The following is a 142,381-nucleotide window of genomic DNA, read 5'->3' on the forward strand; positions in this document are numbered from 1 at the left end:
AACTTCAACCAGTTACAAGATATTTGCTCGGACATTTATGGACGGACACCCTGTATATATATTGTTGGCGAAACTTGATCACGCTCTACGATCAGACTTCACACGAGGAGTCGTCCTAACGATCCAACGCGCATGCTACGCTGCGCAGGCACTTTCGCTCTCTGTGCGTCTCGTGTGTCGCTCCCGCTTCTTCTACTATTCACGCGTTGTATCGAGCTTCCGGATTAAACAAGTGATTAATCCCTTCAACAGAGTGATTCTTTCATTCCCTCCGCCACGTTCCCTGTCGTAACTCTAATAGGTTACGGGCCCAGGAGCACCGCGATAATCGTAACAGTAAAATTAACGGATTCCGCGAAGCATAACCTCTTCGACCATGAATATCGGTGGCGTGACACGAATCGAGAGCCTCGGAAAGGATAATTATGATACATGGAAGCTTCACATGGAAGCTCTCCTCATCAAGAACGACGCGTGGTCATACGCGAACGGCGAATCCGCCAAGCCCGAAGCCGTGGCCGGCGATCCCGCATCGGAAGCCGCACGGAAAGCGTGGGAGAGAGGCGACGCGAAGGCGAAGTCCGACATCATCCTCGCAATCGGCAGTTCTGAGCTGAAGCAGATCAAAGGCTGCACCACCGCACGCGATGTTTGGCTAAAATTGGAGACTACATACCAATCGAGAGGACCCGCCAGGAAAGCAACGCTGCTTAAGCAATTAATGCTTCATCGCATGGAGGAAGGTGGCGACGTCCGCGAGCATATAAACAAATTTTTCGACGCAGTAGACAAGCTGCAGGACATGCAGGTAGATATACATCCCGACGTCCTCGCGACAATGCTCTTATACAGTCTACCGTCGAGTTTCGACAATTTTCGATGCGCAATCGAAGCTCGCGATGAATTGCCCGCACCGGATACTCTACGCATTAAAATCGTAGAAGAGAACGAAGCACGAAAGAGCGAGACACACAGTTCTGGCGCCAAGGCGATGTACGTAAACAAAAATAGGAATCGAGCACGCAGAAACAAAGCGTTCAAACCTAAAGACAGTACACAAGGTGACGACCAAAAGACAGACAAGCCTCGCTGCAGTAAATGCGATAAAATAGGTCACAGAGCCGCGGAGTGTCGTTCGAAGACTCTCAAGAGTCAATCAGCCAAAAATGCAGAGGAAGAAGTGTCGTTACGTGTCGACGTTGCGTTACAGACCGACGCGATCAAATCGCGCCAAGCCTGGTGTCTAGACAGCGGCGCGACCGCTCATCTGTGCAACGATTTAAACACTTTCCACGAAGTTAATCTCTCTCGACCCGGGAAATTAAATCTGGCAAACAGCACTTCAACCGAAACGACAGCCGAGGGCAAAGTGAAGTTCACAGCCGACGTACACGGCGACAACAAAATCATTTCTCTGAGGAAGACGTTGCACGTTCCGGATTTACGCACTAACCTGATGTCGGTAAGCAAAATAACAGACAACGGTTTTAAAGTGATTTTTACAAAGGAAAACGCAACAATAATTGACAGAGACGAAAATATTAAGTTGATCGCAGAAAGAGTTGGCGACTTGTATTTCGTGCGTGAATCTGGTCAGAATAATTCGAAACCTAGCTGCGCGTTATCGTCGTCAGAAAAACTTTCAGCCGTCGAACTGTGGCATCGCAGACTTGGCCATCTGAACGTGACAGACCTCATCAAGGCACAGCAACAAGGAACCATCAACGGCGTGAAGTTCAACACCATCACTAAGGACATTACTTGCAAAACCTGCCTCGAAGGAAAGATGACCCGCACACCATTCCCTAAGAAATCCAGTAGAGTCTCGAAGCTCCTCGACATCATTCACTCGGACGTTTGCGGTCCCATGCGGACCGAATCAATAGGGAAAGCAAAATACTTCATCGAGTTCATCGACGACCGTTCAAGATGGAGCGAAGTTCGTTTCTTGCGACACAAAAATGAAGCCCTTCAGGCAACCAAAGAATTCATCGTACTCGCAGAAAGACAAACAGGTAAAAAGGTTAAATCTTTTCAGTCCGATAACGGTTTGGAATTTACAGGCAAAGATTTCGACAAGTTCCTAAAGGACAACGGCATCACCAGACGACTTACCGTTCCGTACAATCCCGAACAGAACGGGATCGCGGAACGACGAAACCGTACTCTTCTGGATATGGCCAGATGCTTGCTCGCACAGTCGGGCTTGCCACCTAAATTTTGGGCCGAAGCGGTCAACACCGCCAACTACATCCGGAATCGATGCCCGTCTAAAAGTCTCGATGGCTTAACGCCATATCAACTGTGGACCGGAGACGTTCCCAACGTCGAGCACTTCAGGGAATTCGGATGTCGAGTCCTCTGTTTAAACACAGAACCAAGCCGAGGGAAGTTGGATCGACGCTGCAAAGAAGGCATCTTCCTAGGTTATTCTACCGAGTCTAAAGGATTCAGAGTATGGCTAACCGACGAAAACAAGATTATCATATCACGTGATGTCAAATTCATCGAGGATGATAAATCACCCCCCCAGGATCTCGATCGATCGTCAAACGACAATCCCGAAGAGAGACCAGCGAATGCGACAAACACGGAATCTGAATCCATCAACGTTGAATTATATCCCCACATCGAGGAATTACCCGATGAAGACAACTACGACGATGAAATCGTGCCCGAATTACCGCAGTCTTCATCGAGGGGGAGAGGAAGACCAAAAGTCTTGAGAACAGGACAAAGAGGAAGACCTCGCAAAGTTTATCAGTCTGCCAATACCCACGTCGGTTACGCTGAAGAAGAAATAATCGCCTTAGCATCTGAGGTACCAATGAAACAGGCTCTGGCGAGCCCGGAAGCTGAGGAATGGCACGACGCCATGGTATCCGAAATCAAATCTATAATACAAAACGGAACGTGGCAACTCATTGACCGTCCAAAGAACTCCACTACTGTAGGAAGTCGCATTGTTCTAAGGAACAAATTCAATTCGGATGGTTCTCTTTGCAGACGCAAGGCCCGCCTAGTCGCTCAGGGATTTAGCCAGCAGCCTGGATTACATTTCGGCGAAGTATTTGCACCCGTAGCCCGTCAAGGAACGATACGGTTGATCACTGCACTATCAGTTCACCTAGGCATGAAAATGCATCACTTCGACATAACGACCGCCTACCTAAATGGCGACTTAGACGAACAGATTCTCATGGAACCTCCTAAGCAACTAGCCAAAATTCTAAGGACTATTTCGGAGGAGGAAGACGATCGAAATCTGGCGAATAAAGCAAATCAAATGCTCCTAGACCTGCAAAAAGGAGACAAAGTATGCCTCTTGAAGAAGTCACTATATGGTCTCCGTCAGGCCGGAAGAAACTGGCACACCAAGTTGGACAGCACACTCAAGAAGTTCGGCGCCACTCCCTCTGACGCAGACCCTTGCCTCTACACACGTGGAAAAGGGGAAGACTTCATCGCCATCGTGATTTACGTCGACGACATTTTAGTCGCTTCTCGTAACTCCAAGATCATTACGAAATTTCGCGATATGATCACCGAACACTTCGATGCGAAGGATCTCGGTGAAGTGGGCTACTGTCTCAACATAGAATTCAACGTTAGCAAAAAGGAGGCTACCATGCATCAACGAGGTTACATCGATGACATTTTAAAACGATTCGGGATGACCGATTGCAATCCCATCAGCACACCGATTGACTCCAGCGTGAAACTCACCAAGAATTCGAATCCTGACGAAGAAGAAACAAATCTTCCTTACCGAGAGCTTGTTGGCGCTCTTACTTACCTGGCCGTAACGACACGTCCCGACATAAGCTACGCTGTTAGCTACCTAGGGCAATTTAATAATTGCTACGGCCAAGAACACTGGACTGCTGCGAAACGGGTCCTTCGATATCTCAAAGGATCCAGAGAACTTGGATTAGTCTATCGAAGGGACTCCAAGCCCATCGAAGGTTTCGTGGACGCTGATTGGGGCAGCTGCCCTGAAGATCGACGATCATACACCGGCTACTTGTTCAAACTGTCCGGCAGTCCCATATCCTGGGATTCCAGAAAACAACCCACGGTCGCCCTTTCGTCTACCGAGGCGGAGTACATGGGACTGACCGAATGCGCCAAAGAGGCCATTTACTTACGCAAATTCTTGCAACAACTCGGATTCTCCGAACTCGGAAACATTACCGTATTCAACGACAATTTGGGGGCGTTGAAGCTGGCTCAGAATCCCGTCTACCACTCCAGGAGCAAGCACATTGACATGCGTCATCACTTCATCCGTGATACTCTCAACCAAGGTCTGTTGAAGGTGGCTCACGCCTCTACCGTCGACATGCCTGCCGACATGTTAACCAAAGGTCTTCCCAGACCAAAGCACGTGAGATGTTTGGAGATTTCTGGACTCGAGCGAGTTCCCACGAAGACTCTCTGATCATCGATCGAGGGGAGGTGTTGGCGAAACTTGATCACGCTCTACGATCAGACTTCACACGAGGAGTCGTCCTAACGATCCAACGCGCATGCTACGCTGCGCAGGCACTTTCGCTCTCTGTGCGTCTCGTGTGTCGCTCCCGCTTCTTCTACTATTCACGCGTTGTATCGAGCTTCCGGATTAAACAAGTGATTAATCCCTTCAACAGAGTGATTCTTTCATTCCCTCCGCCACGTTCCCTGTCATAACTCTAATATATATATATATATATATATATATATATATATATATATATATATATATATATATATAGGGTGATTATTAATGACTGTTCCCACTTTTTACCAAATCAACCTGTATATGTGGTATTCTTGGTTTGTGCCTAAAATAGTTGTGAAAACATAAATTTATCTAGAGCGCCCTTTATCGATTGTTATTTGGATTTGGACACAAATTTCTTTTCTAATACGGTGTAATATTTTACTCGCTGATATAATCAAAGGGATCATTTCTCCAGCGGGTGGTTATGTACTTCTTACAGATGGGGAAAGTTGGAGTAGACCACAACTCTCCTTTACTTGTTCGGTTTTTGCTACACCGGTATACGTTTGTAAACCGGGTATCTCGATAGTATGTATATTCGTTATAGACATATATCTTAAACTTTTTTCTTTGGTCGAAAAATAGTTTAATCTTTAATGAAATATGCTAAAGTTAATTTTCACTTATTCTAGTTCTTTTTCAATTTTGTCGAGGCTACCATACCTTGATTCTTGTCTAGAGTACTCACAATCAGGACGAGGCAAATCTCTATTCAGAATAATAATTATTTATCTCTGGGTATCTTCTGTATTCGTCAAGAGTATGCATTTCTAATACTGGTATTTTTTGTTTCTCGCATATTTTCCAAAATAAAATCCTTTTACTTTGAATTCTACTCTCGAATAAATTTAATATATGTGAAATTTTACATTTAATGGTGGCCAATTTAATTTAAATTCCATAATTTTTTTATCTGCCAGTAATAAGAAATTTTTATAATATTAAAAATAGTATTATTTCTATCTGTTGTATCACAACAAATCTTGAATGAGATATATTGTTTTTCTGGGATTTTTTTTTTTAACAGTCGCCGTTCTTAATGCATGAATCTCCTGTCATCATCCTGTGGCCAAAAGAACCAACACTCGATGTGGGCAAATTCTCATAAATTTACCATGTGCTCTTTTTATAGGGATTTATCCTACTAATCTCTGCATTTGTTCTGTTTCTTGCTTCTTTATATTATTCATGGTGGCTGTTCCACTTCAATATTTCATGTAGATATCCTTTTTTTTTGGCTGCCAGCGTTTTAATTTCTGGGATGAACCAGGGCTAAAATAATGGCTGCGTTCAGCAGAATTCAGCAGCTGCTTAACGGTTTACTGCTGAGTTGCAACGTGTTGAGTGTTCTGCTGAACGCTCTAAAAATGTAAGCTAACGCATACCTAAACAATACGCTAAATAGCTTAACCTTCACGAAATACGGCGTACAATAAAATATCAGGATTAGGTAAGATAAAATATTCTTTTAACTAAATCAAGTTAAAATTAATAGATTAAAAAATTAATTCAGTTACGTTAAATGAACAAATAACTTATAGTTAAAAGTTACGTTAAAATTAAATTATGTTGAATTAAATGTTAATTTTGGAAAGTATTTTTAAAAATACGTAGTTTCCACTACGTTGTAAATAATATTGTTATATGTATATTGTTCTTCGAACAGTAATGATGCACTGGACGCTGCCATTTTTCTAATCACGTTTTGCTTATAACTCAGCGTACTTTTAGTTCGCTGAAAATCATGGCGATCGCTGACTAAACATGTTGAAAGGTTGGGTGCGTTTAGGACCGTTCAGCAGATAATCATAAAACGGTTGCAAAACTGTTGGGTTCTGCTGAACGCAGCCAATGTTATTATTAGGGCTGGTAATTTATTTTGAAATTCGAATGTCATTCGTATTACAAGAACATACTCGTATTTTCAAACAATTTAATACTTCATGGTGCAAATATATGTTTAAATTCATTTTTGCTATTTGTCGATCAGAGTCGGTGGATATAGTTTGTATACCATATCTACTTTTTTATTATACAAATTTTTTTTTAAGACACTATTTGATTATTTTGATGAAATATTCAGATCTAAAATTTTATGTATCTTTTAATTATTATAAATTTATGAATAAGGGAGAGTGTCGTTTTTGCAGATGAGTACCATGGTCTTGTCGGAGAACATATTTTTTATCTTAGATTGGGATTTTTATCTCTAAAATATTTATAAAAAGTACATTCTGTTGTAATAATATTTACAAAAAATGTAAAACATTGCTTTATGAAGACTATTTTAAGAATATTTTATTGCTTTGTCAAATATGTATAATATTGCTATTATATATACTTGAATGTTAGGGCTGGCGATTTACTTCGAAAATTCAAAGTTTTGAAAGAATTCGAATAACATCAACAATAACATTTCAGGTCGCGGGGCACAAACAATTTTTCGAAGCTTCGAAATTCGAATACCATTCATATTACAAGAACAAACTCTTATTTTTTGGTGTAAATATGTGTTTAAATTTATTTTTATCATTTGTTTACCAGAGTCGGTGGATATAGTTTGTATACCATGTATACTTCCGGCGGATCTGTGTTGCGTTTGTTTGTCGGCGGTTCGTAACTATCATCGCCATCGTCTTCATCGGGAATATCATTTTGTTTATTGAATGAATTTTGTAAAGTCTTCAATACAGTTGTCAATAGTTTGTCCAAAAATGCTTGTTGAATAGTTTGTCCATAAAATGTTTGTTCATTGAATGAACACTGTTATTTCTTTGCTTGAACTCTTCGGCTTTCAGCCGAAAAATTGTCGAAAAATTTGATTTATCTTTGTGTTCTGACGTCTGGAAGCTAGACTGGTTCTGACCATGGTTTGGGCCCGTAACAGCCTTTTTTTCAATTTATTTATTGTCCGATTTAGACAAATTTGAATTTTTTTCTTAGCCAATAATAAGAAATGTATAATATTAAAAATAGTACTTTTTCTGTCTGTTTTGCACAATAAATCTTGTTCGGAAATGATATATTGCTTTTTTGGGGATTTTTTTTTAACAGTTCAAATGCTGTTGTCGCAAATACTATATTAATTTTTCGACAACAATCTTTTATACTTTGGGAAGGAAATCAATAATTTATTGATCTTTCCCACATATATTTCTCCATATTTTGCTGCGTTAATTGCTACAATCTTTCCCTTTTGGTTAATGACCCCCCGAATTTCGTTCTAGAAGAAAATGAAATTATTACTATAATAGAAATAAATAGAATTATGATATTATTTTGAATTATTTTTTACACGTATATCTGCACTGATAAGTACAAATTGGTATTCTTGTAATATGAATGACATTCGAATTTTGGAGGTTCAAAAAATATGTTTGTGCTCCGCGACTTGAGATTGTTATTGTTGATGTTATTTGAATTCTTTTCGAAGCTTCAAATTTTTGAAGTAAATCGCCAGCCCTAATAATAACATTATCCTGGGATGACTATTTTCTTGCCGTAAACAATACCGGAATTCACTGTAATACGCATAACGTTTCTGGGAAATCCAATTGATAATATTTTACCTCTCACCTTAATTTTTTTAGAGTTGCCTAAACTTACCTTTGGGAAGATAACCTGCGATAAAATAGTGCAACTTATTGTTAGTAATACACAAAAAATAAGAAACACCATACAAAAATTACCTTATTTTGTTGCGTGGTTTGTAACACTGCGACATTTAAATTTTGCTCAGTAGCTACAACTTTGGCTTTGTAAGTTTTTGACAAGTTGTGCAGGCACACCTACGTAAAAAAAAGATGTAAAAATATTATTTAATAGATTAAAAGGGCTTGGAAAGGAAAAAGGGAATTCACGTTTATCTCAATTATTTTTGTATTTCTCACTACATGTTGGTTGGTGACGATTAATCCATTTTTTTCTCATGAAAAATCCTGATCTCAAGGATTTGATCCAGTATTTTTCTTCATTCTCTTTGTTGATAACTTGTTTTCTATAAACAGAAAAAAAGTAAACGCGCCCACTTTGATTTTTTTTTAATCTCCCAATTTTAATGTGGGGAAAATGTCCTACGATAAAATAGTGCTACTTAGTATATATATATATATATATATATATATATATATATATACATATATATATACATATATATAATATCTATTATATAACCTTTCGGTATTACAAGAACTTCCGTTATCTCTATATTACAATACAATACGCAATACAATCTTGTTTTCATGTTGTGCGGCATTTCGTTTAGTTTCTCTATAGATATACCTTCTTTCTCCTTGAATATTAACGATTTTATTATGGATACTACTTCTTCCATTTTAATATGAATAATCCACTTGCCTATGCGAGATATGTTTTACGACTCTAGTGCTACTTAGTAGTATACAAAAAATAAGAAAAAAGTATACGAAAATTACCTTATTGTGTTGCAGTCGCAACACAGCGATATCTAATATACTATCAGTAGCTTCGACTGTGATTATGTATTTCCTTGTATTATGCAGGCACAACTATGTAAAAAAAATATGTAAAAATATTATTTAATGGCATAAAAGGGCTTGTTTAACAAATATTTTAATTGTTTATTATATTAACATAATTATAACATTATTTAGATTTATTTACTTACATGTATAGCTACAGTTATTTGTAAACATTTATATCTATGGCCTGGGATGAATCTGTGCTTTCTGGATATAATTTAGGAAATTAACGTGAAACATTTTGAAAAAAATTTTTAGGGGACTCGACCGAGTACACTCGATCGCCACTTTAGTATTTCTTGAATCTCCCAAAGTTAATTTGGGGAAGATGACCTACGATAAAATAGTGCAACTTAGTAGTATACAAAAAATAAGAAAATTATCTTATTTTGTTGCAAGTTATGTAATACTGCAACATCTAATATTTTTTCAGTCGCTATAACTTTGGCTTTGCAAGTACTTGAGTTGTGCCTGCACAAAAAAAGATGTAATGATATTATTTAATAGAATAAAAGGGCTTTGAAAGGAAAAAAAGGGATTCATGTTTACCTCAACTATTTTGTTCGTACAATTTTTTTCTATTACATGATAGTTTGTGATTATCAGGCCATCTTTTTTTATTAGGAACCCTGATCCTGTCGATTGAATCCATTCTCTTTTTCTGCTATTTTTCTTACTAACTTGTTCTCTACAAACAGAAAAAAGTGAATTTGACTTTCAAGCAAGAAGGAAAGAAAGAGGTTGATGAAAAAATCTGTTTTCCTAGCTTTATCGAGCACGTGGAACCAGAATAAAAAATAGTTGTAATATATTAGATAGTATATTGCAACTATTTTTTATTAGTTCTCTTAATCACTAACTTAGTTGCAGTAACTATAATATAGTTCGCTTAACTATAAATTATAATTCTATTCATTAAATTGGTACGGTTGTCCCCTTATAGTTGCCACTACAATTTTTTCTCTCAGTGTATGCTCAGCATAGAGTAGCAGGGCCGGGGTCGAGCCCCATAGCTTAAAGGCATATGTTCAATACAAACGGCTGACACGACGGCCAGTGTCCAGCGAAAGCCACCACCCCTGCGAGTCCGACACCATTTGATAGGACACCGATAGCCAGCCGGGTGGGGCTCCCCATCTCCCGCAGTACTCGCGTGTTAAGTCAGGGGCCGCTGAGGAGACCAACGCTTAGCGACCGATGTTCGGCGCAAGCCATGCCATTCGCCGACGCAAGCTGTATTTCAGGACTAACCGTTATTCCGTGTAACGAGTCGTCGGCGGGGTCAAAGCTCAGTTTGCCCCTACTATGCTCAATTCGTTCCCCGGCATCCGTTGCTCGGATACCTGAGATTGGGCAGCCGCCCAAGGACGTTTTAGGGGTAAACGGCACATGGTAAACCGTTTACCAATAATTTTTGTTTCAAAATTAATTGAAAATTATAGGTAACTATTGAAATTATTCCTCTCCCGTAGGATGTCTTATATAATGTCACTTACACACGTCACTTATATACGTCATAAATAATAAATGAATATATATATACAATAATAGCTATTTATTGCATACAATTTTACAAATATATATTATATTTTTCATATAATACATTCATAATATTTATAAAAGATATACGTGCGCGTGCGTGCGTGCGTGCGTGCGTGCGTGCGTGCGTGCGTGTATATATATTACAAGGAAACAGTATATACAGTATAATTTACGTATATAATATTGTATAATACTAAACCAATAATTTATATTAAATATATAATTAATAATATTAAAAATATAAAAATAAATATAAATATAGCAATACGCTATTTCTCTTCCATGGAGACTAGCGAAATCGAGGAGTGAATGTCTCGCAATTCGTTACTACACTGCGGATCTCCGCTCCGCTTACATAGTTTCGACATTTTATTTCTCGCATCCTTTACAACGCACGCGCAATTCGTTACTATATTTTCATATTTTTGCACCTGCGGCTTCACTGTAATAAATGTTTCAATGAATACTACCACACTCATTAAATTTTATTAAGATTTTAATAAAATCAGCAATTGGATATTGCCGGATTCTCTTTGTTAGTAGTAATATTTATTTTGTGATTTTATATAGTTTGCGACGTACTTTTCCTGCACTCGCCAGGCGCAGGAGAGTACGCCCAATAAAAAGGGAAAAGGAGGGCGATAACGAAAATTTCTCAACTTAATTAGTAATTGGGCACCAGGCGCGATCTCTCGCACAACTTTACGAAAAGCAGTAAATACGCGACACGGCAGGACGAATCTCGCTGCCCGCGGCTTGCTCCGCAAATGGCAGAGGGGCGCAGTTCTTACGTGTAGCGAGGAAGTGGAGAGAAACGCAATCACAACGCCATGAATAGTTTTAACAATTAAAGATAATATATTTTAACATAATTAGAGACACGGTGAACGAGTACAGGGAATTTACAAAAGTTACGCAGTTACGAGCGGGGGGAGATACTCTTAATGTAATCTGGAGAATAGAAATTTAACGGAAAAGACGGATTAACGCGAACGGCACGCGAATTAACGGAGACGCAATCTCGCTACTCGGAAACGTCCCAAAGAAAATCGAGAGATCCCCAAATCGCAGTACACACCGGGACGGGACGGATTACAAAATACGCGGCACGACAATCACGACGACATAACAACACGCGGCACGACCATGATCATCACGTGAACTCGCACGGCACGAACAATACTCTCCTCGTACATAGAATCCGGACGAGCGTCACGCCCTCTCTCGCGACTATTAATCCCGATAATTATCTCGCGGAACTCCGATCGCCGGCAGCTCTCGCGGCAACTCCGCGGCGTTACGAATCTCGCGGAAACCGAACGGTATCGCGTCTCGCCGAGACCGAACCGCGCGAATTCCACGCACCGAGGGATCCCGCTATCACAAAAGCTCTCCACGACGGGTTCGACCGGAGCACAATCTTGCTCCGTAATCCCCCGGTACGGCACGATACGGTACGGTAATCCTTAATACTACGGCTCGATACGAGACGACAATTCATAATTACGCGGCACAAGACGGTACGCGATTTTACTTACGATCTAGACGTTACGAGTGACTGTCGGTGCCCTTACCCCGAGAGGGACTCAACGATACTTGAGCTGCGGTCGATCTCGCTAGACGTGTCGTCACTTCGGCACAGTTAATTACTCGCGGGACGCACCGCTTACTTAAGTGCGGTATACGGTATGACTACGGGAAATGCGCGGAGATCGATCCTCACTCAAGGACTTAACTTACGGTTACCGGAGCGGCGCCGCGGCGGCTTACAATGAGATATCGGTAGGCGATGATCGGGGGTTCCTGGGCTGTACCTCTCGTTACGGTGGCGCACACGACAGTGATAAGCCGATCCGCGCTTTTCGTCGAGCTCCGCAGAATTTTCTCGTGACGTCACAATGTCCCTCTTCGCCGATTTTCGCCGATGATTGGTTCGCGTTCCCACGCGCATTCTTCTCGCTCCTAGCGGTAGTCTCTTGAGCGGTCGGTAGTGCGTCCTTCTCCCTTGCTCCGGTACTCGCGATTTGCCCTCTCGCTTTCCCTCGGTGCTCCGCGCCATTGTCACGTTGTGTAGCGACTGCCGCTCTTCTACTCAGCGAGACGGACGGGACGTTCCGAAATCTTTCTCGGCGTTGACGCTCCAGGTTCGCATTCGATTCCCTGTTGCGGTCGTCGGGCTGGCCAGACCTTTGACGGCATTCTCCGGAATGATGGCTCAGCGGCCTGCAGTCCGCTGGTTTTATTTGGAGGCTCCTCCGGCAAGATTCGCTACAATAAAGGATGGCGTTAATACAGGCGGTAGTAATAAATAGGCGGAACCGCGACTTAGCTTTCCGGCGCGGGTTCGGCGGCGGTGCGCCTTCCGTCGTTCCTTCGGCTTCCTCGTTAACGCCTCCGCTCGGATCTTCATCGGGCACACACATTTCGCACTGCCGTCCGCTCGGGTTTCGCTGATTCGCTTAACGCTCTTAACAAGATATACGTGACGGTACAATAAAAAGAACATGCGGATAATTAAAATCAAAGAGCGGTAAGAGGCGGTATTTCAACGGGGTTTTTGCGTCCCCGTCTCCCTCCCGGGGGAGAGGAAGGCGCAACCCAGGGTACCCTCCACGGCCTTATCGCTCTCCGGGACGGCGCTGCGGAGCGTTACGTCACAAGTTACTTTTCAAGTTTGTTAAACTGTGCACTGAATAGATTTTCTCCTGGTTGAGGTATTATTTTTTACAATAATTTTTTTACAATTTTTTTTTAGGAGGAGAGGAAGGATTTTCACATTTTGAGTTAGCATCATTAATTAGTAAATTGATTTCCAATTTAATTGATTTCCAATTTAATAAAGTGATATTACTATTAATTCAACTTGGAGCTATGACCGAAAAATATGTAATTTGGCGTGCAGTTTAGTGAAAAAGTATATAAAATCACACAATAAATATTATAGTACGTAGCTGTGACCGTTACGGCACTTTGTTTATATTATGTTTCAAATTAATCGATCAAAAATTAGTAGGTCATATTAATTACCTTGATCATGTACTGTCATGTGCTTCGCTCAAAATTTGCCGGCGCCTCGTCTTTCACTATTACATATATTAATTGCTTCAGAATATTTCGATCGGCTAACAGAATATAAGCACCGCCTCTATATTTTGCTGAAACAAAAATACTGTTACCAACAGATACACGGAAACTCAATAGAGGAGAAGAAAGAGGACGATTCTAATCTCACTTGTACATAATTGTATATATCACGAGTTATTACACATAAAATTTACATATGTATAATATCTCCGATATTCTTTAATATTTTTATGCTATATTAATTAAGAAAGAAGAACATTACCTTGATAAATATTGCGCACTTGAAAAGCTGGCACGCGGGAGGCACACTGCACACAGAGGCGATTAAAAGAATGAAATCGCGGCGATCGCATGATGTCGCGCGCGCACTATGCGTCAACTTTTGACTGTCGAAATCGACTTTAAGTCGACAAAAATCATCCTAGAAATAGTCAGCTAAACGTCGACTTTAATAACTGACTTTAAGTCGGCTGAAAAAAGTCGACTATTAGTCGACAAACAGTCATTTATGCTGTGTGGGATTGATACTATATATTTATGAAAAATTTATTTAATTAAATTTATATTATTTTTGTATTTTTTATACAAAAATATTTTGCTGCGTTATTTGAAGAAAATATTTAAAACTTCTAAATAATATAAAAAAATTTTTAAGTTTTTATATTTATAATAATATTTTTAATATCTCTGCTCATATTATATAGTATATATAATAAAATTAATCTGAGCGACATCCAGTAATATCTGCCTTCATACCCTCAGTACCCGTACAGCACAAAAGTTTTGCAGCAACATTGCTGCAATGTTGCACGTTGCAATGCAATGCTGCAGAAACATTGCAAAGATATTTTTTTTGCAATATTACTTCAGCAATATTGCAGCATTATTTAAAAAATATTATGAAAAATATAATGACCTATTTTATTGTATCATAAATGCATGGTCATTTAATAAGTATTACTTTTATAATTTTTAACCTTTAAGAATTCTTAAATGAAATACGTTACAATATTATACAAATTGATATATTAGTCTTAATATATCAGTAATACTAAAACTTCCCATAATAGATCGATGCGTTTTTTTAGGACAATTTTAATTACTTTGTGTGTTAAGAATATTATGTCAAGTTGTATATAATCTATGAGTAAGGTCTTGCGTACAATGGAGGAATAAAAATGATTATTAAATATTAAAAACAAAAAAATTAGAAATACAGATTAACGAGGGAAGATCAGAAAAAAGTTGGTTTTTATAAATTTTTTTGCGGCATAAGACTTTCAATAAACTAATGTCCATAACTTTTCTCACGTATTTCTTGTAATTCGTAGATGTAGAATTTTAAGAAATATGTAAGTAAAGTTATGGACAGTTCATTAAAAGTCTAGTGCAAAAAATTTTTTGAAAATCAGCTTCTTTCCGCCGATTACGTGATCTTTCCCTCTTAGATGTAAAACAATAAATATAATATTTTATGCTTTATTTGTATCTATTGTGCGTTTTGTTTAATATTTATTTCTAATTTTTTGTATGTCTGATATTTAATCCATACAATACATAAGTTTGCAGCAATAAATATTCCAGTACTACAGCAATGTTGCTACAATATTGCTGCAAGTATTCCTTCATTGCTATACACTGTGTAATGTTTTGCTGCAATATTGTTGCAAGTACTCCTCCATTGTACGCAGAGCATAATATTGCATAAACATTATATTACAATGTTGCTGCAACATTACGTGCAATGTTTCAGCAATATTGTTAAAGCGGACATTTTACCGTGGCTGCAATATTGCTGAAACATTGCAGCAATATTTCGCAACATTTCTACAATATTACAATCTTGCGATGAAATATTTCTGCAATGTTGCTGCAATATTTTTGTGCTGTACTGGTAGTTATTACATATGCAGTAGTTTTTCTAGTGATACCCAACAGGCGAGTAATATCCGTCTGTATTCTGTTGCTAGTAATTATTATAGAGGCATGAATATTCGCCTTGATAATTACAGAGCCACCAGTAATAATCACACAGCCGCGTATAATAATCACACGGTCGGCAGTAGTTTTTTTTCGTAAGGGTCGTTTTTATATTTAATTCTTTTTATTTTTCTTTTCTTATTCATATTAAATGAGAAAGGCATAAATAAGCATAAGAAGTTAAAAATTATATTATTTGATGTATACTTACTCTGCAAACCATTCCATTTTTATTTTGAGTAATTATTGTAGAATATTTCATAAACGTCAATTGTATTGTACTTGTTAGCATCGATCTCAAACTTTTGTACTCTATTAAAATGTTTTCAATTAATTTTCTGCTGCCACTATTGGTAAATATAAATCATAACCTATTAATGTTTCTTCCAAGCAATATTAAACTCGGGTTGTAGGTTCTCTATACGGAGAGCGTCGGATTTGTAACATTACATAAATAACTAAGCACGATGTAGACCTCATCGACGTGGCTCAATTTCATATTTCTTCTTCTGCATAGCCAATTGATTTGTAAGTTTGCTTTATGTATTGGTCGCCAATCTTTTATTTTGAAATAGAATTGTAAAACATAAATATTATATTTCTTTTTTATATTTCTTTTAATCGATGTCGCATTGATTTGTCATTTGCGTAACAGCCTCTCATGTAAGTGAAAAACATTTCGTCACGTCAGCGATTATTTCGGGTGAACGTAACTTTTCCAAAGAGCATTTGACTTATAGTTCGGTTTTGGTGGAAACGCAGCCATAATTTAAGATTTATTTCTTGAATTGATCGGGTTTGTCATTAAGTTCGATTTGAAATTAAGATAAAGGACCCCGCACGATTTATATGAAAAAAAAAACGTGTTTGGTCGATTTGCTTGAATTTTTTATATGTTGTTGTACTTGCATCTCTAATGAAAAATCTCAATTTTTAGAACATTTCTATATCTAGTTTTGGAATTAAAAATAATTGAAGCTCTCTTTCATGACATCGGCTCATATGTATACCTACACTAGTTTGAACTTCTATGCTGCTTATATATATATATCGGTACGTATGAATGTCCGTAGATGACTGCGTGTGCATGCACACGCGTGCGTGCATGCTCGCGTGTGTACATAAATCGGTTTTTGGGGGGGGGGGTGCAGCGGCAACGCCCTGCACGCCTTTTTGATTCGACAAATCGGTACTTGAACATTGTACCGCCATGCACGTTTATCTGTGGATCGGAAATCGGTTATTGCATGGCCATTAAACATTTTTTTGCATTTAGATAACAAGCAATTTAGAAAGATTAAAACATTGACTTACTCTCCTAAAAGGAGCTTTTTTCCAGCATTACTGCGCAACAAATAGAAGTCTATTTTCTAATATTGTATTATCGAAATATTGATGACTTTCTTTTAAATAGTCTAATTCCTTCTTGTAGTTTATGTTATATGTAACGTTGTAGCGAATGTAGCGAACTGCGATTTAATCTCTCGGCGGCAACGTTGCACATGTAACCACGTGTAACGAAAACGAAGTATTCCCATTGACATACAGAGGACAGAGGTAGTTTACGTTATATTTTAATTAAATTGTAAGGAATTAGAAATAATGAGAGGACAATCTGATATTATGTCCTTAAAGATGTTGTCTCGTGTTGAAGTACACGAGCCTATTTCACAATTTTCATTTTTTACAGTTTATAGCTTAGACAAAATGGGTTAAAGACTGGGCAGAATGAAATATGGACTGGTATCCACGGTGGAAGAGAGAGATTGCGTTTTACACTGGAGTTTGGAAGTCTTGGCTAGGGTGCAGGATAATGTTACGAAGATAGTTTTCTCATGGACTACGACGACGACAAGATTGACGTTAAAATAGCAACATGGATTAAAACTAATCAAACACGAGTGTGGGATAGCTTATTGTATCAGAAGGTTCCACAAATGAATGAACGTTATATGTTCACGTGTTCTTTAATAAGATTGCACTTTGGTACAAATGTATTTTGTGTAAGTGTGATCTTTATTCTCTTTGGTAGTGGCTTATGCGGCGCCCGGAGGCGCCTAAAAAAGTCTGTCAGTTGCCTAATAGGTTACGGATTAGCTTGCCTTTTTTCTTCCTTTTCTTCTCCCGCTTCTCTGTGTGGAGAGATCGCCCTGGCGTGTTAGGACGCGGAGAACGTGGAGACGGAGCGACAGGAATGACGACGACGCTTTTGGGCTTCGGCGGAGTGCTCGTGACAGGCGTAGGAGACATTTGTGTACCGCTGGACGTGGTTGTTGCAGCGGATGGCGACGTTTGTCTTCCTTGCCTCTTCGTTACGGTGAACCGGCGTCGAGGATTGTCGTGACGTCGTAGTTCTATTTCCACTAGTTTCCAGGGAAGGAACGCTACTCCTTGGTCGGATATAGAAATACCCTGACCACCGTCGGGACAGGTGCAGCCCGGACAGTCCGGATGCGGATAAGGACCTAGACGGGTCTTACTTTTCAACCTCTGAAAATTCACGGGTTGGAAAAGCTGCTCTAGGGTACGCTTTAGTAACTCTACCTGGTATTTCCGAACGCAATGGGTATGTCAGTTTGATATAACCCGAGTTAATTTCCGAACGCCATGTGGTAAAATTTTTACTCAGGGTAGAATTTTTGAGCGCAGCCCTAAAGGTCCGGCTGATGATAGTAACATCTGTGTGAGAAAAATTTATTTTTTAAATGTCTATAGCGCTAAAAGTCTTCAAGCACTTCGATTGAATATCGATAATATTTGTATCGATAATATTTTTCTTACTGCCGTTATATTATTGCGTAAATAATTTCGTGGATTATTGTCTTCTGGAATATTTTGTGAAGTCATAATCGATTCTATAAATAGACGAATACGCAAACGCAATGCAGTTGTAAGCCTGATTGCCAAAAACGCTTTAATATGCATCAAAATTTGAAACCCCTGTTTTGATTTGGACCTTTCTACTCCACATGAAGGTCTGATTATGTAGTGTGGCAAGTAAAATTAAGTTCAAAAATATTCTTTTATATGCACGCTTGTAACGACCCGTCTTTTTCCGCGCACGGGGCGGTGCGTGACTGCGGGCGGACCAGGGCGCGGAGGGAGGTCGCCAAGAGAAACTAGACTTGGTTGCTTTAGGTGTTGAATATAATCGTACGTTTATTTCGCGTTGGTTATGTACAAAAGGAGTGGCTTGGCCACGACGCGCGGACGGACGGATGGCGGTGACGCTCGGACGGACCCAACAAAAACTTAAAGGCTACGCGCGGACGGACGGACGAGAAAGCGGAGCGCGCGGACGGAACGAACGGTATTTACAAATGTCTGAATCGCGCTATTGTCGCGGCGAAGTTCGCGGAATTCCGGCCTCGAGTTTTCCGGGAACTCGAAGCCGGTGTTGACGCGCGCAGACCGTGGCCTTGCTGAAGGCCGTGGCCACGGCCGTAAGTGACGCGCGCTCGGTGCGAGTGTACGCGGGGCGTGGATTCCCGTCGCGAGCGGTTAATACCGCGATGTTCGGCGGTGGTGATCGACTCACGCCAAGAGCCCTTGGTAGAGGCGCGGAACTCCACACCCCAGGCCGTGAGTCGATACCGTAGTGAGGACGGCGGATCGGGAATCGCCGACCAGGATCTCCTGGTGGAGCCCAAGATGTACTTGAGCCCGTTTTTATCGGCGGTATCGGGATTTGCGGAAGGCTCTTGCCAAGACTGCTTGGCGGAAGCTAAGGCTCTTAACTCCCAAGTGAGCGCTAGGATGGGCTTCTTCTGGATCGGAGAGTGGACGGAGAAGAAGACCGCTCGACTCTCGGAGCGGCGGCGCTTATATACCCGAATCTCGAGAGCAGGGACGGTGCGGGGGTACGGAACGGTACGGAATCGGTGGGGGTCTCCCTGCCGCTCGAGATCGGTCCGGCGGTCGCCACTCCGGTCGAGCGCGTGCGCGCGGAGATCTGCCACGCAGATCTCACGTGCGGATGCGTCAACGCGCGCTACGCCGGTGTCGGAGTATATTTTCGGCGCTATGCGCCGTGTTTCTGCTGTCCGGCGGTTGTTCGGCCGGACAGCCCGGAACGATGGACGGTCCGAGGGGGGAGCGGAAAGGCGGTTTGTTACACCACCCCCCCCTTTGAGTAGGCCTGAATTCAGAGGCCTAATTCATCTTTCTTTTCCTTCGGGTCCTTTGGTGGCGGCCGTATTTCTTTGCTGGAGCGGAGGTGTCCTGTTCGGTCGAACCGCAACCTCCAGCGGCGGTCCCTTACCCGCGCGGTATAGGCGCGGCTGACGTGGACCGCAAAGTACGGTACGTCCACGACGGTGCCGTGAGTGACCTCTACGGTGATCGGTGGCGGCGGCGCGGGTCCCATGACCCGGTCGGGTTCGAGCGTCGGTTGCGGTCGGTGTCCCCGCGGCACGATGACCTGGGGGACCGGCGGTGGAGGCCCTCTGAGCCACGGTATCGGGGCCGATCTGCCTGCACTGCTCGGTGGTGTCGACTGGCTCGGACGAGTAGCGGCGGTATCGCCTCGGTCCGGGGGTGGTCTCGGTTTCGTCGGCCGTTCTATTTCGGGCCGGGCCGGGTCGTACGGCTCCGGCGCTTCGCCTAGCCGCTCGGCGATCTCGACGAGGATACCGTCGTGCTCCATATCTCTTCTGAGAATGAGCCGATCGGTTCCTGGTATCCGCGCTCGAATTCCGGCTACCGGTGCGCGCGCTGGTCGTTGGAATTTGCCCACGTGCCGTGGCCGTGCTCTCGTGTTGCTTCTGCCGGAGCGTCGCTCGGCTCGCCGGCCGAGTCACGAGCGCGCCGCATGCCGCGTCGTCGTCGTCGTCGTTGGTGTCCGACTCGGTTTCTTCGGTCGGAGCGGGGGCCGGCTTGAGGTCCTGGACATGGACGTGCCGGTACCACTTGCCCCCCGCGCTTCGGAGGTCGTATATTATCGGCGAGATGATGCGGCGTACCTCGAGTGGCCCTATATACTTCGGCGCGAGTTTTGCGTTGAACGCATCCGCACGACGGGAGAGGGGGTGGTCTCGCTTCCACACCCAGTCTCCCCGCTTCGGTCGCCATTCCCGCCGACGCAGATTATAATACTGTTGCTGCCGTTGGAACGCACGGGCCAGCTGGATGCGGACGAGCGCGTACGTCTCACGTAGTCGGCGCTGCAACGCGTGCGGTCGTTGCGGAGGGCCGGCTGGTGTGCGTTCCTCCGGCCGTCGTAACTCGCGGCCATGGTTCAGGAACGCCGGCGTATGCCCCGTTGCGTCGTGAGTCGCGGTGTTGTACGCGAACTGCAATTCGGCGAGGCGTTCGTCCCACTTGCGGTGGTCGCGGTGTAGGTACTGACGGATCATTGTTTTGACGGTTCGGTTTGTGCGCTCGACCGGATTGCAGTGCGGGGCGTACGCCGGCGTGAGACGGTGGCGGATTTGAAGCGCACGCAGCAGGTCGGTCAGGGTCGCGGAGCGGAGCTGGGTCCCGTTATCTGACCAAATCTCCTCGGGGCAGCCGTGCCGCAGGATGACGGCTTTGGTCAGTGCGGTAGCGACATTCGCGGCGGTAGCGCGTCGAAGCGCTCGCATTTCCAGCCACTTCGTGAACCGGTCCTGCATTGTCAACAGCCATGTATGCCCCTGGCTTGACCGCGGAAGCGGCCCTACCAGGTCGATCGTTACCTGTTGCCATGGCTGTGACACGTCGGTCGGGTGGAGCAATCCGGCCGGTCGCCGTTGCTCTGGTTTATGCGCTAGGCAGGTTCGGCACTGCCGTACGTAGCGCGAGATCTCGCGGAACATTCCCGGCCAGTAGAAGTGGCGGGCAATGCGAGCGATCGTTTTCGCGGTGCCGAGATGTCCGGCGGTTGGTGCGTCGTGGTACCGCTGGAGGAGTTCGGCTCGGTTTTCGCGCGGCACGCACTCCTTCCACTGCGCGTCGTTCGGTGCGTCCGTGAAGTCCAGCGTGTGGAGCACGTGCCGGTAGAGGCGACCGTCCGCGATGCGGAAGTCGGGGGCGGCGTCGGGAGTGGTGGAGGTGATGTCCCACCACTTTCGGTACCACGCGCAAGCCGTGTTCGCGGCGGCGTTAACGGCCGTTCGCCGCGAGAGCGCGTCCGCCACCTTATTCAGCGACCCCTTCCGGTATTGCACCTCGAAGTCGAATTGTCGTAGTTCGAAGGCCCATCGGCCCAAACGTCCGGTCGGTGAGTCTAGCTTTTGCAGCCACCGGAGTGACTGATGGTCGGTGACTACCTTGAAGCGGTAACCCTCAAGGTAGTCTCGCATTCGGCGGATCCCCCAGAGTACGGCGAGACATTCGAGCTCGGTCGCGCTATAGTTGCGCTCTGCGTTGTTGAGCGTTCGGCTCGCGTACGCGATGACGCGCTCGCCCTCAGGGAAGTACTGGGTGAGCACGGCACCCAGTCCGGTCGTGCTTGCGTCCGTTTGCAGCACGAACTGTCGCTCGAAATCCGGGCAGGCTAGCACGGGTGCGGACGTGAGGGTCGTTTTCAAGGCCTCGAAGGCCGCCTGCTCGTGGTTCCCCCATGACCAGCGGGCATTTTTACGTGTGAGCGCGGTGAGCGGGGCGGCGACGGTCGCGAAGTCTTGGATAAAACGGCGGTACCAGGACGCGAGGCCTAGGAACTGTCGTATCTGCCGCACGCTCTGCGGCTCGGGCCAGTTCGCGATAGCCTCCGTCTTCTCCGGATCGGTCCGGATTCCGTCGCGGTCGACCACGTGGCCGAGATACTTCAGCCGCTCCGTGCAAAAACGGCACTTCTCGGTGTTCGGTCGGAGTCGCGCTTCGCGTAGCCGGCGGAAAACCTCTCGCAGCGTGGCGAGGTGCTCGTCGAACGTTCGGGTGACGACGATGATATCGTCCAAGTAGACGAAAACCCGCGGTTCTAGTTCGGGCCCGAGGACATCGTCGAGCAGACGCTGGAAGGTAGCCGGCGCGGAGTGAAGCCCAAACGGCATCACTTTAAATTGCATTAACCCCCGACCCGGCACGGTAAAAGCGGTAACGGGTCGGCTTGCCGGGGCCAGGGGTATCTGCCAGTAGCCGCTCATTAAGTCGATCGTCGAGAGGTACCGCGCGCCTCTCAATTTGTCGAGCGTGGCGGGTATCTGCGGTAACGGGTAGGCGTCGCGTTCCGTCACCTCGTTTACGCGGCGGAAATCTATACAGAACCGCGGTTTTCCGTCTTTCTTGCGCACGATGACGATCGGCGAGCTCCACGCGCTGCGAGACGGCTCTATGACTCCGGCGCGTATCATCTCGTCGACCTCGTGGTCGATGATCGCCTGCATTGCCGGATTTCGGGGACGGTAGCGCTGCTTGATCGGCGGATGGTTCTTAACGCGGATAACGTGTTCCGCGCGGTCGGTCGGTCCACGTACTCGGTCGAACTTTGGCAGTTCCTCGGCGAGGAAAGCCTGCAAGCGTGCGTCTTCCGCGGGTTCGGTGCTGGCGACGGTTGTCGGACGGACGGCGTCTCGCGGCGGGCGGTCTTCCTCCCGGTGCAGTGGCGGCGGAGGAATCGTGATCCGGGCTCGTGCCATGACATCGACGCCGATCAACATGTCGACGTCGAGTCCGGGTAGCACGCGGAATTCGTGGCGGAACGAGCGTGCCGGGAATACAACCGGCAGCACGAGGCACGTCTCGACCGGCGTGCTGGAGCCGTCCGCGAGGTAGATCCGGCCTGTGACGGGTATTGTCGTGTACCCCTTCCCGTGGAGGCGTTCGGCGGCGTCGGTGCTCACAAACGAGCCTTCGGAGCCTGAGTCGAGCAAGGCTGTGAGCGTGGTATCCCCGACGGGGACGTCGATGTGCGGTCGCGGATTGTACCTTATTCGGAGGACCGGGGAGCGGTCTCGGTGCCCCCGGCCCTGGCGGCGTTTCCCGGCGGCGGATGGCAATCGCGGGTATAGACGTCGTCTTTCCCGCACTGGGAACAAAACTTGCGGGCCGCGCGGCGGCATTCGAACCGCGTGTGACCGCGCTGCTTACACCGCCAGCAGCACGTGTCCTTGTCGTAGGCGGTGGCAGCCGAATTCGCGGGCGGCTTCGACGCGGGTTGCCGTTCGCGGCATTGCGAGCTAATGTGCTCGAATTCTTCGGCTCGCCGTAGCAACTCGGTGTTCCGGTGAATGTCGTCGCGGCGGACGTATAGCTTATACCGGGGGTGCATATTGTCGTAGAGGAGGTCGAGCTGATCCTCCTCTCCGAAACCCCCGGCGCGACGCATCATTGTGAGTACGTCGGTTGCGTATTTGCGGTAGGGCTCCTCCGGAGCCTGTGTTCGGGCTTGAATGTCCCGCCGGAGTTGAGCAAAGTAACGGCGCGGCAGGTAGTACTCTCGGAATTCTCCGAGGAACGCCTGCCATGTCCCCCACGCGGTGCGGTTGTTGCGATACCAGAGGAGTGCGTCTCCCCGTAGCATCTCCGGCAGTCCGCGGAGGAGCAACGCGTCGTCGTAGCCGTATTCGGCTCGTAGCTCGTCGACGCGTTCCAGGAAGGACACCGGGTCCTTCCCGTCGAAGTGACATCCCCATTTACGGATCTGGTTCATCACTTTCGCGGGGGAGTCTCTTTCGGTCGAGGCGGTCGGTTCCGGTACGGTAATGTTAAGTGCGGGTGGATCGGCCATGACTCCGGCCGGCGCGTGTTCGGGGTGCAATACTAGAAACTCGCTGAGTCGGCGGCGAAGCTCGTTGACGTTTCCGTCAGTGGCGAGATCGGCGTGCTGTAATTGTCGGAGCAGTTCGGTGCGGTCGATATGGTATATCCAGCTCCGCGGCATCGGATCGGTACGGGTCTAGTTCTCCGCGGTCGGAAGCGTAAACGGTCCCTGTTCGGGCGCCATGTAACGACCCGTCTTTTTCCGCGCACGGGGCGGTGCGTGACTGCGGGCGGACCAGGGCGCGGAGGGAGGTCGCCAAGAGAAACTAGACTTGGTTGCTTTAGGTGTTGAATATAATCGTACGTTTATTTCGCGTTGGTTATGTACAAAAGGAGTGGCTTGGCCACGACGCGCGGACGGACGGATGGCGGTGACGCTCGGACGGACCCAACAAAAACTTAAAGGCTACGCGCGGACGGACGGACGAGAAAGCGGAGCGCGCGGACGGAACGAACGGTATTTACAAATGTCTGAATCGCGCTATTGTCGCGGCGGAGTTCGCGGAATTCCGGCCTCGAGTTTTCCGGGAACTCGAAGCCGGTGTTGACGCGCGCAGACCGTGGCCTTGCTGAAGGCCGTGGCCACGGCCGTAAGTGACGCGCGCTCGGTGCGAGTGTACGCGGGGCGTGGATTCCCGTCGCGAGCGGTTAATACCGCGATGTTCGGCGGTGGTGATCGACTCACGCCAAGAGCCCTTGGTAGAGGCGCGGAACTCCACACCCCAGGCCGTGAGTCGATACCGTAGTGAGGACGGCGGATCGGGAATCGCCGACCAGGATCTCCTGGTGGAGCCCAAGATGTACTTGAGCCCGTTTTTATCGGCGGTATCGGGATTTGCGGAAGGCTCTTGCCAAGACTGCTTGGCGGAAGCTAAGGCTCTTAACTCCCAAGTGAGCGCTAGGATGGGCTTCTTCTGGATCGGAGAGTGGACGGAGAAGAAGACCGCTCGACTCTCGGAGCGGCGGCGCTTATATACCCGAATCTCGAGAGCAGGGACGGTGCGGGGGTACGGAACGGTACGGAATCGGTGGGGGTCTCCCTGCCGCTCGAGATCGGTCCGGCGGTCGCCACTCCGGTCGAGCGCGTGCGCGCGGAGATCTGCCACGCAGATCTCACGTTCGGATGCGTCAACGCGCGCTACGCCGGTGTCGGAGTATATTTTCGGCGCTATGCGCCGTGTTTCTGCTGTCCGGCGGTTGTTCGGCCGGACAGCCCGGAACGATGGACGGTCCGAGGGGGGAGCGGAAAGGCGGTTTGTTACACGCTTTTTTTAAAAGCACCGAAGCTTTACTTCGGAATGAGTCATACTTACACTTTTGGCTTGCACTAATTGCATGTCGGGCGATGGCATATATTCTGGAATAAAATTTGATCTTTATTTCTCAAAACAACAATAATTATCTTTGCATTAATTGAGATTAATCTTTATGTATTATGTTTTTATCAAATGATATTCAATATCTATATGTTTAGATATTAATGTATACCTGTTTCGAGTTTTTGAATAAAATAAAGGGATATCCTCAGCGACTGGGTGTTGGTGCCTTTGCAGAGCACATTGTGGAATCCACGTCTATCTTCTTAAATATTACCATTAAATTCCACTCGGTAAGAGCGGGAGGTACATCTTTTGATTAAATTTTGAAATAGGTTACAGGGAATTTAAAGACTTTAGACGACTGGGCAGATCGCATACCCGCTTTAGATCTTTTGTTACTAAAATAAATAATTTTTCACTAGGTTAATAAACCATTAATAAAAACAAGAAAATTTCGCAAAAATGAGATAATTTCCGTCTTACCATTATTAATAACAAGATCATTATTTTCTTCGTAGGCGTCTAATCTGCCACTTATTGTTTGTTTTGTGTTTTTTGGTTTATTAGGTTCTTCGGTCGGCTCCATTATAAAATCTGTAATGATAATAACGTTATAAAATAGCAAAAAAAATTGCGAACACAATATTTAAATTCGAATATAAAATGTTCTGAATAAAAGTTGAATGGCTACAAAAAAATGTTTTCTTAATTTTTTTATCTCTGTTATAAAATACTCTTGCGTCTCCTCCTTTCTCATCTCTTCAGTGATGAGACCCAGGCTTGGCACTGGTATAACGGAGTTTATGCTAAAATAAACAAATCAATATGCTCAGATCTTATTTATTATATAGATTTTAATTTATTGAGATGTCTGTTGATTGACTATGTAATTTGGATTTACTCTTTTAATTTGTATGTTATTCCACTGTTTCCAATGTTTCGAACGCTTCCTATGTGAAGACATACTCTTATATTCAAGCATTCCTCTATCTCCGAATATAAAAGTACATGCAGATTGATAGTGAGGTAATTGGTACTGTAATAGGCGAGCTGCACAGCAGGTATAATTATTAGAAAGTGTTCCAAACTTGAATATCCTAATTGCTGATAAGGAATGTATTACCCAATTAAAGTGCGGTATTGATCTGAAAACGTCACATTTTTTTATTTATAAATTTATAATATTAAACGGTACATAAAATTCTAAATTTTAATATTTCATCAAATGTTTTCTAAAAAAATTTGTATAATAAAAGTATTTTCTCACTTTAATTGTACGACATTTTATTTTAATAGAATTTTTATTTTGATTTTTAATATCAAATTAATATTAAGAAACACTGAATTTTTTAATTTATTTGCGAAACATTCGCGAGTATGCAATAAATAAAAAAACTCACCATTAATATCATATATGTCAATTTCATAAAGAGGATTATTGAATTTTCCTTCATGGATTATGCAGATTTTAATTAGTTCTATAATCCTGGTTTCATTACCAGGATCCATTTTGTTTGTTCCATTCTAAAATCAACATACAAATATTAACAAAAATTTAAATAATTTATTACACAAAAGTAATAAAAATTAAAAGTAAAATAAAGCTAAAAAGTTAATAACTTTTAACTAATATTGCATGCTGATATACACTGCTAGTACTGAAAATTTATAGTTTTCATTATGTGTACTATAGACTTAGTACTGACAGTGAATTTCTGAATATAACCTTAACCCTTAAACACATAAGTGGGTCTAAGAGACCCCATATGAAATTTCGAACGCTTGTTGTGTAAAGACAAAATGAGATAGGAGGTTCGGAACAGGACATAAAAAAGTTTGAAATCTCCTCTTTTGATTGATATGGTTGATCAACATTTTTCGTCAACTACAGTTCGAACGGCACGGCAACAAAGTTTTGTTAGGCTTAATGCGAGTCATATAGTATGAGTGAAAATTTTTTGTGAGTTATCTTATGTAAAAAAACTAGACAAAACACGTTCAAATAAGTCCGTTCGCGTATGTTACTCTGTCTGAAGATAAAATACTATAGTGCTGTGAAAAAGAAAACTTTTGCGTAGGTTCCAAAACATATTATAAAACATATCAATTTTTAATTTTAGACACCTTGAGTTTATCAAAAATATCTCATTCGCCTTGTTAAGTAAGTATATTTTTTAATAGAAATGGCAGTGACATAATTTTTTTTGAAAGTATGATATTTTTGTTTTAAAACATCGTATTGTAAAATCTTTAAGTTTTTTGTTTCAAACATAAGATTTAAAAAAATGGATTTTTAGACACCCAAAAATACCTCAAATTCTTTTTGTTATATAATTATACTTTCTAAAAGGAATGACAATACCATAATTTTGTTTAAGTATGACTAGCTTTAAAATATCGTATTTGAAAGTTCTTAAAAGTTTTTTGTTGTGGAGATATGATTTTTTAAAGGAAAAGTGGATTTTTGATCAATTTTGATTAATTTTTTTTTTATGGTTTTTCTTTTACAACTTAACAACAAATCATTTTTCGGCAAAGCCGATTATGCAGTATTTCTCATATTTTTGAGATTCTGAACTTTCATGTGAAAAAAAGTTTGAAAAATGTTGATTAGAACCAAAGTTATAACTTCTCAAAGTTGAAAAAGTCTTCCAGACCCGAAAATGTGTTTACGTATTTTACGGAATCTGTGTGTTTAAGGGTTAATTATGCTTTTACAGTGATGGTACTTCCAACAATTTTGGCAGAGATATTTCTGACAATTCTGACAACAAATGCGTTTATAATTTAATATACCGATTAAGTGAAAACAATATAAAGTTGTCAGTAGGTCAAATTGTTCTCTTACCGGGTCACGGCATATATATACATCAGTTCTGTAACATGATTCACAAGTCATGAGTATGTTAAAATATGGATGTATATTTAACTGCAATATAAAAATATTCAAGTTTTATATTAAATCAATTATTTTAATTAAACATAATTTTATCCAGCATACCGTTTTTAAAGATTGGCTAGTTTCTAGCCAATTTCTTACTTTCTATTAACGTTTGTATCATCAAAGTAGAAACTAGTCAATCTTTAAAAACGGTATATTGGATAAAATTATGTTTAATGTAAATAATTGATTTAATATAAAACGGGTTAATAAAAACAGTACTAAGATGGGCCTCATCCTGCGTGGAAAGTCGAAAATTTATTATAAATTTTCACAAACTTTTTATAATTATAACTTTTTAACGAAGGGCGAGTGACGGCTAAAATTTGTTGGACATTACTCATGATCATAACCTTGACAACATATGTCTTTACTAATAAAAGTTCTTCAGTTTCAGTATTAATAAATTATTGGATGTATTTTATGAAACATGATAAAACGAAATTTAATAAATTATATTTGAGATATTTACTATTTTGTAAAAAAAAAATGAATGCGATGAGTTATCACGAGAAGGAATATTTATACAGGTACAGATCACGTATTTTTTTGAGTGTGTGTGTGTGTAAGTTATTTAACCAAATGTTAGCTTATTATTACTGTATTATATGTATTTTAAACCTCAGCTGAGACACGATATTGGATTTGATATTTTACCACACATAGGTGTACACTGCCCGTTATTGATTGCATATATTGTATATGTTAGACTATGACGTCGGTAAGTCAGTCATCTACTATGACCCATCGAATCAATGACGGGCAGTGTACGTCACCCGACCATTTTCAATTACGTATATCTCAGTACGTAATGCATAAAATTTGAATAATTTTTTTTTTAATTGATACGACAGAAAGTCAAGAAGAAAATTAAATAGGTGCGAAAATTGCGAAGTTGAATATATTCAATATATTCAGAAGAGAAGAAGCAAACGATTTATAAATGCCAGGCATTTTTATAAATAACTAGGGTGTATGACACCCAGTGCCATGACCTAACCTAACCTAACCCAGTGTGTCAACTCAGGTTTAATATACGTTAACATTTTATAAATGTATTAAATATTCGCAAACAAGTTTAAAAAATGCAATGTTAAATTTAAAAAAATTAAAATTGGTAAATTAATTTTATAGTTAATTGGAATTAAATTACTACAGCGTTAGATTCCAATTAAAGAAAATTTAGTAAATGGAATGAACAATGATCGATTTGAAAAAACAATTCTTTGATTAAAGTTTAAAAAGAATTTTCACTTTGAAGTGTAACTCGGTAGTAAAAGTAGAAAATGTAACGTTTAAATTAATCTTGAATTACTTTAGTAAAGAATGCGAAATGTCTTTTATCGAAAAGAAAAAATATAGTGTCACTGCACCAGTCGCTGAACAATCACTAATAATGACTATTTTAGAAAAGTATTAAAATAATAAGACTTTGAAATAATAAATTGCGAATTAATTATATTTTTTTATGATCTATTTTTCATAAACATTTTATTAAAATATCATTTTTTATTTAAAAATGTAATTACATTAAAATTTCATTTATATATTCATTGGCTAATTTAATTTTTTATTTGTTCATTGACTGGTGCAATGACCTTATTTGTTAATACAGACATGAAAATATTGTGATAATAGCGCCATCAAAATGCATGTTATAATAATATCACGCTAGCGTTATATCCTAGTAGCAATTTATTGCAAAACTGCTACGAATCTTGCAGCAAGTAACGTTATGATCTTCTTCCTCATTCTGATCTTTCCTTTGAAAGATTTTGAAAAGCAGATTCATGCAAAAGAAACTTGCATGTATTTGCTGCAAGAATTACTGCGTTCTGTTTAGCAGACTCTAATTAACTGGAAGAATCTGCTGCAATTAAATTTGATTTGTGCAGTAATTATCTGCAAACAAAGTTTATTTGTATGTCATTGCACAAATCTTTCTGACAGACTGTCAGCAGGACCATATTGAAAATAATCTTTTGCACATCTGAATCAATTTTGCTGCATTTAACTGCACGCAGATTTTGCCAGATTCTGTTCTGCAAAAATTGTTGCTAGGATATATAATTTAAGTTTTATATATTTATAATTTTAATAATGTATTTGAAGAATATGTTGATGCGTCAAATTGTAATGCGTGTATGTACACATAGGGCAGAAAGAGGTACGATGACGATCGATGACGGTTTGTCGATTTTTGCTAATTTCTGTGATAATGTAAAAACAATTTTTTTTTAATTTACTGAAACTTTGTTTATCATCAGTGAAGATTAGAAGTCGTTAAATAAAGTAAAATTTTTTAAAATTTAAATTATTTTAAGACATGTCAATTTCGTCATCTTGCCCCCATATATGTGGATAAAATGACTTAATACCGAGTAAGGTAAAAAACAGTCAAATAAAAATGAAAATGTACTCTTATGAATAAAAAAGATTTATTATAATATAATAATTTTATATTATTTTAATATTACAACTAAGTTAAAAAAAATGTAAATAAAACGAAAAATATTTATGTAATCTGCAAAAATAAAATTATTAAAATTGTGATATACATTACCATATACATATATTGCGATTAAAATTGCGTCGTATATAGTCAGAATACTATTTATAAGACCGAAAAAACTAATGCACAAATGCATTATCTGGCTTGTATACAACTTACGTCAACTTACTCACAGTCGCTGTATTTATTTGTTTGTAGAATATAAAATATTGCAATACGAAAATTGAAAAATATATATTATTGTATACGTTTTTAGCTATATAATATTGTAATTTTATAGTGAAAATAAAAATATTTATTAAAATTATGTTATTCCTTATGAACAAACACTAAAAAAAATTATGGATAATAGGTACTTCCACATAAAACACATTTCTTATTATATTATTTATTTTTATGAACAGATTAAAATAAAACTACCACAGATGACTTGTTACTATCTAAAATCTTTAATAAATTAAGCATTGGTTCGTTATTTGTTATTAACTTGGAAAAATTAACAATTCGTCATCTTACCCCCCCCCCCTCTCCCCTAATGTGACCAATAAATCACGAATGAATATAATTCATTTTTCTTCTATAAAGAAGACTTTATTGTAACTAGACGATTTATAATTCGCGTTAGAATTAACTTTTAGAAAATGGAATTTTATTTATAACTTTTAAACTATTTGAGGAAATAATTTAAAGTAAGAATCTGCTGCAGTCTGCTTGTTGAAATAGCAATCAGAAAAAAGTCTTTCATTTACTTATCTTCTTTTACAACACCCATTTTAGTTGATTTATAAAATAAGTTTTACAGTATTTTATAAAGGTTCTTCTAGGTTTTGAGGAAATAATTTAAGGCTCCTGACTCCTCAGCTCAGAACTCCGCGTTGATGGTAGCGACATTTCGTTGCGGACAAAATTAGAACTAATACACGTGAAACGTGACAGATTGACGATGAAATGTTATCGTGCATGTCATTTTGTTATTATGTGTTTCATTGTAAAAACATGACTTGTCTCGTATTTACCAAATTCGTAAAAATGGACCGCGAGTAAAGTTTCTTTGAATTTTATACATAAAAGTACATTTTTCACTCCTTTTAATAGCTATCCCTGTGTTTTCCTGTCTGAATAGACGTCACTTTACGTGCTTTTTACGACTATTTACTGACTGCTAGGCGAAAAAAGGATAGTCGTGACCGATATTTAGAAGTGTTTTAAAGCCATCTGATTAGTCTGTTTTATCCAAATTGGCATTATTTAGAAATGGCACGTCGGACAAAATTATGTGCCCATGTATTTTCCTGTTTCAATTGCTTCACTTTACATGCTTTTTACAACTATTTACTGATTGTTAAGCGGAAAAAGGATAGTCGTGACCGATATTTAGAAGTGTTTTAAAGTCATCTGCTTAGTTTGTTTTATCCAAATTGGCTTTATTTACAAATGGCATGTCGGACAAAATTACGTGTCATTTCACGCAATTTCTCGCTTCACGATTTCAATATGGCCGCGGCGAGTACTCAGGAGCCTTAAAGCAAAAAGCTCTGGAATCTTTCCGAATCAGAAATTAAAAATAAATTTTTTTATTTACTTTTCTTTTATAAACTCCACTTTAGACGGTTTATAATTTGCATTAGAGAGCTTAAAGATTTTTTATTTATATACATATATTATTTAGTTATATTAAATTATATTTGAGGAAATAATTCAAAGCAAGAAAAACTGGAGTCTTTTCTAATCAGAAATTAGAAATAAAATCTTTTATTTACTTTTCTGTAAAGCCTTTTAAATAATTTAAAATTATTTATTAGAGATTATACAAGATAATCTTTTATTATAATCAAGTATTAAATTATTCAAAGAAATAATTCAAAGCAGGAAGCTAAGAGTCTCTGAATTCTAATCAGAAATCAAAGATAAAATCTTTAAATTTAAAATTATTAATTGTCAGCAATTACTTTATTGGTATCAATAATCTATATTAAATTTAGATTTAAGGCTCCTGAGTACTCGCCGCGGCCATATTGAAGTCGTGACGTCAGAAGCGAGAAATTGCGTGAAATGACACGTAATTTTGTCCGACATGCCATTTGTAAATAAAGCCAATTTGGATAAAACAAACTAAGCAGATGACTTTAAAACACTTCTAAATATCGGTCACGACTATCCTTTTTCCGCCTAACAATCAGTAAATAGTTGTAAAAAGCATGTAAAGTGAAGCAATTGAAACAGGAAAACACATGGGCACATAATTTTGTCCGACGTGCCATTTCTAAATAATGCCAATTTGGATAAAACAGACTAATCAGATGGCTTTAAAACACTTCTAAATATCGGTCACGACTATCCTTTTTTCGCCTAGCAGTCAGTAAATAGTCGTAAAAAGCACGTAAAGTGACGTCTATTCAGACAGGAAAACACAGGGATAGCTATTAAAAGGAGTGAAAAATGTACTTTTATGTATAAAATTCAAAGAAACTTTACTCGCGGTCCATTTTTACGAATTTGGTAAATACGAGACAAGTCATGTTTTTACAATGAAACACATAATAACAAAATGACATGCACGATAACATTTCATCGTCAATCTGTCACGTTTCACGTGTATTAGTTCTAATTTTGTCCGCGACGAAATGTCGCTACCATCAACGCGGAGTTCTCGGCTGAGGAGTCAGGAGCCTTAATTAAAAATTTTACAGAATTTTTTTTTAATGATCAACACATCTCTTTTTATTTGACAAATTGTGATACTGTTTAAAGGATATCTGTTTGAAAAAAGAAAAACGTGAGTTTTGACAATGATAGTATTTTTCAGTGGACAGAATCAGAGATCCTCAAGGGAAAGTCTGGAAACATAACGTTCAATTTGTAAGCGTACTGTTTAGATTACGAATAACAAATAAAAAAAAAAAGTATTAAAAAGTCAATCATATAATAGCAAAACAATGGCAATGCATTGAATCTCATTGTATTTAACATTTGATTTTTATTATTACAAAATTTCCAAAAGTTGCTAGTTTGCATCATCATGGAGGAGGTTTTCCAAATTCTCCCTTGAGGGTCACTAGGCAGAACTGAGTGCGCACTGGAAACTCGCTGAGTTCAGGCGACACTGCCCAAGTGCACTGAATAAGCGAGTTTCTTGCACTCTCAACTAAACACGTTCATTAATTTTTTTTAACCGAGCGGCAGCAAAGTAGTTGGAAATAATCGAGCACGGCCTGGCGGTCAACGATTGATGAACATGAGCAGGTTTTCACCGATTATCGGTAAGATCCACTTGCATTATATTCAATGCTACACGTGTGTTTCCGAACTTTGAAGAAACAAATTTCACAATTAACGCAAAATAAAAGTCTTGTGTTTATATATGTGGTTACGAGTTTTTATTTTATTCGTAAACGGATAGAGTCGCGCTTCTATCAAGCTGTCCGACAAAATAAATTGCAAATGTTAACATCGCTGAATCGCTCGATCGAGCGGGCGCAATTGAAATATTAATATTCACAATATATTTCGACGTGCGTCTTGCGTAATTTTTTTTTTCGCATTCATATGTATATAGAAATGTATCGTGTAATGCATACAGGAATGTGTGTATCAGGGAAGATTTAAATATGCGAATATATCACACGCTACATCACGCACACGTACCAGATACTCCTCTCGTTTTACATATATGTATATATACTATATGTGTGCTTCATAAATACGTATATACACACAAATGAGAGTAACGCAACTCTAGTTGGTAAGTAACGTTATGGAATGAGATTATTGGATTCTCGATTATGTACAGTATCGTGAAATCGTACTGTCCGCGAGCGAATTAAGAGAGTGACGCGATTGCAAACGACGCGGCGGACGAGATCCGATCGAGAGTGGAGCGAGTCCTTTTTAATCGTACAAAAGATGTATGTAATCGCTGTATAATAGACGTTTTGGCACAATAATCGGCAGAATCGTTTTACGACACAATAACGCCCAATTTCTCCTACACATCTTTCAGATAGACGAATACGTATACGCCACATATAAAAAAAATCGCTTGTAACGCAGTAAAAGACGAGTATATAAGTTTTTAATCGAATATTCAAAAATGCGTTTAAAAATCTCGCTCTAAGGACGAGCCCGATAAATCGTCGGGGACGACGCGTATCTAAAAGTAAATATCGCAAAGACGATCTCACGAGTAGAATCTATCTCTCGAGTCGGATCGATTAAGTATTAATATAAGACTTTCTTACGTTTATCTAGTAGACCATGCAAGTTTGAGAGTGCATCCTTTCGCGGATTTCGCATGTTAAATTTAAAAGAGGTACGCTTTAGGACCGATGTTTCTTTTCCTTTCAGAGGTGTCTTGTATAGGTCCTTTTAAAGGTATCTTATATAAATCCGCAATTATATAGTGTTCCAGATTTAGTGATATCCGTCAATGGCAGATTCTTAAATTTATTTCAATATTCAGATCTTCATCGCAAAATGAACTCAGAAATCTATCGCCGAGTCACACTAAATCTGGGACATCATGTATATCTATATGGTGGTCTCCCGCGTATCTCGCACATGTAGGTTGAACAATCGCGTCTTTCTTACACGCGTTTCATCGCTTTTACAATCTAAATATATCTTACGGCACATGTGCGCGCGCACACACGCACACACACACACACATTCACGCATACACATACGTACAATAATTTTTATCAACACGATACCTTAATACTCGTTTGCTTAATGTTAAGGAGAGAACGCTCTCCATTGTTAATAGGTAATATTATAAGATGCAACAATCACATGTTCTATGTATCATATAAGGGCTCAATATCAATGTTACGTGATGATAATTAAGTGGTAAAAAATTCACAATAGATGTTTCGATCCTTTTCCCGCGTTACTTCACTTTGATCAATAAGAATCACGGACTCTCTATGAATTTTTTCATTCATCATTATTATACATAAGTCTTTTTTTACATGTATATGTACACGCGTTTGTCGCTATATAAAAGGGCAAGTACGTTTTCAATACGAGATTATATAAATTTCATACTGAATCTAACGTCTATAAAGAATGTTTTCATTAAAAAGATTTCCTCTGAAAATCCGCGACGCAAAGTATCTTTATAAATAATCTTGCATTGTTAATCCTATTCCAATATTGAATGGCGAGATATATCTAGAATTCTACAATCTCTGTAAATAACATTAAAAACGCAACGCTGTGCTTGCGTATACAAATTTTCTACAATAAATTTTACGTTTACAATGATTGTTAACGCTTTATGCGGTTAGTATAAATTCATAAATTTTCAAAGTAAAAAAGAAAAGTATCACGATGGGTCAGAAGTTGAGATCGAATCGGAACTTTTATAAAAATTAATACCAAGCGTATAAAGTAACATAAATTGAATGCGCTAAAGATAAATTCTCGTTTTATACGATCAATTTCATCGTCTGGCACAAAAAAAATTATTAGCTGCATAAATATAAGTAATAAATACAATAAAAGCTGCCATCTAAGATTTAGCTGAAAAATTCACCTCCTAATACACTTTTCTATGGATACTAAAACATATTGTTGTGTATCAACTTCAACTAGGCTAAATCTCCTTTAAATTTATTTCTACGAATTAATCACAGATTAATATCGCACTCGAGGAAAAAAATATTATAATGGACGTTGCTTTTTGAAAGAATACGTATGCACGAGATTCATTGCTGCAGCTTGTTATACGATTTTGGAAGACACTTACGTTTCTTTTACGCAACGTGTTATCCTATTTCACACCAACTGCCGTTACTCTCAACATCCTACGGAAAAACGATTTAGCCTATTTTACTGTAATTGTGATGTGTTTCATTTGTATCTCTATTCTAGACATTCTCGATGTTGAAATGCACAAACAATATAGAAGTACGTATAAACATACGGAAAGAAATCTTCAAAGAATAGAACACTTTCGTTAAAATCTTTACGTGGCATTATAACGTATCGCTCGGCAAGGATCCGACGGAATGAGGCTTAATCTCACTGGAAGTGTCAAGTATCTTAATAAAAAAGATCAAGACGCGCGGTTAAAAATAATTGGTCTTCGTACAAGAAATATATATGAAGCGTATATAGATAACACGTGAGTACGTGACTAAGTCAAAATTTACGGCTGCGTGTAAATACGCGACGTCATATAAAACTAGTATAAGATTCTCTAATGCCACCTTAACAACAGATTAGTACTTTTAGTTGCTGTAAAAACTTTCAGTACCCTGTCTCTAAATGTTAAAACCGGTCACAAGATTTATATATATATATATATATATATATATATATATATATATATATTTATTTATATACACAATAAGACTTTCTATGGCACGAAGACAAAAGTACTGTTATCTCATGTGCCAAATATTCGGCATCAGCATACGGAAGAAAGTATTCCTACGGTGCAACGCTGATCATCCGTCCGAGCGCAATCAAACATCAACTACATCGTTGTTATTGTAATTGAAATTTGAATCGCGCAAGAATGATGTGCGACGAAGCTTAAAGCTGAGACGACTCTCTTCAACCGTTTTCGGCACTTCCGTTGCCTGCGAAACATCACAATAGAATAGTTTTTATTCGTTATACATAATTTTAATGATATATAAAGCCCAAATCACACTAGCGATTGAAGATTAAAGATTAAGTTTTGGCCAATCAAAATAAAAGGAGCTAAAATTTCCTTGTTCCAATAGGTCAAATTTCAATGGCTAATCGTCAATCACAATCGGCAACAGTTCGATTTGGGCTTTAACTGATTTGTCAAAATCGTAATTATTCAGCTTACGATATGTGGACGAACTATAAAATAATATTTTAATAAAGCATACGCATATGAAGGATTTACACATCAAACAACGTTGGGCAAAAATAATTATTCTTGTGATTAATTAATAACGAAATTACATTTTACCTAATTTCGAATTATAATGTAGTAGTAATACAGATAATAAGAGCAGTTATCAACAAACAAAAAAACAATATATTTTAACTATGGCAAAGATTTCTCGAGAACAAAAATATACATAAAATACCTTGGCATCTGCTCGATCGACAGAACGTTGGAGTAACGACCGCCATGCTGCAGGTGTGGCATGCTCTAAAATAATAGGTAACAGGCGTGGCTTGTACATCAAAGGAATTATATACATGCGTGTTTTAGTGCTATATTAATGGATAAGGATGCGCACGATAATGCAGAGGATCGAGAAATGTATCACGATAACGGCAAATTAACTAAGAAATTAATCATGCAACACAGAAGTATGTAACCAAAACGAACAGTACTTACCGTTCTCCTTCCTATCCGTCTTGCTCTTATTCAAGCTCGCTGCCAATTCCCTCACCGATCTCTTCTCCACGCTCGTATTGCTCAACGAACTTGTAGTGCTGCTCGCCGATAATGTCGGCGGCAAAGAAGCCGGTCCGCTGACACCGCTGTCGGTAGATTCATCGAGAGCGTCGCCAGAATCAGGCGTGTTGCCGGCTGAAGTGTTCGGACTAGAACCATCGCTTAAGAGACTAAATTCTCCTGTAAAATAAGATCATCAGTGATTTTACTGATTTCGTCATAAGCGTTGTATCGTTTATTTTCTTTATACTGACTTGGCATTCTTATGAATAGTGACAGTTTACTACCAAATATCTCTTTGAGGTTTTATGAATTCTCTATAAATAATTACGCGTTGGTCCACACACCTTCTGTCAAAGAGATAATTCTGAGCGTTTCTTACCGGATTTTCTATCGGTAGCCATGCTCCATGGTCGTGGTTTAGGCGCCGTCGCTGGTGGAGTAGGCTTATTTTTCACGAGTGAACCGTTGCTCTTTCCGTCGCTCGTAGGCCCGCTATTCTTCAACGGTTTCAATACAGGAGACTTGGCCGAATCGGATGTACTTTTGGTGCTACTGTTATTACCGTTTATCGGACTTCTTAGATCATGACCGGTCGATCGTAGTTTGACGGACGAGGATGACTTTTCTGCGTCAGAGGTCGACTTCTTCACGACACTTTTACGATTCTCTTGGTCTTTCTCCGACGTACTCGCTCCAAAAGCGTCTTCGATGTCGTGTGAGCCACGCGGACTAATATTAGATAAGTTTGTTAGTGTGCTGCGCTTAGAATCGTCGCTCCCGTCATTCGTGGAAGCGCTGTTACAAGTCTCCTTCACGAAAGCCTCGCCTTTCGTTCTCTCGTGAGCTTGAGCGCTGTCTGTAGTATTTCTCCGGGCGAGCGGTGAAGCGGTAAGCGGAGAATCACCTTGTGATCTTCTACCAACGAGGGGAGAAAATTTTTCCAAGTTGTCGCTGGATCGCGAACGTGGCGCCGGTTCCAAAAGCGTCTTTAGCATCGGTGAATTGCAACTGTGCTTCTTTTCTATATCAGGTGGAATGCTCTTGTGACTCGTCAGCGATAAATTAGGACTGCCATCCGTTGGGAAAGTATGTAAAGAGCTGTAAATTATAATAATGTTTTACAGTCCAAATAAACAAAAATAAGAAAAAAGTAAAGAGAGGAGAAACATACTCTGACAAAAATAACATATTTTGTATAAGAATACGAAAAGTCGATATGAAAGAGCGTTATATTTACCTGTCGTCGCTCGTAGGCGAAATCAAAGGAGTGGTAGGCGTAGTAGGTCGGAAAAACACGTCGAGACCTTCACCTAGGGCGAGACCGTCGGTTGGTTGATCCGGTCTTAACATCGGCCTCGTGGGTGCTCGCGTTTTCGTTCTGCGCGGTCTAGACTTGACCAGATGCTGCAACTGTTGGCCCACGGTGTTGGGCAATTCCGAGACGGAATCTAATGACTCTGTCAACGAGTGCTCGGTTTCTGAGATGGCTGCAAAATACCAACCATATTTTGCAACTTGACAGATTTATAATAGAGTGATTAATACAAACCTTCCGCTTGACTCTTTGGCAACGACGGCAAAAGATCTGGTATATCATCGGCGGATAATCCTTCAACCGAGTCCACTACGGATTTAGGTCTCAATTTCCTTCCGTGCAGACTTTTACGTTTGTTCGATAGATGTGGTGTTGCCTGTGTAAAAAGATATTATAGTCTACATATAGAATATTTACGATATATAATCAATTGTATCATATCGTGGCATATATTGTATTGTTTGTATCTCTATATACTTTCGTAATACCTACCAGATTAAGATAATCCAATTTCTACGTAAGCGTGTAAATAAAAATAACATATATTTAACTGCAAATCTCATACGAATTCAAGTGAAAATATTTACACACTATAGTAAAATGTATGCGCTTTATATTTTTAAAATTCTCCCAGGATTATGCCAAACATTAAGATATTAATTTAAGGGATTCGAAATTCTTACCATTGGTGATTGATCGCTGACGCCAATGGAATCTGCCAATGAACATGTCTCCGGCGGACCGTCTTCTTCAGACACCAGGCTGGCTCTACCAGGAGGTAAAGTCATGGACATACCGCTCGCGCTAGTCACACCTATCACACTTCCACTGCTCATCGAGCCAGCGCTAGGTCGTAAAACATCTGGTGTGCTGCTTCTTGTTCGGCTATCACAATCGCCAATCTAAAAGTATTTTATTACATTAGCTCGTATTGTTATAACCAAAGATTAAGATATATATAAAATTTTTGACGAATTAATGAATATTGATATAAAACATTCAAGTTTAAAAATTAATCTCTCGCTTAAAATTAAATTCCCGAATTGATTTTTATTAATATTAGTTAAATGTTTCTAATTAACGATATATTTGATGCTTGAAAATTTGTTTAAACTTACCAAAGTTTTATAACTTCGTGATAATGACTCGATTACCTCGTCCGTAATTCTGTCGGATATATGCGCTGCAACTGCTAAATTAAGCTCGCTAATTTAAAAAAAAAGAGTAAAGGATTAATATAAAAAAGAATATGTTTATATTGAGCTTATTACAAAATTCTTACTTGACTCTATTAACAATATCTGCACCAGCTTGTTCAGTAACAGTGGTATGTATAAATTCGTTGTTGATTTGGTTTTTCTCTTTGCAGGTATTACGAAGATCATCTTGCACCGCAATCGGTTCGCTTTCATCACCTCTGATCACTGTTTGCGAAAGTATAGTAGGACATTGCTCATTCGCACACTTTAACATCGCATCCAAAGAATCCTATGTCAATTATAAGTTTCTTAAGTTATGTATAATTATATCCCTCAGATAATAACTATTCTAAACTTGCAACTTAAATCAGAAAGGTATCTATTAAAATTCATTAAATGCACATACCTGTAGATATACCGTTATAACTTTATGAAGTTCATTTGCCATATCGTGTAACTTTAGTTCAATCGGATTATTCTCGTCACGTCTTTGAAGCACTTCATGTAATCTTGGCAATAACTGCAAAAGATATAACGTGCATAAATATTTTAATAACTCAATTAAAGCTGATCCTCAAATTCTATCAATCATACCTGTTTAGAATTATCCGCGTCTTGTATAAGTCCAGTGGCATAATTGATATCGTTATTAGCGTCGCAGCTCTCCGCTGCGAGGGCCTTGATAGTGTCCTGAGTTTGAACAACGAGTCTGTCGACCATTTGCTGCGTGGAACTCAATAGAAATCCCTGTTGTAGCCTGAATGCTTGCCCATGGCTGTATTTGCACGGTGTAACATTTCTTTGCAGCAGATCTTGTATCCTCTTGGCTAACTGTTCCGTTTTTTCCGTAGAGGTTTTCATACAGGGTTGCAGATCGTAAATTGGAAATGGCATATGCCGTACGCTACAATTTCTGCAAGAATACATTTTTTGTAAATTTACCGTATTCCTTTCTATTTCAATCTACATGTGTACACGTGAATGCATACTTCTCTAGAGCGTGAACGATATCCGCGTAGCCTTGTAACGTGATGTTATTCTTGTCGTATATAATGGTACGTAAATGATTATTAATCTGCAATGCTTTCGCCAACAATCTCGCACCAGGATCACCTATCTGATTGCCGCTAATATCCAAGGTATGAAGACATGTATTGCTACCAAGAGCGTTGATCAAGTTATAGAGATCGCCTTTCAATCGGGAGTCAGGTAGATGCAACGCTTGAAGGACGCAGTCATCCTCCTGGAGCATTTGCACCAAGGCATCCATCACGACAGCTATGTGCTTGCTTTTCATACTGGCGGTATTACGTCCCATGTAAAGCTGCTTTATCGATTTATTTTTGCCAACTGCTGTTATAACTTGCGCCAAATCAACATCCATATCTGCAAATAATAGTGTTGACTTTATATGTATTCTGTTTGAAATAAATTAGTGTTTATTTTTTTCTGTCAATATAAATTAACTTCAATCTCGGTTTGATTTACTTTTTCTAGTTTTAAGAATTAAAAAAGATGAAGAGAAAGTTAAATCGTAAATAAAGTTGATTTATTAATAGAAATAAACACTAGAGAAAGTGTATATTTTTATGATTTACTTAATTTCTTTTTGATTCCAGATAAATAACATTGATTATACATACTACTGTCTGATATATCCAACGATGCTATACATCGAACTCCGTGAATGCAGGATTCTAGAACATGTGCGCCCATGGAGCCCAAATTATTTCCGCTCATGTCAAGCTCTAGGCCAACTGTACTTTCGTTGCATGCCAGACCGAGTAGCAGGTGTTTTAATGCCTCCAATGGTAATTTGCACGAAGATATATTTAAGTACTTCAACGACAGAGTTGCCGTGAAAAATTGCTTAAAACTCGGAGGTATTTCTTTGGTCTTCTTGCTCGAAAAAGAATTCCGGGCAACGTTTAGATGGACTAGATTAGTTGCACAACCCCGTAATAATGCACCAAACAACTATCAAGTCGTAAAAAAAATATATATAAAATATATCAATCGATTATATATTTACTATTTAAAAGACAAAATTAAGTACTTACACATTCTAAAGTAGTATCTGTACCGCTAAGATCTAGATGTGTTAAACTATTAGGTTGCGCCAAAAAATTGCACAAATTCTGAAAACATTAAATTATAAAAATTAGGATATTAATCACATTATATAAACTGTAGTTTATCACTGAAATCAATCTGCAATTTATTACAAACTCACATTGACGTCGTCTTTTAAGGTGTTCTCCGAAAGATTCAGATATCGCAAACTAGTTGGCATGCTTCTGTTCAAACTTAATGCATGCGCTATTTGGCTTATACCTTTCCCGGTTAATCCACAATGGGCCAAATTCAATTTTTGTAAACCTTTAGGCAGCTTGCCAATAGGACCGCTCAGATGAGTACCACCTTAAAAATATATCACAAACTTTGAATAAAGTGAATAAACAGTAAAAATAATACGAGTTTCTTTGTTTACAGAATTCAATACTATTAATATAACTTGTACAAAACGAATGTCTGAAATATCCAAAATAAAGGGATTTTATACAAAATAAAGGCATATAAATATATACACTATCTCTAATATAAAAAATATAAAATAAAAGTGCATATTTAAAGAGATTTGTTCTTTTTCCACACCATAGAACTGAACTTCTTGCATGATTTATCTTTTCTCTTTTCCTTCCCTCCCAAAAAACAAGAAAGCTGAATTGTGCAAGAAGTTCAGTCCTAGAATATGGAAAAGGAACAAGCCTAAGGAAAAGCATATCATGTATTAGTGTAATTACTAGGAATAAGATAAAAATACATGGTTATTAGCACACCTTGCATTAACTTGGCTATTATCCCACACAAGCTAGAGGCTCCTACAAAAAATATAAAAAAAATCTATTCAGGACAGTTTTAAAATTACAATTAACAAGTGGAAAATGGAGATTGCTTAACGGATATAGTGCAGATTTTAGATATAGTGAAAATTTTCAATACAAAAGGGATATTAAATAAATCATTGAATGAATTAATATACCTTTGTCTTCGATCATATTGTGCGACAGATCTATCGTTTGCAGCATCGTGTTAGCGTTAGAAATCAAGGCTAACGACAATTTGTGAGCAAAATCCCTTTAAAACCAAATATTCAATCATCATGACTATGTATTAAATGTTTTTCTGTGCCAAAGCTAATTGCTTAAATCATTACCATTTAATTCCGAGATTATCCAAATAAAGCTCTTGAATAGATAAAGATCTTCGCATAATATGTAACAGTCTCTCAAGAGGCTCATGATTCAGTTTAAGATGGGACGCCCTTAATTTTGTAAACCAGGTATTATATTCCAAGGCCGAGATAATTGGCACCAAGTCCTTCTGATCTAGATGATCAAAGTCTCTCAAATTCAATTCTCTGGTGTCATGCGAAAGGTATATTGTGTCGACGTCCTGAAATTTGTATCTTTCTAAATAAGATTTTTGTAGCAGATAATTTGGTGTTATTAAAGTAAACTCGAATCGAATGCCATTAATCTCACCCAGGCCACTTCCTCCCTGTAGGGTACACTATGCAAGTCACACATGCATGCATACTGAGTAGAGAAACCACCACAAGGTCCTGTATGTCTTGTGGCTTCTGTGCTCCTAGCTAATTCGCTCCCTCGTATACTCTGCAGTCTGCTAGCTGGTATTACCTCTATTTTTCGTATAATGTAACTGAAAATAACGTATCAAAATCAGTGAAGTCTCACAGACGAAAGCATTGATTACAAAACAAAGTTGAACATACTTTAATGGTACGGTAGGAAAGATATTTCGAATTGCCGTATGTAAGGCCTCTATCATAGCATCCACTTCCGTGGTATCCCCGCCGACGCTGTTTGTGGTAAAATTGTAATATCGTTCTCCAACGGTCAAACATAGCTGATTTGCTCTCCTCGACTCTATGGCCGTTATCTCTAGGTAATGAAAATGGCAGTCGATCTACAAAAGAACAATATTTAAATTTCACATAACAATGAAATAAAAGAGTAAAAGAAAGCACAGATAAACTCAACTTACTCTTGTGGGTACTTTGGCCGATAAGAGAAAGAGGCGACATGGCGAAAATACCTTGAGGACAAGAAAAAAAAATCAATTTAGCTTAACGCAAAAAACGACCAACTATCGTAATGATGAGATGGGCAGAGAAAGCATTTACTCACAAGAACACGATTTTCCAGTTTATCCTGCTTTGTTTCCAATTTCACCACGTTCTTTAATAGTATCTTCACATGCTTGCCGAGTAGCGCTTTCACCGATTCTGTAAGTAATGAATAATTCACACGGTCGTACTTTTACATGGGATAACGTGCCAAATAAAAAGTAGCACGAAGACTACAATCGGTACTTTTACTGTAAAAGGATACGACAACATACTAATTAATCATCAAAACTCGCGTGAGATACATAATATATGGTGATAAAAATCGATGTTCAACACTGACGAGGAAGATCATTCACAAATGACAGTTCGCCCGAGCGTGTTACGACGAGCGATGTAAACACTTATGATGAAGCGGAGACGAACCGTTTAAATCCTTCGTGAGCTGCGACCGGGTTGACATTTTGCTAGCTGGAGTCTTCCATTGAAGTCTGCCGTTCCATCTACTGTGTCGTCGTCTCTTTCTGTCTCTTTCTATCTCCTTTTCTCTCTCTCTCTCTCTCTCTCTCTCTTTCTCTCCTCTTTCGGTAGCTTTTCTTACTCTTCGCCGATTAGAAGAATACTGTCGGAACAAAGGGCGATGTCACGAGAAGAAGACAAGCAGGCAGTATAATAGCAGCCATGTTGGCACCTGTCCGCGATTGGTCTGCGACGGTCACCGATGATCGGCGACGATGGCCGCGATTATGCTCCGCCGGACGCCGGAGCGAGATGCTACTGCAGATCGTCGTCGCCGGCCTTGGAAACACTTCCCCGCGCCGTTACGCCCTCTCGGGAAACACTCTATAGGCGAAGAGCACAGAGCATATATATCCACATGTATCAGTGAAACACGGTCAAACACAGTCAAACGCGGTAGTCCAGAGTCCAATTTGATACGTAAGTCAATTATACGTAATATAAATTACCTGCAAAATTGTTTATAATTGTAAATAAACGGCAGTTATTTACGTTGGAAATTTATGTTAAATGTTCACACTCACGTTGAATGCTGATAAACAGTCAATAACAGTCGATAATGTCAAAACTCGGACTATCTTCAAGTCCACTTGACATTTATGAGAATTTATTCAGACCTCACGTTCTATCCTTTTATGACGGGTGTATGCTCTCATCTACGGGTGTATTTCATCAATCGTAGGAGATAAATTAATGACTCAGCTTGTTCTGTCGATTTTCGCATAATCGATTATTCACCATAATTTAATCCATTTCTAGTAGGTTCTTAATTTGTATTATTATTCAAGCATATGTGATGAATATTAGTTTTATTTTTAAGCATAAAAATTATTAAATTAATTAGCAATTTAATTTTCGAGATATTACATTGCTGGATTGTCCTTAAAAGTTTTAAATCCAGCAAATAAGCTGCAAGGAACCTTACAAATATTTATAAATTTACCTTGGAAATTATTGAGCATTAAGATCTGCTTTCCAATATAGCTATTCTGGTTATTTAAATGTGTTGACACACTTCCTGGTCATATTAGGATTTCGTTTATATTTTATTTTATTTATTGCAGAATTTATCCACTCCAGTTGCCAATCGATTATTCCGAAGACTACTATCAATCATGACTCTTTTAAAAATTGCTCTGGTTGCTGGAGGACAAGTATGTCTGAGAAGATCTTATGCTACAGGTTTAAAGCTCATTGAAACTACACGAGACAATGATACAGGTAATTGTGCTGCTGTTTCCATTGAATCCTAAAGCCTTTTCTGCCAAAATTTATTTTATCAATGATCAAACAGGGATCGAGATTATATCTATGGCAAGAAAACCTGTCAACGGTTTAAATACACAGCTATTAGATGAATTGAAGACATCTTTATTGGAGGCTCAAAACAGTCGCAGTAAAGGCATTGTATTAACGTCATCTTTGCCAACAATATTTTCTGCAGGCTTAGATATCATGGAAATGTGTACAACAGATAAGGAGAAACTTACACGTTTCTGGTCAACGTTACAAGACACTTGGTTGACTCTTTACAGTTTACCTATACCGATTGCTAGTGTCATCAATGTACAGAATCTTTGAAGTATTATCATGTTTCTCTCTCTTCCTACAACTTTAATGAAATGCTTTTGCGCAGGGCTCCAGTCCAGCCGGAGGTTGTTTGCTAGCAATGTCTACAGAATATAGAGTTATGGTTGAAGGCAAGCACACTATAGGATTGAATGAAACACAATTGGGTATCGTCGCGCCGAAATGGTTCAGAGATGTATACATTGGTATGATAGGTTATCGACAAGCCGAGCTAGCACTTTTAAAGTATGTAAAATTTTCAATGAATGATATGTACATACATAGCAATACCTGATGGGATTTTATATGATATAATGGTTACTTTTCACAGAGGTTCGCTGTTTAAACCTGAGAAAGCATTGCAGCTTGGACTTGTGGATGAGCTTGCTAAAGATAAAACGGATGCAATCGAAAAATGCAAAAATTACATACTTTCTTATAAAAATATACCAGGTAAGAATACTATACCACTATATCTCGTAGGCATTGATACACACTAATCATATGTCGTTAACGCTAAAGGTATAGGAAGAACCGCAACTAAATTAGACATGCGAGAAAACTTGATTCAGTGGATGAAAAAAAATAAGGAGGCTGATATCAACAGATTCGTGACTTTTACGCAATTACCGAAAGTACAAGCTGGCCTCAAACATTATGTTGAACTTTTGAAACAGAAACAATAGATATATAATAGATATATCTTACAATTAGTAAGAGACAATTTCTATTTTGCTCTTAGGACTAATTTTACAACATCTGGTTAATCGGCTAATTTTTCTATTGGAATTGACTAATATGACGTATTTGTCATTAAGTAGAGACCAGAAAAAACCAATCGTGATTGATACTTAACAGATTGATTAAGTTAACCCGAGGTTGTGAAACTGGTCTTTGTACAAAGTTTTGTAAACTTTTATATATGTATATTTTATATTAGAATATATATTTTCGTACTGTGTATTGATAAGAGGGACACTTACATTTATATTTCCTGAATTTTATTCCATACCATCAAGAGGCAAAATATAACATATTAATCATTAATTTTTCAATATACCATCGTCTAGATCAATGTCTGCCAAATCCAAATGCAGTGGTAAGCTTAATGAATTAAGTTGTTGCTGTTGAAATTCAGAGAAATGCGATATTTCCAATATTTGCTGGCGATTCCTTTTATCTTCATCGCTGTTCGTCATATTTTATTATTTACATTTTACAAAATGTAAACAAGTTAAACTTTATGACAAAATGATAGCCACTTACGTAATTAACTGATTGATATAATCTTTGAGCCAATTGTTAAGTCGATTTATCATGCACTTCTCTCGATCATCTATAATCTGTAGATTATGTTTATCAATTATCAGTTGCTAATTATTTTAACAATTTTCAAACTTTTAGTATTTACTTGTAAGTGTATATCGTGCGAGGCGACAAGAGTGATGGCCAAAGTATCTTTGTTGCAGCACAAATCTTTAAGATGAAGTGGCATATGTGCTTCATCCTCAAAACTACTTAAATACTGTAAAACTAATCCATTTATAATATTGTTATATTCAATCTCTGCGTTTCGTAATCGGGAAAAGTGTTCTCGTGCGGTTTCCAAGAACGAGTTGACCATGTCCGACATATTAATCCTGAATACTTCGTTTATATCCTTTTTTTAACAACAAAAAAAAACACTTGAATCCATAACTAATCTCGTGTTTTTTTTTTTTTTTTTTTTTTTTGACATACCTCCATTTGATCATGTAATGTAACTTCTGTAGATATTAACTGATTTCTAGCCTTCAACAACAAATCATTGAATTCATTAAATAATTCTCTCGCTTTTGCAGCTATGTTCTCGACATCTTCATCTTGTTTCTCCATCAAAGCTTCCATCACATTTTTTATATTCTCAAATATCTTTATTTTTTTTTCAAGTACTTCATCCACAATCCTTACATAAAAAAGAAAAAAATTATATAGGTCATATAATTGTCACATACTAATAATTAAAACAGATCATAATAATCAAATGAATAATCACAGTTTAGTAAGTAGATTCTTTAATTCTTATAATTGTCTTTACCTTCTTGCTTCATTTTGTGTATTTTCTTTGCCCTCATTAATAACAATTTCAAATGATTTTATTTCCTCTGTTCTTTTATCACTCTCTTGTAAACCTAGTTCGTATAATTCATAGCATATTGCAATGAAAGACTTTTTGTACTCCTCAAATGCATTCTGTGCATTTTCATTTATTGTAGACAACGTTTTGCCTGCTATTTTCATCAATAAATTATAAATAAAATATATATAGATACAGCAGTATGAGATAAATCTACCTTCATCAGAAGAAAACATTTGTTGGAATAAATGATCTTCATCAAGATGTTCCACATATGATGCGGATAGTAATGCAATCTTGTCTTCACGTTCTTGTTGCAACGCGAGTTCCATTTGAATTTTTGCCTCGTTCTCTTCAAGATTGTTAATTATACGACTAAAAATAAAATTATATAATATCTAAATATAAAATATATAGTAATATAAATATATATGAACATAAAATATTTGAACGATTTTATTGTATTACATTAAAATTAATAATTACTAATGCTTATCAATGGCAGATTGACGCTCACTTCCGGATATCATTCTATATTGATAATAAATTAACTGGGGCACAAATGCGAGCAGATAGTCTAAATATCCGTCCATCTCTGTGCAAGGATTGTCAGACATGTTCAAACTTTTGAGTGATTTAAATTCACGTAGATATACAACCTGCCTCAATAAAACTTAATAAATAACAAAGAGTGGTATTTCTAATCTAATCTTACATTTGAAATCATTTTAAGTACGATCACGAAATGTGCATCATACAATTATTCTATTTTAAAGATTAAATGAGATCTTTAAAAAATTTAAGAGGCTTAAGACGATGTTTAATGTAAGATAGGATTGAAAAGCATCAAAAAAGCATAAGATGCAAGATACTTAGTCATACGTACATGTTTCCAGTCGTCAATCTTATTTTTACCAATGTTCAAAATAGTCAACTTCTTCAGATTGTTTATACCCTGTACGATTGAGATCTCGTTACTATATAGAAGCAGAATTTCTAGTCGATGTAGATTGTTCAAATTTTCCATAATTTTAATGCGATTAAACGAGAGGTCCAGTTCTCTCAAGTGACAAAGCTCGTCCAAATTCTCAATTCTCTCAATGACATTGTGAGATAGCGATAATTTGACCAGACTTTTCAAAATCCAGAGGTAATCGATGTTTAAGATCTCTACAAAACGACATACAGACAAAATTAGAATACTAAAATTAATTTAACAAGTAAAAAATATAGCCGATATTGTAATACAGAATAAATAAATGATTATATGTATATGCATAACTACTGCCTACTAAGGAACTCGATGCGAATCTCTTTTAACTTGTCTAGCTCAATGCCATCTTGGAGAAACAGTCTACTGCCTTCTTTCTTTGGTCCTTGATCAATTGCTAGAGAAACGAGCATACTCCGAGTTATCACACCAGGATCTATGGCTTCGCGCAACAAGCTGATCGTATCCACTTTATGCATCCTGTTTCACAACTCTGTATAAAAAATTCGATGTGTTTTTAAGAGGTAAATAAACCTTGGTACTGCTTTGCAATCGTAATCTTTGATCTGTTTGAAATTCTTTAATAAATTAATTGATTCTTGTAGATCTAAGAGATTCCAGGCAATTATGTACAAAACAATAATAATAAAATGAATAGAAATGAGTAGAATCAAGGTTGGGTATGCATGCATAAGATATATCTACGTTACTATATGTAAGCTGTGTTTTTACATGTCATCTTCAAACAATAATCCATGGATCATATAAGATTCAGATTTTATCAGAAATAGTGAAAAATTATATTTTGTTTTATCTTTAATATCATATATTTTTATTTTATCAGTCAGCTATAATAATCTTATAACTTAATTAATTTGTTCTGTATTGTGCCACTCAATTCATAATTTACATTGCTTATATTGTCTACGTGACAATTTGTATAAATATAACGTAAACGATACATTAATACATATAAATAATCCATGTAATCTTGAAAATTACAGCACAACTTCGCTAAATTGACTAACATCATTTTATAATGCATGAAAGCATAATAAAAGTGTACTCACATATTAAGCGTAATACGGTATCAGCATAAAGCGTGAAATGAAAAAAAAATGGTTTGTTTTCTTGTCGCCATGGTTGCGTTTTGAAACTCGCAAGAAACAACGCGCGTAAAGTTCATTTTGATTTGCTGGGTAAAAGTAGCAGCCTAACTTATCGGATTGAAATTAAAGCCGATAAGTTAGGCTCTGTAGATCATTATTCGCGTTACGTGTTGCGCGAAGTTATGAGATGTCTAGATGGTGCGATGGTAGTTTCTTTCAGCTCTTTCGTGACATAAATGTTTGACAGCTAGTATAAAATAGGTGCGTCCTCGTTACGAGTCACGTTTTACTAAAACAGGTAGCGAATTTTGTTATCCGCGTCTCGTTACTGTGATTCCCTAAATAATTAAGATACTCAGGCTTTAGAAATCATTGAAACAGTTTATGGCATCCAAAACAACCATCATAAAAATATATTTAAATATATTGAATGATGAAATAATAACTGAATCGAGATAGAGAAAATAGTACATATTTTTTATCGCATCTACTAATTGCTAGTCTTTGGAACTTATTTATATTTATTACAAGAATCTTTGTGTTAAAAATATATATTAATTGATAATATTATCAAGTTTAATCATCTTTGAACGTGTATGTTGACAAACATATAGAAATTTTATATTTTATTTGATATTTCTTCTTAACAAGTCAAGATTATTTCATTTTTGTAAACATTTATTTTTTTTTAAATATTTAACGACATTAGATCATAAGACATTCTTTTAATAATTAATCAAAATGCATGTATTTTATTGAAGGTTAATCACTTTTCTACCAAGAAATATGGCCACAGTAGTACCATCGCAAGAATTTTCCTTGAAATGGAATAACTTTTCCAACGACTTGACTTACGGCTTTCTTGCTCATTTGAGTGAGAACAATTTGGTTGATGTAACAATTGCAGTCGAGGGACAATTGTTAGTTGCTCATAAACTAGTTCTCTCTGTGTGCAGTCCTTACTTTAAAAATATATTCAAGGTATGAATTTATTGCTAATAAAGTCTCCTGGCTATATCAAATTGTACTTAAATAAAATTATAACCACTCACGAGTTGTTTTACAGGAAAATCCTTGTCAGCATCCAGTGATAATATTAAAAGATGTAAAACCCGAAGAGATAATGTCTCTGCTGAACTTTATGTATCAAGGAGAGGTGAATGTAAAACAAGAAGACTTGTCTACCTTTTTAAAGGTAGCAAAGATGCTGCAGATAAAAGGATTAGAGGATTGCGAAAGACAAATCATACCATTGTTAAATGATTATATCAATGTACCAGAGCCACAAAATTTGAAGGATATAACTGCTCTGTCTGAAGTTCCAAATGACCAACAAAGCAAGAACAAAACTTCAGATGGGTCTATGCGCTCTCACAAAATAATCAAGAAGAATGTTAAAACGAAAAAGAATCGTATGGTTGAGGATGATTACAACTCGATCAAGAAATTAAAAAGTGAATCACATGTTAACAGCAAAAACGATAATTGTCTCTTATCAGATAATAATGTCAAAAATGTGAATAATTCTAATAATAAAAAAGATCTCGCATATAACAAGACCAGTGAGACTATTGATAATAGTGACGAAATAATTGAGTTGCCTGATGAGCAAAATTTGGAAGGAAACTTATTACCACAATCAGGTATTTTTTTATTTATTAGATATTAATTTACTGGTTGAGATATTTATATTAAATCAATTGATTGTTATGCACGAGATAAATTTCTATTAAAAAAAATTGATGCAAATTTGCAGCTGTGGAACCAGTAATCTATAGACTGTCTGTAAGAGGTAAACCACAATTGGTCCACGAAGGATATGTGTACAACATGACTGCTCGGTCCAAAGCATACAACAGTTCGCACTACCGTTGTGCAGAACAGCATCGCGGTTGCCGTGGCAAATGTTCAGTGATCGCCGAGAGATTCATGCCGACCGGGGTGCACGAGCACAATCATCCACCAAGTTATCAATCAGAGTACAATTATAAAAAGAAGAAAAGCTTAGATACCAATAATGTTTAAGAATTATTCTATAACGCATTTGAAGACGTTTTGTATTTAGACCCGGATATATGCGTTTAGTTTATATATACACATACACATACGGAATTTCCTCTTAGAATTTAATCATGGACCTCGAAGAATTTTACTAAATTTTATTAAAATTAATAAATTTTATTAAATTATACTAAATTTTACGATTAATGTAATTTGACTAAATACTACTTACTAAAATTACGATAAAATTCCTCGAAATCCATGTTGCCCTATGATTATTATGATTTTGAGGGTAAAGAGAACATCTTTGTGTGTTCTATCGATACTCAGCAATTGGAACAATATGCTTAATAAAAAAAAAATAAATAGTATGCAGTTTTCTCATCTAAATGTGAAACAAAAAAAAGATATATACCAGATATAGTTCATTCTATTTTATAATATACCAATAAAACAACATCTATAATAAAACTTAATGATAAGAGATAAAAATTTTAATATCTTCAGATAGTCCAAATTTTAATATCTATTAATTAATCAAGTAAGATAAAATAAATTTTTAAATTTAAAATCTTTTCTTGAGATACTTATCTTATCACTAACTGCAAAGCGACATTGAGTGTTCCAATTGCAAAGAATTCATTACTATTCATTATCAAATGTAGAATCTGCATTTTATAAAATGATTAGATTCTGTAATTTGACAGCGTTGAAGCTACTGTTCAGTGATATTATTGAATTCGCATTTACTGGGTCTTTCTTTACAGAAATTTTCTTTCATAACAATTTGTTAAGACATTAAGTATAGCTACTGTAATATTAATTAATTCAAATAATGTTCATTTATACAAACGAATTTTTAATTTCACTGGATAGTCATATATACACGCGAAAGCCAAAACAAAAGCTGTGAATTAAAATGGATATGTTTAACATTAGAGATGTTAAAGTACAAACGTTGGCCTAATTTGACAAGACGATTAAAATTCATCGTATATTATATAGAAACATTCCGTGACCAATGTATAGAATAGAGAATAGAGTCCAACGATTAATATAAAGCCAATCGCTAAACGTAAGTTTTCATTCCCAAATAATGATCGTAAGATACAGTTCATTAGATTTAAATACAACTGTGATGCGTCCATCAACTTCCACAATTTAATAAATAACAAATGATTTATATCGTTGAATAATAATGTAATCGGTATATCGATTAATCATGTGTTTTGAATCCACTGGAAGGAGAACGACTGAATTTTCAAATATATAACAAGTATTATATTACATCTATTACATTATTTGATTTTTATCCATTACTTGAACGCGTGTTTTAATGTCGTTATCTTTGTTTCCACGAAGGCATCTATTCATCACTTTATTACTTACATTCTTACATGTATAGTATAGTAGTGGAAGATAAAAAACTGAGCATTACTATAGTATTATTGCTATAATTATAAAAAAGATAATTTACATTAGCATAATTAACAAAGATAAATGAAAAATGAACGTGTCGAGATACTTCTTCACCAGGAACAATTTTATTCCTTTATAAGCCAATGAAGATAATTATAGTAATATAATGTATCTTCTTAAACGAATTCATTTAATTACATTTAACAAATAATAAATTTCGCGTTGTCTTCGACTTATATAGGAATAAATCTATAAATATTACTAAATAAAAAAATTTATAATCTCGACTCTTTTAAACATGTAAACAGGATTACAGTCTGCTGAGAATCAATTATTCGGAATGCAAAGAAGCAAGAAAAATCCGTTCCCCAATTTGCGATTCCTCCTAATCCTATAAAATTGTTTCCCTGTTTTGTACATTTTAAAACTTTCAAAGTTTTGTCCTATTTAATATTTACCTTGTATAGATGTCGAACCCATCCCACAATCTCAATGTTCTAGACATCAAGAAAAAATCTTAACATTCTTCCTCTTCCCATTATTTCTTGAATTTACTACCTATCCCCTGATTAAATCAATTGTCATTTAATAAAATGTTCTTATTGCACAGCAATGAGAAGTTCTTATTGATATCGCTTCGCCATTTTCCTCTCCATTTTACGCATCTTTTTTTCACTCATCTCAGATTGTTCTTGGGGCTGAGCAAAGAACCATGGAGCTAAAATCTGCTTCCAAAGCATCCAACTTCCTCTCAGTGGTACCTGTGAATTTTCAAAAACACAACGACAAATGTTTCATGTGTTAAATCTTTGTGTAATACTGAATAAAGAGAATAATACAAACGAGAATGCCTACCAAAAGCCACAATAACCAGAAATAGTTTGACATAAGGGACAGGAGTTGCACTCCTGATGTCAATATAATTAAATCTTTGACATGCCTGTAAACAGAATTATAATACTTTGATCAATAGACAACAGAAAAGAGTAACAGTGATAAAAAGATTCTCTACTGCAGAACAAATACTCACTCTGCTATACCACCTTCCATATTGAGATCAACACCAGGGTCCAGGAGCTGACCAGTTTCCGAATATGTGGCACGAGCCATATACGACATGAATTGATAACTTCCTATATATACAATTGCAGAAAACACTGTTAGACTCTGTAACAATAACCCAACGCATACCATTAAGGAATTTCTTGATTGCAGCGCTTTGTTGTTTATCATTAGACTGACTTACTATAATCAGTGTGGTGAATTCAAACAGCATCATCGTCACGGCAAAGTGAATTGCCATTGCGCCTAAAGCCATATACATGTAGAAGCTCAGTGTAGAGACATTCTCCTCCCTTATCTGCTTTGCTCCCTTGGTCAACACTTTACCTTTCTTCGTCTGCACAGAATTGAGAATACTAGTCAGATACTCAGACACGAATATATTTCACCAGTTAATGGGTGATCGCTGATAACGATAGAACAAACGCAAGAGAATTCTACGTTATTTTTAAATAAATTTATGACACAAATAATTTAAACAATTAAAGCATTCCTTATGAAAATATCGATTAAAAATAAACATATATCGCAAGGAAAACGTAAATATATGGATTCATAGGACTCACCGTCATCTTGTTCGCGCTTTCTATCAAAAAATGCTTTAACTCAATGTAGAAATGACATTACAGAATCACTAATGTGGAATGACAGAGTCAAGAGCGATAACCAGCGATAACCAGCGGCTAACCTAACGACGTGCCCGTGTTGTGTCGCGTACACGTGAGTAAATCGCACTTTCGACCATTTCGACATGTTGAATCGATCATCGATTTGTAACGATAGCAATTGCGCGCGAAAAAAAAATTAAAAAGAATTTACTCTTAAAATTCTCAAAATTCAGAAATTTTCTTTCATTACCTATTACCTTTTTAATAAATTATCTTTTTTTCATAAAGAATGCTTCCAACCGTAGCATCATCTCGTACATACACCTTTACATCTAGATTATCAAGATGACTGTTTCTTTTAATTGTTGTCTTTTTTTGCCGATGCCAAACAATAAACAATTATGAGAATATTCAGGCATAATGAATACGCTAAAACATTTACAAATGCCGAATAAGTATGAATGCAATTATATATACAAAAATATGAAAAATCTTTAAATACGAATATTTTCCAATACTTTTTATAATTAGTATACAAGGTAATTATTAATGAATGTTTCCACTTTCAACCATTGGAGCACGCATTTGTAATTTTTAATATAATAATTATTATATTATTATTGTTATTATTATTATACGTATTAATAATATATCAGAATTACGTATCCGTTGGTAAATCATGCTCCGATGGTAAAAAGTGAAAACATTCATTAATAATCAACCTGTATATAAGAATCATTATTGAATAATAAGATCAACACAAAGTAAAATTCGTAAATCTGTCGAAGTCTTTGAAAATTATTTAATTTGATATTTTAATATTATGAAGTACTGGTTCGCGTGACTATGCGGAAGTTTGACGATAAAGTTGATGCTTTAGTCATCCAGTCTCAAGCGTAAAGATAGCCGGAAAAGGAACTCAGATAAAACCGCAACATCGTCGGGTCTCTCACACGAGTACTAGTTTTAATTAAACGAGTCTCCGTCGTTATTTTCTCTGAACCTAAAATAATAAATTATTCTTGAATTATTTACGTAACTGGAAACAATTTTGCATTCATGGGATTTCAATTCGGGCGATCAGAGGGTTTTCCCTCACAATACTCCGAGAATCACACCCCAGTGACAGTAGATGTGACCGAAACCATCCTGATCACCGTTTTTGTGATCATCTCGATTGCATACATCTGCATCGTACCAGGCTATCGGAAGAAGCAAGTGAGTAAAAACATTAATTTTTATCATTTCACTCCAGTTCACTAGATCCAATTTAAGTAAATCCATATTTCATAACTTCAATTCTAATAGACGCTGTCCTAGCATCTACACTTCAATAAGTAACTTTATGAACTTCGAATATCTTTCAGATGTTTCTACCTGTCTTTTCCGTGTCATACGTTATTGAAGCTGTAAAATAGTAGAAACAATTTTGTCAAAAATTCTTTGTCCAAATATGTGTCTAAATATATGTTCTCTCGTACTAATGAATTCTTATATCACACAGAGTATTTATGTAGCTATAAAGGTCGGCTTCAGCATCATCATTGGATGCTTGTTAATAGGTAAATATCTTAAAATAAATATTTTTTAATATTTATTCTATATTTTCAAATATATTCAATTCAACTGTACACACGTCGAATGTTTATTTACAGTAGAAAACTTTGGTCAAGAATGGGAATACGGTAGCACAAAAAGCAAAACACCTTATCGGGCTGGTATAGGCCAAGAAATCAATGCTCAAATGGTAGTCAAGATAGGACTGAGATCGGTGAACATCACGCTGAAAGGTAATTCAAGAGAATGAATAAAAAATCGCGATATAACATTTATGCATGTATATTTACAAGAATTCATTATACATTAGATAGAAAATAGATAAATATTTGCTCTGTGCAAAATAGATAAAAGTAAAGAAACTGATGAAAAAATTTTCATTATAGTATACATGTGTAAACAAGCGTAATCCATTTCAAGATTACATTAAATTATGAAATTTTTATAGAGATAATACTATGAAAAGATTTTTCATTTAAACACGACCTTTTTTAAGTTAAATTGTATATAAGGATTTATTTTATCTTGTAATTTCTCTTTCGATTTATTTTCAAAAATAGATATGTTCTATGATTTTGTAGAATAAGTATAGTTCTTTTTCTTAATTTTCCACAATGATACATGTCTAAATAAAATTTGGAATTACTCTAATCAAAGAAATTCTTTTTCAGCCAAACCGGAAGAAGGTACGCCACTAGCAAAAGAAACGATCGATTACAACGAGAGATTTCCCTGGACATGGGACCAAGGCATAATCGGATTTGGACCCTATGGTAATTCCCACACAGCACGTAATATTGTTGTGATATCACAGTAATATCACTTTTTCATTGCAATATTATAACAAAATACCAGAAATGTCACTGAAATATTTCTGTGATATCACAGTAATCTCAAAATGTCCGCGAAAACGCATGTCAATAATATTACTGCAATATTATACAATATTTCTGTGATATTTAACTAATATTGCAAGGAATTAAATAAATAAATTATTTTTTATTTCTTTTTTTTTATTTTATTGTTATTCTTAACATTATTTTAAAAATTATTGCATGTAATATTAGACACAGAAAAAAATAACATTGATATAATTAATTAAAGCAATAAGTAATATTACAAACTAAAAAGTTATAAACTGTTTACCAATAGTGACTTTTTTCGAACACTGCCATTTAAGGGATAAACTAAGTAAATATCTAAACTAATAATAAAGTTGATAAATTCTTTTTCTTAACTTTCACTTTCATTCCTCGAAAGGGCAAGGACATTATTATTTTATTTTTAAATTGATTTCTTCTATAGGATACCGAAATTACCAAGAATATTAAGGATACTGAAAATATCGAAATTAATCGAAGAGATAGTGACGTTGCATTAATAAGACATAATAAAAGATAATGTCAAATAGGTCATTTGACATTAGCTTGTTCTTTAAGATTAAATATTATAACAATATATTGCAACGATATCACCGAAATATTTCACTGTTATTATCAACATGTAATATTTCAGCAATATTATTGTGATATTTCAGAGTAATATGTAATATTTCTGTGATATTGCAATATTTCTGTGATATTGCAATATTTCTGTGATATTGCAATATTTCTGTGATATTGCAATATTACTGTGATATCACTGCAGTATTACGTGCTATGTGGGTTGTTATTGTAATTCAATAGATCATCGCGTTTTATTAGACTTATTAGAGCGTTAAAATAATATTAAATAATATGTCAATAAACTTCTTATAGCTGGATTGTTGCAAAGGACTTTCCGTGAAGGCCAACGAAAGGGCTTGCCTATTCCTATTTTATGGATCGCTGAGTATTTCGTCATCGATGGGGAAGGCATTCGATTTGGAAGATTTTATCGAACCGCCGGGTGGTACTGTCACATCTTGTTATGGTCAGTATAGAAGACATAAGACGAAAATATATAAATACACGAGATAAAAATTAAGTATCGTGTTTTTCGTACATAAAGACGTCCCTGTCTTTACTCTTTGAAGATCGAGTTTGCAACTATAGTTTTGAACCTGCAAATAAAATTAAGTTAATTTTCTTATAATAATATTGTTGGTTCGATCGTGAAAATTCTGAAATGTTCGCAGGACTGCTTTTGCCTGCTGGATATTGGCCAATATATTCTTGCAATCCGTGAGTCGTTACGCCGCTTATCTACTTGGCTTGATCGGAGGCTTACAATTGTTAACTTGTTTCGTATGGGTCTGCGTGCATAATCCAATTCCACTTGTGATTCCTTTCGAGGATGGTGTTATTAAGATTACATTGGGCCAACATTTCTGGATGACTTTTGGATGTGGTGATTGTTATTTAGATCAGACCAAATTTGAAAATGATCTCATTAAGCATTTTCAATTTGGCGAACATTGAGCACGTACAAATTTTTAAATGCTAATTAAATTTATCCATTACAATCCTGGTATTCTTAAACTTTGGAGTTTTCTTAATCTTTTTAATTAATTTTTGCCGAGGGAGTAACCACTCTTGGATTCCGGTGTACAACTCGCTAGAAGTCCGTTAATTCCTTGAAGTCCATTGATTTCCTTGAAGACCGTTGAATTCCTCGAAGTCTGATGAAGTCCGGTGTAATCCAATGAAGTCCAAAGTCCGCGAATTACGTGAAGTCCGATGAAGTCCGACGTAGTCCAGTGAAGTCCGACGAAGTCTGGTGTAGTCCAGCAAAGTCCGGTGTAATCCAATAAAGGCCGAAGTTCGCAAAGTCCGATAAAGTCCAATGAAGTCCGACGTAGTACGATGAAGTTCGGCGAAGTCCGGTGTAATCCAATAAAGACCGAAGTTCGATAAAGTCTGATGAAGTCCGAGAAAGTCCATGTAGTCCAATGAAGTCCAGTAAAGTCTTGAAGTCCCAAGTCCGGTGTATACATATTTTCCGAGTGGTTACCCCCTCGATTTTTGCCATCTTTTCCTATGGAGTTTTAAATTATTGATTTTAAACTAAATAGACTTACATATTTTAAACTATTAATCTTAGTAGAAATAAGATTATACATTTACACGGATTTTTCTAACAAGATTCATCAATTTAGATCACATTGTAATAACACAATTTTTATGATATAATTAACATGTCATCTTCAAAGTATTTAATTTCAGGCCTACTTTGCATTTTTTTATCCATCATAATGATATTTATGGATTTACGTTATCCAAATACGTTGTCCACGTTTTTACAAATAGATCCTCTCGGCCAATACGACGAATGTATAATACGTAAGTATACACGAATGTATACACTTTATTATTACACTTTACCGCATTTGTGATTGAAAGTTTTTATTGGATGTGGCGCTTTACTTTTTTCAGAACATTCGATAAAAAATGAAAATGCCATTCATTTTAATCAACAAAAAGCTGTCAAGTACTTAGACAATGAACTGCGTAAAAAAGGGCATATAGACGATTCAATGGAAATGACTTCGCTATCTTCACAAAACATGGGAATGGTGAATAGTACTATTAAAAATAATGTTTCAAAATTTAAAAGATCTCACTCAAAAGGATTAACAAATTAATAAAAAAATATAACGATTGCAGATAGTATTAAAAAGACGATCAACCATACAAAATGCACAAAAGTCACTCTTCCGCGCACCAGTTCCCATGAAAATGGAAATCTACGAGGATGTATCCGTTTATGAAAACCAGGATATCGCTGGGTATATTCGTTTACTTCAAAAATCCTATAAGCAATAATTCACAGATTAAATTTTTTCAGGGGAATACATTTTCTCGCTTTTAATTTACAGGTTGTACAGACCCGTATTTTTATTACTTATTAATTTTTGTACAATTCTAAGCAAAAAAAAAAATGTGAAATATTTTTAATATATTGTAGTAAAGCAAACCCAACTAGTATTTAAATTAACAAGCACACTAAATTTCTCCTATAATTGATTATAATAGTTATTGTGTAAAACACAATTATTAGTAAATTACTTAAAATATTTTTACTATCTTTATCTTATAAATTATTTAGCTTAACATAATCCACGGGTATAGAGACACTTTTGATCAAGACTTTTCGATTGAACAAAAGATTACGATGTATTCTTTGTATTGTTTTCTTAGATCATCCAAGACTGCGCCTAAAATGGAAATACACAACGAGGAGGAAGAAGAGAAAGAAGAAATCAAGCCACCACCAATTCCGAAAAAGAAGAAAATAAAGATTCGTCCTTAAATGCCAAATGGCAGTCTACGACGAATTTAGATGATCAATGCCTATGGATTACTATTCTGAAAGAAGCTCAATGTAGTAAATGTATATCCATATATTTTTTACTGTACCAATACACAGCGATAGAAGCAGGTAGATATCTTGTTGAACTTAACGAAGAGCTTGAAATTGTGAATAAAGTCTTTGTCTAGCTTTCCGATTCAGTCGTTTTCTCCTTGCTGTCGTTGTTTTCCGTTGCGGATCTACCTTTGTCGTCCGATTTGTCACTGGATCGCTTCTCCTTGCTGGATTTTTTCTCGCTTCTACTGCTCTCCTTCTCGGGCCTCTCCCGATCGCTGTCGCTTCTCTTACCGTTATCCGACTTGTCCTTGCTGCGCCTCTCTCGATCTTTATCCTTGGATTTGTCCAAAGCATACTTAGACTTGGACGATCTAGACTTCGACTTGGAACGTGAACGCCTAGATCTGGACGTAGAACCCTTGCTTCGTGAACGTGAACGACTGCGACGACGCGGTGACCTCTTCTTCCGCTCCTTCGATCTAGATGGTGAGCGACGTGACCTTCAGTAAGATTTAAAAAATTAATTTTACGCCTAATATGTATATATAAATCTTTTTATACAGGATCTCTTCTCTTGCATCTTGAATACATTTTTTTCTGAATAATGAAATATTTTTCTACCAATATATTTTTCTAAAATTTGTAAGCTGAATATAAGCAGGATTTGCATTATATACGAGTATTATATACAACATGTGACTCTAAAGATTAAAAAACCGATAAAAGATCGTTCAGTTATACCTCGATCTTCTCGATCTGCTGCGCGAGCGATGGCGACTGCGCGAACTGCTGCGTCGTCTCGATGGCGAATTGCGCCTGCGGTCCTTGGATCTAGAACGTTTGGAACGCGAACGCGATCGGCGCCGGTGACGCGAACGCGAGCGTCGATGGCGCGATCGCGAGCGCTTACGTGATCTCGATCGTCGGCTGCGTCCGCGGGATCGCGAACGAGACTTACGGCTGCGCGAGCCGCTCCTGCTTCGCTTATCCTTTGAAAGCATGCCGATCATCGGGTCGATTGCCGCGGAGATGAGATTGTGTGCTTCCTTCACTCGCGACATTGCCTCTTCGATCTCTTTCTGCGCGGCCTCGTTGCTCTTTGCCTCTGGTTTAGCGATCGCTTGCGTCGAGTGGTACAGCTTCATGGGTCGATCAGCCAACTGCTTTCCATTCAACAGCAATGCAGCAACCACAGCAGCCTGTTCCGACAGCTCCACCAGCGCATAATGCTCGGTGTCCGAGTCCCTACTGCATATACGCAGGTACTTGATCTCCACATTGTTGTTGCTGAAGAAGTCCAGCAGCTGCTCAGGGCTCACCGATGTATCCAAATTTGCCACTACGAGCGTCCGACGGATCTCTTCGATGCGCCTGCTGTCCAGATGACCTGGCAGGTGTGGATAGGATGGCAGGCCATTTGCTTCTAGCTTGGGATCCATCGTGGTGATGACATGATTTGGAGGGATACCCTCAATGGCATTCACTACGTTTGGTGGTAGCTTTGGTTCTGATGGATACAGACCTGAAAGAATTTGAAGGAAGATTACATTTATGGTAAGAATAGATAAAACATACAATAGAAATTAATTAATCTAAACAATGGGGTATTCTAAATAATTACCATATTTTCAACCCATAGTTTGAATAGAATAGCGGAAACATTGATGTTATTAACGTAGAGCGAGAGATCTAAGGTTCATTCTTACCAGGTACAACTGTGCCATTGTTGGTCAGTTCCAAAGCACGCTGCTCATCCGGAATGTCTCCATTCTGGTATGGGATGACTATCAACGCACGGTCGATGAAGACGGTATTGGTCATGTGCTGCGCCACAGCGACGCAGCCCTGGTCGTGGAACTTTATGTAGCATATGCGCGATTGTACGGGCACGGCGACATCCCTGATCGTTGGATACAACCTGATATCCTCGATTTTGCCAAGATATCCAAAAAGAGTTTGCATCTGGTCCTTGGTCGCCTGAGGCGCGATGTTCGTCACCTGGACCACCTTCGTCGAGCCAACCGCCATTCTACCGGCCGGGATCTATCACGATTTCGTACGCAAACGAGGTTATAGAGGTTACATTCGCAACCGCGACTTCACTGCGACAGGCCGAACCTCGTCATTTTCTTTTTATCACTCGAATTTTACTGCTGCCCTGGAACAAGAGATCGTTTCTCAAAACTTGTTTCTCACCAGTGGAAACACTGGAAAACACTTTCCACTCGAACGTATACTCAAGTCAGCGTTGGTGAGCGTTGCGACAGCGTTGTCGGAGCAACAAACTGAAGTCAGCCATATTGCTGAACCTGAACAGTGCGAGTGCACTCACAATGCACCTTTAGTCCTATTATTTGATTGGCTAACTCGAATTTCTATCGAAAATCGCCACGTTTAAATTTTATAATTATCAAATTTTTGAATTAAAAATGCATTCTAAAAGATAATATACGATGAGTAATACAAATTGTCTTTTCGGAAAAAGTTTATGATAAAAAACTCATTAATTATTTTTAGGATAAATTTAAAAAATTAATCTGGTTTGTCGATCAAATTGAAACTTTGAAAAAAGAAGCAGTAAAGTATAATTTTAATATTTATTGAAACAATATGTATACCTTATAAAAAATTTATTTTTGCATGATATTACAGCAATTTTTTTATTTACAGCAACGTGGACTTCACTGTTATTAATCGTTGTCATTAACGTATTACTATTCTCAATCTTCATGTATCTCGTGTATTCCGATTTATATGGTTTATAGAGTTTGTACCTCTATAAATTTAACAACAGCATAAATGTCACAAAAAAACTAACATAAAAATTTAATTAGCTTTTGTTAATAGAACTTTTATTAATTATTCATTCTGCTTCTCAGATATACATTAGAATATAGATACAGAAATACATTAACGTTTCAGATAAATGTACGTCACATTTCATTTATGAATTTTTATTTTCTTAACATAAATACTGACGGTATATATTATGTTGAAAATGTTCGATTTTTAATACTGAATATGTTTGGCAATGAAAGATTCTTCTTTCCTTTATATCTAGAGCTTTCAATCCCTTCTAACCGTTTTTCCATCCCCTTTTGCAGCGTCGAGGGGTTGCTCGCACCGATATATACTTAACTGTAATACGCTCGCGGTCGTGCTTCCGACAAATCGGCGTCGATCAATCTTTCATAACTACAGCGGAACTTGCTTATCGCTAATGGAGGATAATGAAGAAAGCATTTTCCAGGGAAATAAACTTTGATTGCGCCATCAATTTATCTCCAATGCTCTAGGTAACAAAGTAGCGACACAACATGTAATCATTCCGCTCCCGCGATCTTCGATCTACTAAACGGCGAGCTTTCCGAGTTCTAAAAGGGTGCAATCAAGTCCTTATACGTCATTACGCGAACGCAAGCTCTTCAGGTGAACGCATATCCTGTCGTTCAGCAATTTTCAGAAATATTATACGTTGTTGCTCTGCGAGATTTCTTCCTGTTATTTTTACATATCCATGGGCAACCCGACAAGCGACCCGCGGGAGCGAGCAATGATTCGCTATCGCGTGTACACTCGTCACATTCGCAGAATGCTCTACCTCGGCGGTGTCTTGCAAGATAGAACACGTTCGGCAACTTGGTCATATATCACAGGTTTCTTGGTGATCCTTGTGTGCTTCAGTCAATGTGTCTTCTTGATAAACTTTTGTCGAGATCATATCGACAATCTGGTGCTCATCTCAAGACTCTTTGGCATGGCCTGCAGTTACATCGCGCCCGTCTTAATGGTATTTCGTGTCTGTTACAAGAAATATTCATATAGAAAACCCCACCTGCAAGTTTTATCATATACAGTTCTATTCAATTGTATGTACGTAAGCAATTTCTAAATTATTTCGTTTTCTTTTTTTTTTTATCTGTCTTGGAGGAAACTTCCATTTGAAGGAAATCGCTATTAAAAAATTACAAGCTTAGAAGATTAGTCAATTTACTTTCTTAAACTGGAATAGGCAACATTCACGCGAGGAAACAGGCGTGTCTACTATCTTGTTCCAGTCAGCTTGCTTCCTGGCAAAACGCGAGAAATTGATGGAACTTCACGAGACGCTGAACGACCTTTTCGAGCGGGAATTAACGCGAGACCGGGAAACTGAGGCGACCCTGCTGGCCACTCTGTATGCGTTCGACAAACCGTCCTACATACTGTGCTTCACCATGGGATCAACGGGAATACTGATCCTCTGCCCGCGGTTGATCCCCATAGTTCGCAACATCGTCCATCACGCCGAACCCGAGAGATACAGACTGCCGGTCCCGAATAAGTTCCCGTGGCCTATGCCGATCGGTGGTGGTTTCTCCTTTTACTTGCATGTTCTGTACCAAATGTCCACCTTTTGGTGGGTGATCTTCACCGTCGGCAGCGTCGACAGCCTCTTCGGCTATTACGCGTTTCAGATCTCCTCGATCCTGCGAGCTACGACCGCCAGGCTGACGAATCTACGTACTCCGGAGGTATTTACAGAGGTCTTGGGTACATGCGTGCAGACGCATCACCGGTTACTGCGATGCGGCCGCTTGCTGAGTGATATCTGGGGACTGATAATTATACGGATGCTCTTCACAAACGCCTTACTCATGTGCGCATTGATCTTCGAAGCAAGCCCGGTACGTTCTGGAAATTTTATCGTATTATTAAACATATTCCAATAAACAAATTGTTAACGGTATGTTAGCATTTTACTAGGTTCGAGCAGATTCTGTTATCTTTTTCCGTTGGCAAAATTTGACTTTGATTATTAAATTACTATATAAATGTCATTTTTATTCTAACGTACTATTCTGATAAAATGATAACAGTTCACTCACTTGACGGTCGGCCAGATCTTCTTGTTTATCTCTTACATGACATTAAAACTGCTACAAACGTTCATTTATGCTTGGTACGGCAGTCTCATTACAAGCGCGGTGAGTTTTGCTTCTTCAAACGGGCGATTATCATAATCCAGAGTTAATTTACGCGTTCGCGTGTATCTAGAGCGAGCACTTTCGCGAGGGAATATATTTCAGCGAGTGGCCGAAATCAAGACTTGATCGTAATGTTAGGACAAATATTATAGTGACCATGATGCAAAAGCCGATGATTATAAAGGCGTTAAACTTGTCTTCCGTGAACGTCAACATGTTCACCAAAGTAAGTACTATAACAATTTGTCATGCAAATTTTACAACCCAAGTTTATCATCCCGTGCGAATCTTTTAGCTTTTATTATTCAATCAAATTTTAGTGAAATTTTGCTTTCATTCATGCAGGTATACAATTATTAACATAAATTTGAAAGATGAAAAAATAAGGAGTTTTAAAATTTTAAGCAAATTCTGAGATTAAAAAGCTAATTTTAAAATAATTAAAATGACTTTACATAGAATTACATATTGTTTATTTAATCAGCATCTTATACTAACTACTTTAAATGACTAATTCATTGTCTTCATTGTTAGATTGTGAACACCGCAATGTCTTATTTCTTTTTGTTGCAATCCTTGGACGAGGGTAGATAAAGATGGATGCCATACATCAACCAGTTCGTAAATCTCGAGAAACATCTAGAATCGCTACAAATGTGGAAAAATATGTAATTAAAAAAATTAGAGAATAACTAAACTTGCTCGAAATAAAATTCCATTCAAAAATTATTTTGTAAAAATAGGAATAAATTTTTTCATATTAGATTAAACCTAATATTTCAATTAAAAAATAATCCAGAATATAAAAATATATAAATACCTTTACACAATTTCAAGATGTTGTATTTCAACTTTGCAGGCAATCTAAATAGTAAAGTAACTGTATTAGTTAAAACTGCTATTTTTTTATTTTAGATTAAATTTCAGACTGATATAAATGGTAATCAGTTAGCAAATACAGTACAAATCATAGCATTCATAGATCTTGGTGGGTAAGTATCATCATTTTCATATTCAAGGTATCGTGAAATTTATGAAACAAAATACTGTAGAAATAAAGTTTTCAAAAAATTACGTAAAATACTCTATTCACTGAAAGAAACCAAACTGCTCGAACAAAAACTCGTCCGCTCCGCGCATGCAAAACGGCTAGAAAACTCCCTTCTCTGCTCACACACACCCGTATAGGCTCATAATGTCAGCGCTCTCCCCACTATGTTGTCTATGAGCAGACCGATGCGATTTCTCTCAATGAATAAAATGTAGATACTTATTTATAAATTTTTAAACCGTAGTTTTTGAAATATAAGAGCTTAAAGTTTGTCAGAAATTATATTTAAAGAATTGCCCGTCACGCAGTTACTAATACTATCAGTTCAATGACTCACGAATATGCTGTCTGCATGTAGTTTGTGATCATCTTTAAATCCTTATATTTAAAAAAACTACTTATTTGAAATAAAAATTTACAAATAATTATTTTACTTAATTTTTCGAAAACTTTAATATTACAATATTTTTAATTACGAATTTCGAGACATCCCGTATTAATATATTGTTATATAATCAAGTAAAGTGACAAATGTGAAAATTACCTGTATAATTGAGCGTTCGATTAGTTTCCCTGGATTCAGCAAACCTGAAAAACAAAAAAAATTCTGTGTGCATTATTGAAGAATATTATTAATATATTTTATTGAGGTTTGTAAAGCTAGAAGCAAATTTTTAAATATCATGGCATTCAAAGATCTTTGTGATAATAACATTTTCAAAAAATAATTCAAAATGTAATGCAATATAGAAAAATATAAATACCTTCACAAAATTTCAAGATGCTGTTTCACTTAAGATCTGCAAGCAATCTAAATAATAAAATAATTATATTAACTAAAAGTTATATTTCTTTATCTGAATTTTTAACAAATATGATCATAAAATCAGTTAGCAAATACTATTCAAATCATAGCACTCATAGATCTTGGTGGATAATTATCATCATTGTTATAAATCGATATATTGTTGCATAATTAAAAAAAAAAGTATGATAAATAAAAATTACCTGTATAACTATCATCGTTCAATTAATTTCCCTGGATGTAGTAAACCTGATAAATAAAAAATTCTGTTATTGAGAAATATTACTAGTGTATTTAGTGTTAGTAAGATTAAGTTATTAGTAAGATTTGTGAAATCAAAAGTAGCAAATTAAATTATCATGGCGTTCAAAGATCTTAGTGATTATAGCAACATATCATTTTATTTAAAAAATAATTTAAAACATAAATATAGAAAAAAAATAAATACCTACATGTACAATCTCAAGACGCTGTTTCATTGAAGATTTCCAAGTAATCTAAATAATAAAATAATTATATTAGTTAAAAATATTTTTTTAATTTCAATTTCAAACTAATATAAATGATAATCAGTTAGCAAATACAATACAAATCATAGCATTCATAAATCTTGGTGGATAATTATCATCATTTTTATATATTAAAAGTTATACTTTTAAAAAATTATAATAAATAAAAATTACCTACGATCTTTGTCGATTGATCATAATTTCCCAAGAATTTAGCAAACCTAATATATAAAAAAATTGTGTTTATTATTGAACATTAATAGATATATTTTATTGAAATATGCAAAATCAGAAGTAGCAAATTGTAATATCACGGCGTTCAAAGATCTTGGTGATTATAGTAACATCATTTTGTTTAAAAAAAAAAAGTTTAAGTAATGAGAGTTTAAGTAAGATATTAAGTAATGTAAAAAAAATATAAATATATAAATATAAATACCTTCATATATACAATCTCAAGATGTCATCATTTAACTGAAGATTTCAAACAACCTAAGTAATGAAATAATTATATTAGTTAAAACTAATACTTTTTTATTTAAATTTCAAAATAATATAAATAATAATCAGTTAGCAAATACAATACAAATCATAGCATTCATAGATCTTGGTGGATAATTATCATCATTTTTATATATTAAAATTATTTAATTTTAAAAAATTATAATAAATAAAAATTACCTATGATCTTTGTCGTTTGATTACAACTCCCAAGGATTTAGCAAACCTAATATGTAAACAAAAAATTTCGTGTTTATTATTGAAGAATTATTAATAGATATATTTTATTGAAATATGTGAAATCAGAAGTAGCAAATTGTAATATCACGGCATTCAAAGATCTTGGTGATTATAGTAACATCATTTTGTAAAAAAAAAAAGTTTAAGACATAAATCAATGTAAAAAAAAATATAAATACCTTCATATACACAATCTCAAGACGTCATTCAACTGAAGATTTCAAACGACCTAAGTAATGAAATAATTATATTAGTTAAAACTAATACTTTTTTATTTAAATTTCAAAATAATATAAATAATAATCAGTTAGCAAATACAATACAAATCATAGCATTCATAGATCTTGGTGGATAATTATCATCATTTTTATATATTAAAATTATTTAATTTTAAAAAATTATAATAAATAAAAATTACCTATGATCTTTGTCGTTTGATTACGATTTCCAAGGATTTAGCAAACCTAATATGTAAACAAAAAAAATTATTTATTATTGAAGAATTATTAATAGATATATTTTATTAAAATATGTAAAATCAGAAGTAGCAAATTGCATATCACGGCGTTCAAAGATCTTGGTGATTATAGTAACATCATTTTATTAAAAAAAAAAAAAAGTTTAAGACATAAAGCAATGTAAAAAAAATATAAATACCTTCATATATGCAATCTCAAGACGTCATTTAACTGAAGATTTCAAACCTAAATAATGAAATAATTATATAATATTAAAACTAATACTTTTTTATTTGAATTTCAAATTAATATAAATGATAATCAGTTAGCAAATACTCTACAAATCATGGCATTCATAGATCTTGGTGAATAATTATCATCATTATTATACTTTTTATATTATGACATCATTTAATAACAATTTAAAAAAATTATAGCAATAAATAAAAATTATCTAGCCTTCGCAAATTGATTTAATTACCAGACATTTAGCAAACCTAGTAAATAAATAGAAAATTCTAAGTTTATCAAGAAATATTTTATTAACATATATTATTTTGTTTGTGAAGTATTAAAAATGCCAGCATTTGAATGTTTTTATATACCTCAAAATGCTGTTTCACTTCAGATTTGCAAACTAAAGAATAAAATAACCGTATTTGTTAATTGCTATTTTTCTATTTGAACATTAAATTAATAATTAGTAAATATTATGCAAATGATACTTGTGGGTTTTGATAATTATTCGTTATGATTTTCAACATTTATGTATAATAAATTATAAAATAAATTAAAAAAATATATATTACTCAATAAATAAATTTACCTAATTAAAAATTCAGCAAACTCCAATGATACCAATGGCATATTTTTTGATTCCCCAGTAAATCTAAAAATAATTCTTTTAATATAAAATCTAAATATTATAATATAACAAAACATTAACTTTAACATAAAATATATATGCTTACCTAAAAATACATATATATTTAGTTTATATACATATTATATTAAATATATATTTTGTTGATGATAATAATATGACATATCTGCAAAGTAAGGGTACAGCTTGTTTTGAAACAAGTATAAATAACATATCAAGACAAAAAAATTTTTTAAAGCTAAAGTACATTTACTTCACAGAATACATCGTCCATTACAAATATTCAAATATTTATAATGTATATTTAATAAAGTATACAAATTAATCGGTTTTTTTAGTAGCTCGTGTCTTCTTAGTGGGAAGAGGTTTCTGTGATCGTAATACAGCGCTGGCTCGTCTCAATGCAGCCTACAAAATACATGTTATAACTATACTATATACTATAGTTCTAATTATATTCAAATTGCAATACAATATTAATTGCAATTTGAATATAATTAAAATTATAATTACATTATCATGTAAAAAAACTTTTAATTAAATTTCAATAAATTTTTAATTATTAGAAATGTAAATACTTATGATACAATAAAAAAAAGCATTAACTTCACACAAAATATACATGCTTACTTAAAAAATTCTAATTAATAAATTTTAAATTTATATAAAAATTAAGTACTAAGCACTGAACAAATATCATATCTACTTAATTGTAAATTCTGTTTATATTTTAAATTATATAATAATATATTAATACTCAATCTAACATGCTTGTTTTTTGAAGTTCTTTTTCAAAGTAATTGCAACAATGGAAAAATTAACAAACTATTTCAATATAACTTGCATACCTTGGTAAGATCAACACGATATTTATTTTTTCTAAGCAGAGTCTTTAACTTGTGAAGGGAACGACGAGCTCCAGACTTCATCGTGCTCTTCACAGTAGCTTTGGCAGGCTTATTGACTGCCTTAGCCTTCTTATAGACAACTGTGAATCCCTTTTTGTCAGGGGTATCAATCACGCCCACGCTTTTACGGTGAACTAAGCCAGAGTAGCGATAACTGCTCAGATTCGTCAAATTGTTGGCTTCCTAAATATTTTTATACAATTTATGTAATAGCATATATATAATTTATATAATAGCAAGAAATATTGTTGAGGCATAACTTGGTCCTAATCAGATATTTTTTAAATGTTTTTTTCAAATATTTATTTCGTTATAATTTTAAATATTTAAAAAAATATTTAAAAAACAATTGTTTGCTAATTGAGTTAAAGTTAATAACGAGTTTATAAAATACAAACCGTAGAAAACGGCTTGTTGATATTACGCTTCTTGAGAAGAAAGGCATTATTGTTGCGGATTATCATCCAATTCAAGTGCGACATCTTGGACTTCCTGTGACAATTATGGTTATCTCATTTTTTTTTTTAATTAAAATTACGTATGTCTCACACATTATATTATAACAATTTTTATTATAATTATACATCCTAAACGAGATAAATTTATTTAATTTTTATTTTATTGAATTAGACGATTTGTCGATAGGTTATGCATACGCGATCGCATGGTAAGATTTTTCGCAAATACTACCGTATACCACGGAGACGTTTGATAATTTAGAATATATCATAATCGTAAAGTACATATTCCGATATAATGGATTATTTTTAAAAAATTCGATAATATAGGCAAAAATGTACATACCACGTGCAACACCTACGGGAAAAAGACGAGAAAGGACTTTTCAAGATGGCGAAGAGAACATTACCGATGAGTATATTGTACTAAGAAGGAATGCTTCGATATTCGAAGGAAGCTATGCTTCGATATTCGATCTCAACTGATCCCAACGCCACAATGCAACAGCATGTAAAATTAAGCGCAAATTTTAAAATGCTAAGCATCTTTTTATATTTTATGAATTACTTATAATTCTACAATTTATTTAAATAATATAATAACATATTATTTAAATAATATAACTATAATAAATAAGTAGTAAAAGGGACAGTTAAAATTTTGAGAACTTTCCATAAAAAATGTTTTATTCAACATAAATACAAAAACAAAATTGGCGCATCACACTGGCGCTTCATCATTGAACGGTAATTCAGAGAAAAAGCTCGCTGAATCAATTTCCTCATATTCATCCAATTTTTCTTGTTCTCTTTTAGAACAGGGGATCTGAAAATCCTGCGGAATAAAAATCTTTGTCTCGGACATGTATCTCTTGTCAGCCTCGGAAAAATTCTGCAGTTTGGACCACCGTATCGCTACGTCTTTCCACACGCATTTTCTAAATACCAAGCAGTGAATGTGACGTAATTTGTCGTACTTGATTCTCATGAATCCCATTCCGCTCAACGCATACCTCCAGGACTTGATCAGTTTCGCGTTCGCGCCAACGTGTTTCGAATCTGGACTCACGATAATTAGTATCCCACCGCTCTTCAATACATCATACGCATTTCTACAGCAGAGGTACCTTTGTTTCGGACACGGCAGGTATTCCAGTAACAGAGAGAACACCACGCAGTCAAAGAAATTCTCAGGTAGTTGACGAATCTCTCGCTTGTCTCGCGAGAGAATTCTCTCCCTTCCGATCGTGACGTTTAAAAAGTCGCATCGATAAACTCCTTCTATCGCGGGAGTTAGATCTATAGCGGTGACATCAAGCGTGCTGTCAGCACTTAGAGGATTGTAACAACTTCCTACATCCAGTACGGGTATTCTTTGTTCGTGAAAATTTTGTAACTCGTTTTCCACACAGCTCTGATTGCTTTCGCACGTTTGTTTTTCATCGGTTGGCTTCACCGAAGAGAGAGTTATTTTAGCGTTTATATCTTGTTCTCTCTTATCATATTTCTCTCTACCGCCGTTAAGAAAGTATTCCTTGCACTGAGTTTTTATCCATTCCAATCTACAGTATGTTCCATTCTTTAAACTCGAATTGTTATCCATCCAGTATTTGCCAGCCAATTTTTGCATAGATGCTGCATATTCCTGAAATAATATTAAAATAAAATACAAATCTATGTAATTAAATTTACATGTATATTAATTTGTACTTCTCCTCCTGATCGACAAAATTCAATTTTGAGCAATGAAGATTTAAAGCAAACCTGCAGAACGTTTTTTCGCGCCAAATGGCGCTCCCACGCAGTCTCGGCGCCATATTGGTGACATTCGGTGCGCAATAGAGCGTGAGTTCCCTTCACGATGTCAGCTAAGCGTTTATGCTCATCGGTCGCCATTCGATTAACGAACCTATTCTTTTTTCCACGTATCCTGAATGGACGACGAAAATGCTTCAGTATTTTGCCGGTACTCTATGTTTATTCATATTTTATCAATTAAAGCAAAGTTTAAATAAGCAATGACCAACTTACAATTCACATCCAATTTATAATCCGCTTGCATATATTGCATCTGATGAGCTAATTCGGTATTGCCTTCGTGATCGTCGACTTACCAACGCTTTAATCGGCCGAGTTGACATTGCTCTGGGTCGATAATGAAAAATTGATGTAACAGCATTCTAATTTACCAACAGGGTCGAATATTCTGATTTCCCCACTACGTTGGTGAGCGTAATGGCGTAATGGCGCTCTTTAAAAGGAAGACGAGTATCAACTGGTATCAACAAATAAATCATAATTTTGAGAATTCGATACATTATTTCAAATTATAATGACGAAATAAGAATGAAAACGAAGAGACAATGAGCAGTCGCAGTTAATTAAAGTACACATTTTTATGTTATTTATGCGATTAATGAACAAATAATATAAAATTGATCAATTTGTTTTATCATTTACTAGATTCTCGATATTAAAGATGTTGCATGAGATTTTACTGTCACTTTGGGGATGTTCAACCAGTGTATCACAGATAATTGAGACAGAGGTGAGTACATACTTGTATATTATGACAACAGTAATATATAGTTCAAATTACCTTTTCATTATTTTCTCATCTAGTCTATCGATCTTGATAAATACTTGCATCCTGGAGAACGGGCGCTACTCAATAAAATATTGGACATTGTAAAGGAGTGTAATGTTATACGAAATTTTATACACTCAGTAAGCAACAAAGATACAAAAGGTTTGATAATAAATTTGATGGACTGTATTTTATGCAGTTGACACAAATGCTTCATGTTCATTTTGCAATTTACAGAATGTATAGGTCCTGGTCTCTATATACGCGCTCTTTGCGATGGAATGGATCAAGCGTTGGAGCCTTTTCGTGAAGAAATAATTGAATTGGAAACTACAGTCTTAAATGACAGTTATACTCCACTGTCATTAATCCTCTGCAGTGTTGAAAAATATACTTGTCTATTTTCTTTATTGCATTCTATCATTCGTGAGGTAATTATATATTTTTCCTTTCATCAGAAGGATATTTTATATTGGTTAGTTTTGTTATATATAATTTTTTTATTTAAATTAATGTTTTTTTTCAATTGCAATTTATTGACTATTTTACAATGTAGTTTAATGAGAGTCTGAACAATGCATTATTCTTTTAATGATGTTGAATAACTACTGTAATGAAATATTATAATATGCAGAAAGAACAAAACATTAATCAATTTTTTTTTATTTCAGATTAATACGCAGAAACTTTATGGTTGTAAATTGTTGCAATGTTTACATCAGCGTATGCATACCGGTATACCAGAAAGCAACTCCACTTTGGAATTGTAAGAAATGGATAACGAAACTCGATATTGTTAGCTTTATGATAATCATTTACTTGTCTTCAGGATGGCTCATTCTGTTCATATTGTTTTCTACAAGCATCTAACGAGCTGGCTTTTGTATGGGCATTTAGAAGATGTTTACAAAGAATTTTTCATACAAAAAACATCGGATTATGAAAAAGCTTCAATGAAGGAAGATGAAAAGAACGACATTGATGCGCGCGAATCGATAAGTGGCAAAAGAATTGATGTTAATATGTGGGACTATAATGTCCAAATGGACATGCTCCCATCTTATATTAGGCCGTCACTAGCGAATAAAATTTTGACCATCGGTCAGACCGTCATTATGTTTGGAAATGATCCCAGACAGAAAAAAGGTAAAAAAAGAGCGATTTCTGAGTGTTTAAAATTAAGTAACTCTATCGTTAAAATTGTTATATCACGATTCAACAAATAAATGCAGCTTGCACGATAAAGGATAATTATGAAAAGTTAAATGTTTCAGATTTCAGCATGATATCCAAGACGGAAAATTCCGTATGGGGCGACAAAGAATATGAATACTTTAGGAAACTTCAGAATCTCCAGGCAAAATCATTTTTTGACATCGTTGAGTTTGATCGCACTGTCAATGAATTGAAACAGTGTGTGACTAAACTTTTATGGCACGTTGCCGTTGAAGAGGCGCAGTTGATGCAACAGCTCAGGCTCGTGAAAGAGTTCTTTTTGATGGGACGCGGCGATCTTTTCTTAGAATTCATCAAGCTCACGGCGCACATTTTGAATAAAGCACCTACGAACCATACTTCTAGAGATATTAATCTCGCATTTCAAATGGCGCTGAGGAAGATGCATCTGAACGACGAAAGCGCTATCGATAGCTTTAATTTCGTGGTACCCGCGCTACCTTCTGAAAACGAACATGTCGACACGGATGCTACAGATCTTGGCTCTAATACTCCCGATGATGAAAGACAAGATCCTAATGGTGCGTATTTGCGTTATTTTATAGTCGTAATTTTTTTCTGAATTATTTATACACAAAACGTTAAATTTATTTTAGAGAAACGTGGATGGGGTATGATTACATTGAAGTATAAAGTTGTTTGGCCATTGCACTTGTTGTTCAATCCAGTCACGTTGAACGATTATAACATTTTGTTTCGTTTTCTGTTAAGAGTTAAAAAGACTCAAATAGACTTGTGGAATCTTTGGAGCGAACACATGCATCACAAGGACATGTAAATTATATATTTATAATAATTTTTGTATTTAACATTTTTGTTATTCACAATTACTACAGCAAAATATGTATAATTTACAGAGACATTGGTGTAATCCAATTGAGAAATAATTTGATCTTTATCGTCGATAATTTGCAGTATTATCTGCAAGTGGATGTTATGGAAAGTCAATATATTGTAATGGAAACGACTATGAAAAACACACGAAATTTTGAGGATATACAAAAAGCGCATTCTGTGTTTTTAGCTAATGTTCTATCGCAAACTTTTTTACTAGACAGTGGAACAGGAAAAAAGAATCCGGTAAACTTTGTCAGATCAGAATAATTGTAAAATCCAGAATTATACAGAATGTCAGATTTAACGAGCCATCTTTCCTGTATCAATTTTTTTATTAATTTAATCCACAAATTTAAAAAATGGCTCTGTAAATCCAAGGCACTGTCGTTATTCCTGGTATTCAAGAATATTAATTTAACAGGTGAATAAATTGATACATCTCTTGTTACGGCTGTGCGACGATTTTATCCTGCAAGCGTCTATGTGGGAAGTCGGCAATTTGCTCTTAACGGAGAAAGAAGAACTCAAAACATTATACGAGACACTCGATAGTGTAATGGACTGGTTGACAAAAACATTAAATAAAGTGCGCGCACAACCCAGTGGAGAACACTTGGCTCGATTGCTTTTGAGATTAGATTTTAACCGATGGTTCAGTAAAAAGGTTTAAAAGAGGTAAAAAATCATTCGGCGAATCATAAATATATCGCAGTAACTAAAAAAGGCATCCTTTTTCTAAAGATTTATTGGAATTCAATACAATGTTCAGTTAAGAATACATAACAGTAGATTATATAAATAACACTATTATTTTTTATTAATTAAAACTAAAATATACCACAAATTTGAAAAATAAACTTGCAATAAAAGGACATGTGTTATCCTTATAGATCATTTTATATATTTTAACTCTACAATATTTTCTCAAATTTATTTTTCTCTATTATGCAATTCATACAATGAATACAATAATCGCTAATATATCATTTAATTATAATAATACTTTACGAATCACTTGAATATTTATTTGCATTTGATTGACGCTAATGGCAGTTCAATAAAGATCTGACATGTACATGTTATACATGTTTTGACAATACATGAACATTGGTCTTTTTTAATCGAGGAATAATCTATTATATTAATCTATCTGATATTATGAACATTCTATAGTATATCACAAATATGAAAGAACAGTTTTAAGACTTCCGTTTCTTTATTGCAGTATTGATTTATAACTTGTGAAGACATGTGAATTTTTTGTATTATCAAAATAAATTGATTTTTTCATACACTGCTAACTTGTATTCTACAAGAAACAAAAGTCTTAAATATAAAGAGGTGAGCATCATTTGAGATCTTTCAAATATTATCATTTAACCCCTTGTAATCCTTAAAATTCATTAGATTCGACGTAATATGTTGCAATAATTCTTTTTCATAATTCTTGAAACATTTGAATCTTTATCTGATTATAATCGATAAATTATATTTTTATAAATTTCAAGTAAGAAGCATTCTTTGATTCAGTTAAACTTGATTAGATAAAATTGAAATACTTGATTTTTGCTCATTTGCGAGAAATAATGGACTACAAAGGATTAATACATATATAGAATAATTTTTAATTATTAACATGTAAAATTATATTATAATTTTACGTAATATATGAATTGCTTATTTTGTTTATAGCATATTAAAATTTGTATTGTATTACAGATTGTGAAATTTTCAATCGCTATCGTCATCATAATCTTCATCGCCGTATCCATATGTACTATCACATCTGCGTTGATGCAATTGTATCGCATTCTTGATAGACACATCGGAAGCTAATTCTTCCGCAGTAACGCCATCATTATTCTTCAAAGTCGCATCGGCATCGTATTCCAACAATAAATTTATTATCTCCAAATGTCCATGACTCGCAGCTACATGCAATGGCGTGTCACCCATTTTATTCTACGATTGAAATAAAATGAAAGATTAAGAGATGCATATATATGAAATAAATAAATGTCAACCACAAATGAAGACATAAGAGTAGATACAGTAGAAGCAAACGTTCACACTTATAGTCACACTTTATTCATTTAATGCTAAATGTGACTATCTAATTCAGATTTTTGCTTATATCACGAAAGATTAAATGTCAAAATATTACAGTGAGTTTGCAACTATGTTTAATATTAAGTATATAAGAATACAAGTTTAATTCTTCAATATATAGGTTCATTCTCTTACTTGAGCGTCTACTACGGGATTTGGCAAATTGAGAAGCTCTCTTGCACATTCCAAATGGCCAGTGCGCGCTGCCCAGTATAACGGCGTGTTTCCAGCTGCGTCTAAACCTGTTCCCGATATGCCCTGATTCAAATATTCCTTCAGGAAGGAAATATTGCCTCGTCTTGCAGCATCATGTAATGGCAGCTCGATCTCTTGTGTTTGTTCTTCAACTGAAACCAACAAATTATGAACATTATGAGTATGAATAATTAATAGAAATTATAAATACTACATCGAAGATAAATATCATGTATCCTTTCTTACCATAGGCGACAGGTATAAGTCCTTTCTGGTCTCCACACTTGGCCCTCCACCAATTTGGATCGGTATCTCTTTCGTAAACATAAAGTAAATCACCTTCTTCGAATGATAACTCATCTATCTATAAAAAGAAATATCTCATATTTTATGTTCATATGTAAAACAATATATGAAGAAATATTAAACGTTACATATATACTATACACATACATGTGTAAGTATATAAGAAATATAAACAAACATATTTTGTTAATAGATTACTACAAATGAAATGTACTTACACGTTGTGCTATATACTTGCATAATGTTCTGACCACTTTCACCTTACCTTAAATATGACATATAATGTTAACAAATTTATATTAAATATTTTATTTAAAAAATAAAATTCTTGTTTGCAAAAGTAGGTTATTATTCTAACCTCTAAACTACATAATAATTATATATACAATTAGCAAAAAAAACTATGCAAAATATTCTCTTCCATTAATCAGAGCGGAACTATAATTCTTCTAGATTATTGATTTTTTTCATTTCAAGTTTCTTACTCATACTTGATAAATTCTTTTTCAAAAAGAAATACTGGATTGAGGTATAAGACATAACCTTAAATTTATATATAATAGAATTTTATTAAGTTTGTAACAAAAATGTTATAAATATAAATAATTATAAATATAATTTTAACATAAAATAACGATCTATATAATACATGATATACATACATATATATATAGTTAAGTTTCTTCTATTATATACAATCACTCAATGGAAACAATAAATGCTTCAATAATTATACAATATATACTTAAATATTGTTATTAAATTGTGCATAATGAGATCGTAAATTATATATTGCAGCGCTGGATAAAGTTATAAACCAATATATCGCTATTCTATGATATATTTACCAGGTTTCCAAGTGGTTTTAGGAGGTGCAGGTGTTTTTACAAGTACACTCATGGCTGTGTAATTCTATCATCATATCAATCCAATGACTCACATAGTCATATTCACAGTAACGCGCAGCTACACATTTCAGATGTAGTTGACACGCCCCAATGTAGAAATTATCTAAAACTTTTTCCTTGCCATCTTCATAAATAACACCATGTCTGAAATATATATAAAATAAAACTTAAATGATAATTCAGTTTTTGATGTTTTTATAGCCTATTGGCAATAATATAACTTTATGCAAATTCGACATTTGTATCAAACAATAATCAAAAAAATTTTAATTAAATTTCATTGTTCTCTAGAAAACATATGTATAATTGATAATATAAGATACTCACTGAAAAATACAACCAGAACGAAAGCTATCATAATCCATACCCAACACCTCCATTTTGATTTAGTGTGCTCTTCCAACTTCAGTGATTCTTTCTTTAATTTAATAGCATTTACATCAGTCAATTTATCAGACATTTCCAGTTTGCCGATATCTTTTTTTATGATAGCATTCGCTGCTAATGCATGTTCCTTCATAGTGCCAGTCATGGAGAGCATATTTTCAGCAATCTTCTCCTGGATATTACGATTATATTTCAAAATAGCATCCAGGTCTTCATCCTGGATATTAGAGTTCAACAATCTCTGTCGTACACCATCCTTATTTGCATCTGTAATACATAATGAGACTTAATGTCAGAGTCATGTAAAAATTCATTGCACATTCATAAAAGCAAGTCACCTTTGTTACTGTGAAATAATTCCGCCCGTAATTCCTGATTGTACTTGGCAACAGTCTTCTGGTGTATTTGCGTTGTGATATTTGTACTTGCTGAATTATTAATAGATGCTGAATTTTTTGATAGTAATTGTGCAGCGACCACTCTCTCCACAGGGTTTGACAGCTTCATTGCATTTATTACTCCTTTTAGAAAATCTATCCGTTTAGTGTAGCCCATCATGGTATCCTTAGATGGTTTACTATAAATAAACATTTAACTTTTTGCTATAAATTTTTAATATTCTGTTCACAATAATAATGTATATTATAATCTCAAATATACAGATTGTTCTAGACATTACATAACAACAGTTAATAACAAAGTTTAAAAACATCTTTGCTGTTAAATTATGTATCACATTTGAATTTTTTTTAACAATTTTATTGACCAATTTTCAACATCTCTTATTTAAACAACGTTACAATTTGAACATTTGTTAAATCTCAGAATAACATAAAGAATCTTATTAACTATTGTCAGTCTATACCTTATGTACTATATCAATGCATAGATTATATAAAACTAAAAATATTACTTCGGTAGAGTTTGCAATTCATTTATCATATCATCCAGAGAAAGTATATACTGAAACAAAAAATATACATATCACTTTTTGAAATAAACAAAATTTATGCAATTAATAGATATTTATAGTATGTATATAATTGTGAATAATATCTTCTCAAGAAATATAGTTCAAAAGAATTTTATTATTTTTATACAAGCATAATTAAGCATGTTAATTTAAATAAACACTTTATAATAAATGCTATAATTATAATTATCTATGGTATCTTCAATATACGCGCTTTGCTTTAAGCAATTACATAAGGTCATTCCAATCTATTTAATAAAGCATCGGGCCTTCAATTAAAAATTATAGAAAACATGACAGAAATTGAGGTTAGAAACAGTTACAGTTTATGCACCTTCTCGAGCTTCCAATCTTTATGCAGATCATCTTTCGCTATTAATTCGCAACGCGTTAGAAGTCGCTTAATATTAATTTCCAGCCTGGTCATTTGAATCATTTGGCGTGAACAGAAAAATGAAAAAGCCACGTGTTTTCTCGTTCAATGTGTGCGGAAATTCCGTGACGACATATCACATGTGCTTTGATGACAATCGCGTTCCATTCGGACGACGCGCTACAATCCCTTCCTTCCATGTATAACGAGTGATAAAAGGCTTGTTTTCTATTCCTGCACCAGATTGCACTGGAACGTTCCTTCTTGCTTTCACTAACTTTCAAATATATATCTATTTCATTTTAAGTGCACACTAATTTAGGGAGTTCAGGAACAGAAAACAAACGGAAGAATAGAATGGAAAAAAAAGAAGTGGTTCGAGTCTCGACTAAATGAGGTTCGTTTTAAATGTGTGCAAGCCCAGCAAACGAGAAATAATTGAAAAATATTTAGGATTATTAAATGGAACAAAATTAAATCCAGTTTTTGGATTTTTTTGAATCCGTTTTCTATCTGTAATCCATTTGAATCAATAATTACGGATTGGCTATTTGCTTTCTGTATCTTATTCAATATACATAAAAATAAAACGTGCGACCTATTCATTTGAATCCGTAATTGTGGATTGGTTATTTGTTTTTGATATCATATTCAATATTCAATGCAATGAACGTGAGTCTATTCGTTTGAATTAATTGTGGATTAACCATTTGCTTTTGCTGGTATCATATTTAATGTACAATGCAATGAATTATATTTAACTACCCTAACAGCCCAGATAGCACAAAATATTTTTAAAATATTTACTAAATATTTATAATATTTATTTTAATATTTTATAAACATTTATCAAAACATTTAATAAATGTTTTTATGGCCGTAGATTGGACTGATCATAAATATTTATCATAAATGTTTTAAAAATATTTATGATTTATGATAATTATTTGAAAATGTTCAAAATATCCGTATAAATATTATATTACACCACATAATCCCAATGAGTAAAACAATATTTCTATATTTTAAAAAACAATTTTCGCAAAAAAATTCCATTCTTAGGAATTTTTTTCGGAAATTCCGAAGCGGTCACCCATTCAAGTCGCGACCAATATTTTAGAAAATATTTTAACAATATTTTTGCTAAAGTTTTTTATAATCTTTTTCCGTCATATATATAAAATATGTACAAAATATTTCTATAATATTTATAAAAAATGATATATATTTATGACATATTATGATATATATTTATTAATATTTATCGTAAATATTGTGTGCTATCTGGGAGCACAACCATCTATATGTCAATTGTAAATCGACTTTTTTAAGTCAGGCTTTCGGAGTTGACCGCAAGTCGACTTTGCATAAACGTCTGCAGACGTCCTTCAAATATTGACTTTACAACGTTTAGAAAAAGGCATGCGATCCTGTAGTCCTGTGTGCATCATGTATTGTTGAGAAACATAAATATTCATATCAGTAGACAAAATAGGTCTCCCTGCCTGCACCGGACATAACAGAGACGTGCTGTTTTGATCACAAAGTCGCAGAAAATATGATACGTCTTATGCACGTCGCTGCGACGTAACTAAATAATTTGAATGTTTTAATTAATTAGCTGTTTGTTGAATTTTCTTTTGTATTATAACTTATATTTTAAAGATAAATAACATTTCACTTTTTAAAAATGATGTTTTTCATTTAATCACTGCCTGCACCAAACGTAACAAGCACGTCGCTGTGACGTGCTAACTCGTCGCATGTTACGTCTCAACGACGTCTCAACTGGTGTTCGAAACGTAATTGAGACGTCGCTGAGACGTAACTAACATCCTCATTTCTGGTGACAGCGACGTTGTAATGACGTGTATTTTGTGACTTATGCACTAATTGTGATCGGAAAATTATCGACCAATTTTGAAAAATTAAGATTGGTTTTTACTGCATTATGTACGTAAAATACTTGCTAGATAAAATGTATAATAGTTTTACACTGAGAGAAGAAAATGATTGCAATTACCATAATTCAACTGTAATTTATAGTGGTTTTTGGTGCAATCTATAAATTATAGTAATTCTGAATTATAATATTCTACTTTTTATGTATAGTTACATCTATTATGTTTATATGGTTCCAAATATTAGAAGTTTAAAAAGGTTAGTTTTATATGGTTTATATGGTTCCAAATATTAGAAGTTTAAAAAGGTTAGTTTTAATTACATAGTAAATTAAAATATCTTCCTCTTGATTTCTTTTTCAAGGGAATTCATCAGAAAAATTATTCTACTCTAATAGAACATCGGTGAAAAATCTTATAATGCTCCGCCTTTTATACCATTTACGTGTTTTCTTTCTTACGAGAAAACGCCATAACAACCATCTAGTGACGGTTTCGTGTACTACTATACGCAGAGAAAAAAGTATTTGTGACTATAATTGCATGGTTAAGGATGTTCTATTAGAGTAGAATAATTTTTCTGATGAATTCCCTTGAAAAAGAAATCAAGTGGAAGATATTTTAATTTACTATATGATTAAAACTAACCTTTTTAAACTTCCAATATTTGGAACCATTATAAACATAATAGATGTAACCATACATAAAAGGTAGAATATTATAATTCAGAATTACTATAATTTATAGATCGCACCCAAAACCACTATAAATTACAATTGAATTATGGTAATTGCAATCATTCTCTTCTCTCAGTGAAAAACTATTATACATTTTATCTAGCAAGTATTTTACGTACATAATGCAGTAAAAACCAATCTTAATTTTTCAAAATTGGTCTATAATTTTCAGGTCACAATTAGTGCATAAGTCACAAAATACACGTCATTACAACGTCGCTGTCATCAGAAATGGAGATGTTAGTTACGTCTCAGCGACGTCTCAATTACGTTTCGAACACCAGTTGAGACGTCGCTGAGACGTAACATGCGACGAGTTAGCACGTCACAGCGACGTGCTTGTTACGTTTGGTGCAAGCAGGGTCTATATATGAAGAAACCTTGATCTACATCCCAATGAGCAAACAATATTTTTTAATTGGTTTTTTAATAAAAATTTTTTCATATTTAATTTAATTATTGTATTATATTGATATATATTTTCTAATTGCATTCTTATTTAAACAAATAACAGAAAAATTATTCCAGATGCTATTTTACATTTGCGAAATTAGTAAAAATCTATAATTTTATATTTGTTTATATAAATAATAAGCTTTAATTATACATATTTCATTTTTTCGATAACGTATATTGACCTGATCTAACAATTATATACACATATCAGTATAAAGTATTCACAGGTCATCATGAAGGATTAGTTCGGAGCGATCACGGAGGTCAAGCAACGTTCACCGGAGTCTCGACTTGGATGGGTGACCGTTTGAAAATTTCCGGAAAAAATTCCTAAGAAATTAATTTCTTTTTTTGCAAAAATTGTTTTTGAAACTATTACAAAAATGTTGTTTTGCTCACGTAGATTCCATTTGAATGATTTACGTAAAAAAAAAATGCAATGAATTATATTTAATTAGGGATAGGAAACGGATTCAATGTGTTCAGTTTCTATAAAATTCAATACTTTTTTGCGGATTCAGAAACATGATTCATATGGATTTATCCAATTCAATCATTTCTCGTTTGCTGGGAGCACATACTTTTATGCAGTAAAAAGTAATTTTATAAATTTTTAATTTAATAAACTTATATATAATTAAAAAATTTATTTGTTAATTGGTCCATGTACGAATCACATGATTCGAATATTCATCGTGCGATGGTGCCATTAAAGTAACGTATAATGCCGCTATTGGTTCATGTTCAAATCATTTTTTATTTACACTCGCCACTCGCCACGAATATAAATTGCTTGTTATCTCTTGTGTTATTTGCTATAATTAGTTATCTTTTTAAATTATCACCTTTAGCTGTCTTATAAATATTGAAAAAACATTAACGCGCGCGTCGTCCTCGAATTTCCTGCAAGTTTCCGCGAGTTGCGAGCTGTTATCGATCAACAGATCGAGGTACGAGGTCTTTTCCGGGTTAACAAGGTCACCGCTTTATCGTGTCGCCTACGATCCCGGGGAAACCAGGCCGAACGAAACGAGGACAATACAAACGTGGGATTATTCGTCTTGCGGCAGTCGCGAATGAATGTTCTCGGATTTCGCTCCCTGCCTGCACCGGACGAAACAGAGACGTGCTGTTTTGGTCACAAAGTCACAGAAAATATAATACGTCGTTTGCACGTCGTTGCGACGTATCTAAATAATTTGAATGTTTCAATTAATTAGCTGTTTGTTGAATTTTTTTTTTGTATTATATTTTATATTTTAAAGATAAATAATATTTCACTTTTTAAAAATGATGTTTTTTATTTAATGTAATTAAATTTAACACGTAATTGTGAAGACGTTACGTAGAGTAATGTACAGTTGGGAAATATCGCGGTATCCAGCTATCCGGTAAAAATCACTATCTGATGCATCTCTCATAATTATTTCCTTAACCATGCAATTATAGTAACAAATACTTTTTTCTCTGCGTATAGTAATACAGAAAACCGTCACTAGATGGCTGTTATGGCGTTCTATTTCTCGTAAGAAAGGAAACACGTAAATGGTATAAAAAGTGGAGCATTATGAGATTTTTCACCGATGTTCTATTATAGTAGAATGATTTTTCTGATGAATTCCCTTGAAAATGAAATCAAGTGGAATATGTTTTAATTTACTATATGATTAAAATTAACTTTTTTAAACTTTCCAATATTTGGAACCATATAAACATAATAGATGTAACTATACGTAAAAGGTAGAATATTATAATTCAGAATTATTATAATTTATAGTTTGCACCGAAAACCAATATAAATTACAGTTGAATTATGGTAATTATAATTATTCTCTCTTTTCTCAGTGTAAAACTATTATACATTTTATCTAGCAAGTATTTTACGTACATAATGCAGTAAAAACAAATCTTAATTTTTCAAAATTGGTCGATAATTTTCAGGTCACAACTAGTGCACAAGTTACAAAATATACGTCATTACAACGTCGCTGACACCAGAAATGGGAATGTTAGTTACGTCTCAGCGACGTCTCAATTACGTTTCGAACACCAGTTGAGACGTCGCTGAGACGTAACATGCGACGAGTTAGCACGTCACAGCGACGTGCTTGTTACGTTTGGTGCAGGCAGGGAATTGATTTAATTAAATTGATGTAATTGTTAAAATAATTAAAGAGTGTAGAATTTAAAAATATCAATTTGTGATTACTTTTGCGGTTCATTGTAAAACTTGTTTCAAAGTTCAAAAGAACTCGTGTCCAAATCGGACTTTTAAATCGGAATTGCAACCTGATCGTAGCACTGGTGATTAGTCAATCAAATCTGGCCCTAAAAAAAAATCAGTAAAATATTATGAGTCATCAGACTCGGAATAATTGAATTTTATTGATTTCAATTCTAATTATATATCAATAACAATATCATAACATAACCGGAAAACGTCTATGTAAACTGTCATTAATTTTTTTTTAATAAAAATTTTATTTTTTACTGTCAAATTACTCGTTTTTATTCAATAACAAAACACTACATTAAAATGTTTTAAAATTCTGTTTAAAAGCCGATAAAAATAGAAGTGTCCGATTTAGACCGGAGGTTTAGACAGGAGGTGGTCCGATTTGGAACCAGCAGTTCCAAATTGGACTAAAAAAAGCATTTTTACATTTTCCATTATAGTTCAAGACAGGTGAGAGAAAAATATGATACGTAAAAATGGTACAAATAAAAAATGAAGAGAATTAAATTATTTTTCCAACGGCATCTTCGTTTTTACAATCGGACTTTCTTTGTGTCTCATAGAGAGCAAAAACTGTAAATAGGTCCGACTCACCCCAAATTACCCCACTCACCCCAAATTACCCCACTCACGCCTAATTATATATAAAAAATTTTTCCTCGCGTCTATGTGTAGTCTCTTGGTATCGAAAAACAGATAAAAGAAAAGCAATACGGAAATTTGCTGAAAGTATTTATTTAGTTTGACATAAAGAAGATTTGGGCTATTAACATTAATGTTTATATTAATACATAAATAGCATATATGCACAAATAATAAATGGACCTTCCTCGATTGTACTAAATAAAAATATTTATATCTTTTAACTTTGTCAAATAAACAGTTTAGAGATTCTTTCTAAGTCCGAAAGTCCAAAATTTCTTTTACATTACTCTAGATAAATACTTACCTTCAGCAACTTTTCACATTGTTTCTTTTCTATCTTTTACTAAGAGATACAAACCTCACGGAGTAATTTGTAAGTAAATAAATTATCGGTATTTGAATTAAATTCAAAATTTCTCTTGTTAGTTTAGGTATTATCGCGTAACACATGTAAATCGTCATAAAAATCGAGAAAAATTTAAACCGCTTATACAATACATAAAGTACAAACTGTCCACAATTTCACTTAAGGACGCGTTATCGATGTCGAATCGACATTAATTCCATTATTATTTCTCGCTGAGTATAATGTAGAAGATAATAGGAAGTACTATTTATAAATTTTTGAAAAACAAAAAACTAATATCAGCATTTACACAAGAATCACATGAATTAATATACAGCCATCTTAATCATAAAAAAAACATGCATACATATTGTTATTTAGTATATTAGCAAAGCAAAAAATGGAATTACATACGACTATTTTTTAATCTTTATTTGTACTTTTTCCACTGAAAAAGGCTCGATTGAAATCAATGACACAAAACATCTAGTGCAAACAACAAAAATTCCTTTCATCGTTTCTTGTTATGAAATCGTCAGTTTACAATTTATAGCAATAATTATTGTAATTTTATTCAAAAAATGACAGGATCGTCATTGTTGTAAGTCGTACTTTTAACATTTGTTAAACGTTTAAATAATTAGAATTCAATAGATTATAAAAAATGACGCATTCTGTAACTTGCGATAGTATTTCATGACCTTTCGACATTTTCATATTTGACATTTACAATGTATAAATTGCTTTTTTGATCACGTTTTTATGTTTCTTTAAACATACGTATGTATTTGGTATATATACTGGGTACATATCGAAGCAGAGATCAATGTTTAGGGAACTTTCGAGACTTTTGGTGTGAAGAAGGTAACGAAATTTAACCAGACATAAAACAAAAGATACAGAAAATATAAGTTTCACAAGAAAAGATTTTAGTTTGTTGTTTTTGTTATTATTGGTTCGTAATTTATAACAATTTTATTCCTAACGCGACTAAATCATTATTGCATATTGCTAAGTTTTAGAACATAATACAACGAAAATGGCTCCTCTTTTATCTAAAACAATGTGGGAAACGATGGAGGAAGAAACTCAGGCAATGATGGCAGTGTGGCCGGAAATTGTTCATGACATCATGGAACATATCAAGAACAATCCTGATATTGATAAGTGGATGAACAAAGTAAGCATTATTGATTAAAATATACAATATAGCTAATGTAGGAAATAAAAAATTATTACAAATTATTTTATAGATTGATTGACATATATTACAATAAATTCTTTTAAAATAACTAGAAACGATAAGATAATATAAAATAGATACTATAAAATAATGTAACACATAATTTCTCAAATAGCTATGAACAATTTATATAAAAATTTTAATCAAGATATTTAATGATAGCAATAATATAAAAGTTAATAAGAATGTTAAGAAATCTAAAAAAAAAGTAAAAATGTATAAATAAATAAAAATAATGATATTTTATACCGTTAAGTGTTTTAATAACATAAAAGTAAATCTATAATTAAATTTATATTACCCATAAATTTGAACAAGCATGCAGATTGATACATTTTTATATAATACAGGTATTACAATATAATGTCTCAGAAACAAAGCATCTTCATAGCTTAACAGTAGTTTATGCATATAAATCGATAACACCTAGTGAACAGCAGACAGAAGATAACATTCGCTTAGCAAGGATTTTAGGATGGTGTATGGAAATGGTGCGTAATCCTTTTTTTCGAAACTTGGGGTTTTTTTCACAAACAAATTTAAGTTAATTTAATATCGTTAAACATCATTAAACACGAGATGTACGAGAGTCATTTTTAAAATAAGAACCGATTGTGTATCGCGTCCGCGGTGGCTGTCACGTGACGTCTATTTAAGGTTAGCCATTCTTGGTCAGTCCCTCACTATGCCTCCATTAAGTTTCACGTCTCTGCCGGTGTTGGTTGTGTGGTTATACTACTTTGTTTGTCGCCATGTCAATCAGTAATCCCGCCGATTGTGAAGGGCGTTCTGTTATTCGGTTTTTAAATGCAAAAAAGTTCTTTCTGCTGAAATTCATCGGCAGCTTGTTAAAGTTTATGGTGAAGGTGTAATGAATGATGGAAATGTGCGTAAATGGTGTAGGTTTTTTAATGAAGGAAGGACAAATAAACGCTCGGCCTCACGTTGCGGCAAGAACATAAAGGCAACTGGTCAACTTTCATTGGGAATTACTGGATCATTCACCATATAGCTCTAATTTAGTACCATCGGACTTTTATCTTTTTCCAAAACTTAAGGAATTTCTTGGTGGAAAGCGATTGGAAAATGATGACCGATTAAAAGAAATTGTTACTAACTGGTTTAACGGTCAGACGGCAGAGTTCTTTAATGAGGGGATCCAAAAGTTGGTGCCACGACTTAACAAATGTTTAGATATTAATGGCGATTATGTTGAAAAGTGAAAAAATATTCATATTTTATTAGGAGTATAAATAAGTTTCCGCCGTTTCACAAAAAATGGCGCCACTAGTATGTTATGGTTGAAATTGTCTGTTGTAAAACGTTATATCGTAAGGTTGGACATCTGGCAACAACATAACCTTAAAATATTAGCGATTTTGTATCAGCATCATATATCTTTTTTCGTGCGAAAATGTCGAGTTTTGAGCCGAATAAGCGTCATTTGCGGGAGCTTTTGATTTACTTCTTTAATTTGAAGAAATCTGCAGCCGAGGCGCATCGATTGCTTGTAGAAGCATATGGTGAGGCTGCCTTAAGTGAGAAAAGTTGCCGTGAGTGGTTTCACAAGTTTAAGAACGATGAATTTGACGTCGAAGACAAAGAACGTAGCGGAAGGCCGAAAGTGTACGAAGACGCGGAATTGGAAACATTATTAGATGAAGATTTGTGCCAAACGCAAAAAGCACTTGCACTTACATTAGGAGTGACTTAATCAGCAATTTCACATCGCTTAAAATTATTGGGAATGATTCAAAAACAAGGAAACTGGGTTCCATATGAACTGAAGCCGAGAAACGTTGAACGCCGATTTTTCACATGTGAAATGCTGCTTGCCAGGCATAAACAAAAGGGTTTTTTGCATCGTATAGTCACTGGTGATGAAAAATGGATCCACTACGATAACCTAAAGAAGAAGAAATCATGGGGACCACCTGGCCATGCTTCAACATCGACAGCCAAGCCGAACATTCATGGAAAAAAGCTCATGTTGTGTATTTGGTGGAATCAGCTTGGTGTCGTGTATTATGAGTTGCTCAAACCGAATGAAACCATTACTGGGGCTCTTTACCGAACACAATTGATGAGATTGAGTCGAGTATTCAAGGAAAAACGTGCCCACTACTACTCCAGACACGACAAAGTTATTCTTCTGCATGATAATGCTCGTCCACATGTTGCGGCGCCGGTCAAAACCTACCTGGAAACACTCAATTGGGAAGTTTTACCCCACCCGCCGTATTCATCAGACATTGCTCCTTCTGATTACTACCTGTTTCGATCGATGGCGCATGGCCTGTCTAAGCAACACTTCACATCATATGAAGATACAAAAAATTGGGTCGATTTGTGGATAGCTTCAAAAGCATTCTTCCGACGCGGTATCCGTATGCTACCAGAAAGATGGGAAAAAGTAGTGGCTAGCAATGGACAATACTTCGAATAAAACATTAGGTACCGTTCTTTCACAATAAATGCCCAATTTTTGATAAAAAACGGCGGAAACTTATTTATACTCCTAATAATATTCCTGAATTTTTGCTTGATTTAGGCGTACTTGTACCTAATTTGTACTTTTTAACTATACGTCCTAATAATCGTCCTTCAAAATGACTATATAAAGGTTTCCGCTTTCTTTGCCATGTTTCTTCTGTTAATATATTATTTACATTTTGTACATTACGACACTGAATATTACGTCTTTTGCGTTTGAAAGGAATATTTAATTTTAATTCTGCGCAAAGTTGCTTATTATAATCTTTCATTTTTTTTTACGAAACGTCCGACTTTCAAATTTACTTGGCCATTTAAAACATATTTTTTGACATTATTAAAAAAACCTTCAACATTAGCATTGCTTAATCTAAGTGTACCCGGTGCAACTATTTTCAGTAATAACGCCGACTACATAGGAACAAAGAGCATGTAGTGATTTGTAATAAATTCAGCAATTGTTGGAGCATAATATGTATTAGTGTCTTCTATACTACATATTATCTTGTAATTTATTTTTCAAGTTGTGCAATATGGAATGATATCTTTTGAAAAATGGCGAATCAATAAAAATTCGACCTTCTACCCTGGTGAAAAAATTTCTCTGAAAATTTCTCTGAAAATGTCTGAAAAGATTTTTCAGAAATTTTCAGAAACTTTCAGAATATTTTTCAGGAAAATACAGAGACTTTCAGCGATTTATTTGAAAATTATTTTCAAATCTCTGAAAGTCTCTAAATTTTTCTGAAATTTGAGACTTCAGAGATATCGCTGAAAACAGCGTTTTCATGGATTCTCACTTTTCAGAGACTTTCAGCGATAAATCTGAACATTCTTTTTGAGTTTCTGAAAGTCTCTGAATTTCGCTGAAATTCGAGAATTCAAAGATATCTTTGACAATAGCGTTTTCATGGATTCTCACTTTTCAGAGACTTTCAGCGATAAATCTGAACATTCTTTTTGAGTTTCTGAAAGTCTCTGAATTTCGCTGAAATTCGAGAATTCAAAGATATCTTTGACAATAGCGTTTTCATGGATTCTCACTTTTCAGAGACTTTCAGCGATAAATCTGAACATTCTTTTTGAGTTTCTGAAAGTCTCTGAATTTCGCTGAAATTCGAGAATTCAAAGATATCTTTGACAATAGCGTTTTCATGGATTCTCACTTTTCAGAGACTTTCAGCGATTTATCTGAAAATCGTTTCCGAGTTTCTGAAAGTTTCTGAATTTCGCTGAAATTTGGGAATTCAGAGATATTTCTGACAATACTATTTTCAAGGATTCTCACATTTCAGAAACTTTCAGCGATTTATCTAAAAATCATTGCGTCTGAAAATCCTTAAATTTAGCTAAAACTTATGAGTTTAGAAATGTAACAACTTTTATAGCTTCTGAGTTATTAAATGTTTTCAGCGGGTTTCTAAAATTATTTCTATATCACAGAAAGTTTTTCTAAGAAAATAATGCAATTTTGAAAATTTCGTCTCACCTCTCATGTGTTAAGTGATTTTTAGCTGTTTTTATAATATATCTCAGAAACTAATCAAAATATCAAAAAATGATTTATATAAAAGTTTTACATTAAAATTACCTTTATTTACCTATATCAACAATATTTTAAAAATTAATTGTTAAAAATTAAAAAATATTTTTTGTAAACCTTTTTTTAATATCTTGAATAACTTTCAGGTATAACAAAAGAGCTGAAAGCCTCTTTATACATGAGGGATGATTTCACCTCTTAAAATTTTGAGTTGTAATTTATTTTTTTTATTATAAATTAATTTATGTAACCTATATGTAACATACAAAGTATCATATCTGTAAAATCACAATTTGACACTTCGCAAAATTGCCGTGTAATAATAGATTGCATTAATATTTCTAGAAAAAAAAATATATATATATTTAATACTTATTTGCATTTTTTACGATGTACATATAGTAGGTATATAATACAATTATAAATAAAAAAATATTATATTATATAATTTCATATAACATATTTATTATTTTATAATTTAATCACCGAGACATCCATATGGAATCGTGCAAACGAAAGTACTATTACAATTTAAAATTACGCATGGTCTTTTTATATTTTCAGGTTTCTGTATAAATAATGTACCGTCGTTTAAATTACATTTTTTAATATGATTAATTTTTACATTTGTGGTCAAAATTAGTCCATCACTTTCAAGCATCACTTTGCGAGTAAATAATATATCTGATAACCGTCCATCGTCATTGGGTATTTTACAGATGTTAGTGATTATTAGAGTCCTATATAAAGAGAGGAGCGACATCGAACCCCCACCACAATCTTCAGTATCCAATTGAGTTCTCCACCGCCATTTTAGGACCGCTCCAACGTCATCAAACACCATTCGTATCATTCTGCAAACAGCTGTGTTCACAATATGGCTGCTCGCTTAGTCAATCAAGTATCAATCAGATTACCAATCAGAGCTTCGGACATCAATGTCGCTTCTCTCTTTGGCTGTGTTCCGATATTAACTGCCAGTACTGAAAATGTATAGTATATGTGACGTGAACTATAAATTTTCAGTACTGCCAGTAAAAACGGAACACAGCCTTTATATAGGACTCTAGTGATTATACCAATTTCCCCATTTATATTTTCGACTACAGAGTCGTTCTTTTTTTTTGAATGTCCATATGCTGCGATTGTATATCTGATACCACCACATACAATTTTTTTAAATGTAAAACATTCTCGTACTCGTATCTGTCCCAAACATTCTTGCTCTTCGGGAAGTAAAGTGTACGGAACTCCTGTACCTATCATGACATAATTTTTGTTTCAATAAACGTTTTGCACTCGGTATTTACTTGTACATAATTCATCACAAAATTGACGAATTGCTTTACTAATGACTAATGTCTTTTCAAAAATAGGAATACTTTGATAAATTAATAATCGGGATGCAACTTGCACAGCAACGCGAGCAGGGCTGGTTTGTAGATTTAAAAGTATCCTATTTTCATTTTCAAATCCAAAAGTGTTGTGTGCCCACAAAGGACCCCAATTGCGTACACTTCGACATAGGTGAAGAAGGAAATGCACATTATAGGACATCTCTTGTTTCCCAAAATAGCTTTGAAACTGAACGACAAACTTTATAAGTAAATTATATGCAGTTTCTAACATTTCGGAGTTAATAGATTTTTGCAAGAGTATGTTCAATGCTGACACAAATAGAGCCAAATGATGTATATATTTTTTTGATAATACGTCACGCAAACAAACTAACGAATACAAAATCGTCCATGACCTCCACTCGGAGGCTTTCCATAGCCGAATATCTTTCAAACTCCTCGGTGTTCTTGTAATACACTTTGGAGTTTGAATTGACATTAAACGCGAATTGATAATATCCATTTTTTGGGGCGAACCTATATAGTATAATAATCTTTCCCGAAAGAATTTAATAAAATATCCATATATTGCCGTTGAACACCTAAAAGGCAAGAGTGCATGTACTCAGGATCAAATCCATCTCCGAGATCAAAATAATGTAAATTCATGAGACAGGAAGGTCCCCATATTTCATTTATATCATTTCTATCTTTGGCGTTATAGGCTTTAATCATATCCCTTTTTATAGATGCATCTGTTCTATCAAGTGGAATATTAGTAGAGACTGTGTATTTTCGTAAAATACGACTGACACGGCCTTTAGTCACCGAAACACCTTCTGCTGGATGTTCACAGAAAGTGCATCCATATTTACCATTGCACTGTTTCATATTTAACATTGCTGATCTTGCCATTGAGTCAACGGAGCAAAGTAATGGAATTATCAAACTGGTTATAGTTACGTTATCGCTTAAATTCCACGAAATTCCTTTTAAAGATAATTCATTCGCTTGGTTAACGAATGGCTGCAAAAATATATTCATATTAGGTTTATGTTCGTCAACCCATAAACCTACAAGAATCATGTTTCTAGAACGCATGTTAATTGGTAATTCGTTGAGCATGACATAAATTGGCCAAACTGATGAGGTACTTGATTTTCCTGTTGTGCATCCGTCTGTATTAAAAGTATACGACAAATTGTACCTGCCATTTAGTAAACCATTGGGCGAGTCCCACTTTTTATACATATTACCATCAAATATATCATTAATGGTGCCATCGTCGTATCTACGTCTATTAAATACTTCCTCCAAGCCTTTTATGTGTGACTATAAATGCCTATTATGTGTGACTTTAAATGTAACTACCCATGCTACAAATGCGATCGAGGAAGAAAACAGGAAGTTACGGGAATTGTTGCAAAAGAAAAATATAAAAATACAAGCAGCCAAATCGGAAATTTTGAATTTAAAAAACAAATACGATAATTTGCTGAAATCCAATGAGTTTCCTGTAACAGAAAAAACTGCACGCAAACTAATAGACCTTGTGAATATGGCAGGTAAGAATGAATTTTTTTAATTTTAAAATTAATAAAGTATTAAAAAATTGAATTTCGTATTATTACAATTCAAATTATTTGTTAGCTAAAATAATAAATATATCTAAGTTAATGATGAGAACATTAACTAAGGAAAATGCAGACATGATAGATATGAAAATAGTTAAGTTGCTATCTGTCATCTGAAAAACAATTGTTAAATGTATAACAACATGCATAATTGTATTTTATGTCATATTAGTTTGTCTTGTTGTTCATATGCGAAATACATAAAAGTTCCAGAAGTAGCTGAGGCTGTTGAAGCAGCTTCTGGAGCAAATATCGTGGACGAAGAAAATAGTGAAAAAAGGCCACAACTCAACCAAGTTCACCTTGGAAGCGGTGTAAAATGCAACAAAGTCGCTTATGAAGACGCACAAAATGTATCAGCCCCGGCAAAGTTCGTGTCGATCATGAGTGTCGGTATTTGGGGCTACGAACACTTATCAAAAAGATGTGTAAAACAAACGAAGCATGTGAAAGATGATCGATTAGAAATGAGCCCTGTAAAAGTGGGAATTTTAAAAAGCTATTTTATAAAATGGCTAGAAAAGAATGGTTACCGAGATAATTCTAGGCAGCACGAATTGCAACAATTGAATGTTTATTTAGGTCGTGCCATTACAGCTGCGCAGAAACATATAAATCTCCCATTAAACCAAAGAAAACGTAAAATATCCTTTACCGAAGGAAATGAGAAAAACTTCTCTAAAGTAACTATTCTTACAGATTAATTTCTCAATTCGTTTTTTGAAGTAGTAGAAGATCGAGATAGAAATTACTTAACTATTATTCTATCAAAGGAGTACACGGATACCCATTTTATTTGTAAAACAATTTTTTATGTTCTAGTGATCCTAGCAGTATAAAATTTTACAAGTTAACATTTTTTAACTAGTTTAATTTTTTTCAAAAATAACTGTGCCTCAAACAATTAAGTTTCATTTTGAGTTAACTAGTTTTTTAAATAAGGGTTAAGTATATTAATTCATATGTATAAGTAAAATTGTTACTTAAACCTAAACTTAATTATTGTATTACACAAAAACTATATTTTTTTTTCGAAACACGAGTTATCAATGTTTGTGTTTGTATCTTTAAAGGGAGTCTAAATCTAATATTACAATGGCGCTGTGGTCAAGTAATTACATATATATTTTGTTGCAATTAAAGCATATAAAAAGCGAACGTAATCTATTAAATATATATATATATATATATATATATATATATATATATATATATATATATGTATGTATAAGCTATATCACCAAAAAATATGGAAATAAATTGTATTTTCAATATACACATGTACGATTTACTTTTAAAAGAATTACTAGTGTTTCACTAGTAAATATGTTTAAATTATTATATAAATTGGTGGACGTGTTTTTATAATAAAATAATTTTATACTTATTTAAGAGACATTTTATAGTTACTAATTTACACCTTTTCAGAAACATCAGAATTTTTCAGAAATTTTCAGACTTTTTTCAATCATTTTCAATTTTAGAAATCACCGAAAATCTCTGAAATTTTCTGAAATTTCTCTGAAAATCTCTAGAATTTCGGACATGTTTCAGAGATTTTCAGAGAATTTTTCAGAAAAATTTCAGAAATTTTCAGACTTTTACAGTGATTTTTCAATTTTAGAAATAACTGAAAATCTCTGAAATTTTTGAAATTTCTCTGAAAAATTCTCTGAAAATCTCTGAAATGTGTCCGAAATTCTAGAGATTTTCAAGAAATTTTTCAGACGTTTTCAGAAAAATTTTCATAGAAATTCAGAGAAATTTTTTTACCAGGGTAGTTTATAATTTTCATCTGTGGATAAATCAACATTACTTTCAGTATTAGAGTTTACATCAAATATATTTTCATCATATTTAGATTTTCTAACATGATATTTATTAATATTAGTAATACAACTATGGGCTTCTGTTATACAAGATGTCAATAGTATGGTCATAAATTGTTTATAACAATAATCTAAATCATCTAATGTATCACAGTGAATCAGTATACCCATGCACCATCTAATATAAGATTTTTATTTTTTAAGTATTTGGGAAACTTTTTATGTATAGCAGATGATACTCTTTTTTGAAAATGTGCGCAGCAGTTATGCACAATAATAAGATCAGAACGTAAATTTTCTATCTTACTTAGAGCAATGTAAACTTGTTCCAAATATACTGATAATGTTGTCATATTTCATTCACTCATTACAGCATTTATTAATGCCCAGCTCCAGTCGACAACTATAACTGAAAATAGTGACCAAGTAAAATGTTTAGATTGTAAAAAATGTCGGAATGTTTTCAAGAATATACTTATAGCAGTAGTATTATGTACTGAAGTAACCATTTCAGCTATTGGAAGTACAATATTGTTTTTATTAACAACTATTGCATAATATAAAATATGTTTGCACTTTATATCTTTAGGTTTGCGAACGATAAAACCAGTAGCATCAAAATATACTATGTCATTCTTATCAAAAACATTAAGTTGTTCTTCTGAATACATATGTACATAAAATGGCAAACCTGTACTTTGTATGTATGGCTCATTAGACTGTTGATCTATAATATATTGTTGAAATAGATCAGATAAATCATGCGAACAAAGATGCAAATCATTTTTATTATTTTCTTCAGAAATAATAATGAAAAACGCTATTATATTACCGTACACTGCCGTTCAATAATAATAATAGTAATAGCCGTAATTTATCGACTTTGCTTGTACGATGATAATGATCAATGTGTGCGCATTTCGGGAATATATTTAATAATAATATATAATAATAAAAAAATAATAAAAAAATCTTTTTTCTACATTTCTCATTTTATATTTTCATAGAAAGTTTATAAAATTTGACAATATTTAAGATTTTTAAAAATCCCTTTAGAAAAATTTCAAATACGATAAATTCTTATAATAATTATGAATGTTATAAGATATGAGAATTATTATAAATATATATACGTATAAAAATGTTAGTGCAGCTTAGTGTTGTAAATGCCCAGGGAAAAATATTTTATATATAAAATATGTCCAAATATAAATATATATGATTATATATATTTACATGTAATTTATATTTGTGTTATGTGTATTTATATGTAAATAAATATACATATAATTATATAAAATTGTATATAATTACATATAATATAATTATATATATGGACATATTTTAAATATAAGTGTACATAACTATATAATGTTTATATGTAAAAAAAATTTTTTCCAAGTGTCATTCTTTTATAACAGATATAACAATTTTTAAGATCTATTTATTGCTATTAAAAAGTTGTTAAATCATGTAAATAATATATGCATCTCTATACAATTTGCAGATCAAGATTATATTTAGGTTATATGTTGATTTAATTGTGTATGTGTAAAATGTGCAAAAGAACACATATCGCATTCCGATATCTCAACTTTTTAGTGCATAAAAACAATGTAATAAAAAAGTAAAATATATACTGCGCCTTCCAATTTATGTTGATCTACGTAAAATTGATTAAAAGTCAATAGAAATTTTACAAAAACATTTGCAATTACTCAATAAACAATTTTTATAACAAAGTAGAAAATGATAAAAATATCGACTAGTTCGACTAATTATCGTTTCGACCAACGGCCATTTATCGACGCATCGACGTCGAATTGACGTCGATTCGACTAATCATTTCATCGAAGAAAATCTTTTGCATGGTCTACAAGCTTCTGATAGACCTGACATTTATGCAAGTTTTTAATATCAAAAAGAATTATTTAATTGATTTGATTATAAAACAAAAATTTTTTGGAGAAGTAGCTGCCTATGTATATGTAATTGAATTTCAAAAACGCGGTTTACCACATATTCATATGTTAGTTACTTTAAAATATAATTTCAAAATAACAACACCTCAGATTGTTGACAAGTATATATCTGCTAAAATTCCTGATCCAAGTGAAAATCATAATTTACATCAATGCTCGGAGTTAGTTGCTCATTTTGAGCCGATTCTCGAAGCGACGCCCACTGTTCCCCCCACTACCGCTCGCTGCTCGACTGTCGAGTCGGCGATCACGCGGCAGGCACTCTGCATCAGGAGCGTCCCTGAATGAAAAATACGCTAGTAGCGTACCATTCAAAAAATTTGTTGTAAAAACTTATCTTAATTCTGATTATCGTACATTATTATCATTTATATTTTTACAAAAAATATATATGTAAATAATAGAAATTTTTATTTATAAAACTTATATAAAAAGGAAAATTTTTTATGATAATTTACTCAAATAGTACGCTACCAGCGTATTTTTCACTCAGAGACGCTTCTGATGCAGAGCGCCAACCGCGTGATCGTCGGTTCGATCGTCAAGCGGCGAACGGTAATGGGGGAACAGTGGGCAACTCTTCAGGAATCGGCTCGAAATGAACAACTAACTTCGAGCACTGATTTACATAATATAGTTATTGTTACGTCCAACGGACTCCACGATTTTCCCTTTCGCCGATAACGGAAATTCCCGCCGTGTCATAAAGAAAATTGGCGACACAAGACATCTGTCCCTAAGAAACATAACTCTTAAGTATACAACCGAAACAATAACGCAAAAATATAAAAAGAAACTATACATCAAGAACTATACATCAACTATATATCAAGAACACACATACTCATCCTGACGCAACGTGAAGACAAACAGGACCCATAGAAGTTATTTAAAAACAAGGAACCGACGGGAGATAAATTTGAATCGAATACCGAACGGAAAATGTCGAAAGTTATAATTTACGGCCCTGGCCTTCCCGTCAAACACATATGCTCTGACGACAATATTCGCGTCATAAAAATGGGAAAGCCAGGATACAAAGGAGAAAAACTTAAACTTGGCGCCGACCACGAGAGAATGCAGAATCGGGACGTCGGTCAAGAAAATAACAAACCATAAATTAAAATGTATGAATATGGTCCAATTCGCTTACGTCGCGACACAAACCACTCATATTAACGATATAACAACGAACCCTAAAAACAATAAATGACACGAGATACCGGGATTGTAGACCCTCGAAAAAGGGGAAACTATCGATAAGAAAGTCCTCGAACGATTAGGCGATTCCACAACTCTCCCCCTTAGAATTAAGGAAACTCGGGAGAAGATGGAGAATTAACCAATGATAGATTATCCTGGAGGATGATTACTAAGGTTCGTTAGCGAACTAGCCAACGACAAGTCGAGTCTAAAGAAAAATTATATAAAGTTTATAACAATCCCAAATCTCCTACCAATAGAATCTACATTCCACCTGTTCGACTCGCTACGCCCTTCTTTTCAAGTCCTATAAAATCATTTTGGTTCCTTGAAGTTAGAGTCGAAGCTGTGCGCGTTATTTTTAAAATCGTTTTGAACTTACAATTAGAATCTGTGCGCGAGACGCAGACTGTCTAGTTTCAAGATCGTTCTCCATCAACAATCTCCAAAAATCAGAAAATTATCTCTCTACTACCACAAGTAAGATTTTTTTTTACTTTTTTTCGGTTTTATTTCAATTTTCGATTCAACTCGCCAGGAATCAATCGCTAATGAGCAATCACAGCCGTTCATGTCCCAACTCCTTGCTCCCAATATTATTATTATTTTTATTTCGGATTAATACAGCAATTCTCATTTAAAACAATTCCCGACTTTTTCTCTAAATATTTCTTAATCTCTATGTAAATATAAATGTTCTATTTTCATTCTTAAATCTTAAATTCAATTTGATTTAATAGTTGAAATATGAATCTCAATGCATAATTATGAATTTATTAAAGAATAAATTAATTCCATCTCCTCCTGTATACATAGTAACGTGTATAGTTACACTGGAAAAAAAATTTGCTCGATTCAAGAAAATATAATAACTTGAAATGTATTTACTTAAATCAAGTAAATATATAATTAATTTAAACAGATTGCTTTGTTTCCAAGTAAATATTTATTTACGGTGAAGTTAATTATTTACTCAATAAAAATTTAGTCGCTGTAAATAAACGTTACTTGAAGCTAAGTAATAATTCCTTAAAACTGTTAAATAATGTTCTTAAATAAAGTAAATACATTTACTAAAAAGTAAGAGCCATTTTTTAATAATTATTTATTTAAATTTAGTTTTTAAGGTACTTAATTAAAAAAATTACTTATTTATTTCAAAAACATCAATATACTAATAATGAAAACTAACAGCAAGCGTATATTCACTTATAATAACAAAATATTTAGTTTGTTTTCCTACATCTTACTTTGTTTCAAGTTAGTTATTTTTAAAAAAATATGATAAATTAAGTAATAAATTGAAACATATATTTACTTAATTACAGTATATATTCTTTTGAATAAACTAAATAAAAACTTTTTTTGTACATAATTCTACTACAAAATTATTTACTTATTTTAAAATAATATTATTTAGAATCAAAGTATTGGTGTTTTAAAACTAGGTACATACTTTTTCATAATTGTTAATAAATATTTCCTGGACTCGAAGACATCATTATTTGAGAATCAGAAGATATTTTTTTTATTCAGTAAATAAATTTTTTAATATCGATAAATATTCTCTTAAAATTTTAAAATGAATTTCTTTTATATAATAAATACATTGATTGAAAAGTAGTTATTTGAAAAAAAAAAGTTTGTTTGAATTCGGTTTTAAGCTATTTAAATCAAAATAATATTTATTTACTTCCAGAAAACCTATTTACTAACGTTGGGATATTTATAGCAAGAACGTATTTATTTACAATAACGAAATATTTATGTTTTGTGTTAATAAATCTTTCTCTTATTCACATTATTTATTTATTAAAAAATAACTTTAACATTTTCAACATAAATTTACTGGATTACAATAAATATTATTGCCATAAAAAGAGTAACTTTGGTTTTCGGAAAATTGAACTACATATTCATTCACTTGAGCTAAGAAAATGTTAATTTAAAAAAAGCGTTGATGTCTTAAATTTAGAAACACATTTATTTGCAATTAGTAAATAAATATTTCCTGGAATCAAAGACCATAACTATGGAATTAGAAAATATTTAATTTTATTCAGTATATAAATTACTTAGTACCGATAAATATGTGTAGAAAAATTTGAATTAAAGAATTACTAATTTGAAATTCGAATATAAGGCGCGACATTTCGAGAGCGCGCCGCGATGTCGGGAAGGGGAGAAGTCGCGGCCCGGACCGCGTAGCGATCGCGCTCAGGGTGCAGTCCCATGGAGCGTATCAGGCGTATCGCGGATTGCGCGTATTGAAAATCTGACCATTTTCGATGGGTAGCTCGGGGGCGTAGCTATTGCTGCTTTTCCCTCCTCACCGCGCCACGCCTACAGTCGCGGCTGCCTACGTCTCGGCGACCGGCGGGCGGTCTTTGCGCGCGGTGATAGGCGTTTATTCGCAAATTTATTAATTTTTATTTTGTTAATTATGGCAAATATTAAAAAATGGTAAAGGACTTTTCTGCTCAGTTTTACTTGACTATCAAACCACGGGCGGTAGTTATCTAACACCCTGTATATACACACACACACACACACACACACTTTTTTTATTTGTATAACATTTTTGTTCATGTAAACTATATAAATAAAGTAGTACGCCGGGATCTTATGCGCCCATTTTAGCTACATTTGCATACCTACATCGCTGCTTTCCACGCTCTACCGTCGCGCATACGCGAGAAAACCCGGCCCGTCTATCATTACATCGCGCTCCGATGTACGACCATAGAGATATTACATATAGAGTAGAGAAGCCAGCCTCAAAAGTGATTCGTTGATAGAAAAAAACGAGAGCTTTAGTTTATCTCTCTTTTAATAGCGCTAGTACAACAAAGACAAGAATATAGGTCTTATCTTCTCTCTCTTTCTAACGGGAGGACATTTCCACTTACAGATTTGTTTATAGCTCCTCTTCTCTATATATAATATCTCTATGTGTACGACACGAGCTAAATTGACCTGATGAGCTCGTTACTAAGGCGATCGTCAGATAGGAATTTGCCAACGAACGATAGAAAAACGACAAGCGAACGAGTGACAATCGAGTGATTTGGTTACCGGGCATTCCGGCGCATTCTGGAATAAGTCTCCACACGTGTACAATCTTCAGACGCTGCAGAAATATTATCTATAACTTTGTGAAGTGCCTAATAGTGTAAATAGTAATTTTTGCCGTGCAGGCATTTGCCTGTAAACTGAAATTTTCGTCGTGGCTGACGAAGAAATAAAAAATATATTGTAAGAACTGAAGTTGGCTCATCTGGTGGAAACTTTTAAAAGTAAGTTTTATTTGTTACTTTGTATTTGACAGAAGTTGGTGATCGATTAGATAAAATAGAATTTAAGTAAAAGAATATGAAGAATTAAGATGTACAATGTTTTTGGATTTAGTTGTCATTAAATAAACGTTAATACGTATCGGCCACTAACTTGCATTATTGCAATAGAAAAATATGTTTTATTTTACTGAATCTTTATTACAGTGAAAAAATAATATAGTAACATCAACGAAGATTTACTTGATTCAAGTAAATAATTTCCTGTAGCGGAAAATTAGAGGAATAGGCACTCGCGTGCATTAAATGCGTAGTTGGGGAGAGAAAGAGAGAGAGAGAGAGAGAGAGAGAGAGAGAGAGAGAGTGTGTGTGTGTGTGTGTGTGTGTGTGTGTGTGTGTGTGTGTGTGTGTGTGTGTGTGTGTGTGTGTGTGTGTGTGTGTGTGTGAGTGAGAGTGATTTGAGTGCGGCAGAGCGCCGAGGAAATGTAAGAAAGGGCGATAGAGATATATAGGCCGTGAAAAGAAAGAGAGAAAAGGAAGATAGCTTCTGGACGACTGGCACAGGCGAGACTCACAACCGAGACCGCGTGCTCCGACGAGGCCTTATCTGTTTCCTCTGGATACCGGATGTTTCCTGAACCCGGTGGCAAGCCAGATACTCCTGATGGCTGATTCCAATGATACCTTTTCTCTTTCTTTCATTGTCCTATATATTCATCTACCGCTCGCGTCTTTCTTATCTTGTCTCGGCACTCTGTCGCGCATTCTCTCTCTCTCTCTCTCTCTTTCTTTCTCTCTCTCTCCCTCCTTCCTTCCCTCTCTCCCTCCCCCTCCCTCACTCTCTTTTTCTTACCACACTATGCATTTAATGCACGCAAGTTCCTATTCCTCTAATTCTCCGCTACATTCCTAACGAAAGTACTTGAATCAAGGTATATACTCTTTTGAATAAATATTTACCTAAACCAAGGAAATATTTAGTTCGGTGAAAATAAATATTTTCTTGATTCAACGAAATGTTTACTGCAATGGATTTATTATTCAATGATTTTCAATTCATGGTGTTTTATTTGGGAAGAAATATTTATCTATTTAAAGTACAGTATTTTAAGTAACAAAATAAATATTGTTTTGCTTCTAAAAAGTCAAAATTTAAATTAAAAAATACTTAATATTTAAACAATATTTATTTTGTTTAATTTAGTATATAACCTAAACGAAATATTGTATTTCCTCAAAAAATATAAATTAAAAAAAATATTTACTTAAGATAGATAAATATTTCTTTGGAAATAAAAAACTATCAATTGAAATTCATTGAACAATAAATCTATTGCGGTAAATATTTTTTTGAATCAAGAAAATCAGATCTCGTATCAAAATATTTATTTGTTACATTTAATAAATAATAACTCTAAAAATTAAATATTTACTTGGTTCAAGTGATTGCATTACATGTTATATTTGATTGAATCAATTAAATTTTTTGTCCAGTGTAGGCTACATCTCCGTCGCAAATTAAATTTGCACTATTGTCGAATATTACAAATTCGCCAGTGATATAAAAACGCCAAGCGAACGAGAGATGAGCGATTTGGATAGCGACATTTCGGCGTATGTCTCCACACATGTATAATCTTCAGACGCTTTTGTATATAGGAATATTAATCACCACTTTATGTAAAGTATTTAACAGTGCGACCAGTAATTCTTGCTGTGCAGGCATTTGCCTGCAAACTGAAATTTTCGTCATGGCTGACAAACAAATAAAAAATATATTGCAAGAACTGAATTTGGCTCATCTGCATGGTGGAAACTTTTGAAAGTAAGTTTTATTTGTTACTTTGTATTTGACTAAAGTTGGTGGACGAATAGATAAAATAGAATTTAAGTGAAAAAATGTGAAGAATTAAGATGTACAATGTTTTTTGATTTAGTGTTTATTAAATAAACATTAATACGAATCGACCACTAACTTGCATTATTGCAATTGATTGAAAAATATGTTTTATTCTTTTGAACCTTTATTACACGGAAAAAATAATGTAGTAATATCAACAAAAATGTACTTAATTCAAATTAATTATTTCAATCAATAGTCCCAATGAAAGTATTTGAATCAAGATATGTAGCTTCTTTTAAATAAATATTTATCTAAACCAAGGAAATATTTAGTTCAGTTAAAATATATTTTGTCTTGATTCAACGAAATGTTGACTTCAATGGATTAATTATTCAATGAATTTCAATTCATAGTTTTTTAGTTCTATAGAAATATTTACATATTTAAAGTGCACTATTTTAAGTAAATATTGTTTTGCCTTTAGAAAATTTAAATTTAAATTAAAAAATATTTAATATTTAAACAATATTTATTTTATTTAGATTAGTATATAAACTAAACGAAATATTGTTTTTCCTCAAAAATATACATTTAAAATAAAAAAATATTTACTAAAAATAGATAAATATTTCTTCGGAAATAAAAACCACAAATTGAAATTTATTTAATAATGAATCCATTACAGTTAATATTTCGTTGAAACAAGAAAATCTCGTTTCAAAATATTCATTTTTTACATCTAATAAATAATAACACTAAAATTAAATATTTACTTAAATCAAATGATTGGATTTCATGTTATATTTGATTAATCGAATAAATTTTTTGTCCAGTGTAAGCTGCATCTTCATCGCAAATTAAATTCGCATTAGATTCGAAAATTCGATAAACCAAGACAGTTTGAATTTTTTAATATCGCGCACTCATTGTTTATTTAAAAATTATTAGCAATTAACGGCTAAATCGTATACGAGTCACACACATGGTGGTAGAGTTTCAGAAATAATTATGAAGTAATGTGGGACATAAGGGAACTGAAAGTTTTAATTTTTCAGTATCGCGCACTCATTGTTTAAATTTTTTTTAAACAATGAATACGCGATATTAAAAAGTGCAAAGGTTTTTGGTTTGTTACGCCCCACTACATTTTAGAATTTTTTCTAAAATTTTACCACCATGCGTGTGACTTGTGCACGATCTGGCTGTTAATTGTTAATAATATAAAATATGAAATCCAATCACTTGACTCAAGTAAAAATTTATGTTTTTGAGTTAATATTTATTTTATCTAACAAATGACTCTCTTGAACCGAGATCTGACTTTCTTGCTACAACGAAATTTTTACTGCAATGGATTCATTATTCTGGCTTTGCAAATATGGACACTGGAAGTGACCGCTAGCTTCAGCACCATAAAAAATATTTACTTCTTTTTTTAGGAAATAATATTATCATGGATATTTTAAAAATAATGACAGAAGCATTGATAGGTGATCTTATACCTATTATTGGTGATAGAGCCATTTTCCTTACTTATTGGCATAAACATTTGTGCATAGATAAATCAAATAATAATCATGCAAATAATAAAAGAGTAAGTTGCAGTTTAAAAAAATATAATGTTTAAACCAAAATTACGGGTTAAAGCGAATAATTTTTAATTTCTGTACAAAATTTTTATAATCCTATGTGATAGTATACGACTACTGCTTTAAATAAAAAAACAAGTTTTATAAAAACAAAAAGAAATTTGAATTTAGCAAGTAAAATTTTGTACGATAAAATATGACTCCAACGATCTATGCGTGTTTAAATTATTAAATTCATATTTTTTCTTGCACAATTTTTTATTTCAATTTTTGCCCAATTCGCTTAAAATATAAAACATGAATTCCTTTATAATAAATACCTAAGAAATAGTTACAATTCTGTTCTTTCAAAAGCTATGCAATAAATGCAATGTTTTATTTGAAATGTGTATAAAGCAATATTAGGACAATTATTACATACTATTTTTACTTTAACCTGCTCACTCTAATATGTAAAAATCGGCGGGTCCCGATAGCGCACATCCCGATAGCACACAAATCACTCACAATGGCAGATGCCTAGAGATTTTCCATAAGTTGGATTAGATAAGTCAAGATGATTGGTTGGTGGGCTATCGAGATGTGCGCTATCGGAACTCTCCCTGTAAAAATCATTGTCATTGAAATACTAAATTTTTTTTTTAATTTGTGTGTATAGAATAGAGATGATGATTCTGTAAGACCCAAAAGTCAGATGAATACAGCTAAAAAAGCAAAAGAGAAAGAAAATTCATCCAGTTCTGCGAATGTTTCATATATTTATGATAAACAATCACTGAAACCTCTAAAGGATCTACTCATGGAATCTATGTTAGGAAAAGAGATTTTAACTTCATTTGAAGAAAATGAGGTTATTCCAGATAAATATAGGAATAAATCATGTAACATTATCATAACAGATTTGGAAAATAGATCTATAAGGTAAAATACTTGAAAAAAGTATTGTGTGTACTAGATAAGTGTACTAAATTTAGATAAAACTCTATTGATTTTAGGCAAAAATGAATTATTTGTAAACTTTTTTTAATATTTAGAATTTAAAACATATTTTAAGAGCTATAAAAATTCTAAAAATTAATAAAGTTACAGTTGATCAAATAAAAAATTTTTTTTAACAATTTTAGTTTTTTAACCAAAATTTTTTTATATTTCTCGAAAACAAAATAATGACTGAATAAGAATTATAAATGTAGCAAATCTTTTTGACATGTAAAATATTAAAGGACTTTATACTGACACTTGAAAGATGTATAGATTTAAAACAATTAATAGATAAAATTGTTTTAAAATATTGATTTTATATTGTTTAATAGAGTTTTATCTGAAAATTTTTAAATTAATTCCATAGATTTTTATTTTTACTTGTATTTCTTATTTCATAAATTAGATAACGCGCTAGCAAACACGATTGTTAAAATCATCGTTGATATATTCCCATTTGAAGCAGCAAATACGTATTTTATGTCACCAATTAAAAAAAAAATTCTCTCTGTAATAAATCCATTCCTGCTCGTGGAAAGTTAATTAGTATGTGGCGAAACCGTCAGTGTCAATATAAAAAATTGCATAGAAGGATAGTAGATAAGGCAAAAACAAACGATCGAAGCATAGAGCAAGGTAAGGTAACTTTTTTGTGTAAACAAGATAAAAATAAACTTTGAATTAAAATTAAAAATATATTTTATTTTTAACAAATAATTTTTGAGAAGCACGAAGGTGCATCATATTCTCGTAAAAATTGATTTATATCTTTCTATATTATATAATTTGTTACCTTGCACATTAAAAACTTTCATTATCATTCTTTTATAACTCATTGGAGAAAAACTTCTGCTCATCGAACCAAAGCTTTAAAAGAATCAAGTGACACTAATTTGGTAGATATATTTGAAAAATGGAAACTCTATAAGTATCCTAGTGGACATGAATTAATTGATACTGATTTTCAATGCCTAAATTTATCCAAAGTAAATTTGGATAAAGATGTTTGGTTTAATTTTTTTGATACTTTGCTAAAGCACGCCTCTCTTAGCTCCAAAGACGAAACAGCAAAGATGCTTCTGGATTCTATAAAATCTAAAGATGTTTCAAACAGTAAATACATGCAGTTTATTTCTAAAAATGTATGGAAGTTTCTAATTTTTTATTAAGTTTCAAGTTATTAATTTATATTACAGATGCAATAGTGGCCATGAGTGTAAGTTTACTCCCTCACTTGTATCCGCAAAACAAATGAAAAGAATACGGAATAAGAGTTTCAAGCTTTCTATTGGACTTGCAAAAGAGACTATATTAAAATTTGCAAATGTTAGTATGTATCTATTTATCACAAATTATTTACTATTGGATTTGTTTTAATTTAATAATGTTGAGAATTTAGATTTAAAAATATTTTAAAGTATTATAAATTTATTTAAAGTATGTAAGCAATTAACTGTATTAATAACCGTGTATTTCAATGCATATTTTTCAATATAATGATTTTTTTATGTATTATGTATTTACACGTATTTATAAATTTTGTAATAGATTCCTGGTGACATGGTAAGACTAAGGCAAGAAGCAAAATCGAGGGCGAAAGATCTTAAACTTCCAATCCAACCTTTTTTAATCATCGTGGGATCTACTGAAGACGTACAAGATGTTTATGTCTGTGTTGACAACGAGTTATACAAAGTTCAAGGACTTCTACAAGGCCTAGATATTTGTTTCAAGACATTTCATGTGTTCAATCTGCAATATCCTTTGGTCAGTGAACGCATATGGATATTAATTCAAAAGGGAATCTATAAAATCAATTTGCTCTGTGATAAGCACATCATCTATTGAACATGCAGTAAAGCAGCTAACTAAGGAAAATACTGAAGAGGAACAAATGGAACGAGTACAAATAATTATTTTAATGTAAAATGCGCGAAAGAAAATATTTTCTTGTTTTTTTGTTACAACATTTAGTCTTGCGATAACGAAATATATAATAATATACTGTAAACTGAAAGCGCCCGATATAATATCATTTAAAAAACAATTTAATACACTAGATTTAAGTAGATATGTGTTAATCCAAAAAAAGTAATTGTTTTCTTGTTATATAATACATATTTTTACAATTACGTTTATTATGAACCAAGATTAAGTTGTTAGTTTCTCATAAACCAAGGAAAATCTTCAATTAATTTGGGTTTATTTTATCTTGTATTTATGTAGATTTTAAGTTTATCTTAAATTGCGTTCCAAAGAAAATGTTTTCTTGCTTTTTCTGTTCCCATTTATTCTTATCTTTAGAGTCTTTAATGAGCCACATAAAATTAAAACATTAAGCATTTATGAATTATGAGGTGCAATGTAATATTACAGATTGCTTTTACATATTTGCTTGTGTTTTATTCATTAATAAAACATATAAAAAATGAACATTCTGTACAAAAATGATCTTGTGAAATAACTGAAGTATCAAATAATGCAAATAAAGATGTTGTACATTTAATTAAAGAAACAAATACAATACAACAACATAAAACTATTCTGACTGAAGCATTGACTGATCTAACCTAACCAACATCCAGAAGTAATGAAAAAGAACAAAAGCGTTGATTTGAGCGATCTTGAACGCAATGCAATATTGGCGTTTCAAAAAAAGTACGTATCAATAATAGTCTTTCGACTATTGGATTGCATCCCTCTTGCGACTTTATACTCTTACTGTAAATGTTGTTTGATAGAAACATAGAAATTATTTAAACAAGTTTTAAGTTTTATTTAAAAAATTTTTAAGCCAAAAGTTATTAAAAAATACTTTTGTTTAATTTGGTAAATTGTAAATAGAGTTCTATTAATCACCCTATAGATAAATGAATCGCGGTAAGCTGTTTTTTCGACATGTGCTTCTTCACTACTTCGACCTCAGCAGAAAACCGCAGCTGAAGCGCATCGCTTGTTATCCAAAGTGTATGGTGATGAAACTTCATCGGAAAGAATATGTAGAGTTTGATTTGAACGCTTCCAAAACAGTGATTTTGATGTGAGAGACAAAGAACGTCCAGGACAGCCAAAAAAATTTGAAGTTTTCGAGCTACAAGAATTGCTCGTTGAGAATTCAACCCAAACGCTTTTAGAGTTGTTGAAACAGTTAAATGTTACTCCAATGGCCGTCTCAAAGATAATCCGTAGTCAACAATCGATGCAAAGTCATTTTGTTGCATGATAACGCATGTCGCGAAAAGCGTGCAGTAGGTACTTCGCAAACTTGAATGAAAGTTCTGCCTCACCCAGCGTACTCTCCAGACTTGGCACCGTCGGATTACCATCTCTTCCGATCAATGCAACACTTACGGACACACACTTCTCCAGTTACAACAAAGTCTAAAAATGGGTGGATGAATGGTTCGCCTCGAAAGGCACCGCGTTCTACCATCGTGGAATTGCCCTGTTGCCGGAAAGATGGGAAGAAGTAGTAGAAAATGAAGGAATTTACTTTGATTAAAGTATTCATTCATCTTCCCTTTGAAACAAATCGATTTTATACACAAAAAAATGGCAGGAATTAAGTTTAACATCTAATACAAGTGGAATAAAAAGATTTAATCTGTTTCTTTTTTTTTCTTGCTGCTTTCAATTTTTTCTTTTGGAGTTATTTCGATTACTGCTCAGATACAATACAAAAACTCATTGTAAAATATTTAAAAGAGCACTCGCAGAATCCTACTGCTCCTTTGTATGATGATGCGTCACTATCACTGCATCTCTTTCCTCTTGTGTTTGATCGCCCTAATCCCATATCTCGTGGCTGCCGTCACCCGTTCTCGCCACACGTTTTTTTACCACTTCCTTGGCTGTGGTCTTTAAGTCGTAGGCCCAGCCAATCTTTGCAAAAAAATCAATGAAGGCTGTTGTAATGTTGAATATATAAGTGCCTATTTCGTCTGTCTTGTAATCCCAAGGAAAGATGTGATGGTAATTGTGCCAACCTTCACCAAAGGTGGCTATGGCAATACCTATGTTCTCCACTGAATCGATATATCTATAAGAGACAAGAAAGCAATTATAATTGAATGCTGATTTTGCCGCCCCGAAAATAAGTTTTTTACAAAAGTCTAATAAAGATTTAAGAAACAAAGAATAGAAACTTTGATTTTTTTCTCCAAAAAATGTTAAAAAAGTACTTAGTTAAAATCTGATTTAAAAAGTACATTCGTACATTGTTTTAATCGATTAACACTTACCTATCGTAGGGTTTGTTACCAAACATGTGAGCCGCGGAATTTACTAGCCCTGTCATATGTAACGTGACGATATAACGGAGTACAGTTGAAATAAAGAAAGAGTTTGTCACCGTCTCATCCCAAAACACGACTGGAATAACAGTAGGAAGAACAAAGCAAAGCAATAGCCTCAGTATAACATAATATCTGAAACAAGTAATAATTTATTAGAGGAAAAATAGCGGTCATGGAATATACGAGGTGTGATCAAAAAGTAAGGTGACTTTTTGAATTTCGCGCACTCTGTACACTCTAATTTCAAAATTTTTTTTTGTATTGATACACTCGTCACGATCATATGTTCACAGTTTTGACTATATAGCATGTGTTGTTTTTATGTGAGAGGCATAAAGATTAGACTCATGTTTGCGTGCTCGGCGATTTTTTACTGTTGAAAATAATGGAGCAGAGAGTTTGTATTAATTTTTGTGTAAAAAAAATGGTATTAAGTGTTCAAAAACTTTTGAAATGTTGACAGTGGCGTACGGTGAGTCAACTTTGAGCAAAAAAAATATTTATAAATGGTATAAGTTATTCCAAGAGAGCCAAGAAAATGTTAACGATGAACCTCGCTCTGGACGCCCCAGCACGTCAAAAACCGACGAAAATGTTCAGGAAGTGAAAGAAATTGTGTTGAAAAATCGTGGAATCACGATTAGAGAAATAGCTGATGATCTTAACATATCGTTTGGCTCATGCCAATCAATTTTAACGGATGTTTTGGGTATGACACGTGTGTCAGCGAAATTCGTTCCAAAACTACTTAATCAGAAGCAGCGTCGCATGAACATCGCCAAAGACATGTTGAACGATGTCAATGATAATCCTGATTTGCTCAAAAGGGTTATAACTGGTGACGAAACATGGGTATATGGTTATGACGTCGAAACCAAAGCCCAATCATCCCAGTGGAAGAGCCCAGGAGAACCAAGACCAAAAAAAGCACGCCAAATTCGTTCGAATGTGAAGGTTTTGCTCACAGTTTTCTTTGATTACCATGGCGTTGTGCATCAAGAATTCCTACCACAAGGTCGTACGGTAAACAAAGAGTATTACCTTGAGGTTATGCGGCGTTTGCGTGAATCAATAAGAAAAAAACGTCCGGAAGTGTGGAAAGAAAATTCATGGATTCTGCACCATGATTCTGCACCTGCGCACACGTCGTTACTAGTGAGTACTTTTTTGACCAAAAACAATACTATCATCATGCCTCAGCCACCGTATTCACCAGACTTGGCCCCCTGCGACTTTATCCTCTTCCCAAAATTGAAAAGGCCTATAAAAGGACGAAGATTTGCGACGATTGAGGAGATTAAGGCTGCATCGCTGGAAGAGCTCAAGGCAATACCCAAAAGTGCATTTCAGAAATGTTTTGACGACTGGAAAAAGCGCTGGCACAAATGCATTGTATTAGAGGGGGATTATTTTGAAGGGGATAACATAATTTTGGATGAATAAATGAATATTTTTTTATAAAAATGAAAAGTCACCTTACTTTTTGATCACACCTCGTATCTGGGATAATGGAATATCATGATTTCTCATATAATTTACGTTGAATTCTAAAAGCAATCGTTTAACTTATTTCGTTACAATCTATTTAAATATTACAGAATCATTACTGGTCATTAGTATTTGCTGTGTTTTTATAAGGCTAAATTTCAGTTTCGTAAGTAGCATTTTTACAAGTGTATGTACTCACGATATAATTTTAACAAGTATGTTACATATTAATTTTTTAACTTTAACCGCACTAACTCTTATTAGCATTATTTAAATTTTTTATTGTTTAATATTATTCGATTTTATGTGTGTTGTAATGTGTGTATAAATTTGGCATTCATATTATATAAGGGTTGCATCCCTCTTACGACTTTATACTCTTATTATAAATGTTGTATAATGTTTTTATTAGAAACAAAGAAATTTTAACAAGTTTTAAGTTTTATGAAAAAATTTTTTAAGCCAAAATGTTATTAAAAAATACTATTGCTTAATAAAATATTTTTTGAGAATTGTTCGTAAAACTTTATTTCATAGCACTTTTTTGTGTGTAAAATCTACAAAAAATCATTAATTAATGATTTTTATAAATAAAAACGCCTTTCATAATATTAGTTGTTAGTATTCCACAATCTTCCTATTCCATACATCTTCTTCTCCTTCTTCAGTAAATTGTAAATTATGTTCATTCTATACACTTGATAAACTTTTATCTATAGGGTGATTAACTCTATTTACAATTTACCAAATTAAACAAAAATATTTTTTAATAACTTTTGGCTTAAAAATTTTTTTAATAAAACTTAAAATTTGTTTAAATAATTTCTATGTTTCTATCAAACAACATTTACAGTAAGAGTGTAAAGTCGCAAGAGGAATGCAATCCAATAGTCGAAAGACTATTATTGATACGTACTTTTTTTGAAACGCCAATATTGGATTGCTTTCAAGATCGCTCAAATCAATGCTTTTGCTCTTTTCCATTACTTCTGGATGTTGGTTAACAAGCTTCCAGCCCACATGCGCAAAAAAGAAACCTCTTTTAATATTATGTGGATCGGCATTAGTTTCGCTGTATTTGTGGTGAACCCTATGTTCTCTGCACCAGTCAATTGCGGCGTTCTAGATCCAACAAAATATTTTAATTGATATTAATATAGAACGTCTTAATTATTAATTTAATCGCATATATTATACTTCTATTGCATTTCGTATTGTTCCCCATTATTTACGTATCTCTCTTAATACGTATACCCATTTCGTTTGTTTTCTGTTCCTGAACTCCCTGAATTAGTGTGCACTTAAAATGAAATAGATATATATTTGAAAGTTAGTGAAAGCAAGAAGAAACGTTCCAGTGCAGTCTAGTGCAGGAATAGAAAACAAGCCTATTGTGTTAAATAAGAAATCTGCATATAGTTGTACTAAATAATATACTTCCATTCCCTCCTTCTGAATATTACAATCTAATAAGAACGTTATTAATATAACTCGCAGTTGCAATGGTAAAAGCTATATTCCGAAATCTTGCATGATTTGATATAGGGCACTCTTTTCTTTGATGCTTTTCGGAGAAGAACTTGGTTGTTAAAAGGCGATACAATTATCCTGTTTTATCGATCAAACGCAATATCTTCCAGTACGCAATTTTCCTAATTATATTGACGGATTTAAAAATCTTTTTCCACAATTATAGTATAGGCACAAATATGACTCAAGCAGGTCGATTCTATGCCAAGAATAAAAAAAAATTAAGAAATTTAAATCTGTCTTCTTTTGACGTAATATGGCGTCCTCAACTGTCAAGGCATGTCAATACTTGCTTCATACAAAATTTTTGACTGTACAGAACAGAAATGGTCTGAGGTATGGATTACATGGAAAAACATTGTTGTTCTTGAACTTTGGATACTTAATATGAAAAATTAATATGCCTGAAAATTTGGGAATCTATGCGTGCAATATTGATGTATGTAGTAGTATGTAATGACGTATTGATCTTTCGTAAATCGTACATATGTATGTATTGTAAATCGCATATGTGTAAGTCATTGTTCAGTCAGTAAATGTTGAATATATGCTTTGCGCTTCGAAACTGTTCTTTTGTAAACATCGAAAAGGACCAAAAATGTCACTATAATATTTACTGAATAACTGAAGAAATAAGTTCTCTTGCCCGAATGTGGGTGCAGCGGTGTAAAGAAACAAAAAAACGATGTTGGACGTTGCGACACGTCCCAATGAGCAATTTTTTTCAACCGATTGTTATACCATAAATATTACTACGTCTTATCAATCTTCGATTAAACTGTTAGCGTTGGAATCCGTTGCGAGAAAAACTAATTATGAATTATTAGAGGATTTTATTTTTTACAAAAATTCTTATTCATTAACTGCTCCTTTCTGTAAAACTTACTTGAAACGCTGTAGTGTTCATAATCATAAGCAGCAGCTGGAGGGGCCGTTTAGCTTTGTAGGATCTGTGGGCCCAAAGTCGGTGAGCCCCGGCTGTTATTCCAAAGAAGCTGATTGAATATAATAAAATTGCTGCAATTGTAAGAAAATCATAAATAGTACACGCAAGGACTTTGTGTTGATTTGTTTCGATAATTATTAATTCTTATTGAATAATTTAATAACAAATTACATTACGAGAAATATGAATGATAACGCAAAACAGAAAATTTATTCGTAATAGAATGTCGCATAACCAGTATATGTATCGTTATATACGAGTATCTTTATAATATTATCTAAATAATTATTTAATTACAGAAATGCTTTTATTTTATTTTATCTAGATTACTAAAATAGTTATTATCTTCATCGTATTCTTAAAAGTATTATCTGTTTCAAGTTATCTAAATTAATGTGACCACAACGAGTGTAGACCCTAACAAAAGAATTTCTTTTAATAATAACAATAAAATGCATAGCTCAAACAGTAGCAGCGCAATGTAAAAATTGCTCCGAAACTGTAATTGGTTCATAAATTATTATAAAAAACTTCATCAGTTATTATTATGAGAGTTTTATGTAAGTATATATGTATAACAGAATTGCAAAGTTTACTTGTGCTCTGGTGGGTTGATAAAACAAATCAAACTGAGAAGAAAAATCATTTACTATTTTGCAAAATTTACAATAGTTACCGAGATAAAAATTGATAATATCGACAAATAAGCGCGTATTTTTCCTACCCACCGCGCGGAGGTACAGCGGCCGCCCAGGATTAGTAGGCGCGGCGCGGCGAGGAAACGAGGGAACGAGCAGCTCACAATCAAAGCGGGTATATAGCGCCGCTGGTACTGGCTAGACGACTGACGGGCGATTCCCGCGTGCGGTGGGTAGGAAAAGTACACGCTCATTCGCCAACTTTTCTAATTTTTATCTTGGTAATTATTGCGAATTTTGCTAAATGGTAAAGGACTTTTCTTCTCAATTTGACTTATTCTATCCGAAATGGTAGATCGAAACGCCCGTAAACAAATTATTATTGTATAAGCAATAAAGATATAAAAAATAGTGGCAAAAATATCTGACCAGGCGTTTATGTTCCTTAATAAAACATTGTTTTTATTAAGGAACAACGTTTTTATTAAATTTTATTTTTATATAATATATATAAATTTTAAATTAATTCATTATTATCTAATTATGTGCAGATTAGTTATTGTATTTAAGATACTTTTTCATAAAATTTATATCTATTTATATTTATTTATTTTTATCTTTATTTGGTCTTAAGTTATGTAAGCGTAACACTGGTTAAACTCTTTTATAATAACAAAACCGTTTTAAAAATCTATTTGAGCAATGACCGCAACCTGTAATTACGATAATAAGCAAATTAGTCTAAACAAAGTCATTATAAAAACTTTTGTCGATAGGCGTACTCGTCTTGAAAGAGTTATAAGTACATGGAATTTGTAACTATTTAGCCGATTTAATTGATACCCCATTACGTAAGTGCAAAGTAAAGTATCTGCTACAACAAATACATTAACGTGATAATATTGATTGGATTTAGTTGTATCGTAACAAATGACGTGTGATTGATTGAATAATATTTTCATGTTATTTAATTTCTTCGTTAAATACAAACATAATTTTATTATATAATTCTTTGTGATCAAGTAAAAGATGTGTTACGCCAATAAAAATAGGACTACTCACCGAAAAGGGTGGTCACAAATTTGGCGGTAAATGAGAGATAAAGTCCGTAAAGCGCACCGAGATGTTGAAGTGGGAGAATTATCACATTTATCCAAACAATGTGTCTGACATATTTAGGTTTTTTTTTGAGATCTTCAATTACTTGTGATTTGGCAAGAGTATCATCTTTGAATAACACTCCTGTAGATTTACTTGTTATATTCGACGCCATCGTTGCGTAAAATCTGTTAACAATTACATAACAAATTCCCATTATTTCTTGTTAAAAATTTTAATAAGTAAAAATTCTACATTATTATTTACTTTATAATTACCTTAAATAATTTTATAAAAATAATTATTTCAAAACTTAAAATTTAAAACATTTGGTAATTAAAAATAACCTACTGAGAGTCAGCGAGGATAAAAGTGTGCAATCACAGGTATTAATATTATACCAGTTATTTATTCATTATCTAAAAAGATCACAAAAGAACAAACGTTTCGAATCGTTTTGGAGTCATCTTCAGCGCAAAAATATAAAGCAATCTGCCATCAGTTACCAAAAACGGGAAGCATTCGAGTCACCCATAGCCGGCAACTTAGTAGAATTTCAAGTGTGGAGTTCTGCTATCTGTTGGAGGGGGGGGGGGAGGAAAGAAGCTAGAAAAATTAATAAAGGCTCTATTAGCCGAATAAACAAGGTCGAAATCCCCTCTTAATGGTTTCATCTGAAATTTGACCCATCTTTTGGTCATTAAAGGAAACTAAGTTTTCCAAATTTTCAAGTCCCGATCGAGCTTTTTCCTATCATCCATAACCTTAAAAAAAATGTTTTTTAATAAATAATTTTTTCTCTGCAAATTTTTAATGAATCGATTTGAAATTTTAACTGGTGGTAAATATTATTCAGATCCATAACTACTAATTTTTGTTTTCCATTTTGACAGGAAATTCTAATTTTACAAGCCGAAAAAAATATTTCAAATTGTAATATCTCGTTTCTCATAAGACTTGATACCTCTATATTTTAATTATAGTTGCATTTTTGTGCAAACTACCTCCTTGATTTTTTTAGAATTTTTTTTCCGTGAAAACATCCTTAAATATCCGAAAAACTGCTTTTTCTTTATCTTTTTCGGCAAATTTTCGTGATTATTTTTGCTTGTAAAAACTATTTCGTGACTCTGTCCGATAACTTTTCTATATTTTTCTTGGGAACAGAGTCTATCATCAAGCATCATTAACCAATAACTTAAAAAATATCATGTTTTTACTTGTTTTTGTCATTTTCGTATATTTTAAGCTTGATTTTTTAATCTATGTCCACATCGATTTGCTTATGCAACTAGATAATTTTTGCTACTACTCATCATAATCGAAAATGCCACCAAAACGTTTTTAATATTAAGAACAACATACTTCAATCGGTTTTCACAATACCACTAGAACAACACAAGCGCACGCTACGCGCGCGCTATTTATTTAATTTCATGTTTACGTATAATTAAATATAAATAATAAAAATTTCAAAAATTATACATTCATGATTAATAGAGTTCACGATAACAAGATCATGTTCTTGATAATTATGAATAAATAAAAATAGAATATGATTTGATTTATTATTACCCTATCAGTAGACAATATTTTTTAAATATTTATTCTTTATTATAACGTTTTTTAAATATTTAAAAAATATTTAAAAGATATTGTTTCCTGATAGGGTAAATGTCTATAAAATTATCATTAATAGTATACATTAATATCACATTCTTGTAATAGATACCCGTGTATACAACTCTTTTATGTTGTTTATATAACCAAAATCTACACAAAACAAAATTTAAACATGTTGTAATTATTTATTTTATAATTATTTAATATACAATAACATTTATACTTAGCACGTAATACGATTGCATTTTGTATTAAAAATAAATATTATACAAGACTCATCAACTTCCAAGCACATGAGATTATCATATCTCAATAACTTCTGAATCGATCAAGTTTTAAATACTCTCAAACGATGGGTAAAGTTCTATAATGAAAATGTTTTTATCATAATAAAAAGTTCACTTCTGAAATTTTATTTTCTGAGATATACGTGGTCATTAAAAAAATCTTCAAACCTGTGTTCAATATAATTCTTAATTTTTTTTGTCCTTTATTTAAAAACCTTTACATTCTCAGCCTTCTTTAAATCTTTTCTATTTTCTACTTTTTTCCTATTTTACACTTTCACAATTCTTTTTTCTTCTTCCTTACATTATTTCACACATTTTTTTTTAATTTTTACTAAAACAGAAAATGTTAGGTTAATAAAATAGTAATTCTTAAAACAAAATGTCAATATACCATAATATGCATTCATTATTAAAGAAACCTTTAAATTCGTGAACAATTACATTCCTAATTTCTTTCGTACTTTATTTAAAACTTTACCTTCTCCACTTTCTTTGATTCCTTTCTGTTTTATATTTTTTATTTATTTTACACTCTCACAATTCTTCCTCTTTCCTTCTTACATTATTTCATGTCTTTCCGTTTCTCTACCCTCATTGCACATATTTTAAAATCTTTACTAAAAGAGATAATGTTCGATTAAAAAATTTTTATTTCTATAACACAAAGCCTCATAACATGTGATATGATATTCATTCATTATTAAAAAGATCCTCAAATTTAGGTTCAATTGTATTATTAATTTTTTTCGTTTTTTATTTACAAATCTTTACCTTTATAGGTATTCAAAGATTATTTTATTTTACATATATTGAGTGTTGTACAAAAATTACAAATTTATAAAATTTTAATTAATTTAGTAAGTTGAAATAGCATATTAATTTTTTTTAAGAAACAGATAAAAATATTTGTCGTCTTTAAAGAGGTTGAACTTCTCTTTAATTAGTTTTTATAAATTCGCCATTTATATCTTTGTGTTTTCGGTACTCATTGAGCTAGAATTTTATTAATACATTTGTGTGCTTGCATCTTATTATTCACAAACTTTTTTTAATAATTTTAGTATCTTAAAATATTAAATATTAATTGTATCAATAAATATTTATGAAGATAATTACTACAGAAATTTTAAAGAGATCTTTGTGTTGTTCATATAAATAATTTAAAATAAATGACTAACTTGACTATATGGGAATAATAACTGGAAATACAATCCACGTAACACATGTTGGATTAGAGTCTATATTGTAGGATCCGGGATACACGTAATAAATTAAACAATCTGTCGAAATAAAAGAAACAGATAACATAGATAAAATTATATTAGAGAAATTTTTATTTTTATGACACAAAATATCAAAATATCATGTAATATTAGTACATTATTAGAAGAGATCCTTCAAACGGTGTTTAATTGATGTCTTCATTTTTATTCTCATACTTTATTTAAAAATCTTAACCTTCTCAAACACGTTCTATTACTTTCTCTTTTCAACTTTATTTCCATTCTACACTCCTTCGATACTTTCTCCATCCTTCCATCCTTTATCTATTATTTTATTCAAAAATCTTTACCTTCTCAAGCACTTCAATTACTTTCTCTTTTGAATTTTATTTCTATTCTCCACTCCTTCGATCCTTCCTCTTTCTTTCCTACCTTTCTTTTTATATTATTTTATTCAAAAATCTTTATCTCCTCCAACACCTTTCTTTTTTCAATTTTATTTCAATTCTAAACTCTTTTCATTGTTCCTCCTATCTTCCTTCCTTTTTATATTTTATTAAAAAATCTTTACCTTCTCTAACACCTTCAATTCCTTTCTCCTTTTAATTTTATTTTCATTCTACACTCCTACGATTCTTCCTTTTTCCTTCCTACCCTTTTTTTATTATTCTATTCCTCTTCTTTTCTATATTTTCATTTCACATTTTTAAAAAACTTTACTAAAATACATAATAATCTATTAGAGAAATTTTTATTTTCATGACACAAAATATCAAAATATCATGTAATATTCGCTCATTATTAAAAAAAACCTTTAATTTGGTGTTTAATTAATGTCTTTACTTTATTCATCCTTTATTTCAAAATTTTTATCTTCTGCAACACCTTCAATTCATTTCTCCTTTCAATTTTATTTCCATTCTAAACTCTTTTGATCCTACCTCCTTCTTTCCTTCCTTTTCATATTATTCTATTCAAAATCTTTACCTTCTACAACACCTTAAATTCTTTTCTCTATTCAATTTTATTTCCATTCTACACTTCTTCGATCCTTTTTTTTTATTATTCTATTCTTTTTCTTTCTATATTTTCATTTCACATTTTTAAAAAGCCTTACTAAAATACATAATAATCTATTACAAAAATTTTTATTTTCATGACACAAAATATCAAAATATCATGTAATATTCGCTCATTATTAAAAAAAAACCTTTGATTTAGTGTTTAATTGATGTCTTTACTTTATTCATCCTTTATTTAAAAATCTTTACTTTCTGCAACACCTTTAATTCATTTCTCATTTCAATTTTATTTTCATTCTACACTTCTTTGATCCTTTCTTTTTATATTATTTTATCCCTCTTCTTTCTATATCTTCATTTCACATTTTTAAAAAGCTTTACTAAAATACATAATATTCTATTACAGAAATTTTCATTTTTATGACAAAATATCAAAATATCATGTAATATTTGCTCATTGTTAAAAAAAAAACTTTAATCTGGTGTTTAATTGATGTCTTTACTTTATTCATCCTTTATTTAAAAATCTTTACCTTCTCCAACACCTTTAATTTATTTCTCCTTTCAATTTTATTTCCATTTTAAACTCCTTTGATCTTTCCACCTTCCTTCCTTCCTTCCTTTTCATATTATTCTATTCAAAAATCTTTACCTTCTACAACACCTTCAATTCCTATCTCCATTTAATTAGATTTCCGTTCTACATTCTTTCGATCCTTTCTTTTTATATTATTCTGTCCCTCTTCTTTTTTATATCTTTATTTCACATATTTTTAAAATCTTTACTAAAATATGTAATATTTTATTAGAGGCATTTTTATTTTTATGACACAAAGTATCAAAATATCACGTAATAGTCGCCCATTATTAAAAGAAACTTTTAATCTGGTGTTTAATTCATGTATTTACTTTATTTATCTTTTATTTAAAAATCTTTACCTTCTCCAACACCTTCAATTCATTTTTTCTTTCAATTTTATTTCCAATTTAAACTCCTTTGATCTTTCCACCTTTCTTCCTTCCTTTTCATATTATTCTATTCAAAAATCTTTACCTTCTACAACACCTTTAATTCCTATCTCCATTCAATTATATTTTCGTTCTACACTCCTTTGATCCTTTCCTTTTATATTATTCTATTCTTCTTTTTTTCTATATCTTCATTTCACACATTTTTAAAAAAACCTTACTAAAATATATAATATTTTATTAGAGGCATTTTTATTTTTATGACACATAATATCAAAATATCATGTAATATTAGCACATTATTAAAAAAAATTTTTAACTGGTTTTTAATTGATATCTTGACTTATCCATTCTTTATTTAAAAACCTGTACCTTTTCCAACACCTTCAATTCCTTTCTCCATTGAACTTCATTTCCATTCTACATTCCTTTAATCCTATCTTCTTCTTACCTTCCATTTTATATTATTCTATTCCTCTTCTTTTCTTTATTCTCATTTCACATTTTGAAAAGATTTACTAAAAAAATTAAAATTTTATTTCAGAAATTTTTATTCTCATGACATAAAACATTTAAATATCATATAATATTTGCCCATTATTAAAAAGAACCATTAAACTGGTATTTAACTGTTGTCTTAATTTTATTCATCGTTTATTTAAAAATCTTTACCTTCTCCAATCTTTACCTTCAATTCCTTTCTTCTTTCAATTTTATTTCCATTCTACTCTCCTTCGATCCTTCCTCTTCCTTCTCTTCTATTTTATATTATTCTATTCCTTTATTTTTTTTATCATTTTAAATTTTTAAAAAATTTTACTAAAATACATAATATTCTATTAGAAAAACTTTTATTTTTATGACGCAAAATATAATATCATGTAATATTCACTCATGTTAAAAAAAAAACTTTAATCTGGTGTTCAATTGGTCTTAACTCTATTTATCTTTTATTTAAAAATCTTTATTTTCTCCAACACTTTCAGTTTTTTTCTCTATTTAATTTTATTTCTATTCTACACTTCTTTAATTCTTCCTTTTTATATTATTCTATTCCTGTTTTATTCTATATCTTCACTTCACATTTTTAAAAAACTTTATTAACAGATAATATTCTATTGGAGAAGTTTTCATTTTTACGACACAAAACATTAAAATATCATCTCAGATATTCAGGATTTAAAAGTATTTACGTTCTCCACCTTCTTAAATTCCTTTCGTCTTTTTATTTTATTCCCATTTTATATTCTTTCGATTCTTTCCTCTCCCTGCCTTCTTAAATTAATGAATTTCTCTTCTTTTTTTACTTTATTGCAAATTTTTTAAAATCCTTACCAAAAGAGATAATGTTTAAAGATATTTTCATTCTTAGAACATAAAATGTCAAAATATCCTGTAATATTTCCCCATTATTTAAAAAAATCATCAAACCCATGTTCATTTACACACTTAATTTCTTTCATCTTTTCTATTCTAAATTCCTAAACTCTTTACTAAAAAAAATTAATATTTTATTTAAAAAATTTTCATTCCTAAAACACAAAATGTCAAAATATTATGTGACATTTATCCATTATTTAAAAAGATCTTCAAACCCGTGTTTATTTGCACGCTTAATTTCTTTCATTTTTTCTATTCTAAATTCCTAATTTCCTTCGCGTTCTTTAATTCCTGTCTACTTTCTATTTATTGTTTATTTTACACTCCTTCAATTCTTCCTCCTTTCTTTCTTCCTTCTTATGTTACTTCATTCTTATTCTTTTCTTTACCTTTGTTGCACATTTTTTAAACTTTTTACTAAAAGAGATAATGTTTTATTAAGGATGTACTGGCGGTAACGTCTAACATTGACAATGCCTTGAAAATTTTATAAATCGTTTCTATTTATTATCTGAACACGTGTTTAAAATTTGAATTCGATCCTTTAACTGGTTCACGAGTTATTCAACTTTAAATATTGATGTATTCTTATAGTGTAGCAGTACATTTTCACTTATATCAACGAAATTATAAAGAAACAACATTGCCAATATTCTGAAACTTTGTTTATGAGTAAATAAAATATTGAACAATATTTCTAAAAAAAGTTTATATCGATTTACTAACTCGTTGTTAAGATGTCAATGATAAAACGACACGAAATTTCAGTAAATGTCAAATTTTCGAATGGGCTACATAACCATACTATATGACCACATTCTATTTTGACTTGTATAAAGTGATAGAAGAGCAAATATTATGTTAATGGTATTTCAAAGCGTATTTAATTACATTCTTAATTTCTTAAATCTTTACCTTCTTCGCTTTCTATAATTCCTTTGTCCTTTCTATTTTATTACTATTTTACACTCTTTCGATTCAACCTCCTTCCTTTCTTCCTTTTTACATTATTTCATTATTCTTTTTTTAATAACATTTTATTAGCAATATTGTAATAATATTAAACAAAATTACTGAAAATGAAATATATTAATTTATTAATTAATAAATTTCGGAATCATCAAAAGCGCGTTCGGCTCGTGCCGCACATCCCACTAGTGTGGTCACGAGAATAAAAGAGTTTCTGTACGTATATGAGAAAATTTTAAAGAAGCAATGGTTTGAAGAATACTTTATAACAGTGATAACAAAATTCTTTTTCATTATTTTGTTATATTTCTATAAACATTTTTTTAAAATTATTTTTGTATAAAAAAATTTCTGAATTTCCTGAATTTCCGAATTCGTGAACGTTCCTTGTAAGTGGATCGATAAGAAATAAATTATGTCATATAATTATCACTTACATAGAAAACTGTAGTATTGTGTACGTATTCAATGTTTTATTGTTATAAATATTATTTCCTTTGCCGGATTTATTTAATAACTTTACGTTTCAGTAATTATGTAACGCATCTTAATGTAATGTTTACAGTATAACAAAACAAAATAGCCAAAGCTATTGCAGAATGAATCATTCAGATATTTCCTTCTGAAACTGAAGGTACTTATTTTATAAAAGGAAGAAAAAGATTAACACTCAAAATAAAAAATCAATAGCTGCGAAAAGCAAACTGTTATCGTTTTGGCGCCATAGAAGATACGTTGTCAAAATGATGGCATGAAATCAGTCTATATTTATATATATTATTCGGTCTGCTGACCTCGAATATATAGCTTAAAATTATCCAAAATGCGGAGAACTATGTAAAAACGCAATTTTTTTACTCAAAACCATATTTTGTAGTTAAATATTTTCTGATTCTCAAAGTAACTAAACAAAAAACCTTTTTTTTTTTCTAAAAATTTTATTTAAATTATGAGCATTTTTTTCAAAAAGTACTGTTTAAATTATAATGCTTGGAAGTTACAATACCATCATCATTAGCATTATCCGCGTCTTTAAGATGTACCACGTAAAGATGTACCGCGTTGCCTGTAATTTTAACGATTCAATAATGATTTTGACATTGCAGTCGATAGATAAATTACTGCTTGATATGAAGTCTGATTGAAGTTACGGAAAATAACTCACACCATTAACCGTGCAGCCCATGTCATTAACGTTATCACACATAATAATTAGATGAACAGTACCAATCGTAAGACAACGGCTAAATAATTTTGTCAACATAAGCGTTTTAGATTGCGTATCACTTTTTACTTAAATGTTTTTTATAAGCTGACCATTGTCGTTCAATTCTGTTAACTATTCACGAATTTTAATTACGCGTTGCGTATAATAAAACCAATATTGTTACATTTATGAATTTGATTTGATTTTAGAACCACTTAAAACGGATGGCGCAAAAAAAAGAAAAAAATATTCTTATCCGCCACTTGTAACACTTGTAATTGTTTATAGAAACTTATTGAGCACTGCTTTCGACCGGTATTGCCATTTCTCGTTTGTTTGCGTTTTGCAATTTCTCATTTTATTAATTTGTCATTATTAATTGAATAAAATAACAAATAGAGGTTATGCCTTTTCAAACATTAATAGTATATATATTTAAGTATATTTTTAAAAGAGTATTTGCAATCTTTACTCTTTTTTATCAAGCTAAACTGAATTTGTAACAATAGAAATAAAGGTTTATTAAGATTCAAAATTAATGAGTGATTCGATAGAGCAACAATAAGATACTGAAGCCGTGGTGGTGCCTAATCGATGAAATTAACTGTAATATTATAAGTAATAAAATATCTCGGCGCACTCAGCGCAGCTTAAATATTTTATCGTCGCTCTGTTAAATCATTCACTTTTTAACAGCAGAATCATTTTTAACATACTTTGCTGGACTCTAACAACTTTTACAGATGTAGCTTTTTTTATTAAACTTACCGATTTAATATTTAGGGAATTTAACAACAAAAATAAAACATTTTCAAACACTTTCACTTTAATTATTGTAATTAAAGTCTGACAGAAAAAAGGGGAAAAGTGCTGTACTTACCGTAAATGCTGTCCTGCACCTTTGCAACCAAGTGAAACACTGATTGTTTCATTAGACTGCTTTTAGTAAAGGAGTTACCCTTACCATGCATCGTTACATACGAGGGTTTTTTTTTTAACCTAACCAATCAGCTATCTAAAAAGGCTCAACAAAAAACGCGGAACGGTTCTGATTGGTTACGCTTTCGCGAAAAAAAATTAAGGGGGGGTGATTCAATTGAATAAGCTCGCAACGATCTCCATATCAGTGCTCGCAACGATTTGCACATTTCGGGTCGCCTTCTAAAGCGCCGCCTCCTCCCTACAGCCCCCACTACTGCTGGCCGCTCAAAGGTCGAACTCGCGAATACGCGGCAGGCGCTCTGCCGAGCGATAATGGGGGATCACTTCAGGACTGATCTGAATATGCAAATTGTTGCGAGCACTGAGCTAAATCAAAGTTAACGTCCGCCTCTTTGTAACTTTTTCCATTTCTTCTTTAAATTTAGTTTTTATTTATTATATTACAAATGTGCTAAAATATTATCTTTTTCTTGAACGATATCCTTATTACAAAAATGTACAACTTGTCAAAGTTTTTATAAAATTTTGACATTTATCGGTTTTTTTTTTACAAACTTTGCAAAGCTCCACGGCGTGAAATAAAAATTCCACAAAAATGCGATTTACAGCATTTGTGAATTTGTTGCAAAAGCGTGAATTTTTACTTTTAATTTGCGTAAATATATATATGTACATATAATATATACAATTCCTATATTTTAATTTTAATGAAGATAGAATATGATAGATGTATTTAGTATCTACTTTATTCTATAAATTAATATAAATAATAAAAAGCATATCAGAAACATCAATATTGTTTTGTTAAATCTTACTTCTGTATCACTCAATATAGTTATACTGGATTCTTCAACATCAGGATGTCTCTGAATACTAGTGGAACATATTGTATTAAGGACCTGCTCTTCGTGTTTTGTTAAAACTATTTATTCACCACCTCCTGTTGCTGCTCTGGACTGCTTTATAAGATTATATTTCTTTTTACTCCTTCATTGAATATCATGCCAGCACTAGAAGCATTTTTTCATCAATTATAATAGAATAAATTAAAACTATACTTATTATTATTCATTTATTATAATTAAGAAATAAAACAAAAAAAGATTTGTTTATTTTTACACATATTAAGTTTCTTAATAAGACTATTTCATATGCTTTTCTTAAATAAAAGTTATAAAAGTAGTTATAATTTTATTTTATTAATATAGAAATAATTTATCTTACGCCAATCTTTCCAGTCTTTTTTAGCTCCATTAACTAAATTTAAAATTTCACTTATTTCATTCCACAAATGTACAGAATCTTTCAAAGTAAACGAAGATGTTAATTTTCCGTTTACTAATTCAGGATGCTTATTCATATATTCTATTAAGAGAGTTTTTTGTTTGTTTGTAATATTTGCACCTCTCTTTTTTCTATGTTGCATACAGTTTCAAGAATAGGCCTCCATGAATAAAATTAAAATTTAAACAAATTTGAATTAAAAAATACTGTGACTAAAGTTTTTTTTCTGGTAGATCATCTTTATATCCACATTATTCTTCGTTTTCAGGCGAGAATGTAAGGAAGTCCGATGTGTGAATCTTTAGCGTGGTCAGTAAATTTACTTCCAGTCACCGAATACTAATATAATAAGAATCCGAAACTAACAAAAATTGAGGATTCGATCCTTCACAAGATTTTTAAGACTTTCCATACAAAAAACAATAATCTGTCAATCCACTGTGACTCGTATCCACTTTGTATCAATACTTCGATCTTTCCTCTGTGGTTTACAATGTAAGACTGACAAATTTTGAAACTTGTAGGACAAGGCAACAGTGAGACAAACATAAATATACATCTCAATATCCGTGTGTTTGTATATGAGAAATAATTATTCTATTTTGATGAATCTTTAAGTAACGGTGAGACAAACATAAATATACATCTCGGTATCGTTTTACTATAATTGTACTTTTGAACAGCATATATGAATTATTTGAAACTTATACTTGTGCTCTTTTGATTAACAAATATTATCAATAGACGAAATAGATCTATGAATGAAATAACCTTGATCTATATCTCAATGAGCATTGCAGACAATATTTTTTTTAATGTTTTTTAAATGTTATCTTAATAAAATTTTTTTCATATTTAATTTAATAATTGTATTATATTGACATATATTTTCTAATTGCATTCTTATTTAAACAAATAACAGAAAAATTATTCCAGATGCTATTCCGTATTTGTGAAAATAGTAAAAATATTAATTTTATATAGTTTTATGTAAATTATATTCTTTAATTATAAATGTCTTATCTTTTCAATATCATATGTATATTGATCTGATCCATTAGTTATTTACACGTATTAGTACAAAATGTTTACAAGTTGTCACGGAAGGATCAGTTCGCAGCAGTCACAGAGGTTAAGCATCGTTTACCGGGGTCACAACTTGGATGTGTGGTCGCTCGAGAATTACCGAAAAAAGATACCTGAAAATTTTTTTTTACAAAAAATGTTTTTTAAAATATTACAAAAATATTGTTTTGTTCATTGAGATGTGCTGCAATAATATAATAGTTATGCAGATATTTTGAAGAAATTATTTATAGAAGACGTCTAATAGTTGTCTAATTTTGATGACACAGAAACGTCAAATCGATCAAATTTTCGACGTCTATATCAACTGGTTTGTTAAACGTTGATTTGACAATTATTCAACCTGTTATTTCTCACTGGGGGTGTGATGTAATAATATTTATGCGGATATTTCAAAGAAATTTACAGAAGAATTCGAAACATCGATTATATTTCGAGGTGGATTCGAGTACCGTTCTTAGTTATGTAGATTCCACTTGGATGATTCTGAAATAGAACCTGTTCCCATCGGGTATCCCGGTGTCCATAATTTCCCTATTTTTCCCTACCCCTCTGTGCAGGTTCCAGTGCAAGGTCTTTTGTGGTAGTCTTCTTCACCCATTTTTCTTACGCGAGATGTATATCCTCTTTCACGACCGGATGCTTTTCAATTAACATCTTTAGACAGAAAATAAATAATATTGTCAGTGCAAGATCTTCTTGCTCTAAATTCACACTGTTTTTCTTTTTCTTAATCTTTATACTCTTCTTCTATCAAATCTCTTATTATTCTCCCGTACACCCTACTAACTGTACTTGTAATCGAAATTTCTCTGTAATTTGTGCATTGTGTTTTGTCTTCTTTTTTTTAGATCAGCGTTATTATGTGCTAACCTCCATTTGTCTTCTGATAGAAGACAAATGAAGAAGTGATTCTTCTGTTAAATAGGGGTGAGTGGGATAAATTGAACTTATTTGCCATTGTTGCTCTCTAAAAAGTGCAAATAAATAAGTTATAAAATTTTAAAAGATCTAAATATATTATACCGCCAAATGCAACAAGATAAAATATTCATACAAGGATTTGGTCCTTAAGCAGAGATGAGGGACTCATGCTTCGTCACTTCCGCAGTATTTTATGACTCCAAACCCTCTCTGCTGTGTGTGTGTGTGTGTATGTGTGTGTGTGTGTGTGTGTGTGTGTGTGTGTGTGTGTGTGTGTGTGTGTGTGTGTGTGTACGTGTGTGCAAATGTGTTTCACAGGAAAGACCATGGGATCCTCATCTCTGCTATGACACACACACACACACACACACACACACACACACACACGTTGTGCGAAATCCGGCTAGCAACCTCTCCGTGGTGCACAACGGGTAATGCTAATGCTGGCGGTAACTGACAAAAATGCATACATAACTTTGATACATCCTAACTCCGCGAAAAAAAATTGTACAAACTTATTTTTTTTTAATTTCGCGCAGGGAAAAGTCCATATTTTACGATGATTATCGTGACAATTGCGACAAAAATTTATCCTACTCTGTGGAGTGCGTCAAACTATGCAAAAGTTTAAAAACAAAACACGTCTTTACTTTTAAAAAAAAGTGCGGAAGGAAGAAAGAAGATATTCAAAATCGGTCAATTGCATCTTAAAGTAGAGACTTTAAGCTTTAAAATAAAAAAAAATTTTCAAATACGAAAATTTTTAACAATTATGATTATTTGAAGTTGTGTGAAATTTTGGTATAAATGAGTGTTGCAATAATTTTGTTGCATAGTATATTTTACAATAATCGCAAAAATAATCATTAAATGCTTAATATTTTTGAATTCTACATTCTTAAATTATCTTAAATCAATTACCTTAAAATTTTAATACTTTTTAAATAATAATTTATAAGAATTTTTTTTTTTTTTTTTAAATTTTTGAACAATAACTGAAATACATATTTGCGTCTATTCTATAAATGTTATGACTCAAAACTGCCAAACTACTGTCACATGTCCGATGCCTTATAAGAACTTTACATCATAAATGGTATGCAAATTTACTTAACCGTATTCATTTAAATTAAAAAAGGTTCTATTTGAAACACGGGCCAATTTAGTCTACTCTCCCATATACCACAGGGTGGTTATTAATGGTTGGAACAACTATTTACCACAAGAGATGATTTACCGATTGCACTCTATGTAATTTATATGGAGTGAAGTCAGTCATTTCTTATGGTAAACAGTTGTTCCAACCATTAATAATCACTCTATATATAAATATGTATATTGTAATGTTTAGCACAATTTTCCACACCTCCCCTTTTTTCATTTTTCTTTTTTTTTGCGTACGTCGCACATACATTAATATTATGCACTAGCTTATAAGTTCATTGATTAACAATTGCATTTAACGCGTGAGAAAACAAACGGCGAGTATCGTTGTCGGGTATCTCTACTTTTATAGAATACTTTTAGCGTTAAATTTTTGAACGTTAAAAGTAACAAAAAAGAGGAGGCAATCTTATCTCTCTCTGCTGACTGCAAGTCGTGACAGTCATGATGGTGTTCCAAGAAGCACGTCTCCGACGATCAGATGTCCGTGAGAAATTCTGGCTTGCCGTTTGCCTTCGCTTGTATATTAGTTACTTGAAAAATATGTGTTAGTTTTAAAAAATAATTTTTAGATTTCCCTCCTAATTTAAAAGCTCTAAAAAAATGAGTAAAAAAAAGAAAAAGAGAAAAAAGAAACTTTTTTAGAAACTCCGCGCAAGTTTATTTAACAATTTTAAATACAACATTTTTTTCTTTTTTCTTTAGATTTAAATAAACTTTAGAATTAACTTCTTTGATCGTGTCTGTTCGTCGCTTCTTATTTAGATTTAAACGTTGGAGAAATTTACCCTTATATTTTATAATCAGTTCTACGATTTGCATTGTTCTTATTGTACTGACACTATTCAGTTTTTTGAATTTTGTTTTTTGAAAACCTGTTATATTATACCAAATAAATTATTACATTGATTGTTTCCGACTCTGCTAGTCGCGACTTTAGGTTTAAAGGTTTCTCCAAATAATTCGATATAGTATATGATGCTCATTAATCAGGTTTTCTAATAGATTTAAGATTTGTTATTGATTCAGTAACACTATATTGAAGTGTAATAAAAAAATTTTTTGTAATAATACAAAAAGTTTCCAGCATTTGTCATCAAAATTAATTATCAAACCAAATATTAAACCAGCATTTAATATAAAACTTAGCATTTCAGCAGCAGACATTTTAATAAATTTTTTAAATAAATGTGATTCTGAAATTACACGAGGACGACTCGACATTGAATCAAAATTAAAAAATTATAAACGCTAATTTAAAGTATCTAAAGTAAAATATTTTTTTTAAATAATACAGTATTATAAAATATAACTCATTTCATATATACACACGCCTTCCAATAAATCGTGCATAATATCAATGCTATAATTTTCAATTGCATGTAAACTTTTCAAAACGTTGAATGTACACTTTTCTCTTGTATCCGTAATAGTTACATTATTAATTGCTAGATCTTCTGCATAATTTGTTTGGTCGCGTAATGCACTAACATCTTCGCTACACAATTTATTATATATTTCTTTTGATACTTTACAAAGTCGATAACATATATTTGTAGAGAAACTTTCAATAAATTTATGTAATCCCAAATTGTCACCAATAATTAATGCAAGTTTAAAATATACTTGAACATTTTTAGATCCTATTGATAATTGAATACCTTTTGTTTCTAAAGTTATTAAATCCTTAATTAAATATGAATAAATTTTGTTTTTTGAAAATAATTTCGAATTATCTGCATGATATAACCAAGTAAAAAAAATGTTATCCAATCTTGAACATAATTCTGGTGGCAAGCATGGTATTAAAATGTACATTCCACATAATTTGTATATGCCCGCGTGCGATTCAAGTGGATTTACCGTTTCAAAAGCATTTTCATATAAAAAAGTTATTAATTCATTATTTGAAATTTTTGATTTCAAAGTGATGTTTGTATAATATTATAAATTTCATTATCTTTAACTTTATTTCATATTGCAACGTGTTTGCAAGTTTTTTGAAACATATAAAATATTTCAAAAAATGCTTTTAATATTTATTCTAATGATATTAATTGTCCATACACATTTACAGTTGTCAATACATTTACATCTTTTACTTCTATAGTTCCAAAGAATATTCGTGCAGACGCAATATAGTATCCAAGATTGGTTAATAATTTATTTTGTTTGTATTCAGTATCGAGGTTACTGAAAACACATTGTAATTTTTCAAACGTTTCGACTATACAGTTTGGTGACTCTATAAGAAATATACCTTTTTTTAAATTATTTATATAGCTTGTATTAATAAAAAAATAAAATAAAATATACGCATAATTCGATTAATTTGTATTCATGTTAAGGTAGCATCTGTATTGGCACCGCGATTATACATGCGACACGAGGTACTTATGCGATCAGCTAATTGCGATCTAGCTTTCCTTCCGCTCGCTTCGTCCGCGCGCACATGCTCGACTGACGCGCGCCAATCGGGACAGCGCGAGGTGATCAATTGTATCGATCACCAGCGTCAGATCAAACGCGACAAATTAGAGCACGCCGTCGCAAAGCTGTCACATGATATTGGCTGCGCTCAAACACAAACGGACAATATTGCGAGTTCCTTCCAGAACCTTCTAATAATCACGTCACTTCCACCGAAAGGAGTTTTCTGCTTCGAGAAGATTTTAGGAGATTCTAGAAGGATAACTGATATATAAACACTAATTTTTGCGAGAAACCACACAGTCTTTGTCTACAGATTACACTTAACAGGTATCACGATCTTTGTAATTGAACGGCGAAATACACAATTGTTTTCAAAAAGTGTCTTTGCGTTTTTCATCCCGCTTCTTGCATCAACTGTCACTTGCGCGCGAACATTTACTGGTCCTTCAAGCCGGATCACTTTCACGTTGGCGATCTCTTATATGACTCGTGTCTATCGTAGTTCAAGTGCCGTGAGTGACCTGAAATCAAAATCCAAGCGTTAATTGATCTCCAGCATAAGGCTGCGGGACGCATTGGGCGTATGTTCGAGAATCTAAAGAAAACAGGGTAATACCTAATAAGGTATCACAGCTCAATATTGCCCTATCACTGATGAATTGGCATTGGTAGAAGATCCAAGAGTTCAATGAACATCTCCGTCTGACGCATAGCGTTCAAGAAGCACGAATATTACACGGCAGACTTATAGGCTGAGAAACTTTACGTAAACGTCGCATTGCTCTTCTTGAGATCGAGGCTTTGCTGGCTCCGACTTCATCATCCGACGCTCCTCATCCAACTCAAGCCACCACGGTTTTGCCGCCCACTTGCACCCAACTCCCGCGGGTAAATATCTCGATGTTCTCAGACAAGTTTGAGAATTGGCTGCCATTTCGCAATCTCTTTACGTCACTAATCGTGAAGGACACCTCCATCTCCGACGTCACTAGAATGCACTACTTCAGCGGCTCAAGAATGATGCTGAACTCGTGATACGGGAGTTCTCCACGATAGACGAAAATTTTGGTGTAGCGTGGCAGGTGCTCACGGAATACTACAAAAATCCTTGCCTTTTGGTACGCTCCTACTACTCGAGATATGTCGCATTTCCTAAGCTGAAGTCTGAGTCAGCCTTTGATTTGTGCCGGCTGTACCATTGCTTCAAGAGCACTGCGAGCTCACTGCGAAACCTGGGCGACTGATCACAAGGAACAAAAACTTCTTCGTATTTCACGCAATCAAACTGTTGGATTCGCGATCTCGGGAGCGGTGGGAGAATCATTTTACTGGTGTCGACTTGCCATCATTCGAGGACTTTTGCCAGTTCGTGGAGCGCCAATTGCAGACGCTGGAAGCGCTTCAACCTTCCAAGCCTGACACCTCCACAAGTATCGTCAAGGCCGGTGAGAGTGCATGGCCGTCGGCTTGGACTCAATTTGCGCGAAAACAACACCCTACCAAGCCACACTGCGCACTGTGTCACAAGGACTACGTACGGATCCCGTTTGGACACGGGACTGATTGGACACCACCACTCACAGCGGCCGATGCCTAAAATTTTTCCGTTTTTGGTTGAGTTAGATAAGTCAAGATAATTGGTTAGTGTCTCCAATCAAGCTATGTCTAAACGGATGTCACCCAAGGACCACTTCCTGATGCTCTGCAAGACCTATAAAACAAGGACAGCAGCCGAATAAAAACGTGTCGTGGAAGAGCACCAACTATGCCTAAACTGCCTGAGGAAATACAAGATCGGTGAATGCCCGTTCAAAAGGACTTGCGCGGTTTGCCGCAATCGGCATTATAGCTCGTTGCATGATTCATAAAGGTTCTGAGAACGATACTCACCTTTCAAAATCGTCTCACATCGCGTGAGACACTTGCGGCGGGAACGTTATGGTTCTGCTAGCAATTGCTCGAGTGCGCGTGGCTGACAGGGGTATTTCATTCGGTTTGCGCCTTGATAGATAAGGGCTCCGAGAGCACATTTATCATTACAGAGACATTGGTCCAACGGTTGCGGCTTCCACGGAGGAAAGTACTGGTCGCATTGTATAAAGTCATCATTATCCGATTAGATTGCACGGCCGCCACGTACATCTAAAGGAAATTTGTATCTCCTTACCAAGCAGGGCCTTCTTACTAAGTATTCGTCGCGATTCCCTTATGCAACATTAGAGCCAAAACAACTGCCGAAGATTTCGCCCATAATTTTATCTGCCCATTTGGATGCCCTAGGAGTATTCTGACGGATCAGGACACAAATTTTGTGAGCAATTTTCTAAAGACCATTATAAAGAAATTCCACACACAACCTCCGCACCACTGCTTTCCATCCACAATCCAATGATTTTCTTGAGTACTTCTACCATGTACTCCAAGAATATCTAAAATGTTTTGTTAACAAACACGAAAATTGGGACAATCTGATAGAACCAGCTAATTTTTCGTATAACATCTCCGTACATGAGGGCAGCAATTATGCGCCCCATGAACAACAAAACTGCGCGCGTGCTATCTCAATTTTCGCGCGACAAAGATCCTAAAACATATCACCACTATTTACTATCCTGTTCGATGATATACGAAAATTACAGGCAGATGCCAACTTAAATTTGGAACGGGCCAAATCAAGATCTAAAGAGTACTACGATAGAAGGTTTAATCAACAAATTTTTGAGCAGGCCAGTACGTTTTCCTACTAAACAAAAGGAGGCCAAATAAATTCGTCGATCATTATCTAAAGCCCTCCAAAATCATAGAGGTGTTCGACTATTACAATATTTGGTTGCAAATACAGCGTACCAATAAGGTTGTACATGTGATTCGCTTACGAAAAGCGTATTATGAAGAATCTGGATAAGCTCTGCCTATCATTTTAGATGGTCCCGATTCTTCTCTTGGGTTACTCATCCAAATTACTCATCCAAATTACCGAAACATTTTTTGGGTACGACTGTAGAGGTTTTAATTTCATTCTACACTATTTCACTACTAGATGTCGAGGAATGTTACTCCGGACGACAAGCTTAACACCACTGCCGTATATCTGCAGCTTTTGCAAACCGCAGAGTATGGCAAAACCCTGGTTCACACTTATAAAATTGAAATTGATAGACCTATTGTCTACTGCATAATGCATCCACATATGTATCTTTAGTGCAGGGAAGTCATTGCAAATACCTCGTCGACATTGACCACACGACTTGTTCCAAGTTACATACAACGCCAGCATTTTCATACGGACATTCTACGCCAATTATTGATCCATTTTCAAATTGTACCAACTACAGAACCCTAACTCTTGAAAACAGCATTGCAATCGACGAAATTTGCTACGAAGCACAGTACTCTGACCCTTATGATACCGAAATAACGTCGTCGTCGAAGCATCAATCTATAGAGGAAAGTGGGGGAATTACGAACATTGTTCGCGTTAGGACAGTAACGTGAGCGAATGAGGAACGGTGAAACAAAAAAGCGAGACGGAGATAGTCTGGGCCACTGCCCGACAAAGAAAAAGAGAGTCAACTCGAAGAAGGCGTTTTATTCTTATAAGACACAGAGTTTACCGCGCTCAAAGTATTAAGCTTCCAATGAACTATGATCTGACACAACTGTCACGCACGCACCGATGCCTATCGATAGCAACACTGATCCAATATGCCAAAATCAAAGTCCGAAAAAGAAAGCCGTTCCGAAATTAACTCACTCTAATGTGGCCGTATTATTAGTCTCAAAATTCGAATTGCGACTGCAACGCGCGTTTCGCTCTCGCGCCTTATAAAGACTATGATCCTTCTAGAAAGATTCCGCCGGAAAAACGAAAGATCGTCAACAACATTCCGTTATACGGATCTTTCCAGAAAGATCGTTGAATACAATAAGCGTCAATATTTGGCATTATTTCCGCTGGCAATCCAACACGGCTCGAGCGCACGTTCTCGCTCGCCGTTTGCCACACTCAAGCGCATGTTCGCGCTCGCGGCTGTGCTATTGCTTTATGACGGCCAGCTCTCGTTTCCCGCTTGCGCGCGTCGGTCTGCTGCAAAATCGGGAAGAGAGACAACGCCTTGCGCTCTATCCCTGTTCCCCGCGCCATTCCGAACATCCCGCCCGCTTCGCCCGAATCATTTTTGGGCGACATGCCCAGGTCGAATCCTGGGGTCCCTTTGTTCCTGTCGCAATGCACTTCAACTTTCCAGACGAGGAGTAGTTCGTAAGGTGCATCAGTCAGCGCAAAGCGCTGAAGATTATGGCACTCTTGGCGGGAACGAGGCTAGGCGAGCTTGAACAAAGAATAGAGGCGTCAACGAAAGGAAAAAGCTAAACGCTATTTTACTCATTTACATAACAATTAATACGCTGATATCTTAGACAGGTACAATCACAGATCTATGTACAGAGGGGGAGACGCCTGAACCGCTAGTCAAGCTGCTCCCCGTTCTCCTCTTTGTCGCAAACCGGCAGCAGGTCTTGATGATCGGACGCGTGAATTTCGACGCCGCTGTCCGGACGGTGATCACACGAATTAATCCATCCTCCCCGGGATGAACTTGGACAATGCGCGCGAGCGGCCAACGTGTAGGCGGCGTGGTCTCGTTCCGGATGAGGCACAGATCCCACGTGGTAGTCGGCCACTCCTTTCAACCACTTAGGTCGATGGACGAGGGAGTGTAGATACTCGCGGGACCAACGCTCCCAGAAATGATCGCCCATCCGCTGCAGAAGCTGTCAGAGAGTCAGACGGTTGACAGGTAGCTCTGTCAGCGACGGCTCAGGCACGGCCGTCAATGGTCCCACCAGGAAGTGGCCAGGCGTCAAGGCCGACAAGTCCTCAGGATCGTCGGACAACACCTGGAGCGGACGAGAATTTAGACATGCTTCCACCTGAGCGAGAAGAGTGTTCATCTCCTCGAAGGTCAAGGTGGAGTCACCTAGGACTCGCCGCAGGTGATATTTCAATGATTTCACCGCGGCCTTCCAAATACCGCCGAAGTGAGGTGCCGAGAGAGGATTGAACCTCCATTGAATCTACTCCATTGCCAGTTGTCCGACGATTTGGCGCAGCTCCTGGCTGCCCTCGGTGAAGAAGGCCCGCAACTGGGAGTCGGCGCCGACAAAGTTTGTCCCGCAGTCACTTCGGATCGTGTGACAAAGATCACGACACGACACAAACCGACGTAAGGCAGCCAGGAAGGCGTCGGCGATGTAATCCAATACCGCCTCGAGATGGACCGCTTGAGTGGTCAGGCAAATAAATACGGCGATAAATGCCTTGTACGAGCGCTGGCCACGTCTCCTGCTTGTCCGCAGCTGAATGGGCCCGGCGTAGTCCACGCCGGTATTGAGCAAAGGCCGTGCGGGAGTCACTCGATCCCGCGGCAGACTCCCCATCAGCTGCTGCGGAATGGCCGCCCGCCACCGCACGCAGGTAACGCAACGACGCAAC

The 142,381-nt window shown here is 34.3% G+C and overlaps 14 protein-coding genes, 1 long non-coding RNA gene and 1 pseudogene across 26 annotated transcripts; 7 read left to right on the forward strand and 9 right to left on the reverse strand.

Moving 5' to 3' along the window:
* Positions 1 to 34,456: 34,456 nt before the first annotated feature.
* On the reverse strand, positions 34,457 to 45,799 carry LOC105204224 (F-actin-uncapping protein LRRC16A). Of its 3 annotated transcripts, XM_026140008.2 has the most exons (24): positions 45,583 to 45,799; positions 45,218 to 45,315; positions 45,075 to 45,125; positions 44,803 to 44,996; positions 44,552 to 44,729; positions 44,224 to 44,462; positions 44,050 to 44,144; positions 43,847 to 43,888; positions 43,240 to 43,427; positions 43,067 to 43,144; positions 42,650 to 42,983; positions 41,996 to 42,392; positions 41,601 to 41,919; positions 41,413 to 41,526; positions 41,090 to 41,295; positions 40,926 to 41,013; positions 40,491 to 40,709; positions 40,300 to 40,320; positions 40,042 to 40,183; positions 39,730 to 39,979; positions 38,872 to 39,590; positions 38,430 to 38,669; positions 38,173 to 38,237; positions 34,457 to 37,686 (listed from the first exon to the last, which is right to left on the reverse strand). In XM_026140008.2, the coding sequence occupies exons 1-24, from the start codon at positions 45,617 to 45,619 to the stop codon at positions 37,570 to 37,572; spliced, it is 4,431 nt and encodes a 1,476-aa protein (XP_025995793.1). In that variant the 5' UTR covers positions 45,620 to 45,799; the 3' UTR covers positions 34,457 to 37,569. The 3 variants fall into 3 exon arrangements, with proteins under 3 accessions (XP_025995793.1, XP_025995794.1, XP_025995795.1); XM_026140009.2 differs by lacking the exon at positions 43,847 to 43,888; XM_026140010.2 differs by lacking the exon at positions 38,173 to 38,237.
* A 75-nt stretch (positions 45,800 to 45,874) lies between these two features.
* LOC105204226 (enoyl-CoA delta isomerase 1, mitochondrial) lies at positions 45,875 to 48,211 on the forward strand. 2 transcript variants are annotated; one of them, XM_011173281.2, is made up of 6 exons: positions 45,875 to 46,095; positions 46,740 to 46,896; positions 46,970 to 47,241; positions 47,312 to 47,490; positions 47,576 to 47,697; positions 47,767 to 48,211. In XM_011173281.2, exons 2-6 carry the CDS (start codon positions 46,791 to 46,793, stop codon positions 47,928 to 47,930), a joined length of 843 nt encoding a protein of 280 aa, XP_011171583.1. In that variant the 5' UTR covers positions 45,875 to 46,095; positions 46,740 to 46,790; the 3' UTR covers positions 47,931 to 48,211. The 2 variants fall into 2 exon arrangements, with proteins under 2 accessions (XP_011171583.1, XP_011171584.1); XM_011173282.3 differs by lacking the exon at positions 45,875 to 46,095 and adding an exon at positions 46,109 to 46,433.
* Positions 48,212 to 48,228: 17 nt separating this feature from the next.
* Positions 48,229 to 51,545, reverse strand: LOC105204225 (dynein regulatory complex subunit 3). 3 transcript variants are annotated; one of them, XM_011173280.3, is made up of 10 exons: positions 51,422 to 51,545; positions 50,653 to 50,844; positions 50,247 to 50,530; positions 49,847 to 50,019; positions 49,578 to 49,735; positions 49,322 to 49,511; positions 48,985 to 49,189; positions 48,656 to 48,904; positions 48,511 to 48,587; positions 48,229 to 48,432 (listed from the first exon to the last, which is right to left on the reverse strand). In XM_011173280.3, the coding sequence occupies exons 2-10, from the start codon at positions 50,828 to 50,830 to the stop codon at positions 48,288 to 48,290; spliced, it is 1,659 nt and encodes a 552-aa protein (XP_011171582.1). In that variant the 5' UTR covers positions 50,831 to 50,844; positions 51,422 to 51,545; the 3' UTR covers positions 48,229 to 48,287. The 3 variants fall into 3 exon arrangements, with proteins under 3 accessions (XP_011171582.1, XP_011171581.1, XP_025995796.1); XM_011173279.3 differs by having other exon boundaries at positions 49,322 to 49,514; positions 51,422 to 51,544; XM_026140011.2 differs by having other exon boundaries at positions 49,322 to 49,735.
* A 129-nt stretch (positions 51,546 to 51,674) lies between these two features.
* Positions 51,675 to 54,746, forward strand: LOC105204227 (protein abrupt-like). Of its 3 annotated transcripts, none has more exons than XM_011173283.3 (4): positions 51,675 to 51,758; positions 52,222 to 52,441; positions 52,527 to 53,103; positions 53,217 to 54,746. In XM_011173283.3, exons 2-4 carry the CDS (start codon positions 52,247 to 52,249, stop codon positions 53,483 to 53,485), a joined length of 1,041 nt encoding a protein of 346 aa, XP_011171585.1. In that variant the 5' UTR covers positions 51,675 to 51,758; positions 52,222 to 52,246; the 3' UTR covers positions 53,486 to 54,746. The 3 variants fall into 3 exon arrangements, with proteins under 3 accessions (XP_011171585.1, XP_025995798.1, XP_039315085.1); XM_026140013.2 differs by lacking the exon at positions 51,675 to 51,758 and adding an exon at positions 51,806 to 51,927; XM_039459151.1 differs by lacking the exon at positions 51,675 to 51,758 and adding an exon at positions 52,031 to 52,054.
* Positions 54,747 to 54,895: 149 nt separating this feature from the next.
* On the reverse strand, positions 54,896 to 56,612 carry LOC105204228 (transmembrane protein 208). Its single transcript, XM_011173284.3, has 5 exons — positions 56,509 to 56,612; positions 56,127 to 56,279; positions 55,911 to 56,047; positions 55,736 to 55,820; positions 54,896 to 55,641 (listed from the first exon to the last, which is right to left on the reverse strand). Exons 1-5 carry the CDS (start codon positions 56,512 to 56,514, stop codon positions 55,504 to 55,506), a joined length of 519 nt encoding a protein of 172 aa, XP_011171586.1. The 5' UTR covers positions 56,515 to 56,612; the 3' UTR covers positions 54,896 to 55,503.
* Positions 56,613 to 57,328: 716 nt separating this feature from the next.
* On the forward strand, positions 57,329 to 62,533 carry LOC105204231 (dual oxidase maturation factor 1). 2 transcript variants are annotated; one of them, XM_011173290.3, is made up of 10 exons: positions 57,329 to 57,768; positions 58,055 to 58,112; positions 58,209 to 58,340; positions 58,779 to 58,880; positions 59,865 to 60,018; positions 60,224 to 60,435; positions 61,251 to 61,367; positions 61,461 to 61,600; positions 61,692 to 61,813; positions 62,226 to 62,529. In XM_011173290.3, the coding sequence occupies exons 1-10, from the start codon at positions 57,610 to 57,612 to the stop codon at positions 62,335 to 62,337; spliced, it is 1,308 nt and encodes a 435-aa protein (XP_011171592.1). In that variant the 5' UTR covers positions 57,329 to 57,609; the 3' UTR covers positions 62,338 to 62,529. The 2 variants fall into 2 exon arrangements, with proteins under 2 accessions (XP_011171592.1, XP_011171591.1); XM_011173289.3 differs by having other exon boundaries at positions 57,332 to 57,768; positions 58,206 to 58,340; positions 62,226 to 62,533.
* On the reverse strand, positions 62,414 to 64,704 carry LOC105204230 (probable splicing factor, arginine/serine-rich 7). Of its 2 annotated transcripts, none has more exons than XM_011173287.3 (3): positions 64,101 to 64,704; positions 63,136 to 63,916; positions 62,414 to 62,873 (listed from the first exon to the last, which is right to left on the reverse strand). In XM_011173287.3, the coding sequence occupies exons 1-3, from the start codon at positions 64,420 to 64,422 to the stop codon at positions 62,522 to 62,524; spliced, it is 1,455 nt and encodes a 484-aa protein (XP_011171589.1). In that variant the 5' UTR covers positions 64,423 to 64,704; the 3' UTR covers positions 62,414 to 62,521. The 2 variants fall into 2 exon arrangements, with proteins under 2 accessions (XP_011171589.1, XP_011171587.1); XM_011173285.3 differs by having other exon boundaries at positions 62,414 to 62,894.
* Positions 64,705 to 65,338: 634 nt separating this feature from the next.
* Positions 65,339 to 69,255, forward strand: LOC105204241 (odorant receptor 4). Its single transcript, XM_026140015.2, has 6 exons — positions 65,339 to 66,184; positions 66,453 to 67,061; positions 67,254 to 67,361; positions 67,432 to 67,587; positions 67,896 to 68,029; positions 68,277 to 69,255. Exons 1-5 carry the CDS (start codon positions 65,912 to 65,914, stop codon positions 67,953 to 67,955), a joined length of 1,206 nt encoding a protein of 401 aa, XP_025995800.2. The 5' UTR covers positions 65,339 to 65,911; the 3' UTR covers positions 67,956 to 68,029; positions 68,277 to 69,255.
* Positions 67,640 to 71,743, reverse strand: LOC113005057. Its single transcript, XR_005576622.1, has 12 exons — positions 71,125 to 71,743; positions 70,886 to 70,931; positions 70,647 to 70,696; positions 70,408 to 70,453; positions 70,166 to 70,218; positions 69,901 to 69,947; positions 69,670 to 69,714; positions 69,421 to 69,466; positions 69,177 to 69,223; positions 68,957 to 69,000; positions 68,182 to 68,225; positions 67,640 to 68,009 (listed from the first exon to the last, which is right to left on the reverse strand). It is a non-coding gene; the product is annotated as an uncharacterized LOC113005057 (long non-coding RNA).
* Positions 71,744 to 72,036: 293 nt separating this feature from the next.
* Positions 72,037 to 73,641, reverse strand: LOC105204232 (60S ribosomal protein L28). The gene is made up of 4 exons (XM_011173291.3): positions 73,521 to 73,641; positions 73,115 to 73,208; positions 72,657 to 72,899; positions 72,037 to 72,216 (listed from the first exon to the last, which is right to left on the reverse strand). Exons 2-4 carry the CDS (start codon positions 73,196 to 73,198, stop codon positions 72,130 to 72,132), a joined length of 414 nt encoding a protein of 137 aa, XP_011171593.1. The 5' UTR covers positions 73,199 to 73,208; positions 73,521 to 73,641; the 3' UTR covers positions 72,037 to 72,129.
* Positions 73,642 to 73,833: 192 nt separating this feature from the next.
* LOC105204235 (S-adenosylmethionine sensor upstream of mTORC1) lies at positions 73,834 to 75,340 on the reverse strand. The gene is made up of 3 exons (XM_011173295.3): positions 75,206 to 75,340; positions 74,939 to 75,104; positions 73,834 to 74,819 (listed from the first exon to the last, which is right to left on the reverse strand). Exons 2-3 carry the CDS (start codon positions 75,068 to 75,070, stop codon positions 73,896 to 73,898), a joined length of 1,056 nt encoding a protein of 351 aa, XP_011171597.1. The 5' UTR covers positions 75,071 to 75,104; positions 75,206 to 75,340; the 3' UTR covers positions 73,834 to 73,895.
* Positions 75,024 to 80,621, forward strand: LOC105204234 (gamma-tubulin complex component 4). The gene is made up of 14 exons (XM_011173293.3): positions 75,024 to 75,140; positions 75,370 to 75,560; positions 75,638 to 75,722; positions 75,797 to 75,923; positions 75,999 to 76,192; positions 76,433 to 76,527; positions 76,591 to 76,907; positions 77,036 to 77,518; positions 77,594 to 77,771; positions 77,855 to 78,077; positions 78,256 to 79,175; positions 79,554 to 79,999; positions 80,065 to 80,319; positions 80,390 to 80,621. The coding sequence occupies exons 3-11, from the start codon at positions 75,654 to 75,656 to the stop codon at positions 78,502 to 78,504; spliced, it is 1,935 nt and encodes a 644-aa protein (XP_011171595.1). The 5' UTR covers positions 75,024 to 75,140; positions 75,370 to 75,560; positions 75,638 to 75,653; the 3' UTR covers positions 78,505 to 79,175; positions 79,554 to 79,999; positions 80,065 to 80,319; positions 80,390 to 80,621.
* On the reverse strand, positions 78,564 to 83,352 carry LOC105206875 (osteoclast-stimulating factor 1-like). 3 transcript variants are annotated; one of them, XM_026140018.2, is made up of 6 exons: positions 81,680 to 81,951; positions 81,293 to 81,496; positions 80,663 to 80,709; positions 80,385 to 80,502; positions 80,079 to 80,290; positions 78,564 to 79,796 (listed from the first exon to the last, which is right to left on the reverse strand). In XM_026140018.2, the coding sequence occupies exons 2-6, from the start codon at positions 81,342 to 81,344 to the stop codon at positions 79,566 to 79,568; spliced, it is 660 nt and encodes a 219-aa protein (XP_025995803.1). In that variant the 5' UTR covers positions 81,345 to 81,496; positions 81,680 to 81,951; the 3' UTR covers positions 78,564 to 79,565. The 3 variants fall into 3 exon arrangements, with proteins under 3 accessions (XP_025995803.1, XP_025995801.1, XP_039315086.1); XM_026140016.2 differs by lacking the exons at positions 78,564 to 79,796; positions 80,079 to 80,290; positions 80,385 to 80,502; positions 80,663 to 80,709 and adding exons at positions 82,078 to 82,316; positions 82,653 to 82,702; positions 83,047 to 83,352 and having other exon boundaries at positions 81,063 to 81,496; positions 81,680 to 82,006; XM_039459152.1 differs by lacking the exons at positions 78,564 to 79,796; positions 80,079 to 80,290; positions 80,385 to 80,502; positions 80,663 to 80,709 and adding exons at positions 82,078 to 82,316; positions 82,605 to 82,702 and having other exon boundaries at positions 81,680 to 82,006.
* A 6,783-nt stretch (positions 83,353 to 90,135) lies between these two features.
* LOC105203538 (farnesyl pyrophosphate synthase) lies at positions 90,136 to 91,847 on the forward strand. Its single transcript, XM_039459153.1, has 2 exons — positions 90,136 to 90,586; positions 91,000 to 91,847. Exons 1-2 carry the CDS (start codon positions 90,446 to 90,448, stop codon positions 91,195 to 91,197), a joined length of 339 nt encoding a protein of 112 aa, XP_039315087.1. The 5' UTR covers positions 90,136 to 90,445; the 3' UTR covers positions 91,198 to 91,847.
* A 5,607-nt stretch (positions 91,848 to 97,454) lies between these two features.
* Positions 97,455 to 98,440, forward strand: LOC120359797 (BEN domain-containing protein 5-like). Its single transcript, XM_039458911.1, has 2 exons — positions 97,455 to 97,587; positions 97,864 to 98,440. The coding sequence occupies exons 1-2, from the start codon at positions 97,581 to 97,583 to the stop codon at positions 98,358 to 98,360; spliced, it is 504 nt and encodes a 167-aa protein (XP_039314845.1). The 5' UTR covers positions 97,455 to 97,580; the 3' UTR covers positions 98,361 to 98,440.
* Positions 98,441 to 114,023: 15,583 nt separating this feature from the next.
* LOC105204242 lies at positions 114,024 to 120,554 on the reverse strand (annotated as a pseudogene).
* Between the last annotated feature and the right edge of the window lie 21,827 nt (positions 120,555 to 142,381).

Source organism: Solenopsis invicta, chromosome 16, assembly GCF_016802725.1.
Source record: "Solenopsis invicta isolate M01_SB chromosome 16, UNIL_Sinv_3.0, whole genome shotgun sequence".
Taxonomy (NCBI): Eukaryota; Metazoa; Arthropoda; class Insecta; order Hymenoptera; family Formicidae; genus Solenopsis; species Solenopsis invicta.

Coding starts and splice junctions, on each gene's coding strand:
- LOC105204224 (XM_026140008.2), bottom strand. CDS start 45,619: ATGTCAACCCGGTCGCAGCTCACGAAGGATTTAAACG. Junction 44,997..45,074: donor CGGCCAAAGTACCCACAAGA/GTAAGTTGAGTT, acceptor GTTCTTTTGTAG/ATCGACTGCCATTTTCATTA. Junction 40,321..40,490: donor TCAGCGATCAATCACCAATG/GTAAGAATTTCG, acceptor ACGCTTACGTAG/AAATTGGATTATCTTAATCT.
- LOC105204226 (XM_011173281.2), top strand. CDS start 46,791: ATGACTCTTTTAAAAATTGCTCTGGTTGCTGGAGGACAAGTATGTCTG. Junction 46,897..46,969: donor TACACGAGACAATGATACAG/GTAATTGTGCTG, acceptor ATGATCAAACAG/GGATCGAGATTATATCTATG. Junction 47,242..47,311: donor CGATTGCTAGTGTCATCAAT/GTACAGAATCTT, acceptor GCTTTTGCGCAG/GGCTCCAGTCCAGCCGGAGG.
- LOC105204225 (XM_026140011.2), bottom strand. CDS start 50,830: ATGCATAAAGTGGATACGATCAGCTTGTTGCGCGAAGCCATAGATCCT. Junction 49,190..49,321: donor ACACAAAATGAAGCAAGAAG/GTAAAGACAATT, acceptor TTTTTATGTAAG/GATTGTGGATGAAGTACTTG. Junction 48,433..48,510: donor TATATCAATCAGTTAATTAC/GTAAGTGGCTAT, acceptor TATGACGAACAG/CGATGAAGATAAAAGGAATC.
- LOC105204227 (XM_011173283.3), top strand. CDS start 52,247: ATGGCCACAGTAGTACCATCGCAAGAATTTTCCTTGAAATGGAATAAC. Junction 52,442..52,526: donor ACTTTAAAAATATATTCAAG/GTATGAATTTAT, acceptor GTTGTTTTACAG/GAAAATCCTTGTCAGCATCC. Junction 53,104..53,216: donor AAACTTATTACCACAATCAG/GTATTTTTTTAT, acceptor GCAAATTTGCAG/CTGTGGAACCAGTAATCTAT.
- LOC105204228 (XM_011173284.3), bottom strand. Junction 56,048..56,126: donor AATTCACCACACTGATTATA/GTAAGTCAGTCT, acceptor TTATTGTTACAG/AGTCTAACAGTGTTTTCTGC. Junction 55,821..55,910: donor ATGGAAGGTGGTATAGCAGA/GTGAGTATTTGT, acceptor TTCTGTTTACAG/GCATGTCAAAGATTTAATTA.
- LOC105204231 (XM_011173289.3), top strand. CDS start 57,610: ATGGGATTTCAATTCGGGCGATCAGAGGGTTTTCCCTCACAATACTCC. Junction 58,341..58,778: donor GGTGAACATCACGCTGAAAG/GTAATTCAAGAG, acceptor ATTCTTTTTCAG/CCAAACCGGAAGAAGGTACG. Junction 60,436..61,250: donor CTGGATGACTTTTGGATGTG/GTGATTGTTATT, acceptor ATTTAATTTCAG/GCCTACTTTGCATTTTTTTA.
- LOC105204230 (XM_011173285.3), bottom strand. CDS start 64,422: ATGGCGGTTGGCTCGACGAAGGTGGTCCAGGTGACGAACATCGCGCCT. Junction 63,917..64,100: donor CAATGGCACAGTTGTACCTG/GTAAGAATGAAC, acceptor AAATTCTTTCAG/GTCTGTATCCATCAGAACCA. Junction 62,895..63,135: donor AGCAGATCGAGAAGATCGAG/GTATAACTGAAC, acceptor ATCTTACTGAAG/GTCACGTCGCTCACCATCTA.
- LOC105204241 (XM_026140015.2), top strand. CDS start 65,912: ATGGGCAACCCGACAAGCGACCCGCGGGAGCGAGCAATGATTCGCTAT. Junction 66,185..66,452: donor ACATCGCGCCCGTCTTAATG/GTATTTCGTGTC, acceptor ATCTTGTTCCAG/TCAGCTTGCTTCCTGGCAAA. Junction 67,362..67,431: donor GCAGTCTCATTACAAGCGCG/GTGAGTTTTGCT, acceptor GCGTGTATCTAG/AGCGAGCACTTTCGCGAGGG.
- LOC105204232 (XM_011173291.3), bottom strand. CDS start 73,198: ATGTCGCACTTGAATTGGATGATAATCCGCAACAATAATGCCTTTCTT. Junction 72,900..73,114: donor TCAACAAGCCGTTTTCTACG/GTTTGTATTTTA, acceptor AAAAATATTTAG/GAAGCCAACAATTTGACGAA. Junction 72,217..72,656: donor ATCGTGTTGATCTTACCAAG/GTATGCAAGTTA, acceptor TGTATTTTGTAG/GCTGCATTGAGACGAGCCAG.
- LOC105204235 (XM_011173295.3), bottom strand. CDS start 75,070: ATGGCGACCGATGAGCATAAACGCTTAGCTGACATCGTGAAGGGAACT. Junction 74,820..74,938: donor CGCGAAAAAACGTTCTGCAG/GTTTGCTTTAAA, acceptor ATATTATTTCAG/GAATATGCAGCATCTATGCA.
- LOC105204234 (XM_011173293.3), top strand. CDS start 75,654: ATGTTGCATGAGATTTTACTGTCACTTTGGGGATGTTCAACCAGTGTA. Junction 75,723..75,796: donor CACAGATAATTGAGACAGAG/GTGAGTACATAC, acceptor TTTCTCATCTAG/TCTATCGATCTTGATAAATA. Junction 77,519..77,593: donor TGAAAGACAAGATCCTAATG/GTGCGTATTTGC, acceptor AATTTATTTTAG/AGAAACGTGGATGGGGTATG.
- LOC105206875 (XM_026140016.2), bottom strand. CDS start 83,148: ATGATTCAAATGACCAGGCTGGAAATTAATATTAAGCGACTTCTAACG. Junction 82,703..83,046: donor AAGATTGGAAGCTCGAGAAG/GTGCATAAACTG, acceptor TTTTTGTTTCAG/TATATACTTTCTCTGGATGA. Junction 82,007..82,077: donor ATTATTTCACAGTAACAAAG/GTGACTTGCTTT, acceptor TATGTATTACAG/ATGCAAATAAGGATGGTGTA.
- LOC105203538 (XM_039459153.1), top strand. CDS start 90,446: ATGGCTCCTCTTTTATCTAAAACAATGTGGGAAACGATGGAGGAAGAA. Junction 90,587..90,999: donor TTGATAAGTGGATGAACAAA/GTAAGCATTATT, acceptor TATATAATACAG/GTATTACAATATAATGTCTC.